This window comes from Peromyscus californicus, unplaced genomic scaffold, assembly GCF_007827085.1.
Source record: "Peromyscus californicus insignis strain IS unplaced genomic scaffold, ASM782708v3 Scaffold_5__1_contigs__length_169319896, whole genome shotgun sequence".
NCBI lineage: Eukaryota > Metazoa > Chordata > Mammalia > Rodentia > Cricetidae > Peromyscus > Peromyscus californicus.
The window spans coordinates 92,405,245-92,549,423 of NW_026294573.1; the positions used below are offsets into that span (position 1 = coordinate 92,405,245).

The window sequence follows — 144,179 nt, forward strand, 5'->3', positions numbered from 1 at the left end:
AAGAGGGCCTTAAGTCAAGTCAGACATTGGTTGGTGACTCCCACAAGCTTTGTGCCACTGTTGCCCTAGCATATTTTGCAGGCAGGACAGATTGTAGATCAAAGGTTTTGTGGCTGGGTTAGTGTTTATGTTTCTCTTTTGGTAGCCTGCAGAGCACCTTCCTGAGCCAAAGACACTAGAACATGGAAGTGAAGGTTCTATGTAGGCACCAGCTCAACCTCTCCATGTTCAGAGAGTTATGTGGGTGTTGTCTTCAGCAGTGGGGCCTTGCTGTCAGTTTGTGGTGAGCAACCTATTGTCTTGACAACAGGCTGGGTTGTTTGGGGATTTCCAAGGAACCTTCTTAGCCAACAACTCAGTTGGATGCAACCCAGTCCCAGTATTGGAAGCTTTGTTTGGTGACAAGAGATGGTCAATTGAGACTCCATCTTCCTCATTACCTGGAGACTTCATTGGGATTGCCTTCATATATTATAGGAAGTTTCCACTGTACTAGGTTTCCATACCACCCTCAAATGCTCTTCAATTCTCAATGTCTCTCCCTGTATTCCCTCCCTCAGTCCTCTTTTCCCTTCCCTCCTCTTCTCCACCTGACCCTCCCTTTCCTGCTCTTCTAATCCCCATTTCACCCACAACATCTATTCTATTTTCTCCTCCCCAGGAGATCCCTGTAACACCCTAGCCCACTCCTCTATACCTATTTCTCTATGGGTCTATGGATTCTAGCTTGGTTATCATCTATTTAATGGCTAATATACACCTATAAGCAAATTTATACCATATTTATATTTCTGGGTCTAGGTTACCTCATTCAGGATAGTTTTCTCTAGTTCCATACATTTTCCTGTAAATTTCATGATGTCATTTTTTAACAAGCTGAGTAATACTCCATTGTGTAATGTACCACATTTTCTTTATCCATTCTTCTGTTGAGGGACATCTAGGTTATTTCCAATTTCTGACTGTTATGAATAGAGCAGCAATGAACATGGTTGAGCAAGTGTCCTTGTGGTAGGATGAAGCATCCTTTGGGTATATGTCCAAGAGTGAGATCTTGAGGTAGATTGGTTCCTATTTTTTTTTTTTTTTTTTTTTGGTTTTTTCAAGACAGGGTTTCTCTGTGTAGCTTTGCGCCTTTTCCTGGAACTCACTTGGTAGTCCAGGCTGGCCTCGAACTCACAGAGATCCGCCTGGCTCTGCCTCCCGAGTGCTGGGATTAAAGGCGTGCGCCACCACCGCCCGGCTGACTGATTCCTATTTTTCAGAGGAACTGCCATACTGATTTCCAAAGTGGGTGTACAAGCCATCAGTGTTCCCCTTGTTCCACATCCTGGACAATGTGAGCTGTCACGTGTGCTGTTGGTCTTAGTCATTCTGGCAGGTGTAAGATAGAATCTCAAAGCAGTTGTGATTTGCATTTTCCCGATGGCTGAGCATGCTGAACATTTCTTTAAGTGTTCCTCAGCCATTTGAGTTTCCTCTATTGAGAATTCTTTGTTTAGATATGTACCCCTCTTTTTCACTGAGTTATTTTCTTGATATCTAGTCTCTTGAATTCTTTATATGTTTTGGATATTAGTCTTCTATAGAATGTGGAGCTGATAAAAAAAAAAAAAAAAAACCTTTTCCTATTCTGTAGGCTGCCACTTTGTCCAATGATGGTGTCCTTTGCCTTACAGAAGCTTTTCAGTTTCACGGGTCCCATTTATTTGTGGCTGATCCTGGTGCCTGCACTATCAGTGTTCTGTTCAGAAAGTCTTTTCCTGTGCCAATGAGTTCAAGGCTATCCCTCACTTTCTCTTCTACCAGGTGCAGTGTATCTGGTTTTATGTTGAGATCTTTGACCCAATTGCAGTCGAGTTTTTTACAGAGCAAAGAGTATGGATCTATTTGCGTTCTTCTACATGCAGACATCCTTTTTGGCCAGCACCATTTGTTGACGATGCTGGCTTTTTTCCCAGTGTGTATTTCTGACTTTTTTATCAAAGATCGGGTCTCCATGGGCATGTAGTTTTATGTCTAGATCTTCAGTTCTATTCCATTGATCAATGTGTCTGTTTTTATGCCCATACCATGCTGTTTTTATTACTGTGGTTCTGTAGTACAACTTGAAATCAGGAATGGTGAAACCTCTAGCAATTTTTTTATTGTTCAGGATTGTTTTAGCTATCCTGGGTTTTTGTTTTTCCATATGAAGCTGAGAGTTGTCCTTCCAAGGTTTGTAAAGAATTGTCATACTAAGCTTTTCCATGGGTTCCAAGGTCCAAACTCAGGTCCTCATGCTTGCCTATCAAGTGCCCCTTGTCCCTGCTTAACACTTTAAACCAGTAAATTTTCTCCCTTGCTCTCTACAAGCAAAGCATAGACTTGCTCATCTTTTGGTGTGAGCCAGTGCTGTGCTCAAAACAGTTAGCATCAGAGCTGAAATTTGCAGGATGAGCATTCAGAGGAAGAAGGGGGAGGCAGACTGGAGGGAGCCAAGGACAGCCTGTGGGAGTGTACCTGGTATTTCCCCCAACTGTGATTTCCCTCCAGTGACTGGATGTAGCAGGTGTCCATGCACAGGTGTGGGAAGAGATAAGCTGACAGAGATATGGACCTAGACCCTGACAAAGGGTTAACTGAGGACAAGATTGTCTTGGGGCTTACAGGGCAGGAGTTTTCCGTAAAGGGAATCAAAACCTTAGGCAGAAAGGAAAGAAAGAGAATCCTCTTGGTGCCTCACAATTGACTGATAAGAGCAGTGTTGTTGTTGAACGTCTCTCCTACTCAGTTCCTGGGTGCAAGGTTTCCTTACAGAGAGCTCTGGGTTGGCTGGATTTACCAGCTTACCCTAACTGTGGCTATGATAATTTCAGATAAATGTGAGCTCATGGAATTGAAAGTGGAAACACTAAGGGATGTTGAACCAGAAAACCAAGAAAGTTTGGACTATGGGGACAAAATATTGAGAGAGAGAGAGAGAGAGAGAGAGAGAGAGAGAGAGAGAGAGAGAGAGAGAAATTGTTTGTAGCTTGTCTGCAACATGGCAAATGTATTTGTGAGCTTCTTGCTAAAACTAGAAAGAGGAGTTCCCTAAACTACCAGAGGACATGTGGAGAACAGCAGTGTGCTTGCTGCCCATGGTTTCTAGTTCACAGGGCTGGCCTGTCGCCAAGTTCACTGCATTTAGTAGGCTGTGTTCCTTGTTCATTTTCATGAGGGTAAAAATATTCCTAAGTGTAACTTGGTTTCCCCAGGCCTAGAGAGCCCATAAGGAGACGTGAGGTTATACATTACAACAGCTTTCATTCAATTGTCTAGTCCATGTCGGGGATAGGCAAAGTAACAAATCCTAAAAGTATCAGTGTCCTGGGGCTGGGGAGATAGCTCAGTTGGTAAAGCGCTTGCCTTGCAAACATCACCACCCAAGTTCAACCTCCCCAAACCACATTTAAAAAGAAAAAAGCTGGGTATGCTGGTGCACGGTGTAATCCCAACCCTGTGGGGAGACAAGTGGATCCCTGGGGTTTGTCAGACAGCCGAGCCTGGCCTACCAGGTGAGTTCCAGGCCAATTCCAAACTAGTAAGAGACTCTGGGGTGGGGGGGGGAAGCGAGAGGGGGGCTGGAGAGATGGCTCCGTGGCTAAGAGTACTTGCTGCTATTGCAGAGGACCTGAGTTCAGTTCCTAGCACCCATGGACAGCATCTCACAACAGCCTGTAATTCCAGCTCCAGGGGATCTGACACCCTCTTCTGACCTCTGAAGCCATGTGTATATGCTCACACATGAACACACACATACACATACATAAACAAAAATACATTTTTATAAAGGTAGATGGTACCTGAGATACAAAACGCAAGGGTGTCTTCTGGCCTGCATGTGCCTGTGCGCACAAGCATGCACATAAATGCACACATACATGAAAGAGAGAGAGAGAGAGAGAGAGAGAGAGAGAGAGAGAGAGAGAGAGAGAGAGAGAGATGTTTTCTTCCTAATTCCTTGGACCTGTGAGTATATTAGGTTATGTAGGTTACAGGGCTGAAGGAATTGGGGTTGCTTATTTGCAGACCTTGAAATAGGAATGTTAGGACTATGGAGATGGTTCAACAGGTAAAGATGCTTGGCTCTGCCAGGCAGTGGTGGCATATGCCTTTAACCCAGCACTCAGGAGGCAGAGGCAGGCAGATCTCTGTGAGATCAAGGCCAGCCTGGTCTACAGAGTGAGTTCCAGGACAGCTAGGACTGCTTCACAGAGAAACCCTGTTTCAAAAAAAAGAATGAAAGAAAGAAGGAAGAGGAGGAGGAAGAGGAAGAGGAGGAGGAGGAGGAGAAGAAGAAAAGAAGCAGCTTGGCTCTAAGCCTGTTTAGCTGAGTTCAATTCCTGAACCTACATAGTAACAGGAGAAAACACTCCCACAAGTTGACCTCTGACCTCCACATGTATGTTCTCCACCACACAAAATAAATAAGTAAATATAAAAAAGCCAACTTAGATATGAATATTATCCTGGATTCTCTGGGTGGGCCCAAATAAAACCAATTACAGAGGTCCCAAAGAGGGGGATGAGAGAACCAGAGTTTAAGAACTCAATGACAAGAGGTCTGAGTGATGTAGCCACAAGCCAAGAAATGTGGGAAGCCTCTGGGAACTGGAAAAGGCAAGGAAATGGATTCTTTCCTAGAGCCAAATAGGAAGATAGCCCGAAAGATCTAGTTTTATCCCAGAGACACACATGTGGGACCTCTGACTTCTGGAGCTGTAACATAATGCTTTTGCATTGGCTCATTACTGTCTGTGGTCATTTGCTGCAGCAGAAGTGTGGGAACTGCACAGTAGCTCCCTCCTGCTGGCAAGTGTGGCTCCTTCTACCCTCTCCTGTCTCCCTGGACAAATATCAAAAGAACTTACAAGGACTCTGAGTTTATAGCCAATCTGGCATACAAAGCAAGTTCTAGGATAGTCAGGGCTGTTACCCACAGAAACCCTGTCTCCAAACAAACAAACAAAAAAACAACAACAACAAAAGAACTCACAAGTGGTTCTCCCTCATTTCCCACTCCAGAAGCTTTGGTAATGTTTGATGACAATGTGGCCATGGCCACTGATGGCTGAGAGCTCTCGGGCCCATCCCAATACACTACCCTGCAGGACACACTGAGCATCAAGCCCTGCATCACCAAAGCAGCTCTTTGCCCTGCTGTCCTCATCACATCAAGCCCTATAGTGTTCCATGGAAGAGCAGAGAGAACGTTCATTCCCATGTTGTTTCTCTGGCCATCTGGGTTCAGGGGAGGGCTGCTTCCATCCCTGCTCAGAATCTTCAGTGTGTATCCACAGCCCCATCCCTTCAAACGGAGGAATTGGGAAGGACTGGGAGCTGCACAGGGGACCAAACTGTCCACCCACCCATGATTGAACTTGAACTGTCCCTCACAGGCTTGTGTTTGAACACTTGTTTTCCAGCTGGTAGTAGCACTTTGAAGGGTTGTTGAAGCTTTTGGAGATGAGGCCTTGCTTGAAGTAGGTCACAAAGGGCCAATCTTTAAAAGTTGTAGCCTAGCCCCTGGTGCCCACTCGGCCTCTATGGTAATATACACAGTTACCCCTTCACTTGGCCTTCCCCACCATCATGGTTTAACATTCCCTCCACTCTGATGGTTGCCTTAGTTAGGGTTTCTATCATTGTGAAGAGACACCATGACCACAGCAACCCTTATAAGGAAAACATTTAACGGGCTGGCTTACAGTTCAGAGGGCCAGTCCATGGTTGGACATGGCAGCCTGCAGATAGACATGGTGCCTGAGATGTAGCTGAGAGCCCTACAAACTGCAGGCAACAGAAAGTGGTATCAGTGTCACACTGAGGGAAAGCTTCAACAAAAAAAGACCTCAAAGCCCACCCCCACAGTGACATGCTTCCTCCAAGACTACATCTACTCCAACAAAGACACACCTCCTAGAAGTGCCACTCCTTTTGGGAGCAATTTTCTTTCAAACCACCACAGTGGTTTCTCCACTCTGCCTTTCCTGCCATGATGGTCTAACATAGACTATCATCAATATGAAACTTGACCTTTTTCTGGTGGGAAATGTTGTCAATGACACAAAAGCTAATAAATGCACCAACCCCACTTCACCCACACCCCTGGCTCTAACTACAAACTGCCTGCCCTTAGGCAAATACCTTTGTGCACATGGAACTCCATGGAAGTGCCCACTAGATGGCCAGAGACCTCCAGTTAGCTCATGCATGCCTTCCACTAGCACAAAAGACCTTCAATGTGGCAGTTGCCCACCCTCTGCCAGACCCCAGTTTCTCTATTCCAAGTTTCTCTGCAGTGGACTCCATGACAAACATTATCTCCCAAGGGGAAAATGGCCCATTGCCCCATCATCCCTGTAGGGTGCCACCTGGGCAGTAATGGGTGAGAAATCCATCACCTTGCCAGATTGTGGCCTTAAGGGTTCAGTTATCAAGGCAGTCTCTTTGAAGAGGGAGGGGAAAGGAAGAACTAAGTATCATTGCCTTCATCCCTCACTCCTCCTATCCCCAAAGCAATTCCAGCTCTCCTCCTTCATGGGCCTCAGAGCAGGCAGGGTACCCCTAGAGCAGGCCCACCTCTCTAGCAGCACCCAGGTGTTTGTCTTTGACTAACAGCACTGGCAAGGAGATGGGGAGGGGTCTCCTACAAACCCAGCCCGGCCCCACCAATCAGACCCTATCTTTGCAGCTGAGTTGTTTGTGTGACCTCATTTGCATAATTTGGTTCAATATTTACTGAGCCAGCCTCATTTTCTGGGTTGTCTCCATGGCCAACAGCTGGGAAGGCTGCAATTTCAGCATGATGAGCACACTGAGATGCCACCAGCGGCTCACACAGCAGCTTCCAAACAAAGGCAGCCCGGGGGAGCTCCCGCTTGGTCTACCCCAGATCCCTGCAGCTGGAAGTCAGCTAGAGCTACAACTGCAAGCCAGGCTGCACCAGCCACAGCCAACACCAACAGTGGCAACAGAGGTGGTAATGGTTTAGTTCTCCCCCATTACATTAATGTCATAATAGCTGACTGAGGCTGAGAGCTCTAAGTGGAATTCCTCACTTAATCTTCAAAGCAGCCCTGGGAGGAGCAGATCAGTTAGGGCTGTTTTGTGAAAAAAAAAAAAAAAAAAATCAGACTTTGTCCACCAGGAAAAGCCCACGAAGGGCATTAGATTAACATAAAGCACTGATTCGGGATGGTAATGACATCATTATGCTTCAGATTTGCCCCAGTCAACTGCTGACTTCATCTGAGCACAAGTTCAGAGTGGGCAATCCTGGCTGCTGTTACTCAGGCTCCATCCACATCCACCTAGTTTAAGTGGGTGGGAAGTGTGAGACTTCTAGTCTTGAAATGCACTGGATTGAGTAGGTTTGAGTTACATGATCACTGCTATCTGAACACAGTAATTGGTTTAACCAATGATCATGTATGGGATTCTTCACTCCCAGCTCCAAAGGAGGAAGTGGACCCAAAATAAAAATCAGAAATTTGGGATGAAATGGAGGGAATGGAATGTATCTCACAGAGGCTTGCATTGTCTGTATTACTCTGGTGAGAAAATGGCTGAGCAAGATAGTGATCCCATTTTAGGAAGCTGAGGTGGGACAATTGCCCAAAGTTCAAGGCTATCCTGGGCTACACAGTAAGTTCCAGAACAGTCTGAGCTACAAATTGAGACCATGGGCTAGGGATGTAGCTCAGTTGGTAGAGTGCTTACTTAGCATGCAGAGAGTCCCGGGTTTGATCCTCAGCACCACTCAAACCAAGCAGAGTGACTCACACCTATAATCCTATCACCTGGACTCAGGAAGTAGAGACAAGAGGATCAAAAATGAAAAGTCACCCTCTGCTATGTGATGAATTTACTGACAGTCTAGGCTACAGGAGATTCTGAAGGATGGATGGATGGATGGATGGATGGATGGATGGATGGATGGATGGATGGATAGATGGATGGATAGATTAATGGATGGATGAATATCCTGTTAAAAATAAGATAATGGACATAAAGAAACAGCTAAAGTATGTGTGACTAAGAAGTGTTTGCTCTGTCCTCTGAGGTTTCCACCTTGATGATCTTCAGTCAATCTGTCCCTCCAGTTGGTGTGGCAGGACACTTGCACTGGATTTCAATGTTCTGATGTCTTGAAATTTGTCATCTTTTTTTGTTGTTGTTTTTAAGATTTATTTATTTATTATGTATACAGTGTTTTGCCTACATTTATGCTTACAGATCAGAAAAGGGCACCAGATCTTATTATGGATGGCTGTGAGCCACCATGTGGTTGCTGGGAATTGAACTCAGGACCTCTGGAAGAGCAGCCAGTGCTCTTAACCACTGAGCCATTTCTCCAGCCTCTGTCATCATTTTTTAACTAAGAGACTTGTACCTTACTTTGTATTGACACCTACAAATTACCTGCCTACCCCTGGGGAGGTGGGCATAGACAACTTTCTGTAACTCTTAAATAGACCCAGTCCCTGGAGTGCTGGAGTGCTGGGAGTCCTATGGATTCCAGATCCTTCCCCTCCCCACAGCCCTACAATGGACATGGACCATGTTCTACTTTCTGCCCTGGACTGTAGGTCATTACACAAGTTCCTGATTCTGAATGAGGACCTTTTACTACACTCCTAACACTCCAACTCTTTCCTCCAAGGACTGGGAGCCCTGTCAGGAACCTGAGGCTGTTAGAAACCTTTGAACGATTTCCACCGTCCCAGCCCCTCTCCTGACAATGGCTGCTGGCCACAGGACCACTCAGAGCTCACTGCCCGGCCCTACCTGCCTCCACTTCTGTCCAGACCAAGGATTGTTGGAAATCCACAAAAGTCTCCCCCAGTTCAATGTTGGAGCCCATTTAGGCTTTATCCAGCAGGTCTGCATAAAGAGGATGATTGGGCCACGGGCCTGAGTGCAGGTGTCTGAGATGGTCTGCACTTGGCTGTGCTGGGGGGAGGTCTTTTGCTCCACCCCTTGGCGTTCCTTTAAAAACCCTAGGGCAGAGCTGGTTTAGGATCCAGGACCTCTTGAGGCTTTCTCATATTTTCTATCTGTTTCTCTCCCCTTTATCCTTCTAACTAATATTTCCTGCTGCTCCTACTCAAGAGTACTCTGGGGAAATGGAGGGGGGGCTGTGATGGCCCCCCACTGTTCAACACAGCTACTGCATGACACCCACCACATGCCACCCACACACACACACATGCACGTATACCTATCCTCTGCCATCAGGTGACACCCTCACAAGACTCCTGGGGCCTTCACTGAGAATGCAGCATGTACAGCTTTCCAGATACCAGTAAAGAGACATGTTCTATTCAGAAGCAGATGGAGGAGCCTCCCTCCAGAGGTTTCCAGGTGTCCCCAGACGACTGAGCCAGGGCTGAGTCCTGGAGCATCCTCTGAGACCGCACTCCTACCTTCTTTGAGCCACTGTTGACACCAGCTACATCCAGGAACTTGTCACCGTTGAAGATCAGCACTCTGGCCAGATCTTTGTCTCAGAAAATGATATTCTTCTCATGCTGTTACTTACTTGTGCAGCCAATATGTGTTGATGGCGTCTGAGTTCCAGGCATTGACCTCAGTATCAGAATGCAAAGTCAGCAGCCTCAGAGAGCAGCTAATAAGTGTCTTGTCAGCTCAGGGTGTCCTAGCAAAATACTACGGTCTGGACTGTTTGAACCCCACATTAGTGTTTCTCACAAGTCTGTAGGCTGGAAGGCTAAGTTCGAGACAGCAGCTCGTTGGGTTCTTGTTGATGGCTCCCTTCTGGGTTGCAGATGGCTAGCTACTGTCTTGCTGTGAACTCACAGAGGGAGGGAGAAAGAAGAGCATCCAACCTAACTTTGAAGATGAATTTCATCCACAAAACACTTTCACGGAAACATCCAGAATAATGTTTAACCAAATATCTGGGTAGTGTGGCCTGGAAAGTTAACATAAAATTATATATCTTAAGGGGAAAGTATATATCTTAAGGGCTGTTTGGGGAGTCTAGTTAGTTAATCTAACTAGGTTCTCAGACATCACCTGGTGTATGATGGATAGAAGGTAAGGACTGGCAATTATTATCACACTGGGATTCAATTATACTTAAAACATCCTGCTCCTTACATGATCACACAAAGAAGTTTGTCCCTTAGTGCCCCCAGGACCTCGGTAATTGTGGCAAAGAGCTGCTACTGTCAAGTCTCTCCCCCAACCAATGACAGCCTGCTCTTGCCATCTGCTAAAGAATGATACCTTTACCTGTTTTAGCCACATGGCTCCTGTGGAGTTATCACACCTGGAGCAACTAAGCCAGCCTAGAGTTTTTAAATCAGATTTCTAGCAAGAGCTCTATTGCCAGCTGGAAGCTAGGACCATGGAAGCTGGGTAGTTACCAGGAACTAGGACCCAGCCTCAGGGAAAAGTCTAGACAAGCCACTGGGACCAGCAGCAAGAGGGGGAAGCAGCTGTGCTGGCATCACCCCACATCTGTTGGTCCTCAGTCACCTGTGCTCCCTGTTAGCCCCATGAGCTACAGACCCCAAGCAGGATCCTGTGGGCCTCCCATCTCTGTAGGCAGCATGGCACTCACCCAGGCTCCCTCCCTGCAGTTAGGCTCTGCTTTAGGGCACCTAATCAGCCCATCCTGCAGACTTTTCTAGAAAGGAAGAGAAAGGACCAGTTTCTTCATTCAACACATTTATGAGAACTCACTCTGTTCATGGAGACAGTCTGACCAAGGGCTCGCTGGATGAATGCACTGAGTCCTCACTTTGTGTCCCATGAGGTACATTCCCATCCATCACCCACCGAAAGCACCAGAGTTTCCCCTATACATTTATTTCAACCCAAGAGCCTCATGGTAAGGAGGTTAAATTTTTCCCAATGCCAGCCATCCCAGGGAGAAGATCCCCCTGTTCCTCCTTGTATTTTTGAGACAAGGTTTCATGCAGTTCAGATTGACATCAAATGTGCTATGTAATCAAAGCTAGCCTTGGCCTTTTGATCCTCCTGCCTCAACACCCTAAGTACTGGGGTTATAGACACGCACCACCATGCCTGACCCTTCACTTTCCCGTTGGGGCCTCAGTTTTCACATCTCTGAAAGAAGGGGTTGGGCTGGATGATATCTGATGACCTCATAGCCCTAAGATTTCCGTGTTCCAACTTTGTGTGGCAAACAGCCTCCCTACTGCCCTCAGGCAAGGGATAAGGGTGCCACTGTGGGGCCAGGCAAGGCTCTCCTGGGGAATGGGTGGGGTGGCAATCTGGGTTGACAGATGTTCAAGCTAGGATCTAGAATGAGAAGAGAAGCCAGTCACGGTGGGGCACACCTGCAATGCCAGCACTTGAGAGGAAGAGGCAGGACGACCAGGAATTCAACACCATCTTCACCTACACAGAGCATGGAAATCAGCTTGGGCTACTTCTGTAGACATATCCTTTGAGACTCTGTCTAGACTTGGAGGAGAAAGGGGGATTCCTGAATGGCGACCCTCCTGGGACATATCACCTGGTTTTATGTGACACCATTTCTTGGGAGATGTGACAAAACATCTTGTCACCCCAGACAGGGAACCGACAACAGATCAAAGTAAAAAGAGCAGCGAAGCCCGGCTTGCTGAACCAATGGGTTTACGGGGGGGTTACTCCAGGAGCAGGAGTGACTCAGGGCCAGCTGTCACCGAAAGCCCACCCCAGCATGGGGGACAGCCCACAGAAGTTTAAAACCTAGAGCTCCCTTCATTACACCACTACAGGCAGCTCAACAGTTGAGAAAGTGTCCCATCTGGGCAGCCTGGCCAATCTGGGCCTCTACCCAGGCAGCTTTGGTGAAAGGTCTCAGATACCATAGATGACACTGGAGACAGATTGACTGCAAGATCTATTTAACACCATGGACAGATAGACAGACAGTAGCATGCTGGGGACCCTCAGGAAAGTTCAGATCCCAGCACGAGAAACAAACTGTATGATGGGCTCTCTAGAGGGAGTAATTCCGGACCTTATGTGTCAGAAATGGGAGTTCCTTCTTGTACCTTGCTAAGGATGGGGAGGTTTCGCAAGCTGGCAGCAAGACTCTAGGAGGTGGGGAGCAGGATGTGGTTTGATGTAAACTCACCCCCAACCCCCAGGAGAGATCCTGGCACCAGGAAGTCTGTCCCTTAGGGACTCACAGATACTGTCCCGCTAGGCTGTGGCAGCATCTATGAAAGGGGAATGGCTGCTGCGGGTATTGTGGCCTGAGCAGTGGCCGCATTAGGGCATTCCTCTCATACGCTTGGCTTGTTTCATCTCCTCAGCAGTCCTGTTTATAGAAACTTGGTAAGGGAGAGGCATAGTACACCTGGTCGGTTTCAGGGACTTCCTGAGTCTTATCTAGCTTGTCTGCAGGATGAAATGTTTTAACTTGGAGCAGATTGCCATAGAACACCTGAGGAGGGATGGAATTCTTCCTGAAAGGATAGAGAACAGGAAAAGGCCTGTGATCCACAGATTGCATGTGAGCACGTCACTGGCCTAGGTCACTCACTGTTCCTCCTACTCCCCAGTTACTATCATACTTAGTGCTCTGACTCTGATTGGTGTGTCCCCCAAAGATGCTGAAGCTCCCTCCCCGGTACCTTCAAAGTGAACCGGTTCAATGGACAATCTTTACAGATGATGGAGACAAAGTCATGAGCCAGGAGAGGTGGCACATACATATGCCATGGGCTCTGCACACTGTCTCCTTTTGTTGATGATCCCAGGGCTGATGGCCAGGCTCCAGGAAGAGGTCCCATTTTAGAAAACAAAAACTCAGTGGAGAGGACCTGACTCCATGTGATTGTAAGTTTCTAAAACGAGGAAATTTGGAACCTGACACACAGGCAGAGTTCAGGATGATGCTTCTGCAAACCAAGGATCGTCAGCAAACCCCAGGAGCTAGCAGAAAGGCCTGGAAGACTCTCCCCACAGTCTAAAGAAAAAAACAATTCTATCCACACCTAGACTTCTTGATTCCAGGACTGTAAGACAACAAAGTGCCATTTGTAAAAGCCACCCGGATGTACACACAAGCCTTGGGACAGGCACACACAGGAAAAGTTGAAGCCTGAGAAGGCCAGTGTCCTGTGATTTCTGTGAGCCCATTGTCCCTAGCATTGATTGTTAATTAAGAATGCCCTCTACATAGATACTGCCTTAGTGAAAGCAGGGTTATGCTAGCAAGAGACCTCAGCGGGCGCACACACCTCCAGACATTAGCAGCTGGCTGAGGCTTGCTGTGCCATCAACCAAAGCAGACAGCGTGCTGGAGGGCAGAAGGTAGGTGTTGTGCTTCCTGATGGTCAAAACAGGAAGTCTAAGTGCCTACAATTGGAGTCGCTTGCTCACAAAGGCAACCTGTCCACCTGGCTCTTCTGATAAGGGCAAACCTGCCTCTCCTGCCTTGTTTTTTTTCTCTGACTCATACCTTCCTTCCAGACATGCTAGTCTCGTCCTCGTGCCTCCTCAAGACCACCTCTGCCCCTCTGCAGCTTCAGCCTTGGCTGTCGAGCACACTTACTGCATCTGAACTCTTTCTTCAGGGCCCAAGGACACTTCCCGAGCGTTCCTGACTGTTCCTTCCTGCTCTACATGCGCCCCAGCTTGTCTCCTGACCCCATTAACAGCCACCACCCCGTCCTCTGCTTCCGCCATCCTTCTTTGGTAATGTACACTGCAGCTTTCCCCCAGTCAGACCCTTCCACTGTATTGAATATCTCTGCTGTTGCTTAGGTACCCATTTGTTGTTTTTGTTTGTTTGTTTGTCATGGTGGGGACGGAACCCAGTGATTTATGCATACTGAGCAAATGTTCCATCACTGAACTCCACACGCCCTACCCTGGCTTTTCTTCCTGCCTCTTGAATGCAGCCAGTTCCTCCCTGACTGGATACTTGTATTCTGTCCCTGTAGGACACTCCCGAGAGGCCTCCACATAGCTGCCCTGCCAGATTCTAAGTACCTTTCTCAGAGAAGAACACTTTCCTGATCCTTCTCCAGAAGATGTCCTTCAAAGCACTTTTCATTTTCTGAAATCATCTGCTTCTGTTAATCTCACTAGACCCCAGCAGGACAATGAAGCCCACTCCAGGTAACTCATTCAACAGAAAGAATTCTAATTGGACATCAATAGGCATGAGGGACTCCCTGGGAAGATATGGTCCAAGTACAGGAAGCCAACCCATACAGGAGGAACAACGGGGGAGAAGGAAATGGGCAATGGGAACTGGAATAAGGGACCTGATGGAGAAAATAGACAGACTGGGGGATGAAACAATCAGGAGCAACCAGAACCAGGAAGGAGACATGATCCCAGCCTGAGATATCAGATATGGGAGGTGAGGAGTAAGGAAGAGGAGGAAGAGAAGGGGGAGGATAAATTTGGGCAGAGCCAGCTGGCAGTGGAGCCTGGGAAATGTAGTTTTCAAGGCTGTGTCCTCTGTAACAGTGGAGCAAGGAAAAGTAGGGAAGGTCTGTGAGCTGACTGGTAATGAGCTACACACTTTGTTTATCTGGTCTCCTGCAAGCACTTGAGATCCTTGAGGATGGAGCCTATTGGTTTTTCCTCCCCAACACCTGGAGAAGTGTGTGGGTACAGGAAGCTCTAGACACATTATGACAGTGAGGGATGGAACATTAATAGTTGTTACTTATGGGTAAATACAGCCACACTAAATTCAGTTGTGGTCAAGTAAATGAGGAACTTTAGCAAGTGCCCTGGGCTAAACTTACTTATAGTAAGAGTACCGCAAGACTGCAGATATCATGAACTCATCTGTTTTCCGGTCAAACCTGACCATGGTATTCAGATCTAGACAAGTCACGATCTCCTGTAGACTGTTTGTGCCTCTTAACACAATAAAGTGTCTCTTCAAAAAAAAACAACACACTTTTCCCGACTAGATGGCTCAGCGAGTAGAGGTACTTGCCACCAAATCTGACCACCAGAGTGTTACCAGTGGGTCTCGCCTGCAAGGTGTCCTCTGACTTCTGCATGCTCATCATGCCACACACACACACACACATATATTAATGAATTAATTAATGTAATTTCCTTTTTAAAAATAGCACTTAGGTTCTTTATCATGCCTTGCTGTTTACAAAGTCCCTTTGTAATGCTGATCTCAGTTGACTCTCTAAACACTCCTGTGATTTCAAGAATAACCATTAATTACTGAGAACACACACATGCCTGGTCCTGTTCTAAAGCTTTGCCTCTATTCCCTTCACCCTTAGAGACCTATAAAGTTAATGTTAAAGATGAGGACACGGAGGCACAGACAGATTAAGTCACAGGTCACACGGGTGGTGTGTGGTGGAGCTGGGTCTAACCCAAGCCACCTGGCTGCAGTTAACCACAATCGAGTGAGAGGAGGTGCTTTGCTTCCTGGCTCTGTGAGATAACTAGATTGGAAGGGTGCAAAGGAATGCAAGAAGTTAAGTGGCAAAGGGGAGTGGGGGTGGGAATGGAGTTTTCCTGTGTCGAGTAAACATAGCTTGGGCTCTCTCTTCACTGTTTTCTTTTTGTTTGTTTGTTTGTTTGTTTGTTTTTCAAGACAGGGTTTCTCTGTGTAGCCCTGGCCATCTTGGAACTCAGTCTGTAGACCAGGCTAGCCTCAAACTCAAGAAATCTGCCTGCCTCTGTCTCCTGAGTGCTGGGATTAAAGGCGTGCGCCACCACTGCCTGGCCATTGTATAGCTTTTTGTAGGGAACTCCATGGGTGTCAGTGAGTCGCTGTTGCAGGGATCAGGACACAAAGCAGGCTTACACAGTCGATGTGAAGCTGGCTGGTGTGGGAATGAGAACAGCAAACCTACTTCTTTTTGCTTCAGGTAGGATCCACGAGGCTTGGAGTGAGAGTAATGGGCAAGCTGGAGAAGGGCTTTCTCACTCAGTCAAGGATCTAGTCTAAATTTCACTGGAAGCTTCCATGTATCACCCACCTGAATGTGCACAACAGAGGACCCAAGGATGCTTGATGGATGGGCCAACGAAACACAAGCACCCCACTGAGTCTGGGCTAGTAGAAGTATTTCCCTGTACCAGCATAGAGAAAACATTCTGGATTCAACAGTGACCCAGTCAGTAAGCCACATTCTGGGGCTCCCAACGCACACCTGGGGCGAGAGCCAGTCACACCGGAATAACTTATGACCAGAATACTTCTGTGGGAAAACATAGGATAGAAGGTCAAAAGTTTGCACCAGAGTCAAAAGCTTTAGTTGCCAAACAGAGGTGGTAGCTTGGATTTGGTGTGTGTGTGTGTGTGTGTGTGTGTGTGTGTGTGTGTGTGTGTGTGTGTGTGTGTGATGTATGTAAGGGGGGTGTATATGTATGACAGGGCTCCAGGGCCAGAGGAGAGATATCCAGGTGTCTTGCTTTGTCATTCTCGACCTCATGCCTTTCAGACAGGGTCTCTTACTGAACCCCAAGTCCCCAGTTTTTCCTCTAGAGTGTCTGTCCAGCAAATTCCTAGGACCCACTTGTCAGCATTGGGGTTGCCAGTGTCCATATTTACACTCATCTGTTCTTTTGTTTTGTTGAGACAGGGTCTCCCTGTGCAACCCTGGTTTGTTGTTGGATTTTTTTTTTTACTCTAGCCTCATATTGGGTGCCAAAACGTTGCTGGTTGTTTTTTACTCTTTACTCTTTGAGGGCCTGCTACCCAGCACCCAAATAAACCACACATGGAGGCTTATTATTAATTATAAATATCTGGCCTTAGCTTGGCTTGTTTCTTGCCAGCTTTTCTTAAATTATCCCATCTACCTTTTGCCTCTGGGCTTTTTCCTTTTCTTACCTCTGTATATTTTTACTTTCACTCTTGCTCCATGGCTGGCTGTGTGGCTGCCCCTAGTGTCTTCCTCTCCTTGTTCTCTCATTCCTTCTTCCTTCTCCTTTCTTCCCAGATTTCTCCTATTCATTCTCTCTACCTGGCAGCCCCACCTATCCTTTCTTCTGCCTCTCTATTGGCCACTCAGCTCTTTATTAGACCATTAGGTGTTTTAGACAGGCAAAATAACACAGCTTCACAAAGTTAAACAAATGCAAAATAAAATAATGCAGCATATCTTTGCATCATTAAACAAACATTCCACAGCATAAATGAATGTAACACATTTTAAAATAATATTCTACAACAATGGTTGTCCTGGAACTCACTGTAAAGATCAGGCTGGCCTTGAATGCATAGAGATCCACCTGCCTCTGCTTCCTGAGTGCTGGTATTAAAAGCATGCGCCTTGCCTAGCCTTTTTTTTTTTTTTTAATGCATGTTCTGGGCATCCAAATTAGGTTCACATGCTTGGGCCATAAGGCTTGTACCCACTGAGCCATCTCTCCAGTCCTAGAATCATAAAAGACATCAGTGAAAAACCCAAAGACTGTCCAGTTTGGTCAATAGTAATGCACCAATGCTAACTTTACTGTATCAAATAGACCACAGTTACATGACTTGTTAATTAAGTATAACTTTGAGACAGTGCCCAAGATCTCTCTCTATTCTCTTTGCAACATTTTCTGAAATTCTAATATTATTCTTTGAGATCCTAGATAGGCTAGATCCCTACTCCTTCAGTCAGTCTATTATTCTAGTCCCCTTTAGGACTTAGTTGGGTTTTCTACTGTTGTGATAAAACACCACGACCAAAGCAACTTGGGGAGGAAAGGGTTTATTTCATCTTAGAGCTTGTAGTCCATCACCCAGTGAAGTCAGGGTAGGAACTCAAGGCAAGAACCTGGAGGCAAGAACTGAAGCAGAGGCCACAAAGGAATGCTGCTTACGTCTTGCTCTGCATGATTTGCTTGTAGCTTGCTTTCTTCTAGAACCCCAGACCACCTGCCCACGGTGAGCTAGGTCCTCCTACACTAATCATCAATTGAGACCGACAGGACTGCCCACAGTCCAATCCGGTAGGGACATTTTCTAAATTGAAGTTCCCTCCCAAATAACTCTGGCTTGTGCTGAGTTGATATGAAACCAGGCAGTGCAGAGACTAAGCACTCTCTTTCTCTAAGCACTTTGCCCATTTATACATCTCTGTACTGACTGCTGCCCGCTGCAAAAAGATGCTTCTCTGCCCAAGGACACCTCATGCATTGACTGCAGGTCACAAACATCCTGCCTGCTTGTAGCTGGAGAGTTTCTCCATAAGCCCCAGCATATGGGTTAATTTGAGATATAAGAACTAGATAACAAGAAGCCTGAGCCATTAGGCCAAACAGCTTAAATAATATAAGCATCTGTGTGTTTATTTTATAAGTGGGCTGCGGAACTGCTGGGGCTTGGCAGGAACTGGAGAGAAACTCTCCAGCTACACCTGCCAGCTAGCTCTCATAGAGTCAGAATGTGCCATGCAAGCTGCTGGGGGAGAAAAGACATCAGTGGTCACATCCAGCGCTGGCCCCTGCATGCTGTAACACTAACCTGCCGGGTAAAATGTGCCTACTGGTACAACAGTGGGCAGGACTATTATGGGATAACAAAACACTTTGTGATTGGATTTGAAGCCTGCTCTGTGGGAGGGATTTCATGCCTGGTACTGTAATCTTGATCAAAGGCTCATGGCTGGGGAGGTCATAGGCCCTAGGGTAGACCCTGCTATTGAGGTCTTGCTAAATGGCCCTGCTGTCAAAGTGCCTCCAGGAATTTTCTGTTGTGTTCCATTTGTGTGTTTTGTACTGTATAACTTCTTTGACAGTGATTTGATCATTTGTTAGTAACCACTAAGTGAGCTAAGTATCAGAACTGAGAATTGTCCAGGCTGGAGAGATGGCTCAGCAGTTAAAAGCACTGACTGCTCTCCCAGAGGACCCAGGTTCAATTCCCAGCACCCCCACGGCAGCTTACACCTGTCTGTCACTCTAAGATCTGACACTCTCACACAGACACACATGCAGGCAAAACACTAACGCACATAAACTAAGAACTGAGAATTATCGTGATACACGAAGGCATTCAGACTTAGAAAACTCTGGGTTGTCTAAGATCACACAGTTGATAGATGTGCGAGGCAGGATTTGAACGCAGGTCTGAGTTACTTTGAGGCCATCCTGACTCAGCCCTCTTTTCCAGGAAAGAAAGAGGAGTAGGGTAATGCTGGATTGCTCTGGCTGAATGCTCTCAGCCTCAAAAGAGGTAGAGTCCCTTCCCACGAGGATCTGCTGTTCCACATTAGCTCGGGAGCCCAGACTGAGAAGCCACCCTAGAAAAGCCAAGAGAAGAAACCAGTCTTGAGTGAGGACCTCAAAGTGCAGCTTAGCTTCAGAGGGCCCCCTGCTTCACTCGCTTTGTCTGTAGGGAGGCCGGGGAGCCAAATAGTTATCTCCATCATTTGAAAGCACGTGTTAAAAACAAGATAAAACACATCTTCCCTCTCAGAGAGGAAAATACCCAAGCTCAATCTTTTCTCCCCAGTGAAATAGCCCCATATATCTGTTTTTTACAATCGATTGATTTATACGCAACTGTCCCAGGTGTGAAAGTGCATGTTATAGAATATTATTTCAAGGTGTGTTAACTTTTGTTTATGCTCTGGAACATTTGTTTAATGATGGAAAGATACGTTTGATTAAATAAAATTCACCTGTGGTCAGAAGATTGCCAGCAACTAGCTGACAGGAAGTGGTAGGGAGGAGCCAGGTGGAGAAGGGTTTTTAAGGAGGGGAGAGAAGAAGCACAAGGGCCTTTTGAAGGAGGTGAGCAAGGAGAGGAGGTGAGCTACTTGCTAGTCAGCCTCCCTGAAGAGCAGAATTCCACCTTAACCTTTGGATCTTGAGTTCTTTAGAGGGAGAGAGGTTGAGTTAAGTTCCCTTCATAGCTTTGCAAGAGTCAGAGCCTGAGGGAACAGATTTCCCTCCGGGCCCTGGCGGCCTAACCATCTAACCGCTGCTGGTAGTGGTGGAGTTGTAGTTGCTGATTCGGACAGCCGTGGCTTAAAAAGCAGCAACAATTAATAAAATGACAACAAATGCAGGGGGACCTGGGTCCTCCCTTGCTCTATCTTGTCTCTGAGCCTAGAATACAGTAGATGCTTGGTAAAATACAAAATCACTAAGGGAGGACTTGGGGCCCGGCCATGGAACCAGGACCATCCATTGACCAGTGCAGATCAACACTTAGAAATTTCATCCTGTCCTGCTTTCACCTCCCATCTCCTAACTTCCCACCCCGCCATGAAAGACCCACGTCACACCAACACACACCAATCCTCAGCTTGCCTGATGATTTCTTTTATCTTTCTACAAAAACTAACTTTTTGACTTAAAATGCTGGTACTTTCACCGTGTCAACTCTTACATGGACCTCCAGGCCTAGGTCATAATCACCTCTGCCATGAAGGCTTCCTTAATTTTTGGCCAGTTCCTCTGCAGACCCTAGCTTGATGCTGATGATACATCATCTACCGTGGTGTGTGTGTAATGACTCTGGGAAGGTTGTCTGTCACTCTCTTCATGGCAGGTCGGGGGTGCTTAGTTCCTGTACTCAGTCTAGCACTTGGCCTGGTACTTGGCCAGCACCTATTACATGAAAACAAGAATAAATGAGCCCACAGCTTGGCCTGGACACATAATTGTGCTGACAATGATCTCCCCTGTAGAGGTCTATCATTGGAGGAGTCAGCCCAGGATGGACTTCCTGGGTGGAGCAGCAATGATGAACACTTGGCAATAGGTGTCACCTTAGAGATGACAGCACTATCTGCCTTGATCAAAGTCTGAGAGGGTCAGGGGTATGGAGGGCTAGGTTTCTACCATCTACTGCTGAGAAGCAACAGGCAATCAAGAGTTGTTCCTGGAGGAGCTCTCTCCTGACCAGAGACTTCTTTTCTTATATACTTGCCTCCCTCTCTGCCAGCTCTGCCCCAGGGCCTGGAAAAGCCCCACTCCCTTCTTGCCCAGCCCCAGGCTGAGGAAGAGTTTCTCCAACATCCTAACTCCTGCATTTCTTTCGGATTCTTGCTATTTCCTCAACAGATGCTAACAGCAGCATTGTCCCAAAGACCACCCTGAATCCCTTTCCCAAAGGGTGGTCCTTTTGGAGGTCCAGGGTGCTGCTTTATTCATCATTATCTGCTGCCCACAGGACTGCCTAGGGGTGGGCTTCTTCTTCAAATCAGGGAGCATCAAACACCCAGCAAATCTCTGGAGACATAAAAGTTGACCACATCATTCCAGCAGCCCTGGGATGGCCCAGGATGGCCCAGGGCCCAGGATGGCCAAGAGGCCAGATGGAGTACCACTTTAATGGAAGACATCATAAACAGGCTATGTTCATGGACATATTTTCATTAAGTGCCCATTGCATTCCAGATGCTAGTTGCTATAACATGTGGGTAAGTTTTGCTCATCAGATTTTTGGAGGATGAGTACAAGCATTTCTCTGTTTTTTAGAGGAGTAACAGAGGTGTCTCTGTTTCTTCCCCTGTTGCTAGGGGAAAATATCCTGACAAAAGCAACTGAAGGGAAGAAAAACTCATTTCTCTCTCAATTGAAGATACAATCTGTCATGGCAAGGGAGTCCAGGAGACAGGTGCTCGAAGCTGCTCATCACATCACACCCATGGTCAAGAAGCAGAGAGCGATGAGTGCATGCAAGTAATCCCCTGCCCCAGAGATGAAGCCATGCAAGTACTCAGCTCCCTGCAACACACCCATAAGGAGTTTCTTCAATGCCCATCATCTTCTCTGAAATAAATTGGTGCTACCAGGAGCAGATGTGTCTCATTTTCATGAAAAACTTTATGTTAACAAAACATTTTAAATGCCATATTCTGTAGGTCTTTGAAAGATTTGAAGATATATCTAAAATATATCTCTATATGATCTGGAAAGCATACCTAACATCTACAAATTTGATTGTTATAAATGACTTACTATTGACCTATGTTTCTTGATTATCCTAATAATTCATAATGACAGCTTTCAAAAACTAGAATTTTACCTTACTTTTTTTTTTTTTTTTTTTTTTTTTTTTTTTTTTGGTTTTTTGAGACAGGGTTTCTCTGTGTAGCTTTGCGCCTTTTCCTGGATCTTGCTCTGTAGATCAGGCTGGCCTCGAACTCACAAAGATCCACCTGCCTCTGCCTCCCGAGTGCTGGGATTAAAGGCGTGCGCCATCACCGCCCGGCAACCTTACATTTTTAAATGAACTGCATAGGTACAATACCTTAAACAAGAATAGAAACATACATACAATATGTTGTAACAAAAATAACCTTAAATTTTTATCAATATACAAAAATCCTTTAAACAAGAGTGGGAATATATATACAATGTAACAAAAATAACTTTCAAATATTCTATATTCCCCTAAATGATAACAAACATCCATAACCCACCAAATAACCAAAAACCACCCACATACCCCCAACTCTTGGGAATGTAGGCATAGTTTTCTCCATACATCTTCTTGCTGTCTGTGGACAAAGTATCTTCAGAGTCTCAGAGAGAAAATTTGAGATAATGACTAAGTCCTAGGAAGACTTAGTAATCTTTGCAGTAATCTTTGCTGATAGATATCACCTGTCAAGTTTCAGGAGATCTCACCTGATCAAACCTGATCCATATTAACCCTGAAGGAATCCACAGCCTCTCATCTCCTATGGGAACAAAATGCCAAAGCATTTTTGATTTCCATTTGACAAATATATTTTTTGACTTTTTAAAAGTTAAGGCATTTCTAAAATATCTAGATTGGTTCAATTTAGCAGTCCAGATTACAATCCCCTGTGTCCTAGCAGCTGTCTTTTGCTTCTCAACAGTCAAAAAATTCAAAATCAACACAATACTATACTAGACCTCTTTTACTACATATCTTCAGCCCTTTTTGACCATATGAGCGAAACTTAGACTGCTAACTTACACCTGGATTATCCATGTGCGGCTCTCAGCTGGCTCTGCCCCATTTCTTGGGTCATGAAAACCAAGCATGAAACTCGAAACCAGTTTGAGGTTTGTCTGACCAGGAACTGCATTCAACCTTCCTAAATCTCTAGAATGCCGATGCTTGAGCTGAGGCAGGCATTTTTAACTTAGTTTTGTTTGTTTGTTTGTTTCTACTTAACATACTAGCTGCCCAAGAGCTCACTGCCTGGCAGAAACTATCCGGCAAAAACTCTTAAAGGAGCTGTATACTTTTTTTTTTTTAAACTCAGCTTTCTTAAGCCCTGCATGGCAGTAAGGTCCCACATTGGGCGCCATTATGTTGTTTGTTTTTGTTCTTCTGTTGAGGGGCCCACCTAAATAAATAAATACCACATGGAGGCTTATTCTTAACTATGAATGCCTCACCTTAGCTTGGCTTAGTTTCTTTCCAGCTTTCCTTAACTTATTCCGTCTACCTTTTGTCTCTGGATTTTTCCCATTCTCTTACTTCTGCAAATCTTACTCTTTTTCCGTGGCTTGCCATGTAGCTGGGTGGCTGGTCCCTGAAGTCCTTCTCCTTCTCTGGCTATTTGCCTTCCTTTCTTTCTTCCCAGATTTCTCTATATATACATTCTCTCTGCCTGCCAGCCCTGCCTATCTCTCTCTCTTGCCTTGCTATTGGCCATTCAGTTCTTTATTAGACTATCAGGCATTTTACATAGTCACAGTAACACAACTTCACAGAGTTAAACAAATGTAAAATAAACAACAGTAACACACTTTAAAATAATACTCTACTACAGGTCCTCCCATATCAATCATTAGTCAAGGAAATGCCCTTACAGACTTGCCTACAATCAGGTCAATTTGATATAGGTTCCCTCTTTCCAGATGACCCTGGTTTGTGTCAAATTGACCATAAAACCAACTAGCACAATGATGGACTGTACCTTGAACTATAAGCCAGAATGAACTTAACACTCTCGCCCATAAGTTGCTTTTGTCTGGTGTGGTGATGTATTGTGTCCCCCAATATACTGTGTCTTCCAATAAAATTTACTTGAGGGTTAGAGGAAAAAGCCAGCCACCATATAGAAGTTAGGCAATGGTAGCACAAGCCTTTAATCCTATCACTTGGTAGGCAGGGATCTGTCTGGATCTCTGTGAGTTCAAGGCCACACTGTGAACAGAGCCAGGTGTGGTGGCACACGCCTTAAATTCCAAGACTAGTGAACCATGGAGGTCTGGTGGTCTGTACAGACAGACAGAAGTGACAGAGCTAGGCAGGAAGAGGAAGTGATGTAGCTGGACAGAGAGAGCAAATCAGATGGCAGAACAGCAAGGCATATAGGCGTGGGTAGACAGGAAGTCTCACTTTTGGGAGCTGTGGAGTTGGTGAGGTAAGGTTAGCATGTGACTGTTCCTATTCCTCTGATCTCTCAAGTTTTCACCCCTATATCTGGCTCTGAGATTTTTATCTAATAAGACCATTTAGAAATTCGTCTACAGTCTGGGTATTTGATCACTGCAACAATAATAAAACCGAGGCATGAGGCTTATAGAGATGGAGTAGTTTACCCAAGTATTTACAGCTAAATGAATAGCTGCTTGGTCAGAACACTCATCCTTTCATTTCAGGGGCTTTGAAAATAAGCCGTTCACCTATTTTATTCTTTTATTTACTATGAAAGGGGAGGGTCATAGAAGTCTTCATAGATGTAATTAATCTGTCACTTAAAATCCTTTATCATTGATTGGGAGGGGGAAGCCTCAAAAAATTCACATTTGTTCATCCAGGCACTAGAGGCATAAGAGGGGCTGAGATGATTCAGCAAGTAGAGTTAGCTGTGCATGCCTGAGAAACCAAGTTCAGGTCCCCAGCACTCAGGTAAAAGCTAAGCACAGTTGTATACATCTGGTGTGGTGGTTCTTCCTGCATGGGGCTCTCTCTGGTCATGGGAAGTGCCAGTGCATCGAGGGATATCCTTTAAAGCTGGAGGGAGGAAAGGAATAGCTGGGTGAAGTTGGGAAACAATGGGAAGGCATGTCCAGAGGAACAAAGATCTGAAAGTCTAGTCCTGTTTTTGTGATCCTTGAAACATGGAGAGAGACTGCCATTTGCATTGTATGAGAGCGTGTGTGTGTGTGTGTGTGTGTGTGTGTGTGTGTGTGTGTGTGTACTCGAGTGCGCACGTGTAAGTTCCAAGCCCACAACAAGGTCTCAGTTCGGATTTCCTGGCTTGCTGCAAGCCCAGTAGTGTTTCTGGATACATGAAGTTGCTTAAGTATTCTGGGCAACAGGAACGAGCAGCTGTTTGGAAGCGGTTTTGGTTCCCTTTTTTCAGCCTCCTCCTACCCTCGCCCAACAGCCGCCTCTCCCTAAAGAATCAAGATAGTCAAGAGAGAGCTATTGCTCCAGCTGGAAGGTAGCACCTGGGCTGAGCCAGGTTTGGATAAAGGGAATAAGGGGCTTTCAGTGAGATCACAGGCCAGAGGATCTGACAGTGGCTCATGCCCACTCCAAAGCTGGGAGGCCCCGCCCCCTGGCTGCATGAGCTTTGAGCCACTGTGGATGAGTTCTAAAAGTGAGCAATGAACAGGTTAGCTCTTCTAAATTGACAGCCAGCTTACAGCAATATAAACAAGAGAGCCATGAAAGAGCCAGAGGGCATCCATTAGATTCCAAATCTCATTAGCCCTCTGTGTGCTCTTTCCTCTGGGCATGTGTTAGGGCAAAGGTCTAAGACCATCTCAGAAACTGAAAGAAAATTCCACTGCCTCCTTGACCCTTACCTCCTCTAGACAGATCAGCAGAAAGTGGAGGCCAGGAGCCAGAAGTGAGTTCCCACTCTCCATCTGCATGTTCTAATTATGATAGCCAGTGCATACAGCTCACTTGCTCTCTCCACTTCAATTTCCCCACCTCCGTGGCAGCCTCCTGAGGATTAAGCAAGCCAATGCAGTCTTCAGATTGCAGCCCTGTGGGTCCAGTTCCCCTGCCCTTCCACAAGAAAGCCTGGGCAATCCATGCTGCTGTGTGCTGAGTCTTCAGGCCAGCATTCTTCCTCTCACTGGTAACCCCAAATTTTCCAAGGCTCCAGAGCAGCCAGCTCTCCCTCACCTGTCAGATCCTTCCCTGTGCGGCTAACCTGTGAGTCTGCGCAACTCCCTCTCACCACAAGGGGGCGAGACAGGGCAGAATGAATATTTTTTTCCTCCCTCCCTTTTTCCAAATTGTTCTGACCAACACTGAAGGTTGTTTACTCCTCTTCAGGGTCAGATGAACCAGCCCAACCCAATAGCATTCAAAGGCTTCAAGCCACAATTCCTGGGGTTTTTACTCATCCCCCATGTGACTGAAAAGGCAAGTTTTAATTTTTTACTTTCATACAATGTCCATAAAAACAACCATGCAAATAAAGAACTGTGGTCAGAGGTGTGGCTTTCCTTGTGTGGCTTTCCTTCAGAGTGTACCAAGGGAGCAATCCTCTGCTAGTTCTCGACACAAAAGTCTCCACAGAGCCTTCGGTATTCAAGTGGGACCTTAAGGGCGCATAGGAGATCCTTGAAAGGACTACAGGAGAATTTCTAGGCAGGAATGGTTAATATGTATAAATATGCTGGAGTGTACAAAGACCTGGAGTAACAACCCTGGGCCAGTGTGAAAGTGTACACTGGATCAGGTTTGTAAAGAAGGCTGAAGCCAAGAGGTGGTTGGGTATGTGGCTCCGTTGACAGAGCGCTTGCCTTGCATGCACAAAGCCCTGGGTTGATCCCAAGTACTACATATACTGAGCATGGTGGTGTATACCCGTAGCCCCAGCAATGAGGAGGAGGAGTCAGGAAAACTGGAGTTCTAGGTCATCATTGGGCACACAGTGAGTTTAAGAGCAAAGGCCTAACCTGGAGAGAGGACACACGGCTGGAGCTTTGCAGAATCCAACAGTGAATCCCTGGACCAGAAATGCCTGGACCAGGGGTAGGAAGAGGCAGACTTAGTGACGCATCTTAAAAAGGCCACCAATGAGACACAGCCACTGCCTTATCGATTGCACCACAATGTCTCCTTGCTTTTAACTAACCGTGATCTAGCTCACAGACCAGAATCCAGATCGTGAATGGCAAACAAGATTCTTTCGATCCTGGTTTAAGTAAAATTGGCTTGTAGCAAAGGTAATATGATCTTTAAAAAAATTAATAATAATAAAGACTCCAGGTCTGTAAATACTGTCGATGCTTTCCCTTTCTAAAGATGTTTGGACTTAATTAACAATGTCCAATTTTCACAAAGATGGGGGATGCCTCCTCAAAATCTGTTGAAGCTTGGTTTCAGTTACACAGCTACTTAGATGACTATGGAAGAGTCCAGTGTCTCAGAAGTGAGACTTACTTGTTTCAATTTGTGTTTATTAGCCAGGAACAGATAATGGTTAAAGATTTAAAAAAAAAAGTGTCTGCATTTTCCTTGCTTATACCAATTTAATTAGAATCACAGGTACACCCCACCTCCATCCCCACCCCGGAAACACACACATGTACTGAAAGGTGCTGCCCTTTACTGAAACACAGTTTAGTGTAATGTGTGTCAAGAATTAAAGAATATTTAACGCTTCTCAAGAAGGAAAATGACAAGGGTGGGTGAGCCTGGGAGGACACTTTTGAGAGGGTTTTCCTGCAGCTGGGAAAGGAGAGTAGTGTAGCAATGAGCATCCCAGGGGCTCCCAGAACCCCATCTTCCAGCAGGCTCCTGAAGAGAGGAGGCAACATTTCATTTTTCTGGGTCATTTAAGTCTGAAATGGAAAACCCATCATTTGCCATGGCAACGTTCAAACTTAACGGCTCCTAGAAGCTCCTTCCCCTTTAAAATTCACTGAGATTTCAGTTTGTGTCAGTTTTCACTTACCTACATTAAATGTCAAGGTATGTGGTTTGTTTCTTTGTTTTGAAACAGAGTCTAGGCTGGCTTGGTTTTTAAATTTAATCTTTACAATTTAAAAATATCTTTTAATAAAAAATTCTGAAAGCATCTTTTAATAAAAAGTAATGATTTTTGCAGGGGCTAGAGAGATGTCTCAGTGGTTAAGAGTGCATACTACTCGTACAGAGGACCCAAGATTGGTTCCCAGGACCCGTTTGGCGGCTCACAACTGCTGTGACTCTAGTTCCAAGATCCCACACTTGTGGCTGTCTCAAGCACCTTGGGCTCAGCAGCAAGCTATCCTGCCACCCGACATCGCTCTTCTGGTTCTGTGCACAGCGGTCTGCAAAGCCACCAGAGGAAATGCAGTGAAGAGGAAGTCAGGGTCAGCCAGTCTGCTGGATTCTCCAAGTTCACCTGGTGGCCGCTGAGCAGCACTGGGACAGGACACTGGTGCCACTGCTCAGCAAGAGCTCCTACTGTGAGACCGGCTAACTCCTCTTGGAACCAGCAAGTGTTGAGCCTTAGTGCCAGCTGAGCAGGCTGATTCCTCAGACCCTGCTCTTCCAACTCATCAGTTCCTTTTAGAGCTTAGGTAGAAAAGGCAAGGAGCCCAAGGCCACAGCAAAGGCAAAAGCTGCCCTACCTGACATTGTCATTCAGGATTGTATGCAGTCTCCTTCTATCTAGTCCTTGGCTGACTTTGGTCACCACTCAGATGAAAGGCATAGCATGAACTCCACGGCACTACCCAGGCCTCCCTCTCCCATTACTGCATATTAATGCGCTGAGCAATAAAGCTTTGGAGTCAGGGTTTCACTTCTATGGCAGGCACTGAGTGGTCATAGGGGAGGTAAGGGCCCTGGTGGAAATTTTAAGAGGGTCAAGGAAGAGCTCCCTAAAGGGGCCATTTTACATATTTAGTTATGAGGAGGTGGGAACCATTCTGAATCAAAGTGACTGACTACAAACCAAGGCAGAGGTGAGACAGAGAGTAAGATTCTGGGGACCACCATGAAGTTTATTGGGGGGGGGCGCCTGCACATTCTCTCCATCTCCCTCACTACCCACAACACCCATGGGTTCCAACACCGTGGAGGAGGTAACCTAGATGGTACACAACTGCAACAGGTCAAGCAAGGTCTTCCCTGTCTCATGCAGGGAGCCTCACTGTTGGAAAGCAAGATTAGATGACCTAAATGCATCCACCTTCATCTTTTATTGAAATAGGAACGTGGCAGGTGTTTCTGCTCACACCTGTCATCACAGCACTCAGGAGGCCAGGACAGGATTGCTGTGAATGTGAAGTTAGCCTGGGCTACAGAGTAACGTTGTCTCAAAAAGAGAGATAATAAATATGAATGTACTGGCCAATCAAAGGGGCAGAATGACAGCTGAATGCTGAAGAATGGCACCCAGGGGAGCTGAAAATTCTATTAAAAACAGTGGTGGACCATTACCTCACTATCCAAGGAATTCAAAACACACAAAGGAAGAAGCTGGATTCAACCTTGTGGTATTAGATTAGAATGGCACCAAACTCTACTATTGATGTATATAGACATACTTCACACACATGCAGTTATTGTGTGAACACAAGGATGTCTCAGAAGCAGAAGGCTGCAACAACCACACATAAAGCAAATTTTTGTTTCTAAGGAGACTCTCCAGTAAAGGGAATAAGCTCCTGGGGAAAGGGCTGAGTTCAGGGCTCTGATGCACAAAGTGCAAATGCCTGGGATTTACAGCTGTGGCAGAAAGTGAGGAACTAGTCAGAGTGGCTAGGACAGGGCCTGATACAGAAGCCAGCTTTAAGACACACCATGCCTGAGCCAGACAAGGAGTAACAATTATGTACTACGAGTAAAACAGGCCAAGCCCTGAGAAATAGAGATCAACGGGAGTAGGGGATATGCAAGAAAGCAGGACATTAACTACTAACAAACGTACTAGGTTTGAAAGTCACCAATGGCAACCATTACAGTAATTAATGATCCCGAAGGATCAGTAGATACTAAAACTAGTGGATGACAAACAAGGTATCTATAAAAGGTTGGCACGCCCCCTCCAACTTCTGTTAACTCTGACACGGGGTAGCTTTCCAGGGGAGAAGCCTGGCGGGGCCACCTCCTTCAAGCAAAGAAGCATCAAGAGAAACAAACTGGTTACTTCACTGTGGCACTCCTGGCTTTCCTCCTACAGGTGTACCCGAGTCTAGTGATGAGTGACGTTTTATGGCAGCTGCCTTGGAATATGAAGCACTGAAGTTGAAGATCAAGGAAGAAAGACTGCATTGAATGAGACAAACTAAAAGCAGCTTGTTAACTACCTGGGACTCTGGCTATAGTGGACATTACTGGGATAGTAAAACTGAAAAGGGTTCTCTGAGGTAGACATGTGGCTATGAGAGTTCTTTGTTCAATTCCAATTCTTCTGGAAATTAAATGTTAATTAATTGATATATTATGTATCACTGTTTAATCATATATATAGACATATATATTGTGTACCCCAATAAAGCTTACCTGGGGATCAAAGAACAGAACAAGCCACTAAATTAAACACAGAGGTCAGGCAGTAGTGGCACACACTTTAATCCTATTACTTGGGAGGCAGAGATCCGTCTGGATCTCTGTGAGTTCAAACCCACACTGGGCTACAAGAGAAGAACCAGAACCAGGCAATGGTGACACATGCCTTTAATTCCAGGAAGTAATATGGCAGGACACAGAAAAGTATATAAGGCATGAAGAAACAGAAATTCACTCTTGAGGCTGAGGATTTCATAGAGGTAAGCTAATGGCTGGTTGTTCTGCTTCTCTGATCTTGCAGCTTTCATCCCAATATCTGGCTCTGGGTCTTTAATCATAAAACCTTTTAAGATTCATGTTACATACATACACACACACGTATATATATATATACACATATATATGTATATATATATATGTATGTATACATATATATATACACACACACACACACACACACACACAAAATGATCAAACAAATCTAATTGACCAAAAGGAAATCTAGAAAGAAAACCCCTGAAACTGTTCACATGACCTCTCCCAAGGATGATGCTCAGAAGCACTCAGTATGGTCCATCACAGGCTTTCCTACAACACAGCCTCCAACAAAACTAGGCTGTCTGGAACCTCTGGCAACAGGACTGAAGGTTGGGAAAGTACCTAAATCTGTATGTGGTGTATGCCCAGGCAGACTTCGAGAGGTTCCTACTGTGAGACTGAATACCCTAATGAGATTGTCTGGGATGAAGAAGCATGTCAGCAGGGCCTACAGTGGTTCCATGTGTGCCAAGTTTGTCTGTGACAGGATCAAGTGAGCTTTCCTTATTGAGGAGAGAATTGCTGTCAGTGTTGAAGGCACAACAAACAGAGACAGAAAGTGAAATAAATATGCATCTTTTTAAAGTAATGAGTCAAGGTTTAGTATGTGGAAAAAAAAAAAAAAAAAAACAACCTACAAATGAAATGCTGAAAAGCTACCCCAGGTTCACAAAATAACTGAATTCAGCACGCCACATCTATGTTAGTCTAAGGCACTATTTTACCAGTAAACATTTTCCCCCAGTTTTGAGGTGATGCATCAAGCGCTGCTACGTGTACACAGCTTCTGTAACTGTACAGCTGAACACCTCAAAAGCAGTTTTCAGAGCAAGGTGGTCGGGGCAAACACCTTTAGGAGGCAGAGGCCGGGGGAGCTCTGTGAGTTCAAGGCCAGTCCTGGTCTAGAGTGAATTCCAGGACATCCAAGGCTACACAAACCCTGTCTCCAAACAACAAAAAGAAAAAAAAAAGGAAAAAAGGAAAAGCAGTCTTTAAATAATTTTGGAGTTTGAAATTGGAGTGAAAGCTGTTAATAACGAAATCGAGGATCTGTCTCAGACATTGTTTTACAGTAGCGATTCAGTTCTAAGGACCCATGTAAGTATGGAGGGCTAGCAACAGTAAGCAGTCTGCGGTGGCTAGTTACAATATCAACATAGGTATGACCCAGCTAGGGATACTCGGAGTTATTAAAGTGCCGTCTGGATGTGTCTAAGGGCCTAAGACAGTGAGTGCTTCTCAACCTTCCTAATGCTGCAACACTTAAATACAGTTCCTCACGTGGTGGTGACCTCCCGCCATAAAATTATTTTTGTTGCTACTTTATGACTGGAATTCTGGTACTGTTAAAATCATAATGTAAATATCCGAGATGCAGGACATTGGATATGTGACCCCCATGAAAGGGTTGATTAACTCCCACAGGTTGAGAGCCATGGTGTAGGCAATCAGAATTTGAAATCTGTGGATTTAGGAATAAAGCTCTCACCATATCGTCCAATGTTTTTGTTTTTTCTTTAATTTCAGGAGGTGCTTAGATAGCCCAGGCTGGCCTTGGATTTACTGTGCACCCAAGGCTGGTCTTGAACCCTTGATCCTTCTGCCAACACATCCTAAATGCTAGGATTACAAGGTGTGCAACATGACCTCTCCCTGAGGCTGACTGGAAGACAGGCAGGTATCGATACAATCTGCTTTCTGGAGCTGAATCAACTGTCCCCAGCTCTTCACTATCAGCACTGTCCATTGTGGTGCCTTGTGTACCAGCAAAATCCCACTCCAACACACCAGCCTTCTCAGGTCTCTAGCCTTGGACTGAATCATCACTAGCTTTCCCAGTTCTCCAGCCTACAGAATTCCTCATACCCATCTCTCCCAACCTATCTTATTGGTCCCATGTTTCTGGAGAGCACTGACTCACACAAATCCTCTTAAGAGCTAAGGAGAAATAAGGGTGGAGTTTCCTGCTGGGTGGTGGTGGTGCCTTTAATCCCAGCACTTGGGAGGCAGAGCCAGGTGGATCGAGTTCGAGGCCAGCCTGGTCTACAGAGCAAGATCCAGGACAGGCACCAAAACAACACAGAGAAGCCCTGTCTAGAAGAAAAAAAAAAAAAAAAAAAGAGTGGAGTTTCCCAATTTTTACACCATGGCAAACATGGCAGTTGGTCCTCCCGTGTCCACGAGTAGTCACATCCACACACTCAACTTACCGAGCTGTGTCACACACCTGGAATTCCAGGACTTCTGAGTGGCTGAGGCCAGAATAGAGATAAAGCCACGCCAGACTACATGTCAAGTAATAGTCTGGCCAGAGCCCATAATGAAGTGCAGACTCATTCCTCATGCCCAGCTGAAGCTGCACCTGTGCTGACCATGTACATTTTGTCTCACCTAAATCAGCTTAAGTACTTAAAGATCATTGCACTGGGTACTGCCAGCCATCTGCAGATCAAGCATGGGAATTGAACAGTTTATACACAAAGACATTTTATGAGGAGCTTGGGCATCTGGAGACTTTGGGATCCTTGGAGTAGAGAGTTCCTAGAAGCAACTTCCCATGAGTATCAGGAAAGAATTGTGCAACATACAGGGAAATGCTATCCACCAAATACCCAAGGAAGGCAGCTCTGAAAACAAAGCCATTTAAAAGCAGTAAGAACAGGAAACAGCTTGACTGAGGCAGGAGGCACAAGTCTGGATGACAGCTTTTTAGTCTGTTCCTGGAGGATGAGTTAGGATGGCAAAGACCACATTATACACTGGTTTCTTTGGTCTTGGCCCCATCTGTGCAGTGAGAACATAATCTGAGTCCACAACTATGCAAACGAACCATGCTGATAGGGAAGGCTCTCTGCAATAGACTTGTGAGCCTCCTTGCAGGTCCACTACTGCCAGTGCTTGTCCCTTACAAGTCCAAGCCTCTGTCTGCCCTTTGCCTCATCATTGCCCTTACCATTTCCTCTGCAAACTAGTCCTGGAAAAGACCCTGAAGTATGGATCAGTAAGACTGCACTCCTCTTTCCTCTCATCCTGTACCAAGATCCCAGGCCTCTGACTCCCAGATGCACCTACAAACTTCATTCATTATGCCAGTGTGCTCTGGACTAATTCTCATTATCCTACTCCAAGAACAAGAACTATGTAGCAATTCAAAGCAGCCTGAGGCCAGAAGGCTAGCCACAATGGGCACAAGCTGATCCCAGTGGAGAGGTCAAGGATTTAGAAGGAGCTTGTGATGTCCACATGAGAACCAAACTAAGTGAAGACCTGAAGTCATGCATCCCAACATGGCAAGGTGGAAACCACCACAATTTAACAAACGAGGTCAGCCAGAGAACAGGGGAAACTGAAGGGAAGCTGAACGTTTTCTATAGCAAGCCAGGAGCTATTTCTAGGCTTTGTAAGCTTTCAGTTTGTTCCAACCCACAGCAAACCTCACCAGCACAAATATAACTACTAAATGTGCACAGGTGAGCATAAGCAAAACTAGAGCAACGATGAAATGGGAACACTTTCACCCCATAGAACTAGATTTTTAAATTGTTTAAAAGGTTACACAGAGAAACCCTGTCTCAAAAAACAACAACAAAATGTGAAGACCATTTGTAGCCTCTGATTTAGAACACACCAAAAGGATGAAGCCAGGAAGTGTTCACCCCTTTCTTCAGAAAGCAACCACTGCTTGCCCTCTGCTCTCTCTGTTATACCACCCTTACACTGTGTACTGGAACAGAGAGGAAATGGTAATTCTATGCCATCTGTTAGTTTAGTGCCTTCATGAACCTTCAGTTACAGCCCGTTAGGTATCCCAATGCTGGGTACACGTGTTGGCTGAGAACCAGGACCCTGCCACTAGCCTCCTAAATTACAATTCCTGATGAGAACATACCGGTGATGGAAGCAACGTCACTTCTCATCAATGCTTATATATAAGAATCTTAAAAAATGAGAAATGCCATGTCAGATGTGTTGAAAATACTTTATAATCAATTCCCTATAATCCTAGCTATCTAGTACAGGGAACACGTAGTACAGGGTGGAACATTTCAGTACTTTTAAACTATGAAACAAAATATTTGACTAGAAGATTGTAAAATAACTTTACAAATATAAATAGAAGTTTCCTCCTATTTTCTACTGAGCAGCTAAACAATACAATATACTAAAGATGCTAAGTATATCTCAAACGCAAGATTCAAGTACAACAGTCATTGCCATTAAGAGATTTACCCAAAACTACCCGTAATTTAACAGAAACAGTAACAGGCTCAAAAGCCCACTTCACTCATGTATGGTGTTTTGGCTGAGGAAGAAATGGTCACACTGGCCCAAGTTGTCCTCTGGAAATCATTACTCCTACTACTTGCAGTTTTGTGTCCAAAGATAGAAGTTCCACACCAGCAAATTTTGCTGTCACTTTCCAGAGAGAAGCAGCAGCTGCTATTTTTGTAAGCTCCAGGTGTCCAGTCTTATGCTAACATCCTGAGCAGTAAAGGAACAGGCAGAATGTCATTGAAACAAATGGAAGCTCTTCTTCCCCAACCCACTCTGCTCTGCCTTGACACAAGAATGCATTTACTAACTGTTTCATTCTGAGACATCATGAATGGTCCACCAGAAAACACACGGGCAGTATACCATCCAACTGTCTACCACATTTATGGAATAAATACATGAAAATTAAACATGGTATATGGTGAAGGCAAATCATGGTTTCATTTATTTTCACGAAACAAGTTGTGAGCGCATGACGAGCAAGCTTAAGAGTCACCACCAAGTGGTATTGAGCACAGTGCAGGAGACTGGGCAAGGGGTCTTCAAAGCCATCTTCTCACATGGAATGAGATGGTGGGAGACATTACTTCTTTCAATACTTTGTTTATATTCAGGAAAAGAAGATTTGACAAATGCAACAAGATGGCACATGGCCCCTCTTACCATCAAACAGCAATACTAATGAGGGAGTTTCCAAAGAAAAACTGAGATGAGCAAATTCCAAATAAAAGTCAACACTGTGATTGAGATTTTTCTTTTAATATGCCACGAGATATCTTGATTGTATATTTTCCAAAGTACTTTCCAGCCACATCTCCCAACCATACAAAAGTTTTCTCCCATCTTTAAATGCAGTAAAAGATGCTGGATTATAGCCCCACCCACCTCCTCTTGGAAAGCAATGTAATACTAATGGATTCAATGGTAATACATTCTTATCTAATGAAGACATCCACAAGTATCAGAAACCCAATTTTGAAAGATTTGCATTAATTTTGAACTGAATCAGCATTTTGTGGCTTTTTTAAAGGCAGCAGTTTGACTCATGACCTGCTGACAAACGCATTTCTACTGAGGAAAGGGAAGGGTAAGGAGACTGAATGCTGCATTTCTTCATTGGCCCCAAAAGTGCTAATTTCACAAAGGGATACATCAAAAGCAAACATGCAATGGTTGTTTTAAACTTTTTACTGCAATACAACAATGAAGTAAACAGTAATTAGACACCTACCAATTTCCCCCAACAAACAAAGAATGTAAACAGGAAAATAACTCTGCCTATATGTGTACAGCTTCTCAAATCATGTTAGAGGGTCTCACATTCAATAATCAGGTAATTTTAAAATAGCAGTAATTATTTTCATTTTAAGAAAAGTCCCCTTTCTACCCTCCCCACCCCAAGGACTGAACATGAAGAACAGGCTTCCTTTCTCATCAATTTCATATCAACGTGAAGCAGCAACAATGACCATCAATAATTTGGCATTTCTGTTTACAGGTGCTCCAATTTCTTTTTCCAATTTCAAAAAGCCATTATCCAGTGTTGCCATAAAACAGACTGTAGATTCTAGGTAGCAAAGATTCTTTCAGAAACCAATGTTAAGTCAAAGAAAAGAGAAAGCAGGGCATCACACTAAATTTCTGGATCTAATACACTAGAGGAATGAAACCCAGGAAATGTTATCTACTGCTTAGAAGAATAAAGACCTGCAAAGGCGGATGTTTGGTTGTATAGTATTTTACACTGTGGATCTGCAGCATCTGCTAATTGAAGCAGACATGCACGGTATGTATCCCTGCCCTATGTCCTAGCTCCCTCCCTCCCACCCCCACCAACCTACTACCATATACCAAATATTGTGGATATGAGCCCAAGTCACCCCAGACAATCCAGTGAACAAAGTTAGTGTAATGCACTGGTGTGAGTGTGAGATACAAAAGAGTCCCTTCAGTCTTCATCAAAGTTCTGCTGTAGAAGAAAGTTGGCAGCCAAATTCTCATTCTTCTCACAAGCAAAATATGCTTGAATCACAAGTCCTTCAGGAAATCCTAGTGCCTTTAACTGGAAGAAAAGGAAGCAATTAAACTCAACTCATCAATTATGGTCCATCTAGTTTGCTTTCTATTCTAGGGATTGCAGCATCGCCACTGAACACCTTAACCAGTACCACAGAAAATGCTCCTGAAATTACACAAGGTCAGCTCCACTTGAATCTGGATTCACTGTTCAACACTCAGAGGGCAGAGAGAACATTTAACACCTAGATTTAATTTTTTAATTTTGTTCCAGTAAGAAGATTAAACTAACAGGTACTATGTTAAACACCTTCTGGTACCTTCACTAAAAAACAGTAGGTAACTGTTCTGATTTAAAAGTAAATGACCACATAGAAACCTGGGCATCGAATGGTTTCAGTAAGGGAAGGGTTGAGAAAGGGGGAAAGAACACAAAAGACCTTAACTTGCAAAAAGACCAACTTTTCATAAAAGAGAATGTTTTTATTTCTTAACACAGTTTATACTAAAAAAAGTGGGTGACCAATTACAGTACCACTGCATGATGTTATTTTGCAATAAAGACACACAGTACTTTCCATTCATGGGTACTTAAATTTGTAGCATATTTGAAACACTGATTTCATCTACTTAATCTCATTTATAAACGCTTACTAAAATTACCTGAGATCCAATATTCGTTGCTTTTAAAGAATTTAAAGACTCAAGTCAAATAACAGCTTCTATTTTTTATGATTATTACTTCCTTGTCAGATGAATACCTTCCTTAACTGTCTCAATAACTTTCTATTACACACTACTTAAAAGATGACCATTAAGAACTGACAAAAAACCAACCAACCAAAAAAGAAAAACATAAACAAAAAACCCAATCCAACACAATAATTGATTTATAAATCAGAGTAGGAAAAAAAACTAAAAATATGAACTTGTTATCTATGTTGTATCCAAACTAAAACTAGGTTAGTTGAAGTAACAGATCAAGAGACAGGGGACAATCCAACTATACACTCCAATGTGACATACTTAGACTCAAAGACAGAAAGATATTAAAAATGTAAGGATAGAGACATCATGCAAACAATAACCAAAACACAGCTAGAGTAGCTGTAGTTACTAGACAAAAATGTTACCAGAGATGAGGAAAGACATGATAAACATATGTACACAAAACAAAAAGACTGGAAAGAAAAATCATCATTTCAGCTGTACCTGAAGACTTCAATGCTATCACTACCAGTATCAGGATACGATCAGAAAGAGGACCAACAAGGAAAACAAAGGAATTAACCAGCACTATAAGGCACCTAGCCTGACAGCAGAATGTTTCATAAGAGCATATTACAGTCTCAAATATGCACAGAATGTGCTTCAGAAAGAACGGCCCTAAAACAGGACTCAATCAGTTTAAAAAACTGAGGTTATGCAAACTAATTTCTGTGACTGTGATTGGTGGTGCTTACAGCAGTGCTTAGGCCTAGAGTTCAGTATAATTTGTATTAAGACAGACAGACAGACATTGCCAGGGGTATGATTCAGTGCTCTAGAATGTATGAGGCCTTGGGTTCAATCCCTAGTGCCACCCACTAAGAGAGAGAGAGACAGAGAGCGAGAGAGAGAGAGACAGAGAGCGAGAGACAGTGAGAGCAAGAGAGAGACAGAGACAGAAGAGAGAGCTTTTACTTAAATAATTTTAGTTAAGAGAGCTTGGGACTATCATGGAACCCCACTCAGCGTCAGCTTTAGATGGTAGCCTCACTAGGAACTGTTCCTCGGCTCTTTCTGCTTTCCTTTGATGGTGCAAGCCATTTATAATATTCTCTGCAGGAATACAGAAAAAAGGCAGGGGCCCTGTCCTTGTGGGCACCTTTGACTGTGGTTTAATGGTTGTGTACTCTACTCAAAGACTTTACAAGATAACCTGTGATATACTTTTAGTAGGCATTTTATGGAAAAGAGAAATTGCTCTTTTTGATTGACTGAAATTAAGTTCTATATAACCTAGATATATAGATGAACAAAAATCTAACGTTCTGCTACCTTACTTGTAGAAAAATATGAATAAAGAAAATATGTGCCTCATACCAAAAGCAAAACAAAAAACTAACCCAAAGGCAACAAGGAGGGAAATGATAAAGACTAGAGAGAAATACGAGACTTAATATTAAAAACAAAACAACAGCCGGGCGGTGGTGGCACACGCCTTTAATCCCAGCACTCGGGAGGCAGAGCCAGGCAGATCTCTGTGAGTTCGAGGCCAGCCTGGGCTACCAAGTGAGTTCCAGGAAAGGCGCAAAGCTACACAGAGAAACCCTGTCTCGAAAAACCAAAAAAAAAAAAAAAAAAAAAAAAAAAAACAACAACAACAACAAAAACAAAACAACAACAACAACAACAAAAAAAAAAACAGTAACTTTAAAAAAAACTGAAAAAGGGGGACTGGGAGGAGTAGAGGAGGGGAGACTGTGGTCTGGGTGTATTATAAGAGAGAAGAATCTATTTTCAATAAAGAAAAATGAAAGATCAGTAACTGACAAATTAAAAAAAAAAAAAAAAAAAAACCTAAAGATTCAAATTGCTAAAGTAAGGAATAAAATTCAACAAACAGAAACTCCCCCAAGGAAATTGAAGGCTGAAATGGTGACTGATAAAGTCTATCAGATCTTTAAATAATCAAGACCAATTCTTAAATTCTTCCAAAAACCACCCTCCACTCATTCTGTGGGGCCACAATTCCCCACACAATTCCCCACAACACTAAAACAAGACACCTATCACTAAGAAACTACAATGTAGCAACTGTCATGAATATAGGTATAAAAACCCTCAACCCCAGGAGAGTGAATCAAATATCATCTAATGGTTAGTGGGACTTATCCCAGGAATGCAACGTTGACTCAATAGACACAATAAAGTATCTTTTTTTTTTTAAATCATTTGTTCTAATTATTTTATTTGCATTGATGTTTTGCTTGCATGTATGCCTGTGTGAGGGTGTCAGATCTTGGAGTTACAGACAGTTGTGAGCTGCCATGTGGGTGCTGGGAATTGAACCCAGGTCCTCTAAAGAGCTGTCAGTGCTCTTAACTGCTAAGCCATCCCTCCAGCGCCAATAAAGTATTTCTAAGAATAAAGGATGATGATTTGATAAACTTAGGAAAAAAAATTAACAAATGCACAACTTAGGACAAAAGCTCAACAACCTGCCATTAAAGGAAAGAACTTTCTTAACCTGAAAACTCCATGGACATGAACTAACAAATCAATTCAGCAAGACTATGGGAATACAAGATCAATACACAAAACCAAACTATTCTTCCATGTAACTGGTAATGAACACTTTGAAAATAAAAAGAATAATTCCCAACAGCATCAAAAAGAATAGTTCTTAGGAATATAAACTCAAAAGTAGTACAATATTTTTACTTATTCCAGCTATAGAAGACCACTGAACTACCTTAGGAAGAATTAAGTTGTTTTCTTTGAGATGACTACTACATAGTTTACGCTGATCTCAAGACCTGGGATCCTCCAGCTATATCTCCCAGGTGCTGGATCACAATGCTGCTCCATCACATCCATCAGATTTAAGACTGTTAACAAGGGACTCAGTGGGCTCGGCGATGCCTGCTGCAATCCCAGCACTTGCAAAATGGAGGCAGAAGAATCATGACTTCAAGGTCATCCTCATCTACATATCAAGTTGAAAGCCAGCACAGGATATTATATATCAAGACTGCCTCAAATGACAAACCCAAAAATCAAAAAGAAAAAAACAAAAAAAGATGTAGGACATTTCTCAAATGCATCTCCCAGTTGAACATATAAGGGCTCTAAACTCAGCCATCTTTATAAGTTTTACCCCCAGAAACTGGACAAGCTGATCCTGAGATTTACACAGAAGGGTGAGGGATCTGGAACAGCCACAACAATTTTACAAACAAAATTGGAGCATTCAGCACCTTCTGATTTTATACTTCCTAGAAACGTGCAGTAACAGCAGTGAAGAGTGAGGTACTGGCCTCAATGGCATATGGATAAACTGGATCAAAGGATTAAAACTAAGCCAAATTTAACCCTGACACCCATGGACCACTGACTTTTTTGTTTGTTTGTTTGTTTGTTTTGTTTTTCAAGACAGGGTTTCTCTGTGTAGCTTTGAAGTCTGTCCTGGATCTTGCTATGCAGATCAGGCTGGCCTCGAACTCAGAGATCCACCTGCCTCTGCCTCCCAAGTGCTGGGATGAAAGGCATGTGCCACCACTGCCCAGCTACCACTGACTTTTTATAAGAACCCCTAACTTCAAAGTCTTTTCAACAAATGGTGTTGGGATACATGAATATCCACATGCAGTCTCACTCATATTCATAATAAAAGAACAAAGACTAGATCACAGACCTACACATTAAGAGCGATCTGTGAGTTCTTAAGAATTAGTAAATCTTATTTTCACTTGGATTAAACAATGTTCTATATAACACCAAGAAGACAGACAAAATCACAAAGAAAAAAAAAAAGAAAAGAAAGTCTACAATGCAGAAATAAGAAACCAATTTAAACCTAAGCTCAAAAGAAAATGAAAGCTAGGCATGGTGGAACACCACACCTCAGGGTCTCTGTGACCATGTAAGTGTAGGATTCCATGTGATTACCATCTCAAAATACTTTGTTGCAAGTATGGTACTTTCCTGCCTACAAAAGTAAAAATGAGGGAGAGCTAGAGTTACTGACCACAGTATCACAAAATCTAGGTTACTGTATTGCCCAAACCTGCACTGATTCATTCACTTGTTGAGGATAGAAAGGTAATCAAGATAGCCAGTGTCTGATGCTTATTGTACACCACCCTCATATAATTCATCTAGATATTCAACATTTTAGGGACAGGAGAACTAAAATTTGAAATATAAAGACTTTGAATTAGGTATAATGCTTTACTATTTTTCTTGTGTTTTACACCAATGAAAACATTAGTCTACTAATATGTATACCTACCTGATTTATGCAAGAAGGCCCTTTGCTGTTGGGAGGGGGGCAACAAAGGACAAAAAACAAGGGGTGGGGCTAAGCATCCTTACTGCAGTCCCTGGGACAAGGGAACCAAACTGTTTCTGGAGTACAGAAATGCTACAGCTGTATCGCAGCAGGAGCCACCAGCTGGCTAGGGTGACTAAGAAACACAAATCTCCTTTGATTTAAACTCACCCGTTCTATAGCTTCTTTTTCCTGAGGTGTTACTTGAATGTAGTTCATGTGCCCACTTCCAGCTTCTGCAATTCCTCCACTTCCACCTCCGCCTCCTCCGCCTCCACCGCCTCCACCACCTCCTCCTCCACCTTGACCACCTGCTTCCTGAACTGGTTCATTTAGCATCTGAATAAAATGTTCCTGGTGTTGGCTAATTTGCTGTAGTGATTTAAAAAACACAAGAAAATAACACACCATAACATATCGATCATAATTGTCTTCAGGGAAAAGACAATTCTAAATAAAACTAAAAAGCTAAGTCGACATGGTGATTCACACTTTAATTCCAGCACTTGGGAGGCCAAAGCAGAAGCCTCACTATGAGCCTTAGGCTTGCCTGAATCCCATAACAAATTTGAATTTTGGGACAGTTCTATCTAAAAAAGCCAGAAAGAAAAAAAGAAAGAAAAGGAATGATTTCTTTCATTACTATTAAAGAAACACAATAGTTCTGAGAGGTTAACGAAGAGAATGCAAAGTCTTACAAAATACTCCACTCACAAAAAAAGCTACCACGGACCTAGAAACAGAACTTCCTCTTTATGTGTATTTCATTTTCCACACTAGTAGGCCATTCTGTGTACAAAACTCAAATATTTCCTGGTCTGAGCATAAAATGTGCCCACAGGTAGATTTTTCTAAGAGTTAATGTCTCACTAGTAGTAAGATTATGAAAAGTGGTTTAAAAAATTAAACACCCTCTAGCTTCTCTAATACATTAATGTGCTTCAGGAACATGAAAGAGGAAATAAAAACGTTTCCCAAACTTAATTAGTTGACCAAAATAAACTGATTCAATCTTTATATCCCAACTTGTTCTTCAGTATGCCTAGCTAGAACACAGGCTCTGGGTTTAAATATAGTCAAAAACAAACAACATTCCAACTCCATTTTCCAAATTAACATGGATCATCACCTGCAGCAACTGAGGATTCTCTCGACCTATCTGCTGTAGCAAAGCTGGAAGCAGGGAAGGATTCTGCTGGATAATTTGTCGCATCTGTTGAAACTGAGGCTGATTTCGTAAAAATTCAAGGGGGTGGCCTGAAATAGATGCAAACATTTTAAAACAAAAATGGTAAATACATATAACGAAAAGGTAAATAAACTATACATTCAGACAGAACATAAGTCAAATAAAAATGACTTGAGTTCTCAGGTGCAGCAGAGAAAATAAGTCACCAACTCTCTAACCTCAGTGTGCTACCTTTGCTCTAGAGGAATTATACTATCAGCAAAAAGAACGCTGAGAAGCAAGTTCACCCACAATGCCCTGTGAACTGTTATAGAAAACACAAGAAACTGGTGTCCTACATCAAAACAAAAGGTTATCATGTTATTGTGGTTGCTCACAAGTAAGAAACATATTATGTATATACATCACATATATGGATATTTATTTCTATTTTATGTGTAATATTAAAGTGAGACTCAAAGACTAAGTTACCTAATAGGTGATAGATGGAAATACTAAAATCTGAGCCAGAGCTGTGCCTCCTCGTTCCACTATATAACAGAGCCCCAACTGACTGCCAAAATGAGAGCAAGAAATTATCAAAACACAGCCTTTTCAAAACTAGCAGTCTAAGCACTAAGATTCTGGTGGCTTTGAAATTCTAGTCTTTCCCCCACTTTTGCTTTTCGAGACAGGGATTCTCTATGGACCCTGGCTCTCTGGGAATTCTGCTGTGTAGACCAGGTTCCCTCAAACTCAGAGATCTGCCTGCCTCTGTCTCCCGGTGCTAGGATTAAAGGCATGAATGACCACACCCTGCCTGAACTTATGCTTCTTAATAAAGTGAGCCGTCCATTCAGAATGAAGATTGAATTCAAACTGTGAAGCATCTTTTCTTAGAACCAACGAGTGGAATGGGCCCTGCCAACACAGCGACACCGGCGTGCACTACTATACACGTGGTCAAGTCTACTGTTAGCGAAGACACTGAGACTTATCCAAAGGCTCTGGGAATGAACCTCTCCCCGGAAGTACTTCAGATCACACCATCTTACACTCCAAACTCAAGATCCTCGGCCATCAGAGAGAGTCACTTTACCTCCAGCACTAGTTGTTGTCGTTGCTGTGGTGGTTGCTGCAGCTGCCGCCACTGCTGGAGACTGAGGAGTTCCAGTACTCACTGCCTGGGGAGGAGGATCAACCACAGCCTGACTTTCTCTATCTCCAGGGATTCCCTGCAACCCAATTTCCAAGCTTTAAGACATCTCACAAACATACAGGCTAAATAGTATATACAGTAAAACATCTATGCTTATTGAACATCATTGTCTATGTGTAAGATACATGTCTGCTTCACCAAACACAGAAGGTTATTCATCTTAGAAAGGGTTGATAGTGTGTAGAACTCAGTGCTGTAGTGTAAGGCAGCACTCTTCAACAGACTTCCAGTGATAGGTAGCCTGTCCAATAACAACCACAACCCATGTACAATTAAACTCTAAGAATAGCAATAACTAAAGCGTTCCATCTTCGTGGGGTTCCAGATGACTTTTTGCTGCAGAGGCTTTTGTAAGTCGTCACTCAGTAACACAAAGGATTGTATTTATAACATCAGGAACATTTAGGATAACGGTGACAGTTCTGAAATGACTCTGGCGGGGGAGGGGGTTTGGTTGAAGAAATGAAAACCAGGCAACTCCTCTACTGACACATTTTTCTGAGCAATATCATCTAGAAAGTGCCACATATAAAAACTTTCAAAATTGACAAAATAGGCATGAAATAAATTTCAAGAGTTTAAAATTTCAAATGATGCTTTTTGTATGCTTCAAGCATTTATCTTTTTGAAATTATTGCAGTTTAAAAGTGCACCCAGAGTTTCTATTTTGATGCACAAGATTTAAAGAAATAGCAGTTACACCTATTTAAAAATCCATCCAAATCTTAAGACTTTAACAGATGGTGATTAAGTCCATTTGCTATTAGACACAAGGCAAACTCGTTGAGGAAAGACAGGTAGTGAGCAGTGGCTAACAGTGCACCTGCACTGGAGGCCCTGAAAGCAGCTGCTTTTGATGTGGAGTCACTGAAGGCTAAGACTATTGGTCCAGGATCCAGAGCTTCCATCAAATTTTCAAACAAAAATGCTAATGCTGCTTCCTCACAGAGGACAACTCAAATTTTGCTCTAAATAATTCACATTAGGTTATACGAGCAGCTAAAATCTACTAAGATGTTAGTCTACTCAATTAGAAAGATGCCCTCTCCAGAGCTTCAGTGGTGTGTAAGGTACCACCCAGAGCCACTTCATAACTCACCATCATGGCATTTTCTAATTAAAATCATTTCAGAATCATTTTCAAAAGGTTACATCTCATCAACACAAAATGTAGACACTAGGGTGGGGAGAGCAAACTATCTAGCATATAGTATTTGCCACTGAACTGTTCACTCATCTTATTTTCTTTAAAGAGTTTGATACTAAAGAGAATGAAAATACACTTCTCACCATTAGAAGATATTCCACAGCTCTGTCAGGATTGTTGAAACTGGCTCTCAGGGCTGCAATTACTTGCTCTCGTTCGTAGCCCATTGACATGATCTCAGTTACCATATTCTCGTAAGACTGACCTGTCACTAAACAGGTATGTGGGGGATAAGGAAAAAGTATATGAACATTCAAGAACATTCTCTCCACACTTCTTGACTGTATGATGTCTATAGTGTTTTCTATACTACTATGCTGAACAAAGACAACAGTATAAAAGTCAACATTTATGCAAGCAGGCAGAATGCCCTCCCATAAAAAAATGTCCATGTTCTAATTCCCAGAACCTATAAATACATAGGTTATGTGGCAAAGGGAAGTGGGCCTGCTTATCAGCTGACTCTCCAGATGGGCCTGATGTCACTGACAATGGTCCTTAAAAACAGTGACAGGGGCTGGAGAGATGGCTCAGAGGGTAAGAGCACTGACTGCTCTTCCAGAGGTCCTGAGCTCAATTCCCAGCAACCATATGGTGGCTCACAACCATCTGTAATGAGATCTGGTGCCCTCTTCTGGCCTGCGGTAATACGTGCTGTAAACATAATAAATAAATAAATTAAAAAACAACAAACAAAAAAAACAGAGACAGAAAGAGGGTTAGAGATGACGAAAATACAAGCAGAATCAGAGCTCTGCTGCTGTCTTTGCAGGTGGAGAAAGGGTCTGCAAGCCTCTAGAATCTGACTAGGTTCTCCCAGTCTCAAACAGTCTTACTGACTCCTTGGTATCAGTCAGCAAGAACAGTGTCAAAAGTTCTGACCTACAAAAATGGCCAGATAACAAACTGTTTTATGGCACTAAGTTTGTGGTAACTTAGAAAAGCAACAGAAAATTAAGTGTTTTTATAAGCATAGTAGAAATATCAGGTATAAATACAACAAAGAATTCACAGGTCAGGGAAGGAAACCTGTTAATAAGAGACAAAAAAAAAAAAAAGACACAAACAAATGGGTTGTTCACTTGTAATCTCACTATTTGGAAGGCTGCTCTGAGTTTAAGGTCAGCCTTGGCTACAGAAGTTCAATGGCAGTATGGGATATAAAGACAAATTCTGTCTCACAAAAACCAAGAGACAGTCCTTTTTTTTTTTTTTTTTTTTTCGAAACAGGGTTTCTCTGTGTAGCTTTGCGCCTTTCCTGGAACTCACTTGGTAGCCCAGGCTGGCCTCGAACTCACAGAGATCCGCCTGGCTCTGCCTCCCGAGTGCTGGGATTAAAGGTGTGCGCCACCACCGCCCGGCCATTTTTTTTTTAAAATGTATTTCAAACTATCAATTCTGATTGTGTAATAAGATTTGTGTTTTACTTTCTTCTTTTGACACTTTGCATTTTCAAACTGATGGGAAACAAAGGCTAGTAAGACACAATTTCACACCCAAAGATGGAGTTACTTGTATTGTAAGTCAGTCACTGGGCACGGACTAGCTCCAATCTTCCCAGATGGATGTTATCTTGTCTTAATGAAAGAAAGCTACACCCACTCTCAACTCATGTCTATTAAAACTATCTTCTTTTCCACTTGTGTTCTGGGTACCACTGCCTTTCTTAGCATCTCAGAAAGTGGATTTGGTTAGAGTCTCCCTTCTCCACTCCCAGCTCTGCCCTCTAATTTAACTGACCAGCAGCCATGTGTCACCTATAAACAACAGCAAGCACACTGGTGCAAGCAAGTGAGGGCACAAAGACATCTGTGGAGTCTGTAGATTTCCTATTTGGAAGTTTGAATAAACAAGTCTACAAGTTCAGAGGGAAATGAATAGCACAGGGGGAATCCCTACAGCATATACATGGTATTTAGCCACTCCCATAGTCTAAATGTTTAACTATGGCCTAAAGCAGAACCACAGAAAACACATAATTATAGTCAGAATAATAAGATTTTAATAGAGTACTTGAGAAGAATGGTCTGAGTTATAGAATGGGAAGAGAGGTATTACAAAAGCCGAATGGGAAGTTAAAGAAGCAGGGACTCAACAGAGCAAAGACTGCAGAGCAGAGACCATGGGATTACAAAGCAGAGAAAGAATGGATCCAGGTGACATACAGACATAAATGCAAGGGTGCTAGCATTCCTATTTGTTGGCTTCTTGACCAATTCAGAAATTGTTCTGCTTCCTACAGACTGAAACACGAGCGAAATTATGTTATGCCTCTCCTTAAAAATTGTGTAAGCATGGCTAGGCAGCGGTGGTGCATGCCTTTAATCCCAGCCCTCAGGAGGCAGAGCCAGGCTGATCTCTGTGAGTTCGAGGCCAGCCTGGTCTACAGAGCAAGATCCAGGACAGGAACAAAAACTACACAGAGAAACTCTATCTTGAAAAACAAAACAAAACACAAAAAAAGTGTAAGTAAAATCATCAACACTATGACCAGAAACTTAGATGTAGCAGCAGCAGCAACAACAAAAGGCATAATTTACTTGGCTCCTGCTCAAGAGCACCAAAGCACTCTACTGTCGCAAGACTGTTAACATCCAGAACCTTTACTAGTCTTAGAGACAAGTGCCAACTGGCTTTGGCTCTGAAGCTACAGAACAGTTACCATTCTCTATGTAACCCTCTTCTCTACAACTGATGGCTGTCCGTGTATGAAGTCGCATGCCTTCAGTCTCATGAATGAATACTTATTGATAGTATTTGGTGGCAGCTTTGTCCCAGGACAGTCAAAAGACGAAATTCTGAATTTGGTATACACCCAGGAAACCTACATTTTGTCACTAAATACAATAAGGACAGCAAGGAGTTAAAGCTCAACTAGCTCAGGACTAACCTGTAACCAGCATCGTCAGTGCTATTGGAATGCTGCTGCTGGGGAGACCAGAAGCCAGTCACACAAGTGAGCGGACCTATCCCAGCCCTCTACCCACCATACCAAAACAGGAACAAGGATAGCGGCCAATAAACATCAAAACACGAACTGTACCAGAAGGCAAAATAGCACTGTCTGACCAGTTGTTTTGTAAGTTAGACACTCACCAAGGGCACTTGTTGCATCTTCAAAAAGATTTGACCGGGAAGAATCTCCTGGTGTACTGTAAAGGGATTTTTGAAAAGTCACATTTCAAAAAGTATGCAAAATTCATGTAAATTATTATAGTAACTAATTTCTAAAGAATTCTTTAAGTATTAAAATCACCAGGTAAGTTAATCTCTTAGAGATTATGCCCATAGATTTACCTGTAGGATTTATAGTTAAGGAAAAATTTTCAATATTAAGGCTACTTCTGAGACTCTGTCATTCTAAATAACATCAAAAAGACAAACAATGACCCCCCCACCCTTTTTTTGTTTTTAGAGACAGGGTTTCTCTGTGTAGTTTGGTGCCTTTCCTGGAACTTGCTTTGTAGACCAGGCTGGCTTCGAACTCACAGAGATCCGCCTGCCTCTACCTCCCAAGTGCTGGGATTAAAGGTGTGCGCCACCACCACCCGGCCATAAACAATGCCTTTAAAGAAAACTTGCTCTAAGAAGTATGAGAATGATACTGCAGTTAAAATTACCCATAAATCAAGTCATAGCAGGAGAAATATCAAAAGTAGCTCATGATAAAGTATCACATGTAGAAACAAATGATGCTGGCAAGTCTTTCACAGTGAGGTTTCCTAAGGAAATTTCAACAATGATAGGGAAAGAAGGCATACAAGTTAGGGAAGATAGCATACACAAAAGAAGGAAACTGCAGGTGGGGGTGCAGATCCTGTCCTAACCTAAAGGAAACCAATTTTAAAGGCATAAATAAGGTCTCTGGTTAATGCTGAGCAACACACATGCGCACCCCTATGTCTCTGTTTTGTTGGGGAATCAGATTAAGTTCAAAATAAAAGGTCGGACAAACAAGGCACCATAAAAGGCCATGGAGATGTTGACAGTGGATACACGTGTGTATACATGACAAAGTAGACGTGAAGCCATCTAGAGGAGTCTAGAGGAATCAAGGTGGCAAATGGGAGGAGCAATGAAAGGAAGGGTGAAGTGATGGGAGGAACTATGCTCAGTGTACAATATATATATAATATATATATATTGTATATATATATTATATATATATATGACTATTAAGTAGCAAAGCAATTACAAGTTTTATTTTTAGTGTATGTATGCATGTCTATGGTGCCTTGGAGGTAAGAAGGGGCATTAGATCTTCTGGACCTGGAGTTACAGACAGGTATAAGCCACCCCATGGGTGCTGGAAACTGAACTCCAGGTCCTCTGCAAGAGCAACTAGTGCTCTTAACAACTAAATCATCTCTCCAGCACTAGTATTACAAATTTTAAAGTGACAGCAGTAGTAAATAATCATATGCATTCCATACATTTACACTTCATTCCAATTTAGTTTTTAAATTACATTTTTAAAATGCATTTGTGTGCATATGTAATCTGTGTGGGCATAGTGCACATCACAGATAAAGGACAACTGGCAGGGGCTGGTTCTCTTCTTCTATCATGTGGGCAAGTGACTCAAACTTAGGTGGTCTGGCTTTGCATCAAGTGCTTCTACCCACCGAGCCTTCTCACTAGCCCTCATACCAATTTTAAGAACAAAAACACAGCCAGGCATAGTGGATCAGCAAGTTAGAGGCCACCCTGGGATACACAGTTAAGATAAAACACACGTGCACGTATGCAAGCACCCATTCATACACATCATAAGTCAGCTCTTACAGGTGAAATTAAGGACTCACATCCCAAGTTAAGACATTTCAAGCTTTGGTTTCATCAATACCGTACTGTCAAAAATAGTATCTCACATACACTCCAAGTATTGTAGGCACAGTTACTGCTAGTAACATATGCAGAAAAATACCCAGCACCATAGCATCCATTCCCATTATCACAACTAATACTGTAGCATAATTTTTATAGTTTCTTCAAATAATAAGCATATAAAAGAGGTAAAGTTTCAAAAGAATATATAAAAATCAAATAATTTCTCTGCCCGAGGTCATTACCCACAGAGACAACCACCAAGATACCAGTTTTTTTTTTTTCCCCCCATGTGGGTGCTAGGAACTCCAGTCATCTCCAGGATTAGTCAGTGCTTTTTTTTTTGTTAAGATTTATTTATTATTAGCTGGGCGGGTGGTGGCGCATGCCTTTAATCCCAGCACTCGGGAGGCAGAGCCAGGCGGATCTTTGTGAGTTCAAGGCCAGCCTGGTCTACAGAGTGAGATCCAGGAAAGGTACAAAGCTACACAGAGAAACCCTGTCTCAAAAAACCTTTAAAAAAAAAAAAAAAGATTTATTATTATACAGTGTTCTGCCTGCTTGTATGCCTTTATGTCAGAAGAGGGTACAAGATCTCATTACAGGTGGTTGTAAGCCACTATATGGATGCTGGGAATTGAACTCAAGACCTCTGGAAGAGCAGCCAGGGATCTTAACCACTGAGCTACCTCTCCAGCCCCACCAGTTTCTATTTTAAGGAATAATTATGTCTTAGTTTTGTTTGCACGGGGTTTCATGTTTATTTTACTTTTTATATTACCCAGGCTGGACTTGAACTCATGATCTTCCTGGTTCAGCCTCCCAAGTGCTGGGATTGTAACCATGTACCTTCACACATAACACCCTCCTTACTAGTTTCTGTAGTTTAATTTAAAATGTAATCTAGGTCAACATGCCCAGGTCTATGTCAGTATTTTCCTACAAATTCATAGTCCATCTAGTGGGCCCAAACAAGCTCCATTAAGCTCTGCTGTAGCATGAATCTTAAAAGGTCTTATTAATAAAAATCAAACCCAGAGCCAGGTACTGGGGTGAATGCTAGAAGATCAGAGAAGCAGAACAAGCCACAGCTTCCTCACCTCGCCAATTCCTCAGCTGATCCTGCTTCCTCAGACTGGAAGCCTCTGAGTCCTTATACAGAATAGATCTCAGCTGAACTGTGCTGCTCAAAAGCCTAAAAGCTTAATCAGACTCACTTACTGGGATTAAAGGCATGAGTCACCATGCCTGGGTGTTTCCAGTGTGGCTTTAAACTCAGAGATCCTCATGGATCTCTGCCGCCCAAGTGATAGGATTAAAGGAGTGTGTGCCACCATTTCCTGGCCTCTGTCTATCTAGTGGCTGCTCTGTCTTCTGACCCCAGATAAGTTTATTAGGATGCACAATATTTTGAGGGACACAATGTATCACCACACTCTCCGGTCATTAAGCTCTACGTAGGTTCGTTTCTAACATGTATTCTTTTCCTCTAGTTTCTAACTTCATCTTACATGGAATCTTTGTCCTTTAATAACTGATTCTTGATAGCATACAATGAGAAATCCATGTTTTTCCCCTCAGATGATGAAGCATTTACAGAGTGTGACATTACTAATGGATCTGTACATTAAGTTATATTTAGGTGTTGGTCTACAGTGCTGTCTATCCCCCCGAGCACTCCAGCTAATGAGAGCTAATCAAATGTTTAGTCACTACTGTGTGAATACAGTTTGGAATCTTGCAGGATTACTCTCCTCTGCAATAATTTGTACAATTTTTTAATGTTATTTTAAAAATAAATTCCTTTAAGCACTTAAAACTGTGGTGTACTTTAAATGCCATTCCTCAGTCTTGACTGTCTCCCCACTTTTCCTTCCTACTAAACCACAGAGACAACCACTCCGTATACATTGAAAGGCATGTCCAGACACCAGAGAGATGTAATAAAAATCACAAGACATATTTACAGAAATGTACAATTCTGCTTTGTAGCGCTTAGCTTCTGCTTCTGGCTTCTGTTGTTCTATAGCCTCTGCCACGTAGAGGAAAGTCCCAGCTGGGTGTTGCAACAGTGCTGCAGTCCCAGCACTCAGTAGGCCCACTCCAAAGTTCCACGATAGCATTGGTAAGACAGAATTCGGGCTGACTCAAATGCGCCCTTGACAAACAATACTGACCTCACAAAGCACACATGCAGTTTCATTCTTTTTTTTTTTTTGAGATTTAATGTATTTTGTCTACATGTATGTCTATGTAGCACACACATGCCTGCTGCCTGCAGAAGCCAGAAGAGGGCGTCAGATCCCCTGAGACTAAGTAACAGATGGTTGTGAGCCACCATGTGCTTGTTGGGAAGTAAACCCAGGTCCTCCCCTGCAACATTTCTCCAGTCCACAAGTGCACTTTCTTTATGGCAGTCATCAACAGCATGATCTGTACTGTTCACGAGTAGCTTATCAAGAACATAAACAAAATGTCTGGCCAGCAGTGATGGAGAAGCCTCCAGTATACCTCCCAACACCTAGTCATTGAGTTTTGTGCTTTAAAAGGACACATTTATCTTGTTTTCTTGACGTTCTGTCATCCTCCTTAAAGTTACATTACTTTGAGAAAAAAGAGTAGCTAACTGTGAACTTTAGCAATATATAGAGATTAACATGGCCCCTGCACAATAATGACATGCAAAATCGTTTAGTGTTCCATAATTCAAAAAGAGACTAAGTAACTAATGTATAAATCCAACTAAGAAGTCTACAGTCAGCCAGACAGTGGCACACACCTTTAGTCCAAGCACTCACGAGGCAGAAGTAGGTGCATATTTGAGTTCAAGGCCAGCCTAGTCTACATAGTGAGTTCCAAGACAGCTAGAACTACACAGAGAAACTCTGCCTCAAAAAACCCAAACAGGCCGGGCGGTGGTGGCGCACGCCTTTAATCCCAGCACTCGGGAGGCAGAGGCAGGCAGATCTTTGTGAGTTCGAGGCCAGCCTGGTCTACAGAGCGAGATCCAGGAAAGGCGCAAAGCTACACAGAGAAACCCTGTCTCGAAAAACAAAAAAACCCAAACAGAAAAAGTCTACAGTCTGCTTTCCTAGATCACTAGCCATCCTTTCCTAACTTACATAACTCTCAGAAGACCTTAAAAAGTTAATTTAAAATTTTTGTTCTTTAACAATTTCGTGTGTGTACTTACTGTATTATGACCATATCCACCCATTTGCTCCTATTCACCACAAGCTCATACATACATAACATATATTTAATGTCTCTTGATCATATCCACCCAACTCTCTGCTATTACCTATCCCCCAACTCTCCCCCTCCCACCCACCTTCATGTCTCCTTCTTTTTACTAAATTCCTTTCTACATAAGGATGCAAAGGTTTAACCTGATTCTGGTGATCTTCCAGTGTGCAAGAGAGCAGAATGCATTCTAGATGTATATGGGGAGAAAGGGTTTAGATTAGGCAATGGTGTCACAGATGTTGGAAAAAAAAAAGTGTTCCAGGTTAACACAAGAAATATATTCCCTAAGCTTTATACTATTTCTCAACTATAGGCAGGAGATTCTAGACTCTTTCAAAGCACAGCTGACTGGGTCAGACATGGTGTTGGAAGATATTTGATTACACTGTGTTAAAGATATGTTACTGTGATTGGTTTAATTAAAAAAAAAAAAAAAAGCTTAACCGTCAATAGCAAGGCAGGAGGTATAGGTAGGACTTCTGGGAGAAAGACGAAGGAGGAGAGAAATCAGAGGTGCCAGGAGACACGGAGAGGAAATAGGAGGTAATGGCACGTGGCAGTTCGTGGATTAAGGAAATAGGTTAATTTAAGTTACAAGAGCTGGTTAGGAACAAGCCTAAGCTATACGCCAAGCTTTCATAATTAATACAAAATCTCCCTGTCATTATTTGGGAGCTGGCTGGCAGGACAAAAACAAACAAACAAAAAAAAAAAACTTGTTACAACATGGAAGTCACATTTAGGTGCAAAACGCTAAAGCAAAGGGGTTCCATAACCCATGTCAAACCATCTTCTAAAAACACATAAACCTCCTGAAAGAAGCAATTCATAAACTGTTTCAAGCTGTATGCCATACTGTGTGCCATTCTGAGCAGCATGATGAAATACTGTGCTGCCAGTTTCTACCTGAGTCATGAACCCATCATTTCCATGCTATATATTCACTTGTCTACTGGTCCCTTAAGCAGTCTCAATTACCAGAGCCACTGTTAAGGTGTCACAGTATAGTGTTTATGAAACTTTTATTTTAATAATGCCGCGCCCCCACCCCCAAAATCAAGAGCAGTGATGCTGAGAAATGAAATATGCTGGAGAAGCTTCCCTTAAGTGACTGAATGAAAGTTCTCAATTTACCTGGGGGTGGAGGGGTACAGACTAGCAAATCTACAGGACCATCAGACATTTTAAGAGAGTACATTTCAAAGACTTATTTTTGGAGACAGGATTCCTCTGTATAACAGCCCTAGCTGCCCTGCAACTCATTATTTGACTAGGCTGGCCTCAAACTCACAGAGATCTACCTGCCTCTGCCTCCCAAGCCCTGGGATTAAAGGTGTGCCTAGTATGCCTGGCTCAAGGAACTTTTTTGTTCAAAACATAATCTTGCTTTGTAGGCCCATTTTGCCTTTGAACTTGCAATTCTTCTGCTTCGGCCTCTGGAGTGCTCAGGTTAGCCATGAATACAACAGCTGGTTCACATTTTAATTTCATTAGTCATTAATCTCTTACTATGCCTAATTTAAGTTTATAGATTAAACCTTACCAGGGGCATGTGTATTTAGGGGGAAAAAAAACAGCACAGTTCCCTTTGTATGGTTTCAGGTACCTACTGGACATCTGGAACACATCCCTTGTATAAGGGGCAAATATGTATTATATATTGCCATGAATACCATAAATGTTTCCCATGTTTTCAAATCATTTCCAATCACTGCCTGTTTTCCACAGTGACTGGCTCTGACTCTAAGATCATGTAACTTCTTCTACTGGTGTTCCAAGTTATACTAAGACACAAAACAGAAATAGCCTAGTGCCAGTTTCAGGTTGGCTATAATAGAACTCATATTTTAGATAGCACAGGGAATCCCTTCTATGGTTTCCAGCCAAAATTACTAAGAATAAAGCATTTGCTTTGCCCTATCATTATCACTTAAGGAACACGCCCATCCCCCTCCAAAAACCCACCCCACAATCCTGTCAAAAAACTGCTTAGTAATCCTCACTGCAATTTCTCCCCATCCCTCTCATTTGACCAGGTTTCAGTCAGGAGCAGTGACTTTGGTAATAATGAGGAAGAAACTCTGGCTAGGAGGCTATAGCTAAGAGTCTTCTAGGAAAGCTGCAGGTGCCAGGCATCTCCTATAACAGTACTTCTGAATAAATGGGTCCATGTTGTTTCTAGCTGTTGGGTCAACAAAAGGAGTCAGGTCAAAGAGCAACTACTGCTGACTCTTACCTAGCAGTCAGTCACTACACATGCACCACTTTCCACTTAACTTTAGATTATCTTAGTATGACCCACATTTTGTAGATGAGGAAAATACCCAAAGATCGTAATTGCTTTTCTTAAATTATCAAAGCTAACAAATGTCAGAAGGAAATACAATGCAATACAGCAACTGAATTATTTACTGATATGAAAGGATGCTTATGTTTCATATATAACAATGGCCACAATCACAACAAATAAAAATGATATGCCAATATTATTTTACAATTATGATTCTTTTTGTAACTTACATATCTTAAACATCTCTATTCAAAATGAGAAGCTTTTCAATACAGATTTTTAAAAAATGAAGAATATAGAAATCTGTGTGACAGAATGTATGCCTATATTATTAATAGTAAAGTATCAATATAGACACAAACCAGCTGGAAGAACTCAGCTGATAAAGGTCCTGCCATGCAAGCTAAAGAACCTAATGTGGAATCTCCAGAAACCATGTTAAAGTAGGGTGCAGTGGCATGCCCCTTTAACTCCAGCACTGTGACGATGATAAGTGGTAGATCCCAAAGGTTCATGGGACAAGCCTAGCCAAACTGGCAAGCTCTGAATTCAGCCAAAGATCCTGTCTCATATAAATAGGGTGGAGAGCTATAGAGAAGACACATTACATCAACCTGTGTTCTGCACACACAAGCGTGTACATATATACATGCACATACAAACATGAAAAATAGACATAAGCATGATTCAGTCAGAGTTCACTTAGAAATTGAAAATGTAACCTAGTTTGATTTTTAGGCATTCAAAAATATGACTACTTTGTGATGTAATTTCTTAAAATGTAGTCCTTACCTGTCAGCTGGTGCTGGGCTAGTAACCACTGGTGACTGCGCTGGCTTTTCTGCAGGTTTCTCAGGCTGAGTTGCACTAGCAGGTGTGGGTTCAGAAGATGCTGGAGTTGAGGCTGGAGTAGTAGACACAGGTGTGGAAGTGGGAGCTGAAGCAGGGGTGGGGGTTGGAGCCTGAGCCACAACCGTTGCTGTGGAGGAGCTAACTGCAGTAGTGGTGGGAGCATTCGATTGCTGAGTTGTCGCTGGCACTGGTGCTGTCACTGCTTTGGGCTGGATGTGTTAAAAAGCAAAGTAAATAGAAGGCATTATGTGATCACTTACTGTACTATGACAGTAATAAGAACAGCCTAATAACCAGTAATCTAAACATAATTTTGTAGCTGGATAATAAACGATCAACATTAGCAAATAAAAGCACTTCAATACTACTCCAAGTTCCTAAGATAATTTACATTATCTTAACTATCAAATACAATTAACATTAGACTCATTTCAATCCTTACATTTCAATATGAAAAAAGAGCACAAGGAAATCACTGTCTTAAATATAGAATACACATACCCCAAAGGACCATATAGTTTTCTACAAAGCTTTACTTATGCACTTTGCTTATAACTTCGAAGACTGTATTGCCACTTAAAAGCATTATCAAAATAAACTTTTGGCACTGAAGTGTCAGTAGATTGTCTATGAACATGCCAAATAACCTGCTGTATTTTAGGAGGAAAAGAACTGCTGACTATAAACCAACAGGCATTAAGTACAAAAAGGACTAGACACACACACACACACACACACACACACACACACACACACACACACACACACACACACACAGAGAGAGAGCAAAACAATGTCTATGCTCGGTACTTCCTGAACTATAAAAGCACAGTCATAAAACCTACCATGCAGCAAATTCAATTACATATGCATAAAAGTCATACTGAATTTTACTCTACCTAAACCATATATTCAGTCTATTCAGTCCGTAACTTTTCTGTAGACTTAAGTTAACTATTTTAACGAAAGATGGGTTCAAAATCTCCCACAGTTCCAACTCAATAAGCTACAAAAGCAATGATCTGAACTGTCTTGCTTAAGCTGAGCTAACCAACTGTTGGGTGAAGCTAACAAAGTAGCATGCACTTAAAGTACTTTAAAACACTGCTAGCATATACTCCCTTTTCTTTTTCTAATTCTTAACTGCTAACAGAACACTGCAAAGATTATTCTGCTTGTATTTTCAGAGAGGGTCTCGCTGTCTCAGATTCCAGAGTGCTAAAGTTATAGGAATGCATTGCCACAGCCACTCCCTGCCACCTCTTAAGATTATTTAGTTTCTAAATCTGCAGTAAGCTAAAACTCCACAGTAAATTATTCTGGATAAAATGGAACATCACAAAGATGCAGATTTTAAATTTTTTGTTTTTGTTTTTGTTTTTTGAGACAGGGTTCTCTGTGTAGTTTTGGTGCCTGTCCTGGATCTCACTCTGTAGACCAGGCTGGCCTCGAACTCATACAGATCCGCCTGGCTCTGCTTCCCAAGTGCTGGGATTAAAGGCATGCACCACCACCACCCAGCCAGATTTTAATTTTAACCATCAAAATATTACAATAACTAATCTTAATAAAATGTGTATTGGTACATTAAATGTATATTAATGCACTTAGTATTTTCTTTAAGTACTGGTGAGCTATTTCTGCAAAGAGCTATTTAAGTCTAATTACAGAAAGCACCACAACCTCTGCTTTTTGAAGGTTTTCTGCTTACTTTGGCTCTTGTAAGACTGACAAGCATCAGGCATCTATTCCTCATAAATATATAACCATTCCAAGACCTTTTCTGTTTAACTCTTCACTATACTGAAGAGAATACTAAAGGAAACACAGCACAACTACCCTGACGTGTGCCTCTCCCAAAGTACTTCATACTTAAAAGTAGTTTCTGGGTGATGGTGGTGGCACACGCCCTTAACCCCAGCACTCAGGAGACAGAGGCAGGTGGATCTCTGAGTTCAGAGGCCAGCATGGTCTACGGAGTAAGTTCCAGAACAGCCAGAATACAGAGAAACCCTATACCTGGAGTGAAAAAAAAAAAATTAAGTTGGTAAATTTGGTGGTTTTTCTAAATAATTTGGGGAATAAAACAGAAGGAGAAATGCTGTTTTCTTGCATGGCTGTTCTCAACCAAGTGTGACATTTTGAGCAAGGAATTAAATATTGCAAAACCATTGATTCTCTACTAGTTTAAAAGTTTTCGGGCTGGAGAGATGGGTCAGTGGTTGGGAGCAGTGGCTGCTCTTCTGGTACACCCGAGTTCAATTCCCAGCACCCACATGGCAGCTCACAACTGTCCCATTTCCAAGGGAACAAAGACTGCTCACCCATCTCTCTCCAGTTCACTAAAAAAAAATAAAATAAAAAATAAAAATAAAAAAATAAAAAAAAGCCGGGCAGTGGTGGCGCACGCCTTTAATCCCAGCACTTGGGAGGCAGAGGCAGGCGGATCTCTGTGAGTTCGAGGCCAGCCTGGGCTACCAAGTGAGTTCCAGGAAAGGCACAAAGCTACACAGAGAAACCCTGTCTTGAAAAACCAAAAAAAAAAAAAAATTTCAACCCTAACCAGCCAGGCGTGATAGAAGAGGCAGGTAGATCTTCAGCACTTTCAGATACATAGCAAGTTCTAGAAAAGCCAGAACAGCCAGAGCTACATAATAGAGACCTTTCTCAAAGACAAAAAACAAAAACACCTAACATGTATGTCTGCTTTGGCTGCCTTTGGTTTCAGAGTACAAAAATATCCAGTAATTGGAACCATTTTCTTTAAAAAAAAAAAAAAAAAATTAAGCATATTTATTCAGCAACAATGACACATTTTGCCAGGCGGTGGTGGTGCACGCCTTTAATCCCAGCACTTGGGAGGCAGAGCCAGGCAGATCTCTGTGAGTTTGAGGCCAGCCTGGTCTACAGAGTGAGTTCCAGGACCTGCACCAAAGCTACACAGAGAAACCCTGTCTTGGGGGAAACAAATAAACAAAAAACCACCACCAACAACAACAAAAACAAATAATGATACATTTTAGAGGAATAACAGTGAGAAAAATAAAAGTTTCTCAGTGTTTTCAAATTCCCGGAATGTTACTCTTTGAGTTTCAGGGATAATGAATCAATATTCCCAGGAATTCTAAGAAATTTCAAACATATGATTATCTTAAACATACTTTTAAGACTCTGCACTCTCTATTATTCAGTAGCCAAAACTCATGTTTAAAGAATAAAACACAGCAAGTTTAGCGGTGCTTGCAAAGAACTATAGCCTAAGGAATTTTCAAACAATGAAAAATAAAAGGAAAAATTCTCATCTCCCAGTAAGGTAACAGCCCCTCAACAGAATCACATGGGGTCACTGCTCATTTAGGAACCTATTTTGTATTGAAAATGTTATACTTTGAGAGAGCAGAGGATTCACTATTTATATAAGCTAATTCATATGAATCTTTATCTTTTTTATTACCCTTTCTTGTTCTTTCTACATGCAAACTATACTACATGTATATTTACATATACGCATGTGTACATAATAGACTGTCATCAATGAGGGAGAACACGCATTTTTTTCCTTTTTGAGACTGAGTGACCTCACTTAATGTATTCTAAGTCTATTTTTCTGAAAATTTTGTGATTTCATTATTATTTAGAATAAGTGATATTCCATTTTATAAGTACCAGATTTTCATAATCCATTTCACTATTTCCTACTACTATTATTATTCTGTAACTTCGGGGAAAACCCATTTATTCAACTACTAGTCTTTGATTAGTCAACTCCACTTAAACTTACTTTCAATATTACAAAAAGAATGCTTGCTATGTTTGCTCCCCCCTGAACTCAAGCAATTTAACTTACCTTTGTCACCATGACCACCACAAAGTTTTTCTCATCAATTTTGTATTCTTTGAGAGCAGTATCATCACTGAGGATTTTGCCTAATAATTCAGGAGAGAAAATGTTATTTAAAAACACATTTAAAAACCTTTTAATTTATCAGCAACATTAATTCTATTAGTAAAACTTCTAAGAAAAACTTTGGCAACCAGCTAATATAAATATAAATGGACATGTACTACTTTAAAAACATAAACACCTGATTGATTTGGTTTTTTATTTATTAACTGTGTCTATTGAATTCAGCCCTGAAAACGGGGAAATCATAAAGACAAAGAAAATTAAACATTTTCATTTGCGTGGTCATCCTTTTGAAAATAAAGTGTATTTTTTTTTCCTGATGGAAAGAAGGGATAAGCAACTTCCTATTCAAAATACCAAACACCTGATGAATCAGAAATGTTCCAAGTAAAACAATTATAAACAAACAAGCCAAGTGAACAAAACCTTTCAGAAACACAGCATAATACACAAGAAAGGGGAAGAATTGTGGAACTCAGTAAGCATACTGCAGAAGACCAAGGCCACGCTCAGGTCAGGACTCCTGGATGGTTCCTTTCCCTTGAATTTAGTCCTTCATTCTAAAAAAGCCATTGCCTAAAAATCAATACAAATTGCACAAAAAAGAATGGGAATGAGCTGGGCAGTAGCGGCGCACGCCTTTAATCCCAGCACTCGGGAGGCAGAGGCAGGCGGATCTCTGTGAGTTTGAGGCCAGCCTGGGCTACCAAGTGAGTTCCAGAAAAGGCGCAAAGCTACACAGAGAAACCCTGTCTCAAAAAACCAAAAAAGTTAAGAACAAGAATGAGACAAGAGGCTATACACCAAAAATTACAGTTTATCCCTTTTTTTCTGGCTTCTGAATTCTGACCAACAACAACAATGGGGTTAGATCAGTGAGCTATTGCTCACTCTGAACTGTCTCTCTCCTAAAAGGAAACAGTATGCCCATCATACTGTTGATGTACACCTTTAATCCCAGCACTTGGGAGACAAAGGCAGGCAGAACTCCATTAGTTCTAGGCCAGCCTGGTCTCCATAGTGAGTTTCAGGGCAGCAAGGGCTACAGAGTAACTGAGACTCTGTTTCAAAAATACAAAAAAGGAAAAAACCAAAGGCAATACTACAAAGCTCCACGGAAGGAAAAGAACAGGCTAACACCCCATTTCACTGAGACCTACAAGGACAGTGTTGAGTAGTTCCTTCAATGGAACAGATGAGTTTTCTCTACTAAACTTTGCCATCGAGTCTATTTTTAACATATTTTCCTGGGCATCAGTGAGGCTAATTAAATTTGCAAGTTCCTAGTCATACTCTTGGGTACTTTCTTATTGAAGCCTCTTTTCCTCATCAATTTCAAAATACTCCACATAATTTATATTTTAATTCTTTTTTGGGGAAGGGATCCTATCATGAAGGTCTTTTGATATATATATATATATATATATATAAAAAACAAAACAAGCCTTCGTTCTTCAACTTTGGTAGTTAGTTTAGAAAGACACCAAAATTTTCTTTGACAGAAATAATTTCATACACATTAGTCAACTAGTACACAAGTTCTTAATAGACTGAAAGCAATGATGTTCAGTTAATGAATGACACAGAAGTCAATCATAGTACTCACAGACTAAGTAACATCACTCCATGGACACAGGAGGCAAATGTGCAGAGAGAAGACATCAAACCATAATTAAAAAACTGCTTCTATAAAATCATGTTTCTGACAAAGACGATTTGAAAATACTGTAATTTCTAAGATAACATTTCTAAAACTAGAACGTCAAATATGCAAGACATGGCAGTTAATTTCTGAACTGAATTCATACCTGCATAGATTAACTTCTGACCTGCTACTGGAAAGGCATCTTTCCCCTTTTCAGATTCAATCTTCTCTTTCAGTGCCTTTACCTATAGGAAAAGTTAAAAGAAAAAGAAAATTAAGCCTAAACAGAAAAATTACAATATACACTGAAAACAGAACAAAAGATAAAAATTGTAATACATTTTGATTAGTGTAGGGGCTGGAGAGATGGCTCAGTGGTTAAGAGCCACTGCCTGCTCTTCTAGAGGACTGAGAGGTTCAATTCCCAGCACCAACATGGCAGCTCACATTTTAATTAGTGCTTCAAGCACTTCAAAGATCTTGTCTTCCCAATATTTTTTTTGTCTTCCCAACATTTTACTCAAAGACCCGCCCTGCATTATTAGGTGCCTCTGGCATGAACTTTCTATCATGTTACACATACACAGACCTAAAGCATGCATGATGCCTGAATTCAATCCCCAGCACCACAGACAAACATCGAACAAAAATAGTCATTTTTTATTTAACCAATTTAAAATAAAAATTTCAAAATTCTAAAGTTTTGTTTCATAAAATTTAGAGCATATTACTTAGATTAAGAAAGGTCTTCTTGGACCAGGCATGGTGGCACATGCCTTTAATCCCAGTACTCCCAGGCAGAGGCAGGTGGATCTCTGAGTTCAAGGCCAGCCTGGCCTACAAAGCAAATTCCCAGGACAGCCCCAGGCTATTACAGAGAACCCTCTAAACAAAACAGAAATATCTTCTTGCAGGACATAATGGCACAGCACTTTGGAGGCAGGTGGTTCTCTAGGGAGCTTGACCTGGCTAGCTTCATGTCAATTTATCACAAGCTAGAATTATCTGAAAGGAGGGAATTTCAATTGAGAAAATGTCTCCACAGGCATTCCTGCTGGGGGAGGAACCAGGCCCTTCTGGGTGGGGTGTTCCCTGGGCTAATGGTCCTAGGTTCTATAAGAAAGCAGTCTGAGCAAGCCAAGGAGAGCAAGCCAGCAAGTAGCACCCTCCATGACCTCTGCATCAGCTCCTACCTCCAGGTTCCTTCCTGTTTTGAGTTCCTGTCCTCTCTTCCTTAGATAATGGACTACAATGTGGAAGTACAAGTCAAATTTATAAACTCTTTCCTCCCCAGCTTGCTTTTGGTCATATTCATTACAACAACAAAAACCCTAAGACAGAGCTCAAGCTTGCTCTACATAGTGAGTTCCAGACCAGCTACAATTGCATAGTAAAGCCCGTCCATTAAAAAAAAAAAAAATGAAAAAAAAATTGAAAAAGCCGTTTGGGGCCAGCAAAATGACTCAGTAGGTAAAGGCACTTGCAGCTAAACTAAGTTTAATCCCCAGGACCCATGAGGTGGAAGGAGAGATATGACTCCCATAAGCTGTTCTCTGAACTCCCCATGACAAATATGCAAACAAAACAAAAGGTGCAATTAAAAACAAAAGCCTTTTAAGCTAAGAGTTCTAAGAAATAAAATGTTTCAGTTAAAATAAGAAACATCAATGCTGAAGGCAAATGTATTCTTATGGCTCATTATAACCAATCAGAAGACCAATGAAAACATAATACCATTTCCTCAGCACAGTGTTTTTCAGTCCATCATGAGGTGTTTCCAAGTTCAGCAAAGGCTGAGAGCCACTGGGCTATTTAAATGATTCTCAACAAGTAACTCTTTCAGCATCAGTCTCATCTGCAATGGAGGGCTGGAATGGATGAACTTTACAGCATTTCAATGCCTAAAATGATGTGGTAACAGGCTCATTATAAAGAATTAGAAAATGAGTCTAACCAACTCCTTGACCTGACCAGAAAAATAGACAGGCTTAGGACCTAAAAAGACAGACATGGCTCTCCCTCATACTTTAATGGAACTATTTACTTTAAAGGCACAAACATCAAGAACAAGATCAGATTTCATTCGATTCAATTTCCTAGAATCCTTTTGAAAACTGTCTAGACTGATGATCCTGTGCTTTCTATGAAAACTCATTTGAGAAAAACAGAGAGTTTCTTTGTACAATTTATTTTTATGTGTATGAGTATTTCACCTGCATAGGCATGTTTGTATAACCATGTGCATTAAGAACTTGAAGAGGCCAGAACTTGAAGAGGCCAGAAGAGGGCACCAGAGTCCTTGAGAACTGTAGTTAAAAGGGTGTTGTGAGCCACTGTGTGGGTGCTGGGAATTGAATCCTAGTCCTCAGGAAGGGCAGCCAGTGCTCCTAACTGCTTAGCCAGCTCTCCAGTCCTCTGTGCAACTGAAGTGAAGGTGTGGATGGAGCCAGGCAGGTGCACACCTGTAATCTCAGCACTCAGGGAATCCTGTCTGCTATCAATCACAGTGAGCTACAGGCTAGCATGGGCTACACAGCAAGATTGTTTTCCAAAATGTGTGAACAAATAGTGATAATCTTTCCAAAATAAAAAAGATAGGAGTTTCTATTTAACATTAATGATACTAACATGGAACACAATACTTAAAACACTAAGTATCAAAGAAATTATCATCCACTCAACTTTAGAGATGAGGAAGTGAGAATGCCAAGGTTAAATCCCCGGCCCTGTGACATAAGGCTGTTTAGGGTTAGCTGGAACCCAAAATGGTTCCCCATGACTCCAAGCTTTAGGGCATTTTAGAAATAGTCTAAGTTGCCTGTACCACATTCCCTTCCTAAAATGCCATTCTGATATAACCCAACATCACAAAACTCTTGGTACACTATTTCCCACAATTCACAAGTAAATTTTAAACTGTTTGGGGTGGGAAAAAAACCCTCAGGAAATCATTTCAATATCAATAAACTCAGAATATAAATTACATGCCATTATCCAAATAATATACTTCCCCCTGTGATATAAAACTATGCTAAGTATAAGTAATATTTTTTTGTTATTTTTTTAAAGACTTACTTATTCATACATTTTATATATACACCAGAATAAGGAATCTGATCCCATTCCAGATGGTTGTAAGCCACTATATGGTTGCTGGGAATTGAACTCAAGACCTCTGGAAGAGCAATCAATGCTCTTAACCGCTAAGCCATCTTTTCAGCCCTGTAAGTAATATTTTTAAAAAGTTCCAACCTCTTTATTAACTCCAACCCACCTCTGCCCTAAGTCATTACTTACCTTCTATGAGAAAATTTGACTTTTCACTTTCTCCCCATTGGCAAATGTTCATTGCACATGGTGCTGGGTTATTTAAGGACATTTCCATACAGGCATACAATGCTCTTTGGGCATATTCCCTCATCTCCTCCCCTTGGGACACCTCTTCTCTCCTGTAAGTTTGCTTTTTTCCCCTAGTTTCACCTCTACTTTCATGTCATATATACATATATGATTTTATTTATCTATATCGAATGTAGAAACCACAAATGAGAAAAAAAATCTGTGCTATTGATATGTCTGAAACTGACTTAATCTAAATACGGTCATCTTGAGTTGTATCAATTTTCATGCAAACAGTATAGCTGTTCTTTATGGATGCAAAAAAAAAATTTATTGGGTTTGTATACCAAATTTTCTTTACCCATTTCTCTGTTGACAAGCACCAATGGTTGGCTCCGTACTTCAGCTATTGTGAATTGTACCACAGTAAACACTGAGTCAAGTATCTCTGTGGTGTGCTGACTCTGAATGCTTTGGTAAAATAGCCAGGCATAGTGCAGTTATGTCATATGGTAGTTGTCAAAAAGCTGAGAACTGAATTACTTGCCAAAGGTCAACTAAATGAGAAGGCAGAGCACTACTAGCATGCTGTTGGATGGTATGATTCTCTGAATGAGACATGTCCCACATAAGTTCACTTGTATAGTTGAATACTTGGTCCCCTAATGGTGGTGCTGTTTGGAGAGACATGAAACCTACAGAAAATATCTATCATGGGGGTGGGGTGAGCTATGAAGCACTATAGTCTTCCCCCACTTTCCCTCCCTGCTTCCTGTGTGTGGATGAAATGCAACCTACCAGCTTCCTGCTCCAACAGCCTTGCATGCAATTCCTTCCCAGCCTGGAACTCTGTCCCTCTAGAACTATAAGCTAAAATAAATCCCTTCTAAAGTTGCTTTTGTTAATGGGTTTATCACAGCAACAGCAAAGTAACTAATACAGATGTTAGGTTTCCTCCAAACTCATTTACAGAGAAAGAGATTCTATTTACAAGTGTGATTATTTGGTAGGAGCCACGACTGAATTAGACTACATGTGTCACTTTGAGTGAACCCAGTACATAGCGGTTTTGAGCTAGTGAGTTGTGCTGAATGAATACACAGATATACAGCAATATATAAAGAAATAAAAAGAAACATGAAAATGGTAAAACAAAGTGGGAATCTTATTCCTGACAGGTTATACTGGGGAGAAAATTTAAGACAAAATTATCATGCATAGGCACATAAAAAATTTTTTTAATTTTTGGTTTTTATGTGTATGCATGTTTGTATGTGTGTGAGAAATCCACAAGTCATCTTATTCAACTGTGGTTACCTTACATACTGAGATCTGGCTAGTCTAGACAGCTAGCTCCTGGGATTCCACCATCTCCACCTCCTGAGTACTGGGATTATGGTAGATTGCCATACCTGCTTGGTGTTTTACACAGGCGGTGGGGACACCGAAGACGGTACCATGCTTCTGCTATTAGCACTGTGCTGGCTAGTCTAATGTTAGAATTGAGGAGGGAGCCTAAATTGAGAAAATTCCTCCCTAAAACTGGGCTGTAGGCAAGCTTGTAGGACATTTTCTAATCAGTTATTGATGGGGGAGGGACCAGTCCATGGTGGGTGATGCCACCCCTAGGCTGGTGGCCCTGGGTTCTGTAAGAAAGCAGGGTGTGCAAGCATGAGGAGCCAGTAAGCAGCACCCTTCCACAGCCTCTACATCAGATCCTGTCTCTAGGTTCCTGCCCTGTTTACGTTGTCCTGACCTCCTTGAATAATCAACAGTGGTGTGGAAGAGTAAGCCAAATAAATCTTTCCCTCCCCAAGTTGCTTTTGGTCATGGCGTTCACATCACAGCAAATGCTAACTAACTATGACAAACTCTTAACCCACTGAATCATCTCATTAGCCCAAGACACTATATTTTTATTTCCTGTGTCAACACAAACAAAAATACTATACCATTTAGCTATAGAAAGAATCAGAGTAATCTTGTGGGCTGCAAGAATATATTTAGGAGGGTTAAAAAATAACTTATGATATATGAACTGGCAATTATTGGGATAGATAAATGTAACATATAAACATCTAGATGTTATAAATGATACATAAATCTCAATATATAACCTAGAGACACTGAGGATGTATGCCTAAGTTATATCTATGCATTAAGTTTTTATTGAGGTCTAAGATATATAAACTTTAGGAATGGACTTATATGCCTTTATACAAGAGTCTACAGACCTCCCGAGAAGGGACACTGGGCTAATACTAGGCCATAGTGCCCTACTGTACAAGATATAAAAATTGTCCCAAGAATGGTTAACTCCTGAATTCACTGAGAAGATTAAAATTATTGTACAACCCCCTACAAAAACAATTCAGATCCATACAGAGCAATGCCTAGGAAGCTGCCAGTTTGGAATCTAATGATATGGCTTTCTGGGTTCAGAAATTATATATTCCAGCCCAACTAAATGCTTCAAATACAAGGAAAGACAATAATTAAAATGCTAAACATAAGCATGAACATCTTTTACATTTCAGGAAAAAGTTTGCAAAATACCTAAGACGATTATTACTCCTTTACCTCTTAGAGACTAATATTGTAACCAAAAGCTCAAGAACATTAAAATGGTCAGATGGAAAAAATTATGACATATTCTGCCTGTACATCATGCTCTAAACCTAACACACTATGGGAAAGAGACATGCTATAACAAATGAATGTATCATTAATCTCTGCTATGGACTAAAAAAGTTTCCTCTTTAAAACTCCTCACCTGCATGTTTTACCATTAACTCATGTGTTTATTCCTAGCAGAAATTCTAGTCATCTAAAGAGTTACAGGTTGTCACCCTCTGGACCATGGACATGCTGTCTAGGTGCAGGTCTGCATCTCATCCTCCAGCCCACCATGGATGTGCTGTCCAGCTCAACCCTGCACCCCGCCTTCCAGCCCATGGGCCAAGAAATCCTGCTACACACATCTCACAGAGCCTGAAATAGCCTGCACTTCCTGGGTTTCCATTGCGTCCCAGCCTTCAAGACTCTCAGCTTCTCCCCCATATTAGCAGGAAATAACAGTAAGAGATTTCTACAGTCCTTTGTCACCCATTTTTCTGAAGTGAACTCTCCAGCCCAGGGGCTGGACTGCCCTTAAAAAATGTTCTATTATTAATTATATACATTCTGCCCATGATCCTGAAATGTATGCATGTCAGATATTTCCCCATGTACTTTTTCACAATTGTTTTATATGTAAGTCTTGCTGTATATATCCTGACACAGGTTATTACTGTCCTCTCATAGCTTATGGTATAATATTGCATTGATTATAAATTTATATTCAGTAAGCTTTAGCTGCAGCCTTGGTCCCACTGATAATTCAGGTAACTTTATCTAATTATACCTCCTTAAAATACAATTTAGCCAAATTCATACCACTACCAGAGATTAATAGTCAATGTTCCAAACTAATCATTTCTTTTTGATAAGTCAGAATCATAGTATTTAGACACATTTAATCATATTATGATACACTAGCTAATGATAGATTTTTATGTTATTCCTCTGCCCCCCTTCTTGGGACAGAGATATTTTAATTATATACAAATATAACTATCAGATGGTTAAACTAATTCTCAGCTTGCCATATATATAGATTATTGATTATAAATATATTTTATAGATTACAAGTATATATTACTGATACAAGTATTGATCATATATCAATATTTACTGACCATTACTTATCATTTATTCCAGTCATCTCCAAACTCAATATTTATCCACATCATTCATTGCCCTAAAGAGAATTAAACTTTTTTACTATACAAGAAAACGATAAAGAGATTCAGCTGTGTATTAAAGCTATACTTGGACCAGTCAAGGGTCTGTCAAAAGGAAAGCCATTTATTATGAATATTTGGTGCTAACCAGGCTTTAATATTTCAGTTGTCTTCTGCTATGAAACCCTTGCGTGCCAAAGTATTTCCAGACCATTTGGCTAACAGTTCAGCTCCCCAGATCTGCTGAACTTCCCACTTCCCTGCTGGAGCCAGTACTTGGATAAGGTCATGTAGGCAGGTCACCTAGGCAAAGACAAGCTGGCAGGAGATGCATAGCTCTGTTTCTTGTGCAAATAAAGCTCAGACCATCTCCTGGCCTTGAGGCCTAGTGGCTCACCAGAGCAACTGACTGAGAACAAAAGAGGTTCACATATCGAGGTGGAAGGTAGGGTGGAGGAACATTCCTGAGGAGGCAGAGAACCATGTGGCTGTAGAAAGAAGACAGGCATTTTTCTGTAGAGAAGAGACAGAACGGCATGGCAAGAGAAAAAAGAGGAAGACAAAGGTTCCGTAGAGGGTAAGCAGATCTCGGGTAGAGTTTTCTGAGTGCCAGGAGTAGAGTAGTAGAAATGGAGAATGAGGAAACGGAGGACAAAAAGATGAGGCTGGAAGCATAGGAGTTTAGTCATTAGCAGGACTATGAGCTAGGGAACTGGACGGAACTGAAGCTATGTAGACCAGATTTCATCCCAGAGAAATAAAGTAGACAGATAAAGAGCTTGGTATGTCTATAGTTATTCCTGCCTTGAATGCCTGATAGAGCTATAGCTGTATTGATAGAATTTTGTCTTAGAGGAATAAAGTTAACAGACATAAAAGCATAGTGTACGTAGATTTTTTTTTCCCCTATGATATCCCACGCTGGACGTAGCTCAATCCCAGGGAATCCTGGGTATTCAATAGAGTAACACTAGACATCCATTATTAAACTAAGAAAAACTGATCATCTGAGTATGCAACTCAAACAGGAAAAAAATACAAATGAAATTAAGAAGCAGTACAAAATAGTCTTGCACCTGTAGGAAAACAGTAAAATGACAGGGGCAGACAATTTGGTTAGGCTAGTGGTGAACCTGCCATGTGCCAGGAAAGAGCTTCACAATATGGCAGCCATTTACATCTGCAAGTTCTATATTCAAAGACTCAACAGTGACTGAAATAGCTGTTTCTATTCTCAGAGAACACAGTATAACCACTATTTACATAACATTTACATTACACTAGGTATTCAAGTAATCTAGATAAGATTTATAGCAGGGCGGTGGTGGCGCACGCCTCTAATCCCAGCACTCGGGAGGCAGAGCCAGGAGGATCTCTGTGAGTTCGAGGCCAGCATGGGCTACCAAGTGAGTTCCAGGAAAGGCACAAAGCTACACAGAGAAACCCTGTCCCGAAAAACCAAAAAAAAAAAAAAAAAAAGATTTATAATACAGGGAGAATGTTCATCAGTGAAACTCATCTGAGGGATTTATGTACCGGAGGATTTCTGTTTGGGGCTGGGGAGTGGTCTGGAACTGTCTGTCTGCATATAGCTGAGATGTGACTGCAATTAGCTCTTCTCACCTACAGTACATCTCCATGATTTGTACTAGATGAACGCCAGCCAGCCACCAGGTCATGAAGACGCTCAAACAGCCAAAAGAGATTTGTGTGGGATATGGGAAGGAACTGCAGTTTTAAGTCAATAGCAAGCATCAAGGAGTTAGCCATTTGAGGGAGCCATTTTGGAAGGAATCCTCCTACAACAGGCAAGTACTTACATGGAAGTTACTGGTGAACATGCTGCTAATACTTATGACCACTGACACAGGCATTTTAAAGGCAATGAACCTGCCATTGAGCCAGTAATTCAATGCAAATGAGATTTTCCCATTGTCATTCCAAGGCAGACATACACAGCTTTAACACTAAAACCTGAAAACAAGTTTAAACACTCATCAAGATGGAATAGTAATTATTGCACAAACATTAATTTGAATACTGTGCAGTATTAGTGAATGAGAAATGCTTACAAAAATCGTTAAAGGAAAAAGACCTAGTAGCGGCACAATTTATTTTTGAAACAAACGTACTATAGCTGTCATTACTTGAAAGATTCTAAAGAGGTTAATCAACTAAGGACAAAATCTTGCACTTTTTTTTACCATAACAAACCTAGATTATTCAATTAAAGCGAAAACTAGAGCTTGAAAAAAATGTTGTATTGCTCATCAATACTTACTAACAGTATTCAAAAAATATTGCATTTTTTAGATTAAAAAAGAGGGAGTAGGCAAAGGGGGCAACTATACCACTATATTATCTAAATTAAAATAGCATTAAATGGCTCCAAGAGTAAAAGGACTTGCTTCCTACAAGCATAATTTGAATTAAAAAATGACAACATGAATTTGGATTCCTGGAATCCATATAGAAGTTCTACTTGGTGGCACATCTGTTATCCCAGCACTCCTACTGTAAGAAGGGGGGAGTAAGGAAAATCTCTCTCTCTCTCAATCTCTCTCTCTCTCTCTCTCTCTCTCTCTCTCTCTCTCTCTCACACACACACACACACACACACACACACACACACACACACACACACACAGCACTTACAGGCCAGCTACCCTGAGTGTGCAACACACCTGCAAACACTAGGAAACTCTGCCTGGGCCAGAGAGATGGCTCAGCAAGTAATGGTGTGGTGGTCAGCCCTGAGGTCCTGGGTTAGATCACAGAGATTCACAAGGTAAGAGGAGAGAACCGGGTTGTCCTTTGATATCAATATGCATACCATGGCATGCTGGTGCTGTCCAAGAACACGTAGAAAAAAATTTTCAAAGCCAAATATGTATACAAAGGATTTCAGATTTACCCAAATTTCTTTGTTATCTGAAAAATCTGAGACAGACACCAAAGAGTTTGCTCAATTTCTCCTCCAAAGCAGATTCTGGATAATTACAGAAACAAAACTGATTATAAGGTATCTACTACCAGGGACAGGTGGTGCGTGCCTTTAATCCCAGTCCTTGGGAGGCAAAGGCAGGTGGATCTCTGAGTTTGAGGTCAGCCTGGTCTACAGAGTGAGTTCCAAAACAGCCAGGTCTACACAGAGAAACCGTGGGGGGTGGGGGGGGGGGTGGGAGTAGAGGGGAGGATTGAAAAAGAAAAAAGGAAAGTTTCTACCAACTGCAATGGAAACAGGTAATTGCACCACTGAACTCAACTGAGAGACTTTCTCCTAAAACAGCAACTGATGCTATTAGAGCATTATGTGAGAAGAGACAGTAAACAAAGGCTGTAGAAGGTTCTGCTACCAAGCAGGGCAAACTAAGTTTGATTCCCAGGACCTACATGGTGGAAGTAAGAGAGAATCAATTCCCATAGCTTGTCCTCTGACCGCCACATGAGGGCTGTGGTGTTTGTGGACAAATAAATGTAATTATTTTAAAAGGCAATCTTCATTAGAATTATTACCCAGAGGCTATTTTTTTCCAACAGAAACTATGCAAAATGTTCCTAAGTCAACCTATACACATCAATTTAATTGCTTTTAAAATACATTCCAGATGTTATTATTTTAACAAGATCAAAGCAGATAGAAATGGGAGAGTGTATAAAGTTAATTGCACACTAGCTACAGCTTTTAAAGTTTCTAAAAGGACAAAAATAAGCCATTTTATTGTGTGGGTCAGGGTAACCTGCCTGCTTAATCAATCAACCAAAGCAGGGGATGAGAAATAGTCTTGCTCACTGTTGGAGCATCTAGTGTTTGATCACATGCATCAGTCATTAGCAGCAGATCCACCTCCACTGCCTGAATGAGCTTACAGAATTTATTAAAGAGTTTACAGAATTCATTCACAAGTGAGACTGACTTCACTGCCCAAATGTTCATAAAAAAACAGATGGCATAGCATCATTTCTCAGGATTCAGTCTGCTATAGGTGGTTTAGGTTTAACACATTTCTTTAAAAAGCAAATTTCGCCAGGCGGTGGTGGCGTATGCCTTTAATCCCAGCACTCGGGAGGCAGAGGCAGGTGGATCTCTGTGAGTTCGAGGCCAGCCTGGGCTACAGAGTGAGTTCCAGGACAGGCTCCAAAGCTACACAGAGAAACCCTGTCTCAAAAAACCAAAAACCAAAAAAAAAAAAAAAGCAAATTTCATACATTACCTATCCCCCACAAAAAGTCTGATTTTCAAGTCGAAATGGCAGGACCTTGATTCCAGCTTATACCCTTCAAAGCCACTGACAATGTAAAGCTGAAAGAATATCATTTTTACAGAAAGGATAATGAAAAGACTGATCAAAATACAACTGCTGAAAGTGGATTTTTATTTCAAAAACATAGCACAACTTCTTCCACAATATATTTTTAGGCAGATTACCTGATTTTCACACCAACTTTAAAAGCAAGCAGGTAATTTATGATTCCCTTTCTAAAGTAGAGAGATTTTCAAAAGTTGTGTCAAAGACAAAGACAAGTGGGCAAGTGGGAGAGTAGAGTAAGACGCACTTCTCTAAGCACACTGTCTAGGGCACTACGAAGAAAGTGAGACATGGAAACCAGTGAAACAGCATAGCTCAACGGGGAGGAGAAGGGGAAGAAGAGTTGTATTAAGGTGGAGACAGCCGGGCGGTGGTGGCGCACGCCTTTAATCCCGGCACTTGGGAAGCGGATCTCTGTGAGTTCGAGGTCAGCCTGGGCTACAAAGTGAGTTCCAGGACAGGCTCCAAAGCTACACAGAGAAACCCTGTCTCGAAAAACAAAACAAAACAAAATACATATTTAAAAAAAAGCTCCCAGAAGGTTGTGATTAAAAACAGCCTGCTACCAGTAGCACTATCTTGGAGATTTGGAAACTTTCAGGGAGGAAGTAAGTCACTGGGGGAATTCCTTTTAAAGTCTAACCTGTAATTTCTATTCTCTGTTTCCTGATTCCATGAAGTGAACAGCTTCCTCCTCCACAAGCTCCAGCCGCCATGATGTTCTACCAAAGTAAGTGAGGCCAAGCAACCATAGGGTGAATCCTCTGAAACTATGAAGGAAATATATCACCTCTCCCTTATGTTGCTTTCTTGGATATATTTGGTCACAGCCACTCAAGGTGATTAATACAGGTGTCCTTTTCAGAAGATAGGAGATAGGGTACAGTGAAAAAATGCAGAGACTAGCCTTAAGTGGACATCCATAATAGTCAGGCATCTACAATTTAAAAAAAAAGTAAGTAGGTAGGTATAGTAGGGCCTTATAGATGTTCTGTCAAAATCCTCAGTAAGAAAAAACCTAGGAGCCGGGCGGTGGTGGCGCACGCCTTTAATCCCAGCACTCGGGAGGCAGAGCCAGGTGGATCTCTGTGAGTTCAAGGCCAGCCTGGTCCACTGAGCGAGATCCAGGAAAGGCGCAAAGCTACGCAGAGAAACCCTGTCTTGGAAAAACTAAAAAAAAAAAAAGAAAAAAACTAGGATTTTTCAGCTGAAAATAAGGAAGAGAAAGTTAAATCTTCCTACAGCAGTGGAAGAAGGAATGGATTAGAATGATTGTCAGGTAAGCAACTGCTGTTTATGTTCAAGAGTCTGAGACAAGTCCATGCAACTAAGTATTGCCTGACTCCACAAGTATAAATGGAACATCAAGGTGAATTTTACAGCTTCTGTAAAGCCCAATTGCGAACAATGGTGTAGGAGGGGGACCATACTGCCAAGCACTTGTTAACATCAAATTCTACATACATGTTACTTCAAATCCACAGAATCTTCAAAAGACTATCATGTAACACTTCCCATACTGTTGTCCTCATTTTACACATGAGGACACAGCTGGGGAACCTGCCCAAGGTCACCAATCAGCTATTTGGGCAGTACTCCGACTAGGCAATCTGGCTTCAGTCATGCTATGCTTAGTCTTCAAAGCATGTGAGTTTAATCACTGATGCTACTCTTGATAAGCAATCGTACTATTGACAAGATAAAGGACTGAGAGAGAGTGAAAAGAAATTACTATCAAATGCTTTAAAAATCTCATCAGCGTTGGAATCAGGAAATGAAAATAGAGTGGAAAGCTAAAATATTCTGGGTGTGGTGTTTTGAATGAGAAATGCCCCATAGGCTCAGGTATTTGAACACTTGGTCCCCAGTTGGTGGCAGTGTTTGTGGAGGTTGTGGAACCTTCAGGAAGTGGAGCTTTGTAGAGGAAGTACACCTCTGGGGGTTGCTTTAAGAGTTTATAATTATAGACTCACTCCATTTCCAGTTCAATCTCTCTCTGCTTCCTGCAAGTGGACGAAGTATGGTCTTTCTTTCAGTTTCCTGCTCTGGCTTTCTGCTGCCATGACTCCCTGGCCATTCTGAACTCTCCCTCTAGAACCATAAGGCAAAATACACTTTTTTCCATAAGCTGCTCTTGGTTATGAGTGTCCTGTCACAGCAACAGAAAGTAGTCAATGCACTGGGGTTGGGGGAAGCAGCAGTTACCAGCAATGTTAAGAACTAACTGTTAATAACGGGACTGAAGCCGAGACAGAATAAAGATTATTGACCCTGCAAGCAGTATCCTAGTAGAAATGGAGCCAGAAGCTGTATTGAAGTGGATGTCATGTGCGGAATAGAGGAGTAGCTATGGGCTGATAGTGTTCATTGTCTTTTCTATTATCCTTTTTCCTCATTTGTGGTTTTAAAAATATGAAGTTGAACTAGTACTTCTCAGCATCATAACATGGAGGTAGGCATTGTTTTCAAAGCAACACCATATTGCTGAAAAAATGTGATTAACGTATGTCATGAAAAGTAAATGACTCCTCCACTGTTGGTGGGAATGCAAACTTGTACAACCACTGTGGAAATCAGTATGGCGGTTTCTCAGAAAATGGGGAATAAGTCTTCCTCAAGACCCAGCTATACCACTCTTGGACATATACCCAAGGAATGCTCAATCATACCACAAAGATACATGCTCAACTATGTTCATAGCAGCACTATTTGTAATAGCCAGAACCTGGAAACAACCTAGATACCCATCAACTGAAGAATGGATTAAGAAAATGTGGTACATATACACAATGGAGTACTACTCAGCAGAGAAAAACGACAGCATGAAATTTGCAGGCAAATGGATGGAACTAGAAAATATCATCCTGAGTGAAGTAATCCAAACCCAGAAGAACAAACATGGCATGTACTCACTCATAAGTGGATTCTAGATATAAAGCAAAGATCAATCAGACTGCAACCCACGGAACCAAGAAGGCTATATGGGGGGGGGGGGGGGGGGGGGACGGACCCTAGGATGACTGTGGCTTATAATAAGTTTTGGTTTTACTCAATTACTGGGCAAGCCTCAATCAAACATTTCACTATTGGGATAAGAATTATACTGTATCAAGCTGATAATAGAAAAATAAATAAATAAATAAATAAATGGGGAGGAAAAAAGAAAAGTAAATGACTGTCAGGGACCAAACATGAACCATGGAAAAAGTACTAGCTAGGCCAGAGAACAAGCCACAGGCCCTAAACCAGATGCCCCCAAAGATAAAGAACATTCCTTGGTCAGGTAGGTCAGGTAGCATAGCAACAGAACAATGGGCCCTGACCAGTGACCTTATCACCTAGCACAACATCCTGCAGCCTCAAGACCTGCACATCTCCCCTCAGCTGTGCGTCCTGCGCCCCTTCCCTCCTTCCTGTCCCCTCCCCCTCCCATGCTATATAAGCCTTGCTGAGGAGAATAAAATTTGCAGCTTGGGGCTGGAGAGATGGCTCAGAGGTTAAGAGCACTGGCTGTTCTTCCAGAGGTCCTGAGTTCAATTCCCAGCAACCACATGGTGGCTCACAACCATCTAGAATGAGATCTGGTGCCCTCTTCTGGCCTGCAGGCTGAACACTCACTGCATACATAATAAATAAATAAATCTTAAAAAAAAAAAAAAAAAAATTTGCAGCTTGATCAGAACCCTGTCTTGCTGTCTTCCTTTGTGTCTCCCCGTCCCTTTCATTCTCTCCCGCAGGTGGGTCGCCCCCGTTGACACCCCACTGGCCGGGGCAAATGACATTAGTTTGATTATCTATGAAAGATGGTCTTGTTTGTACCTTGGCCTTTTATTCTTTCTTTTCATATCTCCATGTAAGCTCTCATCTAAAATTCTCTGTAATCCAGATTCAACAAATAATATTTGTACCTCAATGTTCCTACTCCAACCCCCCAATTCTGTTTTTTTTTTTTTTCAGTCTTCCACATTTCTGGAAAGAAAGGAAGTATTCACACAATTTATATTACCAAATTAACAATGTCAACCCATCCAAAAAATTCTCACAATTCTACCTTGCAAAATCTCTCTCAATTCCATCTCCAATCCTGGTCAAAGGTTCAATTGCTTAAAATTATTGCACAAGCCCCTAACTGACCCCCCTCCTTGCTTTCTTTCCCTTCCATCCTACTACCCATTCCCCACACGAGATCAGATAACCTTTTATTTCTCATCATAAATGAGCTAGACAGGTGGCTCATGACCATAATCCCAGCATTCAGGTAGAATAGGATTGCCATAGGTTTGAGGCCAGACTAGTCTATGGAGTTAGACATGGTCTCAAAAAAACAAGAGGAAACCCCACAATTTTTCAAAAGGCTTCTCATCTATCTTTGAAAAACCCTATCCTACAACAGCCTACACACTCTGAGCCCTTATCTAACTCTCAGCTCCTCGACTTCCCCAGATACACTGGTCTTTTAGATTCCCAAAATTCATTCTTAAAATCTTAAGGTCTGTACTCTAAGGTTCTCCACAGAAAAAGCTCTTTATTCTACAATGTGCTTATGTTCAGATCTCAGCTTGTTACTCAGCTGTTACCTTCTCCAGAAAGGCCTTTAAAGTAGCCACCTAGTCAAGGACCATCATCACATCATCTCACCCTATTTCAGTTTCTGCAGAGCGGCTATCATACACATGCACACACGCACACAGAACGTTAGCAACTTTATAGTTTATAAGTAGTATGCATCCATTTCAGTGAAAATCTTTAATGAATGCCTAAGGAAAATAAAAAGCCTACTGTGAGCACAGAAAAAGCAAAAGTCTTGAGAAACTTAACCAGATTTTCCAGTCTTACTGTATCTGCCCTATCTATATACCAAGAACCCTTAAATTCACCTTGTAATGATAGTTTAACATATTTACTATTCATGTTTAATATCCTAGAAAGCACTGTATCTAGCACTGACTATACTGAAAAATATTAAACCAAAACAGAAACAAATCACTAAAAAGTAACAGCTAGCAAAAATAGTGTACAGAATAAAACTAAAGCAGTTATTTTATAACAATCTCCAAAATCCTAAGAGATATCCACAAAGGTAGCAAACTACCTATTTAGAGATAGAAATTATCTTTATAGTTATTTTATCAAAAACATTAAGGTTGGCAAAATGGCTCAGCAGGTAAAAGCACATGCACACAAGCCTAGTGACCTTGAGTTTTATCCCTAGAGTAGAATCCACAAAAGGAGAGAACCAACTGCCCAAAGTTGTCCTCTGATCTACACATACATACACGCATAGTGAAACGTGCACTTCCTCATGCACATACTACACACACAATGAAAATTTAAAAAACTAACCACAATGTGTATACCATACATAAAAAATGAAAAGCAAAACACATACAAATGTATAGTTTTAATATTATACTTATAATGTATTCATATTAAAGTTTTGATATTTGAAGAACATCACAGATTTAAGTCCTGTCTATGCCCTTTCTCAAAATATATAACTAGCATCAAGGATAAGCAGACTGCAGGATTAACGTGTATACTACATACTCTGTCAACATTCAGTGACACTGCATTAGGGGCTGGCAAGAGGGCTCAGCAGCCAAGGGTGCTTACTGAGAGATCTGATGATCAAGTTAGATCTTCAGAACCCATGCAGTGGAAAAAATGTTGATTCCTGAAAGTTGTCTTCAGACCTATACACACACACCCTGGCACACACACACCCAAAATCATGTGTTTTTTTTAATATTTCACTATCTCAAAATTTATTCTGTTTTAAATATTTTTTAAATAACTTATTTATTCTTATTTTATGTACACTGGTATTTTGCCTGCAAGTACATATGTTTGAGAATGTCAGATCTTGGAGTTACAGTTATGAGCTGCCATGTGGGTGCTGGGAATTGAACCCTGGTCTACTGGAAGAACAGCCAGTGTTATTAACTCCTGAGCCATCTCTCCAGTCCTCAAAATTTATTCTCAAAATCTCCCTGTTCTTAACAGTTTTAATCAGCAGCAAAACTGCTAAAACAGCTCAGGAACTTTGGATTAAAAACTTCTTAGTCTCGCCGGGCGGTGGTGGCGCACGCCTTTAATCCCAGCACTCGGGAGGCAGAGGCAGGTGGATCTCTGTGAGTTCAAGGCCAGCTTGGTCTCCAAAGCGAGTTCCAGGAAAGGCGCAAAGCTACACAGAGAAACCCTGTCTCGAAAAACCAAAAAAAAAAACAACTTCTTAGTCTCAAGCCGGGCGGTGGTGGCGCACACCTTTAATCCCAGCACTGGGGAGGCAGAGGCTTTGTTCTCTCCTGCTAAATGTTCACTGGCACCAAACTGCACAAACGTTAAGGATTTTTTTTTTTCATATAAAAGGCTTAAACATAAGTTTTTAGAAACTACAAGAAAAAGATTGACCACAAAGGAGGGAATTGACACCTTTTAAATTTTTCACTTTTCATTGTGGTTTGCAGACATTCAAGAAAGTATGCCAGTTCAAAAAAGGATCATGGGCCAGGCATTGGTGGTGCACGCCTTTAATCCCAGCAGTTGGGAGGCAGAGCCAGACAGATCTCTGTGAGTTCAAGGCCAGCCTGGTCTACAGAGCAAGATCCAGGACAGGCACCAAAACTACACAGAGAAACCCTGTCTTGAAAAACAACAACAAAAGAAAAACAAACAAACAAACAAACAAAAAAAGATTATGGTAAATCTCAATTTTGTCAATCAGAAAAGGAAGACTGTTATCCATAAAACCAGTTTCTGGCAGCCCTGACATGTTGGTCCTCCAGCAGCCAGCCAGTCAGCAGCCCAGGATTATACCCATCTCTGTGAGCTACTTTCCAAAGCACATGCTTCTTAAAAATGTCTATCTTCTCCTCCAATGTTACCCAGAAACGTTAAGGATTTTTAAACCAGTGGTTTCCACTATTATGATTTACACATGCTGGCGGGTAGTCCTTGCAGGTAGAGCCAAGGTGTCCAGTGGTGGGTGAGAGACAGATGTCATACAGATAGCACTCAGTGAAGAGCTTTATTTGGTGAGGGGAAGAGGGGGGGGGAGAAAAAGAGGGAGATAGAGAGAGGGTGGCAAGAGGTTCTGAGAGGTGCGCGCCTCGTGGGAGGAAAGGTGAAGGCAGAAGAGAGAAGAGAAAGAAATGGGGCAGTTTTCCCTTAAGAATGGGCTTTTACGATAGGACACAGGGTGTCGCCAAAAGGCAAGATCAGAATATTAACACTCACCCTTCCTAAATGCTGCAACCCTTTAATATAGCTCATGTTGTGATGACCTACAAACCATAAAATTATTTTCGTGGCTACTTCATAAACTATAATTTTGCTACTGTTATGGATCATAACGTAAAAATATAATATGCAGGATGATATGTGTCCCCCTGAGAAAGGGTCATTCAATGACCAAGGAGTCATGACCTCTGGGTTGAGAACCACTGTTTTATACCATCCAGCAATGGCACCTGTGATCTCAAGAGAATCACCAGAGTCAAGCCATCCTGGTCTATACAGTGACTACAGACACTCAAAAAACAAAACCAACAAAGCAACAACAAAAAGTTTACAGAAGTCGTGGTCTATTAGACATTTCAAAATTGCACTAGCATGTGATACAGGGGCTTAAAATGCTTTCAATTTTTCAGTAATCATCTACTTGCAACACTATAAAAAAATGAAGCAAATCTTTTCTTAAAAACCTCTCCTCCTACACCCAACACTTCTCAATTTGCTTCTTAATGCTCGCCTATTCCATAAAGAAGAATGTGTTACTATCATTAAAAAAGGGGTAATGGTGAAAACAGTATATGGTAACAGCCAGGTAAATGCACAAAGTAGTAAGTGCTCAAAAAAAAAAATGTCTTGTGGGATTCAGAGGTGGCTCAGGGGTTACCCAGGTTCAAATTCCAACGCCCATATGGTAACTACCAACAGTCCCTAATTCCAGTCCAGGGGAATCTGATGCCATCTTCTGGCCTCCACAGGCACTGCACACAGGTGGCACAAAGACTTTCGAGTCGCAAAACACCCGCACACAGAAATAAAATCTCAAATTGTTTTTTGATCTAGTCATTTTAAAAAAATCAGAGGGACTTTCAGCTTTCAAAAAGCAAGAGCAAACAAAACATGCCCCTTGCCCTTTAGCCACTGATCCTCAACTAGGTGAAAGAACTCCCAGAAAACCCAAACCATGGCTTCAGTGTCCCTGTGCTAAGCACCACCAGCAGAGTTCACTCAGCATTGAATAGTTCAGCAATGAATCAATCACTCCATGAGTGCCCTTAGCTCTTAATTCTTTCTCATTTTGCACATGTTCATGTCAAAGTCCCAAGAGTTTCTCTCTTTTTTTTTTTAAAGGGAGGGAGGTCTTTCGAGACAGGGCTTCTCTGTGTAGCTCTGGCTGTTCTAGAACTCTGTAGTTCAGGCTAGTGTTGTGGAATAATTTTTGTACATTGTGCATGTATCACTAGGATTGGTTTAATAAAAGCTGAACAGCCAATAGCTAGGCAGGATTTTTGGAGCAGATGGTGGAGGGGAAGGGGGGAGGATCCAGATAGAGCTGAAAAATCAGTCAGACAAAACAGGATAGAGGTAAAAGTCATGTGGTAGAATGTAGATCAATAAAATTATGGGTTAAGTTGTGAGAGCTAGTTAGGAACAAGACTAAGCTATTAGCTGAGCTTTAATAAGTCTCCGTGTTGTGATTTGGGAGCTGGCAGGAGAGACAGAAAAATCCACCTACAAGCTGGCCTCGAACTCAAATATCCACCTGCATCTGCCTCCTAAGTGCTAGGATTAAAGGCATGGGTCATCATGCCCAGCACTCCCAAGAGTTTCTAAATAAGGTGCCTTAAGTTACTTAATTTCCTCAGACCCTTCTAAGTAAAAACTAGTTAAGGACAAACCTGTAACCACAAAACATAAGTTTCCAAGGACAACATGTGTAAATTGCAAGCATTTCTAAGATCCTAGTTTAAAACATATTCATGCCGGGCAGTGGTGGCGCACGCCTTTAATCCCAGCACTCGGGAGGCAGAGCCAGGCGGATCTCTGTGAGTTCGAGGCCAGCCTGGTCTACAAAGTGAGTTCCAGGAAAGGCGCAAAGCTACACAGAGAAACCCTGTCTCGAAAAACCAAAAAAAAAAAAAAAAAAAATTAAAACATATTCATTCATTCACAGGGATAGGTGCCCAAGTGCCACACTGCCCAACAGAAGACAACCTTCAGAACCCAGTTCTCTCCTACCATGCAGGTCCAGGGGATTGAATTTAGGTCATCCAGCTTGGTGGCATGAACCTGCCCATCCACTTAAACTGAGCTTCTTCTAAAACCCCCGGTTACATTTTTGTAACAAATTAGAAACAAAGTATTTCTCATCATCCATTGTTAAAATAATCTTCACTAAATAATCTTTTAAAACATTGTATCAAAAAAAATTGAGTTGGGTGTGCTGGTGCAAGCCTTTAAACCTAGGGCTGAGTGAGGCAGAGCTAGGCAAATCTCTGAGTTCGGGGACAGCCAGGTCTATAGAGAGAGTTCAGGTCAGAAAGGGCTACACGGAGATAGCTCAGAAAAACAAAACAAAAAATATCAACTAATCCCTAAACCTTGCTGGGCAGTGGCACACAGCTTTAATCCCAGCACAGGGGAGGTGGAGGCAGGTTGTTTTCTGTGGGGTCGAGGCCAGGCAGGACTACATAATGAAACACTGTTCAAATACATGAGGACTAAACAAATAAACAAAATAAAAGAGAAAATGTGTGTGTGCTAATCAAAACTCACTATAGATGTAAATAAAGAGGCTATGGTGCAAATACTGGTACAAAGCTTGTCTAGTGTGCATAAAGCCCAAAAGTCCATGGACTGGATCCCCAGCACAAAGAAACGGGGAGGCATGCAATCTGGAATCAAAACATGCCTTATAAAACATTTTTTGCAATACTGGTTTTCATATTACATTAATAGCAACAAATTATATATTTGTTCTAAGTTAAAGAAGTCACTAACAACTTACCAAATATTTTTATTTCTAAAGTGTAAAATATTACATCCCCTGGAAATAAACCTGTAAACATTTAGTGCAGTTAGGAATTTAATACTGCATTGGCTTAAAGATAATAGCAGACATGTAGAGGGGCTAAAGTGTGGCCAAATTTTATACAGCATACACACACACACACACAACAGTATTTATTTATTTCAGTAGTGTGAAGTTACTACAAACTCCAACAAATTTATGTATTAAAGAAATAAAGTAATACCTATTTCTGTTTTAGTGATTCTGGGATAAATTAATATTATAAACTCAAAAAGTTGACTTACATCATATATCATCCCCAATGAACCAAAGCCAAGCAGGCATTTTACATATTTTGCTTAACATCATTAAACAGATAGCTGTTTTGTAATTTTTTTCAAGGTGCTGGTGATGGACCTTGGGGACTCACACAGATGCTTACATCTCCAGCCAGGCACTTTCATCTTTCAATTTATTATTCAGTACTCTTTCAGTAGTAGAGGAAACTTCTGTAAGAATTTTATTATATTGGGCCACAGTGCACTAGGTTATAACTACTGCTTCTGAGAAGACTGCAGAGTTCTCATACGTAATTGGTATTTTCCGTACCTTCAAGAATTATTGCATATGTCTGCAAATTAAATAACTGCATATAAAATCATTTTGTGCCACAATTGCAAAAAGGTAGGAATTCTCAGCTTCGTATTAAAGATGCAGAAGACTTTAGAATATTAGGTAGGATAGGTAAAACACCACCGTGTCTTCACAAAAACATCTATATTGATTACATAGTAGGCCTCATTTATGAACCAACTAAATGCCATTTAATCCTCACATTGCTGCTGGTACTATTCCTGTTTCAGAAAATGAAACAGGGTAATTTGTCCACGTCGTAGTAAACGAGTTACAGAGCCACAAATAGAACTCGGGCCTATTTAATTAACACCACGTCAGTAGATCTTCAACCAAACTACAATCAGTCATTTAAATAAAAAAAAAAAAAAAACCACAAATATGCAGTAATTTGCTGGCTTACTACCATTCCACAGCACGTGAGGAAACTTACACGCATGGCATTTTTTTTTTTTAGATTCCTGACATAAAGTTGTATTAACTTCAATATAGTACATCTTTTAATAGGCAGAACTGAAGACGACAGCATTGGAATTTATCACGTGAACTCATTAAATGTAATCTGCTTTAACTGCAGAACACAAAGTTGGTTTTTTTTTTTTTCCTCCCTTCAAATACTACTGGTTCTGGGAGTCCGAGGAGCGTGCAGGTTCCCAAGACGACGGAGAGAACTCGTTTAAATCCGGATCTGAAGGTTCCTAATGCAAAAATTCTTCAACACCAAGGAGACCTCAAAGCGTAATCTACCTGAGGGTGCGGGTTCGGTGGCTGGGGGGCTGGGGGGCTGGGGGGGGGGGAGGGTAAAGCACGTAAAAACTATCCAAGACAAAACATAAATAAAAGGGTTCCTTCTAAGAGGCGAAGAATTCATTTTTCCCCACCATCTCTCCCGGCTGCAGACAAAACCAGGCACATTTAAGGCCCATCATCTTGGGTAACCGACCCCTAGACCTCCGCACCCAACCAGGTCACGGGAGGGTGGTGGCGACGCCCGGGTCTCCCTCCCCCACCTGTGTGTGCACTTCAGGCCAGGCTCCAGCGCCCGGGGCCTCCCGGCCTCCCGGCCTCCCCTCCCCCTCCGGCCCCACCACCACGCGCTCCGGGCCGCGGCCTCCAGTGCCCGCGCGGGCCGGTGCTGCTCCACGCCATCTGCCTCCAGGCCTTCCCGGTTCCCGGCCCACAAAGCCCGCGGTGACCTCACGGCCCCCTGGGGCCCTCCCGCGCCACCCCGACCCGGGCCCCGCGCTGGCTGCCCTCGCCCGGCGGCGCGTACCGTCTCCTCCGGGTCGATGTCGATCTTGAAGGTCTGCTGCTGAAGGGTCTTCAGAGTGACCTGCATGGTGCCTGCGCCGGGGCCTGGGCGCCCCGGGGTGGCCGCGATCCTCGCGCTCTCAGGAGGAAGGCGGTGGGGGTGGGGGCTTGTCACATTCGCCCCGCCGAGTCTCCCTCGCCCCGGGCCCCTCGTTCCCTGGCCGCGCCGCCGGTCCTTGCCGCCTTCCCCGCAAGCTCAGCCCGCGGTGCTTCCTCACGCGCCAGCCACCGGGCCCGCAGGAGGCGCGAGGGACTCCCCGAGAGCCGCAGAGAATCCGCTACCTCACCACAGGATGGTGGCCGCCATCACCGTGACTCGCCGAGACGTGCCCCCTCCCCCACCAGAAAAAAACCCGGAGGCTGGGGCCAGACCCGGGCGATCTGAGCAGGCGCGGGGGTGCGGCGACGCAGTGCGCAGGCGTGAACAGGAACTCCGCCCGGGAATTGGAGGCGGGGCGATGGGCGGTGCTGGAATGTCCGCGGCGCGCTGCGGGCGTGCGCAGGCGCACATTGCGCGCAGCGGCGCTAGCGGCAGCCTAGTCCCGTCCGCCCGCCTTCCGTCGCCCCGCCTACGTCCAGGCTCCGCCTAGCGGCCCGAATTGCGCAATCCGTAGCCGGGAAACGGCTACGTGGAGACCGGCCTGAGTGGATGCGGAGCAGGGAGCCTGGAACCTAGAGGGCGGTGGAGCGGGCGGAGCCTCAGTGGAAGGATTGTCTGGGGCCGGCCCTGATGGAGCGCACGCCGCCGGCCGAGCCTGTGTAATGAGGGTTGCTTCTTTGATCCTGCGATACTGGCTCCAGCGCTGGATTGCTTGCTCGCGAACCTTGCGTTCTCTCACTAGCCTTGGGATCTCCGATCTATAAAAAAAGGCGGAAAGGCGGATTTAAGAAGGAGACCTATTTGTGTCACGCCTTTCAGTGCTTCGTTTTACTCTCCCTGTTGTGGGGTTGTTGGTGGATATTAAGCAGTCGACCTCTGTCTTACCCCAAGTGCTTTCCTTTACACTTGGACCTTTCTAATCTTTGCTCAGAGGTCGCCTTCTTGGTGAAGTCTATCCTGCCTACCCCCACTTAAACTAGCAGCTTCTCCGGATCCCATTATCCAGCTCTACTTTTCTCTGTAACGTTTATCACCTTCTGATTACTCTACAATGCGTGTATTTAGCATGCGTGTCATCTCTTCCCTTACCCTAACGCCCAGGCTGAAGCTGCACAATGGCATGGATTTTGTCCTGTCCACAGTATACCCCAGAGCCTACAAAATGCGCCTGGAATGGTGTAGGTACAAGGTAAACATTAGAGGAATGGGTGGACGTGCTTCTGGTTCCCTAGCAGTAAAAGTAAGATGTCACTCAACTCATGGATGGTTAGAGAGAGTGGGATGATGCATTTAAATCTTAGTGTCAAGGAACATAAAATTAAGTGCTTAGCTTTAGCAGTATGTCCATTTACACTGAGATAAGCAGACTGGAATGCAGAGGTGTCGAGTATTATACACCCAGTCACCAGAATAGTAAGTAACACCATAGATGATTGTCTGTATGCTGCTTCTTACTAGTGCAGTGACCCCTGTTAGACTTAAAAAGTGGGAATGAATAAAAAGAAGTTATAATCAGACCACAGTGAGGACAATTACAAACTACCTTTCTGAGTCAGCATCCTCAATATCACTTTTTGGATTTCATTGATTCTAGGATATAATTATTTCATGGAACTTGCCCTGGCCAAGCTCCCTCTCTACTGACATATGTCCCTGCACTGTGATAAATATCTAATTCTCTGCCTTCTGTCTTCCTGTGGATCTAGTCTTAGTCACCAGGTGATCTCAACTCTTGCTCTGAAAAACTGGTAGCTGGAATCTCTCCCTTTAGCCCTAGGGTTAGCCAAAGGCAAAAGCAGTATTGTTTTCTGTGTAACAGGACTCTGGAAAAAAAAATATATGGGCAAAGGTAGCAATTGACTTCCTGTGGACTTTCCCCTGCAAATCATTTTTCTGCTAGTGTCCCCTAGTTCATGACATCTCCATTTCTCCAGGTACTCAGATCAAAACCTAGTCTTCATCCTTCAGTCCCTTTCTCCTCTGACTCCTGATGACTAGCCACCACATCCAAACCATTGTCAAATCTTAACAATTTTATTCTCCAATCTAAACTTTCAAGTTCAGCCATTTTTTCCTGATTTCTGCTTTTACAGCCATCATCAGTCAGTCACCTGTCTCCTAACAAGTCTGATTCCAATTCCTACCCCCAACACAATCCAGCAGTCAAAGCATCCAATATCCAATACGTTAAACTTTGGGTTTTCTTGCTTCTTCTTTTGTTTTTGTTTATTTGTTTTTCAAGACAGGGTTTCTCTGTATGTGTAGTCTTGGTTGTCCTGGGACTCTCTCTGTAGTCAAGGATGGCCTTGAACTCAGAGATCAGCTTGTTGCCTCTGCCTCCCAAGTATTGGTACTAAAGGGGTGCATCACTACCACCTTGCAACTTGGCTCTGGTTCTTTTTTTTTTTTTTTTTTTTTTTTTTGGTTTTTTCGAGACAGGGTAGCTTTGTGCCTTTCCTGGATCTCGCTCTGTAGACCAGGCTGGCCTCGAACTCACAGAGATCCACCTGGCTCTGCCTCCCAAGTGCTGGGATTAAAGGCGTGCACCACCACCGCCCAGCTTGGCTTTGGTTCTTAAGACAGAATCTCAACTATATAGCCCAAGCTTAACTGAAAGTTGCAATTCTCCTCCCTTAGCCTCCTGAGGTCTCAAATTAGAGGGTGTACCACCATTCCTGGATCAAAGTTGTCTTTTGAAACCATAAATCAAAACATTTATTCTTAATCTCTGTTTGACAAAATGCCACAGTGATCAATTTAAGAAAAAAAGATCTCTCTTGTCTCATGGTTTAAGACCTGTCAGTCCATGGATGCTTGAGCATGTTTTGGACCTATGGCCCACACAGTATGTTGTATTGGGAGGGCATGGCTTGCTTTTCAGTATACAGAAACCAAGAGAAGAAAGAAACAGGGTCTCCACTCCCTTCAAGAGCACACCCCCAGTAACCTAACTTCCTTCCACCTCACACATCTCTTCTGGCTGGCAGCTCCACCTTTACCACACAAGCCTTAGGGAGACATTTAAGTTTCAAACCATAACAATCCCAAGTTGTACATTAGAATAAAATGAAAACTATCCCGGGCCTCTGAGAACCCTCATGATCTGACTCTTGCCAAAGTCTCTGAGCTTGTCTCTTTCCCTGTCTCCCTCCTATTTACTGCCATCCTCGGGACCACTTGCCTTCATGTCGAAAACAGCTGTTTCTGCCCTCTGGGCCTCAGTACCTGGGTTTCTTTGGCTGGAAACTCTGTCTTCCCCAATAGTTAAATGGCTAATTTTCATTTTCAGATTCTTCTCTAGCTTGGGTCACTAGTTCTTTTCTTAAGATTTTTTATTTTTAGGCTGGGCGGTGGTGGCACAGGCTTTTAATTCCAGCACTTGAGAGGCAAAGGATCTCTTGAGTTCTGAAAGGCCAACCTAATCTACAAAGTTAATTCTAGAACAGCCAGGGCTACAGAGAGAAACTTGTCTCAAAATAAAATAAGATTTTTTGTTGCTGTTTTTATTTGAGTGTGTGTGTGTGTGAGTATATGCCACATGTGTGGGTGACTTCAGAGTCCAGAAGGTGTGTGGTCTCATGGAGCTGGAGTTACTGGCTTTTGTGAACTGCCCAACATGGATACTGGGAAGCAAACTCAATTCCTCTGGAAGAATAAAGAACACTCTTTTTCTTTTTTCTTTAATTTTCATTTATTTTCTTTATATACAAAAACAAAGGCCCAAAATATGGTTTGTTGAAGTAGCTATCAACAGGATGTCAGCTGATTTCACATTTGCTTTGGTCAACACAGCCTGAGAACAGCAGTCGGCCCCCTCCTAACAGCACAGAAAAACACTGACAGGGCTGCCTTCAGTACAGAACAAAGAGCTTTCAGGAAAAATAATTTTAATTTTATTAAAATTAATAAAATTAATTTTAAACCAAAACATTTTACCAATAAATAAGAAAATTTCAAAGGTAGCATCTCCATCTGACAATCTTGGGCATAACACATACACCAATTTTGAAAATAACATTTTTAAAGAACACTCTTAACTGCTGAGGCATCTCTGTCTCTCTTTGCTGATCTTGTTGTTTAGAGAGAAACTATATAACCAGGCTGTGCTCCGGCCTCAGCATCCTGAGTGGTACAGTGTTAAATATTTTGTGTGAGTAATTTTTTGATTTCTAGAAAGACTTCATGTTACTGTGGTCAAAACCTTCTGGGAAGAAGCTGTGTCTGGCTGGGAAGGAAATCTCCTGAGAGGACTCTGATTGACTGGTTAGAATTTCAGTACTGTGGAGAGACTGAAATGTTGCAGATTCAGAAGCTAATTACTTTATCTTGGGCCAAGTTCTGGCCCTCTGGGACAGCCATTCCTTGCCCCTCTGTGTTGGAACTAACATCTTGTGGCAACAGATAAAAGCCTTTTAGAATCTACTGACTTAGGCAGCTAGCTTCTACCTATCCAAAAGCTGAGAACGCCATCAGATAGAACCTTGAACCTATAGAAGAGCTTCCCCATCTCACTATACCTGCCTCTCCGATGTACCCATCAATGTAGCTTAAATTTGCCTTGATTTATTACTTTCTCAGTTCCGTAAAAACTATAAAAACTTCATGAAACTATTTCCGTGTTGGAACATGGAATTTGGGGTAACCTGAATCTGTGTTCCCTGGCCACTGTCACTCAGAATGGCTCCAGAATAAATGATCTCTTATTCCCTTTAAGATGAGAGCTGTGGTTTTTACTTCTACATTACACATACCTACTCTTGACCCAATAGCATAGGTTGAATACATTGTTTGAGTCCTTATAGGATGTCGTTGCCCAAATCCCAGAGTACCACAGTTCACATGCTAGATAATAAGATGTCATCTTTATGCCATAACACAAAGGCCACTAAGGTGAGATAATTGTCAGCAAAGCCTCAGAGCTCCCTTCTGCAGTTATCAGGCTAAAGAAAAGGGTATCAAGGTGAGGGATTTCACTAGCATTCTGGAAGGCAGCTGTGGTATACTATACCATCAGTGCCTCAGCACTATAGCAGTTTTGGAAACCACTCAATTAGTTTCAGGAAATAGAATCAGTAAGAAGATAGGCAGGTAGGTGTGTAATTCCATTTAGCCATTACTGTAACAAAATGCTTGAGACTGGGTAATTAGCTTTTTTTTTTTTAGATTTATTTGGCTCCTATTTAGAACTATAAGGTCTAGATCTAGATGCCTCACCTGGTGGAGATTTTCCTGCTGGTAAGTGTCAGGAGTAGCACAAGGCGTTACTAGAAACAATGAGTGGGTGGAAGGGTGGGTGTATCAGTGGCTGTCTTGTTTCTCCTTATATAAAGCCATTAGTATTCAATGGAAGCTCCACCCTAATGACCTGATGGAGTCCTGATCATATGTGTGATGGTACACACCTGCCATCCCAGCACTATTTGGGGAGCTGAGGCAGGTGGATCTTGAACTCCAAGCCAACCTGGGCTAACCAGCAAGACGCTGTCTCAAAAACAAAAGTAAAAATAAATAGCAAAGTTGGAATAGTTTTCTACCCTCTTAATAATGCCTCAAAATGAGAATTAAATGTGAACATAAGAACTTTTGTCAGACACATTCAAATGATATCTAAATCACAGCACTGTGAGTGAGGTCCGAAGAAGTGTGATTAATTTCTATATGAAGCTAAGTGGGAGTTTGCTAAGAAAATGTTTTAGCTGGGCACGGTAGCACACACCTTCACACCTTTAATCCCAGTATTCAGAAGGCAAAAGCAAGCTATCTCTGTTTGTTCAAGGCCAGCCTGATCTACAGCAAGTTCAAGGACAGCCAGAGCTACATAGTAAGACTCTGTCTCAAACAAACAAACAAACAAACATGTTTAATACAGTTTTTTTTGTTTGTTTGGTTTTGGTTTTCAAGACTGGGTGTCTCTGTGTAACAGCCCTGACTGTCCTGGGAATCCTTCTGTAGACCAGGCTGGCCTCGAACTAACGGAGATCAACCTGCCCCTGCTTCCAAAGTGCTAGTGTTAAAGGCAAGCACCAACACTGCTTGTCCGAAAAGACATATTAAAAAAAAATCTTTTGCACTATTAAGGATTGCTACTAGGGCCTATGTATGCTCGACAAGCACTCTATCACTGAACTACGTAACTGCACCTCAAGAATTACCTTCTGCGGGGCGGTGGTGGTGCACGCCTTTAATCCCAGCACTTGGGAGGCAGAGGCAGGAGGATCTCTGTGAGTTCGAGGCCAGCCTGGTCTACAAAGTGAGTTCCAGGAAAGGTGCAAAACTACACAGAGAAACTCTGTCTCAAAAAAAGAATTACCTTCTAAGTGTCTTAACTATATATATGTATATGAGATCCGAGGAACTTTGGAAGTGACATTGTTTGAAGGACTTAAAAGACTAAGTAAAATGTTTTGGTCCACTTCTTTTTATCTACACTACTTTGGTAAATGAGATTATAAGATGGTTTATGAAGTGAATTGTACAGGTTGACAGGCTGATAAGATAAAAATGTAGGTCAGAAGAGTTCGAAGAAACTCACTCCACATAAGCCACAGGAAGTGAAGGCATGTGTTTTTGCTATAAACAGTTCATAATCTTGTTTGCAGGGTTTTGAGTCTTAGCTAGCAGGGTGAGGTGCTCCTCTCTCTCCCATGTTCCTTTCATTTTCTGTCTTTTAATATCAGGATGAAAGTGTGAGAGTTGAAAAAAATTCACTCATTCAACATAGTTTTTTAGTTTCTTTGTGCCAGGAATTGCTCTGGCTTCGAGGATACAGAAGGAGACTAAACAGCCTTTTCAGAGGTTTGTATTCTAGTGGGATAAAAAGAAAAATCAGATAAACCAGAGAGAAGCTGAAAATCAAAATGTATACAATGCATCAGATGATAGTGAGTACATGAAAAGGATCAATCTCGCTCAGGAAAGGGAATGTTACTACACAATGCTCTGCCTATGTTTCATTCCCTCCCCTGCCCCCAGGATTGTAGCCTCAAGAAGACAGGTCCATTTGAAATACCTCACCTTGCTTCCTGGGGCACATCCTGGGAGTTTTGCAGGATGTTAAATTTAATTCACACAGTGATCAGTTTGGCAGAGGAAATTTTAAGACAGCATAGCATTTAGGCTTTGGCATGGATATTGCTGGCTGTGTTTAGCCAGCTTTACAGTGAGGAATTAGGAGCAAAATGCAGAGTATAATGTTTTTTTAGGGGGATAGGGCGAGATATGCAGTTCAACTAGAAAAGACTGCTTTGAGAAGAGAGCTCACCTAGGAGCTCACAGGTAAGTGTTTGACAGTATTCAGCCATCCGGGCACTCAGAGGCCACTACAGTGTTGATTCCAGGAGGCCTGGCTACTGCTCAAACTGGCCACACAGTCAGTCTTGTCTTATCAAGTGGTGCTAGTTTGGCAGGCATGCAGAAGGCAAGAGCCACAGGGTCATGAGGCTGCCTTTCAAAGGGAGGTCTGCCAGACCAAGCACCGTATTGCGGGATCAAGATCTGTGAAGGAAGTCCTGACAGGCTGGCATGCAGATCTATGAGAGTAAAGAAAAGTTTTTGCACCCCGATAAGCCTCTCGGCCAACACAGCAATCCAAATCAGACTGAATTAGAAAAAGCCCCAGTTTAATGGGTAAAGCATTCCTGGGTGATTCTCTGGCCCCCTAGAAAAGAGACTGGAAAGAGAGACCAAAAACCCATGTGTCTGTTTTCTAGGGTACAGTTTAAATACCCTGTGGGAGTGATCTTGAGTATCTCTGGGGGAGGAGCCATGTTTGGCGTGACTTTCTGAGGGGCAGGGTCTGGGCAGAGAGGTGGGGCTTCCACCAGAAGAGGTAACATCTGAGCCACAGTGGAGCCCCCAAGAACATGGAATGTCTGACATGAAAACTGCAGACAGTGAACAGAGTCAACCTATGACAGAGGCCGGGTGGGCTGTAAATGACAAGACCATAAGGGTCAGGCTGCCCCAGCCTGTCGGAGCTCACTCAGTTCTTTCATACGCCATGGATGTTGAATATAGAGCTACAAAAGTTTTATTTATTTATTTATTTAAATTAATTAATTTATTTTTCTATTTCCAGCTTCATACAGTATAAATTCTTATCGTAATAGTGAAATGTTTCATTGAGGCTTGCTCAGTAATTGAGTAAAACCAAAACTTATTATAAGCCACAGTCATCCTAGGGTCCCCCATGCTGTATATATATAGCCTCCATGGTTCTGTGGGTTGCAGTCTGATTGTTCTTTTAGAGCTACAAAATTTAATGATTGCCTTATGTACTGGCTGGTTTTGTGTGTCAACTTGACACAAGCTAGAGTCATCAGAGAGGAAGGAGCCTCAGCTGAGGAAATGCCTTCATGAGATCCAGCTGTGGGGGCTGGAGAGACGGTTCAGTGGTAAGGGCACTGAGTGTTCTTCCAGAAGACCTGGGTTCAATTCCCGGCATCCACATGGCAGCTCACAACTGTCTGTAACTCCAAGATCTGATGCTCTCACACAGACATGAAAGCAAAACACCAATGCACATAAAATAAAAATAAATAAATTTAAAAAAAAAGAGATCCAGCTGTAAGGCATTTTCTCAATTAGTGATCAATGTGGGAAAGGTCCAGTCTATCGGGAGTAGTGCCACCCCTGGGCTGGTGGCCCTGGGTTCTATAAGAGAGCAGACTCTGCAAGCCAGTAAGCAGCACCCCTCCATGGCCCCTGCATCAGTTCTTGCCTCAAGGTTCCTACCTTGTTTGAGTTCCTGTCCTGACTTCCTTCAGTGGTTCACAGCTGAGAGATTGCCTTGAGTCTCTGCTGAGACTTCAACTCTTCAGGAATTGTTAAGACTTGTTAAGACTTTGGAGACTTCTAGACACAGACTAAATGCATTCACATTATGAGATGACCATCAGTCTTTGGAGGTCACAGCAGTGTCACAGCTTAAATCTGGAATGTCCTTCATGGACTCCTATTTTGAATGCTTGCACATGGGCTGGTAGTTCTATTTTGAAAGGTAATGGAAACTCTGGGAGATAGGGTCTGGAGAGAGGAAAAGTATCACTAGGAGTGTGCTACGCAGTGTCATTTCTTGCCCTGGCTCCTTCCTGTATTTCTGCTTCCTGTCTGTTAGGTGTCAAAACTGGAACAATTGGCTGAGGTGCCTTTTTAACCTATCAAAGTGGGCCTGGCTGCCAGGTTCCCCTTGCAATCCCCCAGTCCCCACCTGTTACAGGGCCCTTCTGTCTGGCATATCCCCTCCCCCTGCCCTGAATTCTTCCGCACAGGGGCTGGGCTGCCCTTCCCCCAGCTGCTCTTCCCTATATAATCCAATCATTTTGGTTACCTGGCCCTTTTGTCTACTCTTGGGCATCCTGGCTGCTGCACCTGGTTCCCCTCTGGGCCTTCTCCCTTTCCCTCTCCCATCTTCCCACATGGCTCAGGGTCAGGTCACTCTGGACTCTCCCAGGTGTCCCTACCTCTGTTCTCCCACTTATCTACAATAAACTCTCTCTTCCCCCATACCTAGGACCAGTCCTGTTCCCCTGTTCCTTTCCATTTTCTTTCTTTCTTTCTTTCTCTTTATTTCTTTCTTTCTTTCTTTCTCTCTCTCTCTCTCTCTCTCTCTCTCTCTCTCTCTCTCTCTCTCTCTCTCTTTCTTTCTTTCTTTTTTTTCCCTTCATTGTGTTAATCCTGAGATTTGCCAGAGGAAAACAAGTCCCACTATTTTGGGCCAAATTTAAAATGAGTTTTTTTTTTTTTTTTTGGTTTTTCGAGACAGGGTTTCTCTGTGTAGCTTTGCGCCTTTCCTGGTACTCGCTTTGGAGACCAGGCTGGCCTCGAACTCACAGAGATCCACCTGGCTCTGCCTCCCGAGTGCTGGGATTAAAGGCGTGCGCCACCACCGCCCGGCGAGTTTTTATTAAAATGTTAAATACTGACCAAGATGGAATTTGGTCTTTATTGTCCATCGTGATTTGACTAGCCAATGTCATTCTGTCATTCATTTGTGCCACCATACTATTCTGCCTCACCCTGGGCCCAGAACACAGAGTCACATGATCACAAACACTAGAATAAGGTTTAAAACCACAATAACATTCAGATGCCTAGCCATTGAGCAAAGGCTCCTCTCATCTTTCATAAGATGATTATTAATTAATGACATAAATTTTATAGATATAAAGCCTCTTCTCAAGTTCTAGACTGGGGAATGTGACTTTTTGTTGTTGTTGTTGTTTTTGTTTTTCAAGACAGGGTTTCTCTGTGTAGCTTTGAAGCCTGTCCTGGAACTCACTCTGTAGCCCAGGCTGGCCTCGAACTCACAGAGATCTACCTGGTTCTACCTCCCAAGTGCTGGGATTAAAGGCATGTGCCACCACCGCCTGGCTGTGACTTTTTTTTTTTTAACAAATTCTTATTGTAATAGTAGTTTTCAACTCATTGCCAAAGCATTCAGAAATGTAGCACAACTCAAAAATACATTTAAAAACCATTTCAATTGACCCTTAAATTCTTTTCTGGGCCAGGTGGTGGTGGCACACTCCTTTAATCCTAGCATTCAGGGAGGCAGAGGCAGATGGATCCCTGTGAGTTCCAGGACAGCCAAAGCTACACAAAGAAACCTGTCTCAAAAAAAAAAAAAAACAAAAAGAAAGAAAGAAAGAAAGAAAGAAAGAAAGAAAGAAAGAAAGAAAGAAAGAAAGAAAGAAAGAAAGAAAAGAAAAAAATCTTTTTGGGCTAGGTGTAGTGGTACATACTTGTAACTCCACAGAGACATCAGTTGCCCCTCCGAGAAGACTGCCATGACGGAAACCCCCCTGGTTCCTATATGTGCCAGGTTGGACACTCAGAGGCAACAGTAACTGTCAGCTTGCTGAGGTCCCTGCTGAAGGACCCCCTGTAGTCCCTATCATCATGGTCTCTCTATCCATGGACCTATCAGGCTTTACGTTTGTCTCCTAACAGTTCATTCCAAACACAATAGTTAGATTCTTTTACATTGTAAACCAGATTCGTCTATGGTGTAAATCAGACATATTCACTTTCATTCAACACCTCTAATGGATGCCCCGATAGCGTAAATCTGGTGTCCTTAAAACTGTCTAAAAGGCCCCATGATTTGTCTTTCTGTCTCAGCTGCTTTCTTTTCTGGCTTATGAGCGACACACTTCCGCAGTTACACTCCATGTTTTACTGTCCCTTGGGCTGTGTGGCCCCATTGCCACCGAAGATTTCATTCTTCCTTCCTTCACCTGCCTTTGCCTTTACCTTGCCAATCTGCCTAAATCTCACCTTTTCAATCAACTGTACTCTAAACCTTAACCATCCTGTTTAACATGACGAGGCCCAATCCTTCCTCTCCAGAAGTCCTGAATGTTCTTTATCCTGCGCTCCTCTTTCCCCTTTTATTTTAGTTCCTTTGCAATATTAAGAATCAAACCCAGGCCCCAGACCCCCTGTAATGGTTAGTGTTAATTGTAAACTTGACAGGGTCTGGAATCACCCAGGACACAAGACTCCAATGAAGGATTATTTAGGTTAGCTCTCAGAGAGTGTGTGAGTGTGAGTGTGTGTGAGTGTGTGTGTGTGTGTGTGTGTGTGTGTGTGTGTGTGTGTGTGTTTGTGTGTGGTCATCTTGATTACGTTAGATGCAGTGGGAAGCCCCGCCCACTGTGGGCAGCACCATTCCCTGGCTGGGATCCTGGACTGTGTAAGTGAAGAGAAGGAGCTGGGCAGCAGCATGCATTCATCAATTTCTGCTTCTTGATTTTGGATGCCGAGAGAGCAGCTTTTTCAAGCTCTTTCTGCCTGTCTTTACCACCGTGATGGACTGTATGAACTATGAGTCAGAGTTAATTCTTTCTTCCTTAAGTTGCTTGGTTTTCTGTCTTGTTTGTTTTGAGACAGAATCTCACTGGGGACACCGGGCTGGCCTCAAACTATGTGTCACCACATTGGGCCCTATTTTATTTTATTTTTTTGTCTCCATGTGTGCATGCCTGAGCAGGTGTCTGAGAAAGCTGTGAGATGTCTGGTTCACAGAAGCTGGAGTTACTGAACTCAGATCATCTGGAACAGCAGTAAATAGTCTTAACCGATAAGCCATCCCTCCAGCCCTTATTTTAGTTGTTGTTTTATTTATTTTTTTTTTTTTTCTGGAGCTGAGGACGGAACCCAGGGCCTTGTGCTTGCTAGGCATGCGCTCTACCACTGAGCTAAATCCCCAACCCCCTTATTTTAGTTGTTGAGACAAAGTCTTGTATTCCGGGCTAGCTTCAGACTCAATATGTAGCTAAGAACAACCCAGAAATCCTGATTCTCCTACTCTCATCCACCAAGTGCTATGAATACAGATGTGAACCACCATGGCTGTTTTTACACTGTACTGGCTTCATGCATCCTAGGCAAAGACTCTAGCAAGTAAGGCACAATTTCTAGCCCAAAGGTTCTACGTTGTTTAAGTGTTAGTTTTTTATTTTATTTTTTTGAGACAGAATCTCACCATGAAGCCTTGGCTGGCTTGCAGCTACCTACATAGACCAGATTGACCTTGAACTCACAGAGACCCACCTGCCTCTGCCTCCAGGGATTAAATAACTTCTTAAGGATATTTTGCACTTGTTACCCCCTCCCACTTTCTGAAATTTTCTTTCTTACTTTTCTTTAATAAAGCTATGTTCTCACTCCTAAAAAAAAAAAGTTGCTTGTTTTTTTGTTTTTGTTTTTGCTTTGTTTTTTGTTTTTTTGAGACAGGGTTTCTCTGTGTAGCTTTGGAGCCTTTCCTGGAACTCACTCTGTAGACCAGGCTGGCCTTGAACTCACAGAGATCCGCCTGGCTCTGCCTCCTGAGTGCTGGGATTAAAGGTGTGCGCCATCACCACCTGGCCCTTAAGTTGCTTTTATCAGCATATTTTATTACAGAAACTAAGATAGCCCCCTTACATTTTTGTTGTTTGTTTGTTTTTAGACAAGGTCTTGCTAAATTACTTAGGCTGGGCCTGAACTCACAGTACTCCTGCTTCAGACTCCAAAACAGCTGGCATTGCAGATTTGCAGAGTCAGCCCCTCCCCTTTAAATGTATATAGTTTTTAAACTTAAATTTATTGCACTCATTTTTTTCTTCTTCTCTCTCTCTCTCTCTCTCTCTCTCTCTCTCTCTCTCTCTCTCTTTCTCTCTCTCTTTTTCCTTAGTTTTTCAAGACAGTGTAACAGCCCTAGCTGTCCTGGAACTCTCTTTGTGGACCAGGCTGGCCTTGAACTCACAAAGATCTGCCTGCCTCTGCCTCCCTGAGTGCTGGGATTAAAGCAGTGTGCCACCACTGCCCAGCTGCCCCTACTGTTTAATGTCATCTGTCCTGCAAGAACCCAGGTATCTTAGTCGGTTTTGCTCACTCACATTCTTTAAACACCAAGAAGTGGGCCTGAACAGAAAAAGAACTCAACCAATAATGAAAAGAAAGCGTACCCACTGGTCAAAGAAAGCAAATCAAAATTTGCTGGTAGTGTATGCATTAGAATTAAACAGGCTGGGTAGTGGTGGCACACACCTTTAATCCCAGCACTCGGGCCACAGAGCCAGGTGGATCTCTCTGTGAGTTCAAAGCCAGCCTGGTTTACAGAGTGAGATCCAGGACAGGAACCAAAACTACATGGAGAAACCCTGTCTCGAAAAACAAAATAATAATAATAATAATAATAATAATAATAATAATAATAATAAAATTAAACAGTTCAGGATTAATCCCCACCAGTGATACCAAAGTGGACTGGAGTGTTTCAGAGTTTGGCAGCGAATTTACTTTTGTTGCAATGTTTTGGAAAGCCATTAGGATGTGTATGTGTACTAAGAAGGAAAAGTTCAACCACCACCACAGCCAGCAGAGTTATGGGGGAGGCAAGAAGGTAGTTCAGCTCAACACAACTAAGTAGCCAGTGTTGGTTCAAACTTTGGGAGTCTGACCTCAAGTAGTTTATTTTATTCATATTTCAGTACAGCACAATTTGGTGACAATTTTCCTGATGATAATTGACTCTGTCCCATGTGCACAATAAAGCACAAAGTAAGCTAAATAAAGATCAGATGTGATTGTACTGAAATTCTTTGCGACACTTCCATAAAGATGGGCTCTATAAATCTTTGACTGAGAAAAACAAACTCCTGATAAAGGTCTAGGGGAGGACTGGGTGTGGTCTTGGACACACAGATAGCCCAAAGGTTACCAGGCTATTAACCACATCTGCTCCCAGCCTTCTGCGTGGATAACAGGTTTTTCCTCCCTTCCTTTGAAGGAGCAACCCTGTGTGTCCAATATTCCTGATTCCCCTAGTGCTTATCTGTGAGTATATAGACCTCTGTGCTGTCTACATTTAGTCACACAGTTTGTTGATTTATTTATACAGGGGTTCCTGTGACTCAGGATGGCCTTGAACTTGTTATGTAGCTGAGGATGACCTTGAACTCTTAATCTTCCGTCTCCCAGGGCTGGGATTACAGGAGCACACCAACATGCCTGGCTCATATACATAATTCTTAACTTCGAGAATCTCAACTCATACTCACCAAAGCCTTGTCATGAACATCCTGGAAGCAATCTTCTTTGGTTTAGTCACCTAAATCTGATTTGGTAAATGGGTTTGTTTCATGGTGTCACCGGGCAGCTACTAGGGCGAAGGCCTGGCATTCCCCTCCCTCCCCATTTGATGTTTAAACAGTACTGTTTGTGCAATTCAACATTCCTTTTTCTTATTTGAACTGATTTTCTCATCAGTTTTGCAAGAGAGTTAAAAAATTATTAGCAATAAATTGCGAAATAGATCTTTTCTTAAAGTTCAATGTGCTTAAAATAGTCTCCCTGTGCCCCCAACCTTCAACATTTTTTTTCCCTCTTTCCAAAAGAGGTCTCAATTTTAGTTAAAGCTGACTTTATGCATAATTTATTTCAAATATACCTGGCTTATCTCTCTTTAGATAAAAAACATACCTGGCCTTTTGCTTAAATCATGTGTATTTGCTAATTAATCTGTTATCATTTAACTCTCTAGCATTTTTGGGGGGAGGGGATTTGTGTGAGTGTTAGGCTCCATATCAGATAAGACTCTGAATCTCTACCTGAGGGTGCTTAGCAGAGAAATAAACAAGTAAAAGACTTGTGTTTTGTGTTGAGATTAAGGAATGTTCCAGTACCCCGGTAAGCCTTGATTGACTCTGGGAAAGGGGAGGTGGGTGTCTGTCTGCTTCAGCATTTGTGTTTTCACAGCTGGTTATCTAATCTATGTGTTGACAGAATGTTCTGAATGTTCTATTAGAATTAGAATACCATCTTCTCATAAAGTAAATTCTGAGCAAATTTACATAATTCTGTAGCTTCTTGGAAGAAACTTCAGAGCGCGTGTGTACGCACACACACACAAATTAAATTTAAATGGAAAGTGCAGTTCCTTTTTTGTTGACCTAACATTGCTATTTTTTTTTTCAGTGTAAATTTGCTTGTGTTTTGCAGAGCTATTGCACTCTGTATGAATTAAGAACAGCTTCAGGGCCAAGTGTGGTTGTTAGTGTGTAAGAATTACAGCTCTGAAGGGAAAGGCTTCCCCAGTTGAGGTGTTGTAACTCTGAAGGGAAAGGCTTCCTTAGTGGAAGTGTTAACAGCTGTGAGGGGCAAGGTTTCTCCTATGGAAGTGTTATAGCTCTGAAGGGAAAGGTATCCTGGCAGTCTGGAGCCAAGGAATACCACAAAGTCACACTGAACAACAAACCTCACATAAGAGATTTATTGGGAGAGACACAAGATGGTGGCAGCTTCTGCTTAGATGAGAAGCAGCAGGGAGCTGAGCTGGAGAAAGGCTTATATAGGGTTTCTTGAGGGAGGAGTTTTCCAGGGTAGAGATTGACAGGGTGGGGACTGATGAGATTTCAAACTAAGCCCAGGGATTGGTAGGTTTTTGTGCCCAGGGATTGGTGGATTTTGGGTGGGCTATTTTTTGTTGTTGTTGTTGTTTGTTGGTTGTTTGGTTTTTTTTTGAGACAGGGTTTCTCTGTGTAGTTTCGGTGCCTGTCCTGAATCTTGCTCTGTAGACCAGGCTGGCCTCAAACTCACAGAGATCCTCCTGGCTCTGCCTCCTGAGTGCTGGGATTAAAGGTGTGCACCACCACCTCCTGGCAATAGATATTTTCTTAGTACTTATTATCCATGTGCTGTTCTAAGTTTTAACTCTTATAACAATAAGATGATTTTTGCTGAAGTCACTTAATCTTGTGTGCTTCCTTGGTCCCTTCCTTCATGAGACATACAAATAAAGGAGAGATCTGGTTTGTAAGAAATTTATTTATTTATTTACTTATTTATTTATTTTTTTCTGAGACAGGGTTTCTCTGTGTAGCTTTGCGCCTTTCCTGGAACTCACTTGGTAGCCCAGGCTGGCCTCGAACTCACAGAGATCCGCCTGGCTCTGCCTCCCAAGTGCTGGGACTAAAGGAGTGTACCACCAACGCCTGGCAGAAATTTATATTTTAGGTCTATCACCATATATAAGGTTCCAGACCTACAGATTCATCCAGCTGTGGATCAAAAATATTTGCAAGGGGCTGGAGAGATGGCTCAACAGTTAAGAGCACCAGCTATACTTCTAGAGGACCCAGATTTGATTCCTACCACTCATATAGCACCTCAAAACTGTCTATTAACTTCAGTTCTGAGGATCCACTACCCTCTTCTGGCCTCTGTGGGCATTGTATACACAGACATCACACTAGTAAAACACCTATACACATAAAATAAAAAAAGATTTTTGTTAAAAAATTTGTAGTGAGTTTGTGTAGACACCTTTTCTTATTATTTCCTAAGCAATGAATTTACATAGCATTAGGTATGAAGTAACCTAGAGATGATCTACAATCCATGAGAATGTGTTCATAGGTAACAGTATACCAGTTCATATAAAGGCCTGAACATTCATAGGTTTCAATATATGCAGGGTCCTGAAGACTGGTGATAGGCAATTGCTGAGAGAAAACTAATTGATATAGTTATACTGAAAAAGAAAGAGAAAGGAAGGAAGGGAGGGAGGGAGGGAGGGAGGGAGGGAGGGAGGAAGGAAGGAAGGAAGGAAGGAAGGAAGGAAGGAAGGAGGGAAGGAAGGAAGGAGGGAAGGAAGGAAGGAAGGAAGGAAGGAAGGAAGGAAGGAAGGAAGGAAAAAAGCATCAAAACCACAAAATTGAGAGCCGAGTCCATTAAATGCTTAATGCACAAACACGAGGAACTAAATGTAATCCCTAGGATCCGTGTAAAAAAGGCAAGCATGGCGGGATACACTTGTAATTCCAGTTCTGGGGAGTGAGAGGCTCGGGGCCAGCTAGCCCATCCTAATCGCCGAGCTCCAGCCTAATAGGAAATCCTGACTTAGAAAACAGGGTGGACAGCTTGTTTGTGATGTCTTTCCCAGTCATTTTGTATTGAATTACCCAGCACCTCTCTCACTGTTGAAGCTCTTCCCAGGCCCTCTTTAATATACATGGAAGGCCGTCTCAGTTCTGTCTAGGTGGCTCCCTGTCCTCCTCCCCATCTGTTTTCCATTTACAATCCTTTGGCTAGATGAGCTGGTCTCTGACTAAACACATTCTTTTCAGTCTTTGAAAATGATCTTTATTTTTAGCCAAATAGCCATCATTCCTGCTTTGGAAACGATGACCTTGAAATGAAAGCCCGCACCCAGCATGTTCCTAATCATTCCTTTCTTTTTCTTTTCTTTTTTTCTTCGAGACAGGGTTTCTCTGTGTCGTTTTGGTGCCTGTTCTGGATCTCAATCTGTAGACCAGGCTGGCCTCGAACTCACAGAGATTCGCCTGGCTCTGCCTCCTGGATTAAAGGTGTGTGCCACCACCGCCCAGCTCCTTTCTTTTTTTAGTTGTATTTTTGTTCTCAACATTTATTCGCTGTAGTCTTTTACTTTATCTACTAAATTTTCCAGCCTCTCAAGAGGCTCTTGTGCTGTTTGGGTGTGTTTTTATTTCCTCGACACTTAGTAGTTGACTAAGTAGTGATTCAGCAACCGCAGTGGGTTCTGCACGAAAGGCCCCATCCTGTCCTGACCCTTCCTTCCTCCCCCGCCCCCTTTTTCTTTCTAATGGCTTGTTCCTATGTATCCCATACTGACCTTAAATTTACTACGTATCCTGGGCTTCGTGAGCTCACTGTAATCCTGTCTCAACCTCCAAAGTGCTGTGAGTAGTATCAGTGTGTACAAGCACACCCAACTGTAACTTACCTTCTCATATGACTAGATTGTGGCCAGTCATGGACATTAGCACATCCTTCACAGGGACTCTCCAAGCTCCAATATGTGGCTTTCTTTTCATAGCTTTCCCATTTCACATCTTCTTTCTCTGTGAGAAGGGAGCAGTAAGCGGGGAATTTCAGGATAGCAGAAACGAAGCTTATTGTAATGCTTTTGGCTTGGTTGCTGACAAGGTTAGAGGACGAAGTGGACTCTATAAGCCTCATGAGTGTTATCCATCCTGAGGATGTTCTAGTGAGCCTGTCGAGCTATTAGGGTGATTTCCTAAGACAATGTGTGTAAACCACGCTGTACACTAACAGGAGCACACATGTAGCATCTAGATCTTATTTTCATTTATTTAGTTTTTCACAAACCTGCTGTATTTTCTATTGCTTTGGCAAAACACCATGTTACTTTTCTATTGCTGTGGCAAAACACCATGACCAAGGCAACTTATAGAAGGAAGTGCTTAATTGGAGTTCGCAGTTCCAGAGGAATGGGAATCCATCACCATCACAACAGGGAACAGGGCAGCAGACAGGCAGCCACAGCACAGAGCAGCGCCTCAGCGTTCCCAGCCCGATCCACAAACAGGGAAGCAGCACACTGGGAATGGTGAGGGTCTTTTGAAACTTCAAGTCCAGTCCCAGTAACCCATCTCTTCCAACAAAACCGCACTTCTTAGTGCTTCCCAGACATTCCACCAACTGGGGACCGAGTAGTCAAACATAGCAGTCTATAGAGGTCATTTTCATTCAAACTAACCACACCTGTAGGGCCTTTTTACAAGTGAGAAGTCACCAGTGTTTGTCCCAACACCATATTAACACAGTTATTGGGCATGTCCCTTCCTAGAGAATCATAGTGAACATTGTGACAGTCTGTGCACTGCTTCATTCTTTAGATTTTAATGTTTTGTGCTCACATATCTCCAAGCATTCCAAAGGTCATCATAACAATATGTAAGAATTTGCTTATTTTCTAGAACATCATGTTGTTCAGCCCTCGGGTTCAGGCAAGATCAAACCTAACTCTATCTGTAAACTCACCCAGTACCTGTTTCCTACCCTAACCATGATGAGAGAAGTGGTTTCTCTATCTGGCTCATGGGACAATCATATATACATACATATCTATATCTATCTATATTTTTTTTATTTATTTATTTTTTTTTTTGAGACAGGGTTTCTCTCTGTAACAGCCCTGGCTGTCCTGGAACTTGCTCTGTAGCCCAGGCTAGCCTCAAACTCACAGAGATTTGCCTGTCTCTGCCTCCTGAGTGCTGGGATGCACCACCATCATCCAGCTTAAAAGAAATATTTTTATGGTTTGGATATTATATTGGCCCCCATAGGGAGTGGCACTATTAGGAGGTGTGGCTTTGTTGGAGTAGGTATGGCCTTGTTGGAGGAAGTATGTCACTGTAGGGGTGGGCCTTGGGGTCTCCTATGCTCAATTTATATCCAGTGTGGAACACAGACCCCTTCTGCCGCCTGTGGATCAAGATGTAGAACTCTCAGCTCCTTCTCCATCACCATGTCTGCCTGCACGCCACCATGTCCCACCATGATGATAATGAACTTAACCTCTGAAACTGTAAGTCAGCCCTAATTATGTGTTTTCCTTTCTAAGAGTTTCTGTGGTCTTGATATCCTCCCTATGCTAATTCCCTCCTGGGTTTCACCCTCCTGAATGCTTAAGGGAAGTTCCTTATCTGTGTATCCTGCATAATGGGCGTTAACAGCTTAGATGCAAGATTGTAAAACATCTGTAGCGAACTTCTGCCTCCAGGGTTCTCCCATTGTGCTGTAAGCCTGTATTCAAGACCTCCTCTCTCCTTCAATAAATGGCATTCGGCATTTAAAAAAAAAAAAAAAGAGTTGCCGTGGTCATGGTGTCTCTCCACATCAATAGAAACCCTAACTAAGACAGGTATAAAGTATTCTTCATAAACGCTCATGGATTGAAGACTTGGTCTATAGCTGGTGGCACTAGATTGGGGTGTGCTAGTGATTTTAGGGGGTGAGGACTAGATGAAGGAGTGAGACCACTAGGGGCAGGTCCTTCAAGTTATCTTGGTCCTGGCTTGTTCCTTTCCCCCTTGGCTTCACATGCCACCATGAGGTAGCACTTCTGCCCTGGGATCTCACAGCTATGATGGTCTGCCTCACTCTGGGCCCAGAATCAACAGAACCAGAGGCTGTGGACAGAAAACTCTGCAATTGTGAGTCAAAATAAATCTCTCCTCCTGTAGGGCATGTTAGGTATTCTTCTTGCCAGTTTCAGAAGCCTTGGGAACTGGTTAGTGGGAGGAATTTGCGAAAGTTTGACATGGCCGACAAGCCCTGGGATGCTGTAAACAGAGCTTACTGTGTGACTCTGGTGGGAACTCAGAACACCAGATGCTGTCAGAAATCCTGATAGCGAAGACTGTGCTCAGGAGGTTTCGGGTGAGAACAGTGACTGTACTGAGAATGTAAGACCATCCAGGTCATATTCTGGCACGTTGTCCCTGTCCTGAGACTGGGAGGCTGAACTTAAAAGTGATGGACTAATTAATCTGGTGTAAGAAATGTCCAGGCATCCCAGCATTCGGGTGATGGCATAGCTATTGTTGCCCGTCTTTGACCAGATTTACAGTGAGAAACGGGAACAAAAAGCAGAGCAGAAAGACTCGACAGATTTATGGTTTGTCTGTAAAAGCCTGTGTAAAGTTGGGGCTAAGGAAGCCATGGCTATGAAAGAGACTGGGAACACTAAAAAGAAGCCAAGTACTTTGTATAAAGACAACAGGAAGGATGCCACGAAGACATCTCTCACACTGACTGGACTGTACCCAACACAGGCTCAAAGGTTTAAAGATTTTTTTTTTAAGTCATTAAAAAAAAACTCAGCTTGGAGAAGAGAGCTCTGGGTAGTGTCACTGGCCCCGAAATGTCTAAGACAGTGTTCACCATTTCCAGCCACCCAGGCATTCAGAAGTCACCATAATTCTGGTTCAAGTGACACTAGCTGCTGTTTGAGCTGGTTGAGGGCAGATCCAGACATCATTCACTGATTGCTGGTTTTATAGGTGGACAGAATGCAAATGAAGGGGTCAGGAAGGCCAAGACCCAGATCTTAAAGGAAGTGTTAAACACAATGTGCAGCCGAGTCAGGATTTCTAAAGGGGACCAGGGAGGTGTGAAGCTGTAATGGTGAATTCTAAACAGTTATGGAGACCCCAGGAAGTGAGAGATGCTAGAAATGTGGACTATCTGCCAAGAAAAGCCACAAGTAATGAATGGAGTCAGTCTCAGAGAGAGAGAGAGAGAGAGAGAGAGAGAGAGAGAGAGAGAGAGAGAGAGAGAGAGAGAGAGATCTGTGTGCTGCAATTGGCAAGGCCATCTGAGTGGCCAGGACCTCAGGGGCCCATATCTCAATGCTATGGGCTCTGATACCAGCCATGAAACTACAGGATTTAATGTTTGTCCTGCTAGATGTTGATTCTGTTGCAATTTAAGTTTTCTTTATTTATTTAATTGGGAATTGCTTACACTTTCAGAGGTTTAGTCCATTATCATCATGGTGGGAAGCATGGCAGCATGCAGGCAGGTGCTGGAGCAGTAGCTGAGAGCCACATCCTGATCTGTAGGCAGAGAGAAAGAGAAAGCTTAGGCCTAGCATGGGCTTTTGAATTCTCAAAGCCCACCCCCAGTGACACACTTCCTCCAACAAGGCCACACCTACTCCAACAAGGCCACACTTCCTCCTAATGTTTCTTAAATAGTGCTGCTCCCTAACAACTAAGCATTCAAATATGAGTCTATGGGCATCATTCCTTTTCAAACCAGCACTTTTTTAAAATTTTCTTCTCCTTTCCTGTGGGAGCCCGTTCTCGGGTTCCTCGTGGCTTTACCCAGCAGGTCCGCATAGAGGATGATTAGGACCACGGGCCTGAGTGCAGGTGTCTGAGATGGTCTGCACTTGGCTGTGCTGGGGGAGGAGGTCTTTTGCTCCACCCCTTGGCGTCTCTATAAAAACCCTGGGGCAGAGACAGTCGGGGCCGTTGGAATAGGTTCCAGGCCCTCTCAAGGCTATCCTTTATTTTCTATCTGTTTATCTCCGCGATATTCTCCGCAATAAATCCTTCTATCTAATATTTCCTGCTGCTCACACTCAAGAAAACTCTGGAGAACTGTCGGGGTGGTTGGGTAAACGCCCCACACTTTCCTTTCTTTCTTTCTTTCTTTCTTTCTTTCTTTCTTTCTTTCTTTCTTTCTTTCTTTCTTTCTTTCTTTCTTTTTCTCTCTTTTTCTTTCTTTCTTTTTCTTTCTTTTTCTTTCTTTCTTTCTTTTTCTTTCTTTCTTTCACTACATAGATTGGGCTGGTCTTGAACTCACTATGTTGTCCAGGCTGACTTTGAACTCTCACTATTCCTGCCTCAGCTTCTCCAGTATTGGGATTACTGACATGTGCCACTATACCTGGTTTCGTTTCCTGACTTGTTTTGTTTTCATTTTTTGAGACAGGGTTTCTCTGTGTTGCCCTAGCTATCCTGGAACTGGCTCTGTAGACCAGGCTGACCTTGAGCTCAGAGACCTGCCTGCCTCTGCCTCCTGAGTGCTGGGATTAAAGGCATGTGCCACTGCTGCTTAGCTTGGTTTCTGATTTTTATAGGGGCTCACAGTTAAGAGTTTGCCTTGAGTCAGTCTCAGAGGAGGTGAGAATCTCAGAGGATAGAACTGTTAAGTCCATCTTGGAGATAAACTGAATGGATTTGTGTTATTAATGGACATGAGCTTTTACAGGGGCAAAACATTATGGTTTCGATGTGAGGTGTCCCCCAAAGGCTCCCATATTGAAATTATGTTTTCTAGTTGTGTTTGGAGGTGCTAGAATTTATTTATTTATTTATTTTTTTAGAATTTTTTAAATTACTTTCATTTGATTTTTTGGGGTGGTGGTGGCAGGGGAAGATTCGAGACAGGGTTTCTCTCAGGCTTTAGAGCCTGCCCTGGAACTCACTCTGTAGACCAGGCTGGCCTCAAACTCACAGAGATCTGCCTGCCTCTGCCTCCTGAGTGCTGGGACTAAAGGCGTGCGCTACCACCGCCTGGCTAATTACTTTTATTTGTATGTGATGTGATGTGATATGTGTGTGTGTGTGTGTGTGTGAGAGAGAGAAAGATGTGTGTGGGTGTGCGCGTGCAAATCAAAAGATAACTCGGAGTCATTCCTCTCCTTTCACAATATGAGACCTAGAGATGAAATTCATGTTGTAGGCTTGATGGCACAAGCCTTTACCTCTGAGCCATATTACTAGGTTGGTTAGAAGCTTTAGAGATCGGTGGTGGCGCACGCCTGTAATCCCAGCACTTGGGAGGCAGAGGCAGGCAGATCTCTGTGAGTTTGAGGCCAGCCTGGTCTACAGAGCGAGATCCAGGACAGGCTCCAAAGCTACAGAGAAACCCTGTCTCGGAACACCCCCCCCCCCCAAAAAAAAAAGAAACTTTAGAGATAACGACAGACTGGAGGAAATAAGCCCCTGGAGGCAGGTCCTTGGGGCCATCTTGTCTTTGCCTGGTTCCCACCCATCATGGGTCTTTGCTACAACCTCCTCACTGCCATGGTGTTCTTCTTTCCTATGGGTCCAGAATCAAAGGATCCGAAGACTGAACTGAAATCCCTGAAACTGAGCACAAACAAACTTTTCTTCCTCTCAGCTGTGCATGTCAGGTGGTTTTTTTTTTTGTTGTTGTTGTTTTTTTTTTTTTTTTTTGGTCACAGTGACTAACACATTGTTGCTCCCCTAACAAGCTGTTCTGGCTAAGTTTTTATAGTCAACCTCTCCATAAGATCCTATTACCACAAATGTACACTGTTTATTTACTAAGCTTGTATCTGGGATTCACATACAAAACCAGTGAGACCATTTTGTGTGCGTGTGTGCGTGCGTGCGTGTGTGTGTGTGTGTGTGTGTGTGTGTGTGTGTGTGTGTGTGTGTTCCTGGAGATTAATCCCAGACTCTCCTGTATCCTAAGCATGTGCTGGGCCACTGAGCCCCTCCTCTAAACCCTGAAGTAAGATTGTTGTATTCCTGAAAGATCCAGCTTTTACCCTCTCTCACGATTAGCTTGAATTGTCAATTTGACACAATCTAAAAATCACCTGAGAAGAAAGTTTCAATGAGGGTGTAGAGATAACGCCTGCGCTACCACCCCCCATTCACCATGTCCGAGCAAGGGGCTGTGGATTAAAAAATAAGGGACAAGAGACAGCGGGTCATTCGCCTCAGCAGAATGCCGAATGCCGTTTATTGAAAGAGGGAGGAAACCTTGAATACAGGCTTACAGCACAATGGCGGATCCCCAGAGGAGGGCAGAAGTTTGCTACTGAATGTTCTACATTCTTGTATCTCAGCTGTTAACGCCCAATATGCAGGATACACAAACAAGGAACTCCCTAAAGCATTCAGGAGGGTGGATACCAGCAGGGAATTAGCATAGGGAGGACATCTGGTCAAGGTCGGCAACGGCTTTACTCAATATGGGAGGAGACCAGGGCCCTACAGAGGGAACAGTTTAGATCAGATTGTCCTGTGGACCTGTCTGTGGAGAATTGTCTTGTATGTTAGTTGGGGTAGAAAGACTCACCCACTGTGGGTGGCACCATTCCCTAGGCAGGAGACCTGTAGAAGACCTCACTAACAGTGGAGAAAATGAACAGAACATGTGATGTAACCAGGTCCCTCAAGCTCCTGCTGCTGTGACTTCCCAGCTATGGTGGGCTGTAACCTGGAACTCTAAGCTTAACAACCCCTATGTTACTTTTGTCTGTTTTTTTTAATTACAGAAACTAAGACACACCCCCACTAAAGGTTATATTACGTCATTGTGTGTGCAGTAGCTTTATATGTATATAATATATGTGTCTATATATGTTCTTCTTTCTCTTCTTCTTGTTTCCCAAATAGCAGATAAAATATCTGTTCACTCTTTGAACATATTACACAACTACTGCTGTTGTGGGAAGGGAGCCTGACTCACTTAAGGAAAGGCTACCCTTCCAAACAGAGCCCAGCTTCTAGGTCAAGCCTGGACAGATCCAGCTGTGGGCTCTATGTGTACTGGTTTCTCTGTGGCCTCCTTCCCTAGGCCTTTGAAGTGGATGCTGGACATTCCTTGTGAGAAATCTGAGAAGGAAACTAAAAGACAGACATGGCTTCCCCACAGCCTGCTGCCGAGTTTCTTGGGAGCCTAGCTCTTAGCATAAAGCTTTTAAAGATCATTTTTTTTTTTTAATGTAGACTGAAATTTCCAAGGTTTCAAAAGCTTCTTCAGGTTTCTGTAATGTCAAAGGGCTAGAAAATGTGGTGGTGAGGGAAAGTCTTGACAGAAGAATTGGTGAGACAGGAGATGGACTGAAAAGCGTGTTGAGAGGGTCAGGGGCAGAATGCTATGGTTAGCTACAAAGTTCCCTCTGCCTCAAGGCTCCTGTATTGAAGGCTTTCTCTCCAGCTGGCACTTCTATTTTGAGATGAGCTAGAAACTTCGGGAGGGGGGCCCAGCTGGGAGGAAGTGTGGGGGCGATGATCTGGTTGAAGCAGAGGTGTGAGGGACTGCTGGACAGAGAGAGGTGGAAGAAGAAACAGAAGCAGAAGAGGCGGAAAGCACATTGCAAAGAGGAGGAGGGCCTTGGCATCCAGCACCCGGCTTGGCCACCTTGTGACCCTGGGCAAGCTACTTAGACACTCTAGATCATAATTTCCACTTCAGTAAAGGGGATTGTATTTTCTGTTTTGGAGTCTACATGAAATTTGCACATACAATTTCTGACATGAGAAAGGTACTGAATTGCTGAAGAATTATAGTTTATCTATACAAATATAGATATATTAGAAATAAAAAAAGATTTGAATAAATTGTATTTGTCAAGTGAGGTTTTCTTATCTTAGAAAGGGTTTATCCAACATGTACCAGTACATATGGGCACAGTCACAGGGTGTTTTGGGGCTTGGGAAGCAAAGGCTGATGGGAGAGGAGCTATGGAGACTTGAAAGGGCTTAATAAAGAGGACATTAATTTTTTATTCACTTTTGGAACTGCGTGGGAAATGAAGGAGTCAGCAAATAGGGCCAATAGAGGGCACTCATTAGTGATCACTGCTGCTCTAGAGAGCGAAGCTTCCTTGTCTGAGGGGTGGGGCTCCTAGTGCTGGAATCCAGGGTTTGATCAGTTTAACCGCTCACTGGCCTTAGGCAACACCAAAGCAAAGCTGCTTCCCCTTTGCGAAAGATACCACTCCTGAGGGATGCTCCAAGCAAATGGAAAGGGTCAAACCATACCTCACCTCTTCCAAACTCACCTAGCAGGCAGGTTCGCTCACCTCTCGGTGGAGTGTGGGAAGGAGCAGAGGCCAGGTGTTTTGTCCACTGCGCATTTGCGTGGACCAGAGAAACCAAGAGTTGGTCCGGGCTGAGCAAACAGGCTCTGGGTGTGTGTGTGTGTGTGATGCCAGCGCAGCTGAGAGGGTTCGGGAAACTTTAGAATTGGCTCCAGATTGGGAGACACAGAGGAGTGCTTGATAATGTCTAATAACTGCCTTGCTGGGGATGGGGACCCGCTTTATGTAAGGCATCATTTATATAATTTGTAGATCACGGTACCAATTATAATGATAAAATGTGCTCTTTAAAAGCTACAAGATCAGTTGATTTTCACAGACTGTGCTTACTGATTTTTTACTGAATATTTGTCTCCAAAGTTAACCTATATTACCAGTTCAGCAACTTTTTGACAAGCGGTCATAAAGATAGTAGGTGGAAATAATTCAAGAACATAGCTAACAACAAGATGTAGAGAGATAAACTAAGAAGTAATAGGCTGGGCATGGTGGCACATACTTTTTTTTTTTTTCTTCGATGTTGCTAAAGTTTTCCTGCCTGGCCCACAGTCAGGGCAAATCTCTCTCACCCGCCAGTCCCAAGCCGCTCAAACCCGATCAAGTAAACACAGAGACTTTAATTGGTTACAAACTGTATGGCCGTGGCAGGCTTCTTGCTAACTGTTCTTACAGCTTAAATTAATCCATTTCTATTAATCTATACCTTGCCACGTGGCTTGTGGCTTACCGGTACTTTACATCTTCCTTGTCCTGATGGCGGCTGGCAGTGTCTCCCCCACCCAGCTTCTTGTCCTCTCTCTTCTCCTCTCTTAGTCCCGCCTATACTTCCTGCCTAGCCACTGCCAATCAGTGATTTATTCATTGACCAATCAGCAACACATTTGACATATAGACCATCCCACATCACTTCGAGACAGGGTTTCTCTGTATAACATTCTTGGCTGTCCTGGAACTCTCTATGTAGACCAGGCTGGCCTTGAACTCACTGAGATCAGCCTGCCTCTGCCTCCAAGTGCTGAGATCAAAGGTGTGCACCACCCCACATTTTATTCCAGTACTAAGGAGGAAGAGGCAGGTTGATCTCTGGGACTTTGAGGCAAATCTGGTCTACATAGAGATTCCCAGGACAGTCAGAGCTACCTAGAGAGAGGGCCTGTCTCAAAAAACTAAAACCAAAACAAAAGTGATAGGACCTTTGCTTTTAATATAAGTTCACTGTAAGTGTGTATAAGTCACATCTTAATAATAGCTGTATTTAACACTCCAGATTGTGAAAATCCTTAAAACTGATCACTGAGGAAGACTGCCTAGTCAAAAGTAGATTCCTGTAGAGGTGGTAGATTACTACTCCTATAAGGATTCTTTTTCTGTCCCACCAGCCAGCTCCCAAATAATGACATGAAGACTTATTAATTATGAAAGCTCAGCCTATAGCTTAGGCTTGTTCCTAACTAGCTTTTATAACTTTTTTTTTTTTTTTTTTTTTTTTTTTTTTTTTTAGTTTTTGAGACAGGGTTTCTCTGTGTAGCTTTGGAGCCTGTCCTGGAACTCACTCTGTAGCCCAGGCTGGCCTCAAACTCACAGAGATCCACCTGCCTCTGCCTCCCGAGTGCTGGGATTAAAGGCGTGTGCCACCACCGCCTGGCGAGCTCTTATAACAACCCATTTTTTTTTCAGAATTTATTTTTATTTTATGTTGTGTATGAAGTGTTTGCCTGAATGGTTGTCTGTGCACCATGTGTGTGCAGTACCCCATGGAGGCCAGAAGAGTGTATTGGATCCCCTGGGACTGTAGTTACAGACAGGTTTGATTCACCATGTGGGCACTGGGAATTGAACCTGGGTCCTCTGGAAAAGCAGCCAGTGCCCTTAACCACTGGTCCATCTCTCCAGCCCCAACTTAACCCATTTATATTAATCTACATTCTATCACATGGCATTACCTCTCTTCCATCTTGCACCTCCTGTTTCCTCTCCGTCCTCCCTCTCTTGCTTAGATTCATCCTCCTCTTCCTCTCTCTCCCCAGAAATCCCACCTATATCTCCTGCCTAGCTGTTGGCCATTCAGGTCTTTATTAAACCAATCAGAAGGTGCCTTGGCAAAGACACATCTTTACAGTGTATACAAATATTCCATAATGCACCTCCCCCCATCCCATCTATCCCAAGGAAGTCTCTGGGTACGCTCATGGAAGACACTCATAGCAAGGCTAGTGGGGACAATGGGGTTCACAGTGGTCTCTTATGTAGGCAGCCAGACCTCAGGCTGTGGTTTCTGGAGGAACTGAGAAAAGGTTAAGCCAGGGCCTCTTCCTGGTTGTGGGTCAGGGGTGGAATCGGGAAACTAGAAGTGAAGGCCTGAGTTGCTGTTGCAGAAGTAAAGAAGCTTCCTGCTCTTTGCACCCACCTGACTAGAAGCCAGGCTAGTAAGGACCACCGTCCTCTGCTGATGGCGCGGGCTCACTGTCCTCTGCTGATGGCACGGGCTCACTGTCCTCTGCTGATGGCGCGGGCTCACTGTCCTCTGCTGATGGCGCGGGCTCACTGTCCTCTGCTGATGGCGCGGGCTCACTGTCCTCTGCTGATGGCGCGGGCTCACTGTCCTCTGCTGATGGCGCGGGCTCACTGTCCTCTGCTGATGGCGCGGGCTCACTGTCCTCTGCTGATGGCGCAGACTCACTCTGTCCTCTACTGATGGCGCAGGCTCACTCTGGATGGATAACGAACTTCCCTGGTCTGTGTTTGAGAGAACCAGGAGGCATGACAAACAGTAGTGGCAAAGCAGAATTTTCTAGTTAAATAACTTTGAGTCTTAGGGGGAACACACAGACTCACCACCATTTAGTTTCTAAACTGCTGTTTTTCCTGCCCACAGGTTCTATGTTTGCATGTACCCCACCTCCACCATGTGAAAGTGTGTAGTTCTGCAAACCCATCAACAGAGGGTGATAAATACTATTTAGTTTATCCCAATTCCATTTTACACACTTACAGTAACTTCCAGGAAGGGTCACTTAAGGCTCAAATGCATGTTTTAGGAGTTGGAAAATAATTTAGCATCTTAGTGAGGGTTTCTATTGCTGTGAAGAGACACCATGACCATGGCAACTCTATATAAAGGAAAACATTTAATTGGGGTAGCTTACCGTTTCTGAGGTTTAGTCTGTTATCATTATGGTGGGACATGGTGGCATGCAGGCAGACATGGTGCTGGAGAAGGAGTTGAGAGTTCTACATCTCAATCTGCAGGCAACAGGAAATGAAGCCTGCCTCCACAGTGACCCACTTCTTCCAAAAACAGCACACCTGACTCCAACAAAGCCACACCTCCTAAGAGTGCCACTCCCTGAGGGGGCTGCTTTCTTCCAAACACCACATATATCCTGATGATTTCCCTTTTCCTACCTCAGTGTCATATTTGAATCTGAAACATTTTCATGTTTTGGACACTTGGTCTCCAGTGGCGGTGCCATTTTGGAAGGTTCTGGAGACTTTAATAAATGGGGTCTATCTGGAGGTAGTGGGTCACTGAAGGCAGGTTGTTATTTTTGACTGCTTCCTGTCAGTGCCTGCTTCCTGGTCTGCCGTGATGTGAAGAGCTGCCTCTACCACATGCTTCTGCCACCAGGATTCCTGCCCAAGTGAACAGGATGGGCCAAGCAACAGACAGAGTCCTCCAACGCCCTGAACCAAAATAAAGAATTACTTCATTTTGTTGTGTCGCTTTCTTAAGGACTTAGGCAAAATATTCCTTTAATGTTTTCTAAATTGGGGCTGGAGAGACGGCTGAGCAGTTCCCAGCACCCACATGGCATTCTCACTGCTGTCTGTAACTCCAGTCCCAGGTTATCCGATGCTCTCCTCCGGCCTCTGCAGGAATCAGGTGCACAGGCATACATGCAGGCAAAACACCCATCCACAAAATTAAAAAAATAAATAAATAAATTGTCTAAATTTTCAAGTCATTTATACATAAATACTTTTGCTTTTGATTTAGACTTACATGTTTAAGAGATGTGGATTTCTTTATTTGGTTTTTAGAGATCTAGCTTTATATTAAAATGTTAAAGGTCAAGGTTTCCAGTGAACTGTATTTATTTTCATGTAAAGTCAGGGGTGAATTATCATGCTCTGACCATAGAATAAAAATCACCTCAGAATGGATGTCTAAGACAACAGACCCACAACTTCAATTTGAGGCAGCACTTGACTTTGTCTCATGTTATGGTCTGTAACAGTTTTGAACTACTCCACTCAATAGGGTATTAGAAATAAAGGGGGAAACAGTAAGCTTTAAGAGATTGATGAGGCCAGGCGGTGGTGGCGCACGCCTTTAATCCCAGCACTCGGGAGGCAGAGGCAGGCAGATCTCTGTGAGTTCGAGGCCAGCCTGGTCTCCAAAGCGAGTTCCAGGAAAGGCGCAAAGCTACACAGAGAAACCCTGTCTCGAAAAAAAAAAAAACAACCCCCCCCCCCAAAAAAAAGAGATTGATGAGAATAAATTTGTTCATCTTGCCAGAATATCATTGAGAATCCATTTTGTGTATACTATATCAAGGCCATGTTGAATGTGAAAAAAAATAAAAAAGGTAAGTAAAGTAAGTTAATAGCTGGGTACGGTGGAACACAGAGACTTCCATCACTTGGGAGGTAGAAGCAAGAAGGTCAGGAGCTCAGTGATATTGTGGTGGTTTGAAAGAAATGGTCTTCAAAGGGAATGGCACTATTAGGAGGTGTGGCTTTGTTGAGGTAGGTGTGGCCTTGTTAGAGGAAGTGGGTCACTGTGGAGGCGGGCTTTGAGGTCTCATATATGCTTAAGCCACACCCACTGTCTCACACCACTTCCTGTTGCCTGTCAATTAAAATATAGGCCTCTCAGCTCCAGCACCATGTCACATGTCCCACCATGATGATAATAGACCAAACCTCTGAAACTGTGAGCCACTCCGTTAAATGTTTTCCTTTATAAGAATTGCCGTGGTCATGGTGTCTCTTCACAGCAATAGAAACCCTAGCTAAAACAGTCATCTTTAGCTATATAGTATGAAATCAGCCTGATCCTGTCTCAAAAAAAAAGAAAAGTGAAAAATAGTATAAATAGTGTAAATTATAATACTATCTTTTAACTTAAAAACTTTAATATTTTAGTTTATTAAATTAAATTAATTTTATTTTATATGTATGAGTGTTTTGCCTTCATGTATGTCTGTGTCCAATGTGCATGCCTAGTGCATGTGGAGGCCAGATGAGGGCTTCAGATCCCTTGGAATTAGAGTTATGAATGGGTGTGAACTGACATATGCATCTTGGGAATTGAAACTGGATTCTCTGGAAGAGTGTTCAGTGTTCCTAATGGCTAAGCCATCTCTCCAGCCCCTAAAAAATAAAAAAAGATTTATTTTTATTTATTACTATGTGTTTCTCTCTACATGTGTCTGTGTGTATGGATGCTCATGGAGGCCAGAAGAGGGCATCAGATTCCCCAGAGCTGGAGTTGAGGCAATTGTGAACCACCCAAAATAGGTGCTCTGGGTAGCCAACCTTGAGTCCGCTAGAAGAGCAGCAAGTACTCTTAACTCCTGAACCATTTGCTCAGTTCCTCCAACTTCTTCATAGTGGATAATTTTCAAAAGAGTAGATGTAGAGGCCAGCATTTAGTAACCCCTACAACCTGGGTTAGTCTTGTTTTATCTACAGTTTTACATCTCCTGTCAGCAAAACATTCCATATCTAAGTCTAGAACATGAAAAACTGCATGGCATCATAACATTGGAGAATAATTATGAATGTACCATTGTATCTTTAAGAAACTAGTCAGTGCCCAGATTGCCTCAGCGTTCTCCTATGAGCAGGCTTAGACTTATTTGAGCACACAATATATAATTTGTTAATATGTCTAAGTACATTTAAATTTTGGGTTCTTTTGCCATCTGTTTTAATTATTTAAAGATATGCTTTCTTTTACTTAATATATTGTCTTCATCCTCAAGGCTTCATAAAAGTCTCATTTATGGATATTTTATGAGTCATTTTCACAATCTCCTGTTGTTGGATAGTTATTTCCAACATTTTCTTTTCTTTCTTTTTTTTTAAATATTTATTTATTTATTACATATACAGTGTTCTGCCTGCATGCATTTCTGCAGGCCAGAAGAGGGTGCCAGATCTCATTACAGATGGTTGTGAGCCACCACATGGTTGCTGGGAATTGAACTCAGGACCTTTGGAAGAGCAGCCAGTGCTCTTAACCTCTGAGCCATCTCTCCAGCCCCAACATTTTCTTAATATTCAATCAGTACCCATGTCTGAATACTGCTTATTTACCTTTTTTCAAATATTTAAAATAATTTATTTGTGTATGTGCACACATGCATGTGTGTGCAGGACTATGCCTGAGGAGGTCACACAGTGTAGCTAGAGTTTTCCTGCCTGGCCCACAGTCAGGACAAATCTCTCTCACCTGCCAGTCCCATAGCCTCTCAGACCCGACCAAGTAAACACAGAGACTTATATTGGTTACAAACTGTATGGCCGTGGCAGGCTTCTTGCTAACTGTTCTTATATCTTAAATTAATCCATTTCTATAAATCTATACCTTGCCACATGGCTTGTGGCTTACTGGCATCTTCACATGCTGTTTCTCATCCTAGCGGCTGGCAGTGTCTCTCTGACTCAGCCTTCCACTTCCCAGCTTTATTCTCCTCCTTGTCCCGCCTACACTTCCTGCCTAGCCAATGGCCAATCAGTGTTTTATTTATTGACTAATCAGCAACACATTTGCCGTACAGACCATCCCACAGCAACACAGTCTCCCTCTTGACCATGTGGGTCATAAAATAGAGTCAGGCCATCAGGCTTGGCTACCTTACCTGCTCAGCCATCTCCTCCTTGGACTTATTTGTTTAATTAAGAAAATCTAGGGGCTGGAGAGATGGCTCAGTGGTTAAGAGCACCAACTGCTCTTCTAGAGGACCCAGGTCCAATAACCAGCACCCACAGGGCAACTCACGTCTGTCTGTAATTCCAGTTCCAGGGGACCTGACAGCCATGGCAAAACACCAATGTACATAAAGTAGAAATATCAATATATATGTATATATATACATATATATATATATATATACATATATATATGATAAAGAAAACCTAGTAGAGGAACTTGAGAGATGGCTTGGTTGTTAAGAGCTCTCCCAGATCTTCAGAGGAGTACATTTGGTTCTCAGAAGCATATATCATTACAGCCACCTGTAATTCCAGCTCTAGGGGATCTGATGTCCTAATTTGGCCTCTGTGAGCACCTGCACACACATGGTGTGCACATGTGCCCACACATGCACACACAGAAATAAATAAATATGGATCTATTTTAAAAGCAAAAACACCAACATACACAGTTTGCTTGATGAGATAAAATCTCCCGCTCTCCTCCCCAGTGTTTTTCAAATGATCTTCTTTGCTTCTAAAGATAGTTTACTTTTGGATCTGATTTAAATTTAAAGTCTCCCAAATGAGACCGCCAACAGTGAGTGTTGGAGCCGCTCCTTACCCCACAGCACTCTGTGAACAGTGCCTCGCAGAACCGAAAGATTAAGGGGAGATTTCCGGTGAGGTGAGGTGTTCAGGGCTATGCAGCAGGTTAAACTGGAAAGTCTCATGCGCCTTCAGTGACCTGCCTTTCGGGCTTGATGAGTCTTTTTAGCTTGAGCTGAAAATGAAAACCCCCTTACGCGATTGAAGACAACCTTCGGAAACGTGTTCGTTTGTTCTTTGAAGGCTGTGCTGAAGAGGAGGCCTACAAGAACCTCTACATCTTCAGAATGGATTGCGTGGCTTCCTGGGAACGCCACCCAGGAAGATAAAGTAGGGCGGAAGGACTGAAAAGGGGGAGGCTGGTGATGAAATGAGACTGACAATGAGTTGACAACGGAGGGAGTTAGGAGTTGAGTACATTGTGGCTCATCTCCCCATTTTCTCTGATTTTGGGTGCATTTGACAATTAGTGTCCAGAGTAAAAGGTTAGAAGATTTCTCAGATCAACATGGCCAGCCTGTTAGGATCTTGCTCTCACTCTTCTGGGTCTAACATCTTACATCATCAGCGGGCGCAGGCGACCAAGTACCAGCCTTAAAAAGCTGGACCTGGACCCCCACGCTCTCTCTCCGCCTCTCTTCCTGTGTTTCCTTTCTCTCTTCCTGCTCTGTTCCCTCCGCCAGGCCTGGCTCTCTCTCCCCTCCCCCTCTCTCTCCAATAAAGCTCTAAAAACTAATGTTGGGTTCTGCTGTGGCCCGTGACTTCCGCCGACCAACCAGCGCCGTTTTGCCATCACAGTCCATGTTTGTGTCCATGGGTAGTTCTTCAGTGTACCATGTACAGTTCTCAAAGCAAGCCTGGACAAAGGAGATATCACAATAGATCAGTGTAATGGAGAGTATTTAAAAAAGAATAAGTCCTTGGAGAGATTTCAAGTGATATTCCATGGGAGCTCGTACTCCATTCACTTTTTAAAATGTAATGAATGAACCATAGGGGAACAATTTAGAAGGATAGTTATCACAGCCCCATGATGCTGGAGGATCTTGCCTTGGACACTGCCAAGGGGACCACTTTTGTACTGCAGTCGTTAAAACCAAGATAAGGGCCTACAGTATGGCATTTGCCGCCAAGCCTGCCAAAGAGTTCAATTCCTGGGACCCACGTGGTGGAAGGAGAGAACTGACTCCTGTAACTTGTTCTCTGGCCTCCACATGTGTATTGTGGTGCACCCTATCTTATAGCAAAATTAAAAGGTAAATAAATATAAAAATTAATGTAACATAGTGTATAGTCCTTTAACTAAAAAAAAAAAAAAAATGAAAGAAATGGGAATGAAGATCTTTGCAATCAGGAAACCCCACTTTCTGTATAACCTGGATTATTACAACCTGGGACATACACGGGACCACCAACACTGATGCCTTCCTTTGTAAAGTTCTACAGGAACTCAGAGATCCCCGAGGACCCAGAGATTGTGTATGGTAAGCCATAATCCATAGTGCTGGAAAATCAGATGTCTAAAACTTTAGTTGTAGAATGAATCCCATAACCTGAGGGGACACATTTTTGCTATAATGAATATTTAAGTTATATATGCAATGTTTTTACTTAGGTCCCTCCTCAGTAGAGGCCTAGGACCAGGTGTTGAAAATGCAGTGAAGTCACCTAGTCAGTCTTGGTGTTGATCGAGAGGGAAAATGCTGAGAGAGAGAGAGAGAGAGAGAGAGAGAGAGAGAGAGAGAGAGAGAGAGAGAGAGAGAGAGAGAGAGAGAGATTGATTTTATTTTAAATTATATGTGGGGATGGGGGAGTATGCGCACAGGCCAGAAGAGGGTGTCAGATCCCCCCAAGCTGTATTTATAGGCTATTGGGAGCTACCTAGCATGGGTGTTGGGAACTAAACTTAGGTTCTGAGGTATGTACTCTTAACCACTGAATTATCTCTGTAGTCCCAAAATGCCGTTTTATGAATCAGTAACCACAAGCAAACAGGTGGGTGGGTTTTTCTGTGTGTTCCTATATGCTGAAAATAAAACTAGAAGACTAAAACATTTTATGGATATAAATCAAATCTTGATTACCAAAGGCCTCATTTCATTAAATAGTAAAGCTCCCTTTAAGGGACTTGTATGCATTCAGAAAGAGAGGGTGAATGAAGCGTGTAAACTCAAGGTTACACTGGAATCACAGCTTTCGACCACAGAAAGTAGGAAAGCATCATATTCCTCCTCACGACTTCTTCATAAAATAAGAGGACATTTTTCATTTTCTGGAAAGTGCGTGGCGGGCACCCCACCTCCCAGCAGCAGCTATCTACTGCTTCCCCTACCGAATTATTAAATATTACCGTATTTAGGATTCATCTAGAGTTGAATGTAATGGCAAGTGAGGGCTATGTGCATATCTCAACTCCCTGTCCCATGACTTCATGTCGCCAGCCTGAAATCAAATCGAATAGAAGTATTTACACCATAGAAATTGACAAACACGATATCCGGGACTTAGAAACGGCAACCTTGAGAACGGGTTTGGCTGTATATCGCCTATTACATAAGACTTGCTTACCAGTTGAGAGTTAACATTGGTAGCTTCATCCTGTTTTCACAAAGGCTTGTTCGATTCTGTTAAGGCACTAGTGTTTGCAAAATGAGGCTAGTCATGTGCTGTGCTATTGAGCTACATACCCAGGCCCCTTTGCTCAATTCATTTTTAAAGATTTATTTACGTGTGTGCGCGTGCACGTGCGTGTGTGTGTGTGTGTGTGTGTGTGTGTGTGTGTGTGTGTGTGTGTGCCTTTATAGAAGCCAGAAGAAGGCATTGGGTGTCTTCCTCTACCACTCTTCATCTATTCCTTTGAGGCAATGTCTCCCTCCGAACCCTAGGCTCACATTTCTGGGCTAGCTTGGAAGCCGGCCAGTTTCTGCTTGGTCCTCTTATCTGCCCTGCCTCGGAGCTGGAGTTACAGTCATGTGCAGGATGCTCCGCTTGCTATGTATACTATGGGATCTAAACTCTGGTCCTCATTATTGAGCAGCATGTGTTTTTAAGTGCTGGGTTATCTTTCCAGCTACCTCAGCTCCTTGTTAAGCTTCATTTTGCTTCCTTTTACTTGCTGCTATTCTGAAGACACACAGATGTTACTCAGCCTCTTAGCTTTTTTACAGTTGTTTCTGGGTCCCAAACTACCTGATCCTAGTTAACACCTAGTATCCTTCATCTCATAGCCGAATTTCTACTTTTTCAGGAAAATATCCCCTGAGTCACAGTTCTGGTCTTCTATGAGAGTTAAAAGCTTGCCTGCTCCATACTCTAAACACCTTGTCTTGTAAGACAGATTACAGTTTGTAACATCACCTACCTACCCTTGGTCTGTTAATTCCAAGCTGCCTCTTTTATTAGACGGTGGCTCCCATAGTGGGTAAGACTGTTGGTTTGGGCTCCTTGAGTTTCCCAGGTAAGTGGTAGGCATTGGGCTTTAAAAACATATATAAAATGCAGTTCAAAGATTCAGAAAAATATACATAATTGTGATGGTTAATGCTCATTGTCAACTTGAGTGGATTTAGACTTACCTAAGAGCCAGGTGCATCTCAGGATGTGTCTGTGAGTGTTTACAGAGAGGGTTGTGAGACAGGAAGACTCATCCTGGATGTGGGTGGCATCATCCCATGGGTAGGAGCTCAGGCGCAATACAAGGGGAGAAAGGCCAAAGCCAGAGAGGCACCAGCGACAGGGTCCTTTCTCCGCTTCCCGGACCACCATGATGTGATTGCTTAGCTGTATCACACTCTCTCCATCATGATGAACTGAATCCTCTAGAAAAAAAAATCCTGAAGTAACTCTCATTCCTGGGGCTGTTCAGTGCTGGGTACTCACCTGATGGCTTTCATAAATCAAAACTTACCCAGAATTGCTTCAGAACATTGTTTCTAATTTTTAAATTATATTTGTTTACTTGTGTGTGTGAGAGAGCACAGTTTGGGGAGTCAGTTTTCTTTTTTCACTATGTGAATTCCAAGAATCAGACTCAGACTGTCAGCTTTAGTGACGCATGACGTCACCCGGGTGGCCGTATCACCAGCCCTCAAAAAAATTTTTTTTAAGAACGAAAATATTGATGTTTACTAAAACTTGTATGAATTCCTGTCAATCCTACAACTCTTCTTTCCTCACTGGAGAGAGATCTCATCATGAAGGTATTGTGTTCTACCTCTGTAGGAATAAGTCATAATTTTCTGGGATAATACATCTAAATGTGTATCCAGAAATGATAATATTCAGCTTTGGAAACAGTGTATGTGGATGGCCGCATTCATCTCTATCTAAGTCGCTGGTCACAGCTCATGCTTAGCTTGCCTCTTTGCTTCTTTTCTTTCTCTTTCTCTAAGACTTATTCCCCTCCTCTCTTTCTGTGTGTGTGTGTGTGTGTGTGTGTGTGTGTGTGTGTGTGTGTGTGTGTGTGTGTTAGAGCCTCTAGAACTGGAGTTATAGATGGGTGAGGCCTTCATGTGGGTACTGGGACTTGAACCTGGATCCTCTGCAAAAGCAGCCAGTGTTCTTAATTGCTGAGCCATCTTGCCAGTCCCTCAGCTAGGTTTCTAATCCAGCCCAGGGCTGCCTGCCCAGGGAGCAGTGCTACTCACAGTAGGCTGGGCCCTTCTAGGTCAACTAACAATCAACACAATCCCACAATCCCCCACGGACAAGCCCACAGACCAATCTGAGCTGAGCAAGCTCTCACCTAGACTCCCTTTTTAGATGACCCTAAGCTGTGTCAAGCTGACAGTTAAAACTAAGCTCCTATCAGTTATGTACCCCTGGATCCACCCATAAGACTTGTCAGAACAATGTGCTGGGCATCACACTCAGAGCTGTGAAGCAGTAAGTTCCTGGTGGGGACTGAGGATTTCTATTTCTAGTACAGTCCTGAGCAATACTCACTAAGCTGCACCGAAGAGAAAAGGCTCTAGGCAATAAAGTTAGTAAAGGTCCCCACCCTTAACTGTCTGTTCTCTGTCCCATCACAACATGCCCTCTCTGCCAAGTTGTGGTCTTAGATCTTGAAGTGTCTAATATTCAATCTAATGTCAGAACTCTACTTTATGCAAACTATAAAAGACTTAAAAAGAGAGCACAAGACAACTGATTCACACTGCCCATTGGGACTTAGGAATCAACCAGCATCATTCCACTAAGCACGCCTCTCCCAGCAGCTCCACTTTAAAACTCCATTGTTAGCTGGTGTAGCAGAGCCCAGCCCACTGTGGCAGCACTGTTCCCCGGGCAGATGGTCTTGGGCTGTAGAAGAACGCAAAGCTAAGCATTCGCCTATGCGTAAGTCAGGAAGCTACCTTCTTCCACAGTTTCTGCTGCATGTCTTTGGTTGTGAGTTCTCTGGATGATGCTATGTAGAATAATAGCAAGCAGCCCTGGCTTTGCATTCTTGCTTTCCCCCAAGGATGGACTGTGACCATGATGTGTGTGCCTGGTGCCCACAGAGGCCAGAAGAAGGCATCGGATCTCTTGAAACTGAAGTTACAGTCGTGAGCCACCATGTGGGTGCTGGAAACTGAACTCAGGTCCTCTGTGAGAGCAACCAGTGCTCTTTACTGCTGAACTGAGTATCTTTCCAGCTCCTCGGCTGCAGTGTTTTATTGCAGTAACAGTAGGGAAACAGGAACTTAAACCCTGCTAGCCTCAGTTTACTTACATGTAAAACAAGAATGATAACATTATTTATGGTGCAAAGTGTTTGTGAGGATAAATATTAACTAATATTTTTGACCATTTAAAACATTTGACCATATGTTTTAGCTCAGTTAACACTAAATCCTTAAGTGAACACCAAAACAAACAAACAAATAAAAAATCAGAAAATCCTTAGCACATAGTAAATGCCTAATAATTACTATTATTACATTTATGAGCTGAAAAGGCTAAATGAGATGCTGTATGTTTACTACTGAGCATGCTTAATAAATATTCACAATTTGCATATAAAAGTGTTTGTCTAATGAATACCAAAGATTCATGTGAGTCTTTATGGGAAGTGGGGACTCAGTCAAAGAGGTAACTGGTAGGGGTATTCCCAATGGGGGAAAACACTACAGAAAAAAATTATACATAACATTCTAGTTTCTTTCTGTCTCTGTTTTTCATAAGCTAGGAAGCTAAGGGAGCTCTTTGAACTAATTGGGAGGGCCACGAGGGTAATTAACTACCCTCTAATTAAGCTGATAATAGCTGCCCTCTATTGGCAAGATCAAAAGCCAGAGGAGGCCTGCCAGTGAGGAGTTTTGAAGACAAGCTGCTCCCAGTGGTGAGAACCCAGGAGTGGTGGCGTGTCAGACGAGGGCTCACACGCACTCGGGCACCTGTCACTGTCTGGTAATCTTGCTATGACGGTGTCACTGAAAATACAGACTCACTTAGCAGTTGCCCTGCACTTTCATGTGAAGAGGCTGTCTCTTGGAAAGGATTTGCATGGGAGAATGAAGTTCCTCGTCAGCTAGGAACAGCGAACCAAGCCTCTGGGTCTCCGTCTAGATATATACTACCATGTCTGGCTTCAGTGGATTCTAAGGATTCAAACTCAGGTCCTCAAACTTGCGTGATATCTCTCCAGCCCCCATATTCTTTAAATTATATGCTGAAGGGGAGATTGTTTAGGGTGAACCCCCCTAATTGGGTGAAACAAAGTGGGTTCTGTGCCTGGTGCTGGAAGAAAACATTACCTCTGGCCCAGAAGAAAGCATGCTGATTGTAGTGGCTGCTGTTGGAATGTAGCAGGTCTGAGGAGCTGAACCAGGTCTCTAGATAAGAGCTAGCAGGGAAACAGGGACCTTAGTCCTACAACTATAAATTCCAATGATAGTCATCTTGTAACAGGATATTGATTCCCCCATAAAACACGGTACAACTGAAACTTCGATTTTAGCCTTGTGAGACCCTAGAGCTGAGAACCCAGCCAAGCGGCATCCAGATTCCAGTCCTGTGAGCTGAGACACAGGGTGCTGGTTTAAGCTGTCAAGTTTGTGGTAATTTGTTACACGGTAGTAAAAAAGCAGCATAGTAAATACATGCTGTCATTCAGCAACCACCCTCCAGCTCATGGCTGTGCCACTAAACCTCTAGTGTGGTCCACGAGGAGGAACCCTAAACCTGGCAGAAAAGATTTGAAAGCCAAACCAGTGGCAGAGTGGCAACACATTTATGTGAGACGTGCCAGGGTACCAGCAATCTAGTGTGGAGATCACTTTCTTTTTCCCAGTTCCATTTGCATCCCAAGGAAGGCTAAATGAGGCAAGAAAAGGGACCACACTGTAGAAGTAAGTTTGAGTTCCTCATCTCATGAAAGAATGACTATTGATTAAGCAGAAGCAACTGTTATAGATAATTATAGTGTGCTGGTTAGTTTTTTGTCAACCTGACATAAGCTGGAGTCAGATGGGAAAAGGCACCTCAATGGAGAAAATGCCTCCATTGGATTGTCTGTAGGCAAGTCTTTAGGACATTTTCTTTTTTTAAATTAACTTTAAAGAAAAAAAGATTCATTTATTACATATACAGTATTCTGCCTGCATCCCTGCAGACCAGAAGAGGGCACCGGTTCTTATTACAGATGGTTGTGAGCCACCATGTGGTTGCTGGAAATTGAACTCAGGACCTCTGGAAGAGCAGCCAGTGCTCTTAACCTCTGAGTTAGGGCATTTTCTTGATTGCTAACTGGTACATGAGTACCTACTCCACTGGGGGTGGTGCCACCCCAGGCTGGTGGTCCTGGGTAGTTGGTATAAGAAAGGAGGAGGAACAAGCCATGAGGAACAAGCCAGTAAGCATTGTCCTGTCATGGCCTCTGCTTCAGTTCCTGCCTCCAGGTCCCTGTCTTGAGTTTCTGGCCCAACTTCCCTTCAGGATGGACTACAGCTGTAAGCTGAAATACACCCTTTCTTCTCCAAGTTGCTTTTGGTCAGTGTTTCTTACAGCAATATAAAGCTAACTAAGAGAGAGTCACTGTGATTGGAGCTGGCCACATTTGCTGTGCCTGTGTTCTATGCTGGAGACACCCCGCCTCACCTCACTTCTGCCTCCTCACAACCCTGGGAGGGAGACAGTATTATTGTCTTCATTTTGCAGATATAAAACTTGAAGGTTTTTCTTTTTCTTTCTTGTTTTTCAGTCTTTAAAATCAAGCAGTGAAGGTGACTGGGAAGCAGAGGAGCAGTTTTGTCTGCAGCCTTTTTTAGAATGGACTGGCTAGACTCAGATGAAGCACTTCCTCTGGGCTGCCAGTGAGCTCCATTTCCTCTGTGAGAGTTCTCTCTATGCCCTTTCCTCTAAAAGATGGAGTTTTCCCAGGTCACACCTACTGTCTTTTCGTCTTTCTACTTGTAACTTTGGCAATCACTGAGTCACGTGACTCCTGGTGACATCTCTGACCCTGCTCTGAAAGATGCATCTCCAAAAGCGTTCTGAGTTCGTGCTTCCGGGGATGTTTCCTCTTGGATCCCTCACTAGTTACTGAGGAATTTTGTCCTCTGGGCATGACGTGGCTGCTGTGGTCTCAAAATCAGAGCAGCTGTGGTTACCTGCATGAGGCCATCTCATGACTGGGTGCACGAACATTCTCCTGTGGAATGAGGGTCTCTTTGGAAGGAGCTGCATAGGCTTCTCACAAAGTGATACACACCAGGGCTCAGGAGATGAAGTACGTGTGACCCAGCCCCTCCTGAGGATATTAAGCAGTTAACAATTGATGGACAGGAAGACTCTTCTTCGGTGTTGTAGCTACTTGTAAGTTGTCTGTGCTCCTTAGTAGCCCTGGCCCATGCTCCTGTAAATAACACCAGTTAAATTCATGGATGGACCAAGCTGGACTTGGGTGCAATCATTTCTTTTCGTCGCTTTTTGATTCCCTATCTGGGTGGACTAGGCCTTGGTTTATGTCTCTCTAGGAAAAGTTAATACCTTGTCCCTTAAGCTCAGCTTTTTCAAAAGTAGTTCATCATTGTGCTCTGAAGACAGAGTCTTCTGGTACGTGGAATCCACCATTGACCATCATCACTGGCTGCTAGTCCGTAAGCTGAAACACCAAGGTCGGTTTTGCCATTTCTCATCTCTTTTGACTTCAGCCAATCAATTGCCTTGCTAACGTAATCTTTCCAGAATGTCTATGCAACCATTTCTTCTATATTTTCTGACCTCCTGAATCCTTCAGTCCAGGAATCTTCCTGAATCCTTTCCTTCTCCAGCTCTAAGTCCATGGCACCTGAAATCCGTCACTGTTTCCCAGTGTCCCTGGTTGCTCCTCTTCCCATCATTTCTAGTTGCATAACTTGGCACTCAACCATCTTCTGTTGCATGCTGGGAGACTGAGTGCTATGGGAACAATTGCAGAGAAGGAAGGTAAAGTTAACAGGATTCTTTTTTTTTTTTTTTGAGACAGGGTTTCTCCATGTAGTTTTGGTGCCCGTCCTGGAACTCTCTCTGTAGCCCAGGCTGGCCTTGAACTCACAGAGATCCGCCTGGCTCTGCCTTCCGAGTGCTGGGATTAAAGGCGTGCACCACCACTGCCCGGCAAGTTAACAGAATTCTTTCCCAGCTGCCACAGAGATCTTAAGACCAATGCTGTCACAGCCCAGGGCAAAGCCCAGCCAGGTATCCATGACATTTAAAGAAGGGAATGAGAACAGTTCTGTTGTCCTCATCTGTGCTTCCTTTTAGCTGGGAACTCCTCCTGTCTACCTCTCACATGGGAGAGCATCATACAGAGATGGACAGATCTCTTGAAGTGTGGGGAACACAGGCTGCGTCTGACCCATGCCCAGAAAACAAGGTGCATGAGGTACTGCTGAAGTGACAGCTAGGTGGGGACATTTGGCCTTTCATCAGACCAGAACTGCATTTCCCCTGCAGGAGTAAGTATAAAACTCTGAGGAAGGGTGTGTGTCTGGATTGTTAGAAAAGACCCCTGACTTATTCTTGTGAACATAGGTGAAGGGTTAGTGGGAGAAGGAGCTGGAGGGACCACTGAATGGAGAAGCAGACATAGACGACAAATGGCTGCTGCTTCAGGGGAGGCCCTGCTTGAACAAAGAAATTCCGGTGGGAGGGGCCATGCAGGAGAGACTCTGAGGAGGCTCTAGGTCAGAAGTTCTCAACCCCTTAGGTCCCGACCCTTTTGGGGCTGAATGACCCTTTCACAGGGTTCAGCCTAAGACTATTGAAAAACATAGATACGTACATTTTGATTCATAATGGTAGCAAAATTATGTTATGAAGTAGTAATGAAAATAATTGTAGGGTTGGGGGTCACCACAACATGAGGGACACTGTATTGAAGGGCCACAGCATTAGGAAGGTTGAGAACCACTGCTGTAGGTGCTGGCTGAGAGAGTGACTTCAGCCTGACACCTCAGTGGGAGCCAGCGGGCAGTTCCACCAGCACCTCTCTGTGTCACTCATACATGACTTCTCCTCCTCTTACTACCCCTGTATCTGCTCCCATCATACACCGGCAGGGGAGTAGTAGAGGATGGAACTGGGGTGAGAGGGAGAGACTAGAACGGGAAGTTGAGGTGAGCATCTCATTCCCAACTGGAGCTCCTTTAGGCTAAATTTAGCACACCCAAGCTTGCAATGCAGTCTGAAGTTTATGGTAGTTCTAGGCATATTAATATATAAACACAGGCTGTAATTTGGGGATGAAGTAACCATCGAACATTTTATAGTCTGAGAGGATCAATTGTTTTGCCAGGAAGGAAGGAAAAAGAGAAATAAAAAAAAAAAAAAAGAATTCAGATGGGTAGACCTCACAGAGCACTTGCTGAACTGTGTGAGATCTGGGGTCCAATCCACAGCCTACAAAAAAAATAAACCAAAGCAAAAGCAAAACCAACACACAAAGCACCCAAAAACAAAACCTGTATGGCAAGTTGGAGGTGAAGAGTACATTGCATCCTCTTTGAGTCTAAGGAGTCTACATCCTGAGTGGGGATCATTAGTATCACTGAGAGCATAGATCATCTCAGTCCATAGCTAGGTCTCAACTTTTTTTTTTTTTTTTTTTTTTGGTTTTTCGAGACAGGGTTTCTCTGTGTAGCTTTGCGCCTGTCCTGGAACTCACTTGGTAGCCCAGGCTGGCCTCGAACTCACAGAGATCCGCCTGGCTCTGCCTCCCGAGTGCTGGGATTAAAGGCGTGCGCCACCACTGCCCGGCTGGGTAGGTCTCAACTTTTAAGCCATGACAACGATAACTCCTTTTGTTCAAGAGGACACACTCTCCTCTTTTCTGCGGAGGTTTCATAATCTTCACACTGCTCCTTATTATCTGATGAACTCGCCCTAGTCTTCACAGATCAAATCCAATCCACAAACTAAGAAGACACTCTCTGTGTCTTCTATATTACCAAACAGAGCTTAGAACTCTACTTAAAATATTCATTGTTAATGAACATATATGTAAAGAGGTATGTAATGGATGGCCTCACTATTTGAAAATACTATAATCTGGGACTGGGGAGAGGCCTTAGAGGTTAAGAGTGCTTGCTACTTTTCCAGAGGACCAGAGTTTGGATCTCAGCACCCACAGAGGGTAGTTTATAAGTGCCTGTATGGAGTGGTATTTGCTCCGCCCATGACCTTGGGCTTTATGGCCCAAAGGAGGTAGTGCTTCCTGCCATTGTACATAACCTCTTTTTTTGAGGGGGGGTTTCCAGACAAGGTTTCTCTGTAGCTTTGGAGCCTGTCCTGGACTAGCTCTGTAGACCAGGCTGGCCTCGAACTCACAGAGATCCACCTGCCTCTGCCTCCTGAGTGCTGGGATTACAGGCGTGTGCCACCACCGCCTGGCACATGACCTCTTATAAGGAGTTGGAGAAGGGTCATATGCCTCTTCTCTCTGCTCCTGCCTGTGAGGTGGATTCGATCCCAGACAGAAAAGGATGACCTCTGCTGTCTACTCCATTCTATAATCGTGAGTGTATTTCCTCAATTTATATCTTTTTTTTTTGTTTTTGTTTTTTTTTGTTTTTGTTTTTTGAGACAGGGTTTCTCTGTGTAGCTTTGAGCCTTTCCTGGATCTCGCTCTGTAGACCAGGCTGGCCTCAAACTCACAGAGATCTGCCTGTCTCTGCCTCCCAGGTGCTGGGATTAAAGGCGTGCGCCACCACCGCTGGCTATCAATTTATATCTTAATAAATTCTGTTACCCATTTAACAGACTCACGTGAATTGATTGTAATACCTGTAACTTCAGTTCCAGGGGATCTAACACTTTCTTCTGTCCTCTGGAAATACCGCAGTATATACACTAATATACCCTCCCCCCGGCCCCCACACATACATATAAAAAAATAAATTCTTAAAAAATTATTCAAGGGGCTGGAGAGTGGGTTCAGCAGTTAAGAGCACTGGCTGCCTACCAGGGTCCAATTTCCAGTGCCCACACTAACTGTAACTCCCGTTCCAGGGATCTGAGGTCAGCTTTGGGCCTCCCTCCCCTGACCCCCAGGCATGCGCGTGGTGCACAGAGTGCAAGAAAAGCACCCATACACATAAAATAAAAATAAATAAATCTTATAAAAAGTAAAAAGAAAAATTAGAACAGCGTATTCTTCTAGGCAGATGGACTCAGTTTTTTAGCTGCGTGCTAAGTAATAGGTTTTAGTGTAGCACCTTGCTTTTTAATATTGGTTTGATTATCATCTCATTTTCATATGATGTGAAAATAAACTTATAGCTTGATTTGAATTTGGGTTACTTATCTATTCATATTGGAATCTATGAGCAAATCTAAAGTAAAATTACAATTTATATATATTGCATTCTGTAAATTATGTCCACAAGACAACCATTTCTATGGTAAGTATTTCACAATATTTGAAGTGGGGCCTTCCATGTCTTTGCTGTTACCCTGAGAGAGCCTTTCTAGTCTCGTTTCTCTTATTCTATCTAATTACAGATTCATTTTAAAAGCAGTTGGGAGCAAGTATACCCTGAGCATCTAAAAATGTTACATTTAATGTATCTAATGAGTTTTTAATTCCATGATAACTAACAAAAATAATTGAAAAACAGAGTTGCTAATGGAGGCATGCTTCTCCATAAAAGTAATTTACATTATCATAAAAGGACCCTAAGTTCATTATAGAAAATTTGAAAATTGCAGGAAAGCATAAAGAATAAAATAAAAATCAGACATAATCACACTGCCATTTCCATCCCATTCTTGAGATTTTCCAGCCTTTTCTATTTTCAAAGTTAGTGAAATAATGTGTGTGTTTTATTATATCTCGCTGGTTTCTCACACAACATTGTGGCCGCCTTTCCCCCCCATTTTCTTTTTAAAAATCGTCACCCATCCAGCTTGTATGATTGAATTGTATTATAATATCTTATAACTTACTATATTATGTGTATTAATAAATATTGTATTACATAGTCTTGATCTCTTATAATTTAGCTATTCTCAATATGACACCATTAAAAAATACAAAAATTTAGCCGAATGTGGTCACACATGCCTGTAACCCTAGCACTTGGAAGGCTGAGGCAGGAGGATCATGAATTTAAGGTCAGTCTGGGCTCCATGGAAAAATTCTATCACAAAAAAACTAAACGACCAAGCAAATCTGCAATAATTTAGATGTGGTGTTTTTTATCCCATTATCAATACTATTAACTTAAATTTTTGCTACATTGCATTTTCTTCATAATCTACAAAGAATTACATTACCATTTTAAATTTGGCGAAAACAATAAAGGCCACCCAACTGTCTCCCTGCAGTCTCCTGCCATCCTCTCTTGTGGCTGCTCATTTGCTTTCTTCCCACTTGTTAGGCAGCTTTGCTTCTTCCCCTTTTCTTCGATGTGAATTTGCTTTTGCTGGCTTTTATTTTTTTCTTCTAAATGCTCGTTACAGAAAAATCACGCGTCCTCCAGAAGGCTTGCAGCACTAACATTTCCTTGCATATCACTGCGGATCCATCCAGGAGACATACACCATGCTCCTCACAGTGAAATACAAAGTCAGGATGCCAGGTTCCAAATCTCAGTTAGCTGTGGAGTTGTCGTGTGGTTTAAATTTGCAAAGTCTGTGTGATGAACACTCTCTTGCTGAAAATAGACCTGCAGGGAAAGCCAAACCCTGAGCAAAGATTTGCTTAGTAAGAATGAATTCAGGACAGGAGGTTTGGGACTCAGTTTCTAGGATGCTCAGCGGTACAAGCTACCACAGCCCAAGGTCTGTGTCATAACTGTTTGGTGTGGGGGCTAGTGCTGTGGGATATTCTGTATGTTAAATGTGTTGCTCTGATTGGTTAATAAATAGAACACTGATTGGCCATTAGCCAGGCAGGAAGTATAGGCAGGACAAGGAGAGAAGAGAATTCTGGGAAGTGGAAGACTGAGGCAGAGAGACTGCCAGCTGCCACCATGAAAAGCGAGATGTAAGGTACCGGTAAGCCACGAGCCATGTGGCAACTTATAGACTAATAGATATGGGTTGATTTAAGATATAAGAACTAGATAACAAGAAGCCTGCCATGGCCCTACAGTTTGTAAGCAATGTAAGTCTCTGTGTGTTTACTTGGTTGGGTCTAAGTGGCTGTGGGACTGGCAGGTGAGAGAGATTTGTCCTGACCGTTGGCCAGGCAGGACTGGAGAAAACTCCAGCTACAGGCTAGGTGTAATTTGAGGAGCAGAAACATGTGACCCCAGCAATCCAGCAAGGAAATGATGCCATGTTTACAGCTCTCTTACTGAGAAAGCTAACAGGCCTTCTTGATTAATCCCACAATGCACCTTGCTGTTCAAAAGTTGTGCAATGGATCCTTTCTTCACCAGCTTTCTTCCTGGTTATGCCTGACCACGGCTGTCCTGTTCTTCTCCATGTCCAAGCATTCTGTGTCTTTTTTCCACACCGTGCCTTCACTTCTTGTGGTAGCTTTCATCCTGGGCCTTGGACTGGTCCTCGATGTTGCTCTCCCTACCCCCACCTCTGGTGATTGGGTGGGGCTTTATATTTATTTATTTATTACTATTATTATTATTATTATTTGGTTTTTCGAGACAGAGTTTCTCTGTGTAGCTTTGTGCCTTTCCTGGATCTCGCTCTGTAGCCCAGGCTGGCCTCAAACTCACAGAGATCTGCCTGCCTCTGCCTCCCAGGTGCTGGGATTAAAGGCGTGCGCCACCACCGCCTGGCTGGGTGGGGCTTTTTAGCAACTCCTTTCCTTTGGGTTATGAATATAAATGTTTGTCTTTCTGAACTAAGTATTTGATTACGGCCATGACACCCTCCTCTGCTGCAGAGACAGTCAATACCCAGTTGAGTGACTGCTCATTAGCTCAATTCCCAGCGTGTGACAAGAATGCCTAGTCAACTCTCTTTAAAAATCAAAGTAAAGAAAGGGTTTGGGGATTTAGCTCAGTGGTAGAGCGCTTGCCTAGCAAGCTCAAGGCCCTGGGTTCAGTCCTCAGCTCTGGGGGAAAAAAATGTGGCACACGCCTTTAATTCCAGCACTCGGGAGACAGAGCCAGGCAGATCTCTGTGAGTTTGAGGCCAGCCTGGTCTACAGAGCGAGATCCAGGACAGGCACCAAAACTACACGGAGTTGGTCTCAAAAAACCAAAAATAAATGAATAAAATAAAATAAAAAATAAAAGTAAAAGTTTTGAGACACTGTCTCACCATGCAGCCCGGATTGGCCTTGAATTTGCAACCTTCCTCCCCAGTGTTGGGATTACAGGTGTGTGTGCTCCCATACCTGGCTTAGTCAGCTCGTTCCCCCTCCCTCCCCAGCTTTGTCAATATTTTTTAATCAAACATTTGTTGTAGTATTCTTTATTGCTTAACATACACTTAAAAGGTCCTCCAGGGGAAAAGAGAAAGGAAGTTTCTGGCAGAATCTCAAGAAAATGTCAGAAATCAAATTATAGACAGCATTATCCACATGTCCTTTTTTTCTTGTTTTTTTTTTCCCCCCCTTTTCTGGATGGTTTATTGGTGACTACCACTTTCCTATGTGGTTAGACTCAGGTTGTTTTTGCACCAAAATGTTGCAATTTCAGTCCTAGGAGCAGCATACCTCAGGCACCCCTTCATGGTTGGTTTGTCTGTGCAGCAGGATGATTCATCTCCCGGTGGAGAAGCGTGGACGTCCTAGAGACGCTACCTGTTTGTGAAGGCCTTGGGACTGCCTGTCTGATTTGCTGAGCACACTCGGAGGGCAAGTGGCCTTTAGAAACACTATACATAGAAAATCACAGCACTAGTGCACGTGGAGCCTGACGTAGGGAACGTACGGCTGCTGGAAGCAATGCACGGCACCAGATAAAGTTAGCATGTTCTGCTTCTTTCCTTACAAGAACGTAAAAATGAGGAAGGCAAACTTAATACGTTTTTAAAAGCTAATGCAATTACATTAGGCAGTGTTCTCCAGAGGAACCATTAGAATATACACATATGACTATATATTATTAATAAGGGGGGTTTATTAGATTGGCTTTCATGTAGGGCCCGGGCAGACTAATGATGGTCGTCTGCATGTTGGAGATCCTGGCTGTTGCTCTGTCTGTGATACCTGGCCACCTCAGTCATCCTCATCTAGAGCTGAAGGCTTGGGGGTTCCCTGGAGAGTCACTAGTATCCAGTGCATGTTGGAGCTGGTATGTGATGTCAGTAACCATGATAGACGGTCTGTCTCTAGATGAAGCAAAGGGAGGCAGGCGACACTGCTTTTTCCTCCAACCACTTTATATCTGGGTCACTCTGGAAGGTGCCACCCATATTCACCAAATTCACAGGCACATCCAGAGGTATGTTGTACCAGGTGATTCCAAATCCCCTCTGATATTCAAGATTAAGCATTAAGACATTTTTCTGTTTACTGGTCCTTGGATAGCTATGACAGAACAGTTCAATCTTTTTTTTTTGGAATGAGGATTTTGGTTCAAAGTTTTGCTTATTTCTAGTATCTGCTTTTGCCTCCCCTCCACCACATTGACTTCCTCCCTGGCCATCACCTCACAGTGCTCTGTCCCCTTCCCAGAAAAGGGAAGCTCCCATTCTCTGACAGCTCAGTCTTGACCATTTGAGACCACTTCCGTTTCCTGAGTAACGGTCTCAAGTTCGCCGTACCTACCAGCTGAGCTGCTGTAGTCCACGTGACTGTTTCTCCCATGAGATGACGCAGCCCTCCCATAGATGGCATGCTATTTGACTTACCAGAACCTTTATATGAATTTCTGGGGAAACTTCCATTTGGATGATGTCAATGATCATAATCCCGCCAATATAGGTCTCTATCCCTACGTACTCATTATATACATATATGTATGTCACATTTATATACATATAATTATATATAACGTGCCTGGGTGTTTTGCATTCATGTATGTCTGTGCACCACATGTGGGACTGGTGCTTGCAGAGGCCAGAAGAGGATGTCAGATCCCATGGAACTGTAGTCACAGATGGTTGTGAGTTGTCATGTGGGTGCTGGGAACCAAACCCTGGTCATCTGGGAGAGCAGTTGGTGCTCTTGAGTGCGAGCTATCTCTTCAGCACTCCTCTATAGATTCTTTCTTTCTTTCTTTCTTTCTTTCTTTCTTTCTTTCTTTCTTTCTTTCTTTCTTTCTTTCTTTCTTCCTTTCTCTATTTCTCTTTCTTTTGTTCTTTCACTCTGTCTTTTTTTCTTAAAAGGGGGAGGTAGGCACACTATGGCATGTGTGTGAAATTCAGAGGAGAACTTCAGGGAGTCAGTTTTCTCCTCCTATCTATCATAGGATCCAGGAAGGAATTGTATTCAGCTCCTCAAACTTGTATGACAACCATTTTTACCTGCTGAGGCATCTCACCAGCAGTATCCCTACAGACCAACAGTTCTCAACCTATGGATCTGGACCTCTTTGGGGGTTGCATATCAGATATTTATATTACAATTCATAACAGTAGCAAAATTAGAGTTATGAAGTACCAATGAAATAATGTTATGGTTGGGGGTGGCCACAGCATGAGGAACTGTGTTAAAGGGTCACAGCACTGGAAGGTTGAGAACCACTGCTCTAGACTATTGATGGACACTCACCAGGTGAGCTGTAATAATGACTAGATTCACAGTTAAAGTCCAACCTCTTAGTGGTGGAGTGTAATCTCTGCATTACAAGAACTTGGATACTCTACACTTGAATAGGTGTGTGTGTGTGTGTGTGTGTGTGTGTGTGTGTGTGTGTGTGTGTGTGTTTGAGACAGGGTTTCTCTGCATAGTCCTGACTGACCTGGAACGTGCTCTGTGGACCAGACTGGCCTTGAACTCAGAGACCTGCCTGCCTCTGCCTCCTCGGTGCTGGGATTAAAGGTGTGTGCCCCCACTGCCTGGCTTGAATAGTTTTAAGTGTGTATCCATCATCTCTCAGAGACAAATCATCTCTGTAAGAAGTCAGGGATTCCCATTGTGGCGGCCTCTATAACCATCTCTTCTATGTGTGTGTCCCTATGTACACACAAGTGCACATGCCATGGGTGTGCAGATACCCAGGGAGGCCAGAGAAGGTGTCAGATACCCTAGAGCTGAAGTTGTCTGATATGGGTTCCATGAACTCAGGTCCTCTGGAAGAGCAGCAAGTGCTCTTAACCTCTGAGTCATCTCTGTAGCCCATCTTGCTCCATCTTGATGGCATTTCCGTCTAAGACTTTCCTTTCATAATGTGTCTGGCTGCATTCTTAGCATCTGCTGGTCTTTGAAAGGGGACAGAAATTACTCTTCATTTGTTGGTTTCACAGTCTTGCCTCAAAAATACTTCTGTTCATCCGTATTTACCAATTACTGCTTCGAGGGTTTTTAAAATTTGGTTTGGAATTAAGTCCACTAAAAAAGAGCTTTCCTGGGTGATCTGCTTCATTCCACCCCTCCCCCACCCCCCCCCACCCCCCCACCCCGGAACTGGGCGTCTGAGGGCACCACACAGGTCTCCAGTTCCTATGAGCTCACTGATGGGGCCTTCTGAGTGGCTCAGCATGAGCACCAGCTGTTGGGTCTCAGGGCAGGACAGCAGCTAGGATGACTACTGTGCCACATCGGTGAGGAGACAGAACAGGAAACTTGATGCACCTATGAGCAAGGCTGAAGACACCTAGTTAACACCTGTCATGAAGAACGGAGGGAAAACAGCCCTGGCTTGCATGAAGTCACTGAAATGGTAGAGCTCTTTGTAACTGCAACATTTTCTAGCTGTACTTTGGTGAAAAGTCTTCTCTTTATTTTTAACTCTTTGGCTTTCCCTCTATGGCTTCGGCTTTATATTTATTCCCTAATCAAATGAATTTCAATCTACCAGACCAAACATGCTCTGAACTCAGCTTCCAGTTCCTAGCTATTTTAGGACATCTTTAGTGCACATAAGAACCTCCATTTGAATGTTTTGCAAAGTCTCGCAGTTGACTTCAAATAAACTCAGCATCTTCTTTCTGTCAGTCGCTGCTTTATGGCTTTCCCTTAAATAACACTGCATTCTCCCATTCGCTCAGCCTTTTAATTAGGAAGTATTCACATTTCTCCCTCTTGGGGCCAGTCTTTTGAATAGCAAGGTTCGAAATGCAGAATGCCCAAGTCCAAATTACAGGGGCAGGATGTGCCTGCATTTCTAGGACTGCCCCCGCCCCGGGATAGGGTCTCTCTATAGCTTTGCAGGCCTCGAACTCACTTTGTAGACCAGGCTGGCTGTGAACTCACAGAGATCTGCCTGCCTCTGTCTCCTGAGTGCTGGAATCAAGGTGTGTGCCACCACATCTAGCGTCCTAGGAATCTTCTCTCCTAAATCCTGCCTGGCTTTGAAGAAGTGGGTCCTCATTTTTCCTTTCAGACTGGATGGATTGACTTTTCCTTTCCCTAGGTTTGCGCAAAGTAAGAAATGATTGTCTTTCCCATCAGCCACCTCTAAAAGAATCTTTCTTTCCTTTTTTCTTTCTCCTTCCCCTCTTCTTCCTCCTCCTTATTCACTTAATGGATGTTTGTAAGAATTGGCTTGCTTCATACTCCATGGGCTGCAATGGATTTTCTGTATATCACCTTCTTGCCTTTCTTACACTGTAGTTGAAGTGATGGCTTCTAGTCCCTGAATTCAGCCAAGAAAGGGAAGGCAAGACTGATGTCTTAACAGATCTCTGATGTCTGAACCCAGTGACTACCCAGGCTTCGTTACTCGTGTCCGCAGTTTTTGTTTTGTTTTGTTTTTGTTTTTGTTTTTGTTTTTCGAGACAGGGTTTCTCTGTGTAGCTTTGCGCCTTTCCTGGAACTCACTTGGTAGCCCAGGCTGGCCTCGAACTCACAGAGATCCGCCTGGCTCTGCCTCCCGAGTGCTGGGATTAAAGGCGTGCGCCACCACCGCCCGGCGTGTCTGCAGTTTTATAGCAATTGGAGATCTGGAATACTGCCTCTCCAAATGCCATCAACCATTTACTTAATCGTCAAACCAAGCTCACGGTTCAATTGTTCCCCCAATCACCAGCCCAGAAAGGAGTGATAAAATCAGTTTTTAGCTACACGGTAAGAATGATGACTATATTTGGGGCTGGGTGCTATAGTTCCCATTTCAGTATCAATCAAAAGAGAAGAGAATTGAGAGTAAAGTACTATCCAAAGAACAAAGGGTCCTGGGTCACAGCCCATGGTGCTCCTTTCCTTTGCTAAGGCAAATTTTGATACCATTTTCGGCTGAGGACCAAGAACATTTCTTGCATTATTGTAGCCTGTGGATATGCTATACTTAAAGAAACAAAACACTGATATAAAAAGGAGCCCATATATACAATCAGAACTATAGAGCCACATATTTGGAGTTACATGTAGAGAAAGGATTGAGTGAAAATAAGTCAGGGCCAGCTGGTAGAGTTGCTATTAATGGTACCATTCTTATCCCCAAGTTTTTGAGACTGGCTTTCTCTTTGCTATTTGTAATTTTGTGTTTGAATGACAGCATTTCTAAAATCTTGGGGTGGGCACGCCTGTGGGAAATTATCTTGATTGTGTTAACTGAGGTAGGAAGACTTGCTCACTGTCAGTGGAACCATTCCTTAGGTAGAGGATCCTGGACCATGTGAGTGGAAAAGGGGGACAGAGTCATAAGCATGTATTCATTATGAAATGAATGATAAGCGGTGCTGGTTACCACGTGGAAAGGTCACGGTCAAGACAGAACCCAGTATTAGTTTTAGAGCTTTATTAGGAGGAAGAGGGGTGGGGAAGGACCAGGTCTGGGAAAGAGCATGTGCGGAGGGCAGCGAGAAAGATGGGGGTGGGCGGGCGGGGAGAGCAGAGCAGAGAGAGAGGGTGGGGTCTGCATCTGGCTTTTTAAGGGCTCCCAGTGAAGCAGGCTTACAGAGCTACACCACGCATGCTCTGATTGTGTGACCACACTGCATGCACGCACGCACGCACGCACGCACGCACGTAGTTGCCAGCACACACTGATGATGTGAGACGCAAGACTCCTTGCTTAACTCCTGAACTGGGCATGTGCAGTCATGTAGCTGGAGTGAGGGCAGAATTCTAACACATTACTCTCTGCTCCTTGACTGTGGTGGTTATGATGTGAGTAGCCGCTTCAAGCTCCTGCCACCTTGAACTTTTTGGCGTGATAGACCGTACCGTCATGTGCCAAACAAACCCCCCTTTTCCTTCAAGTTGCTTTTGCCAGAGGATTCTATCACAGCAACAGAAAACAAATAAATCCAAGCCTGCGTGAAGATGGAGGTAGAGCTGGGCTTATTAAGTAATGTGCCACTTTGTCTCTCAGTTTCTTTGAGCTTCACTTCCTCTTCAGTTTGAGCCTGATGTCCCTAATTCAGAAGATTTCTGTGCTAGCATCTTCAGGGAAGACGCCTTTGGCAGTCATCGGGGGTAGGAAGAGTTGGCTACCTTGCCACAAAGGGCTGGAGAGGGAACCTTAGAGGTTGTTCACTACTTGTGAAAACTTCAGTCAACAATCCTATGTTCAACTCCACCCAGCCTCCTACTTTTAGAGGCCCCATCACCCCCAGTTTCTGTGACTTCTGGTGTTGGTTTGAAGAGACATGCCCTGCACAGGATCATGTATTTGAATGTTGGTCCCTGGTTGGTGGCACTGTTTGGGGAGGTTGTGGGGTCGGTAGGAGGCAATGTTGTGGAATATTATTTTAAGGTGTGTTGCTTTTGTTTATGTTGCATTTGTTTAACTCTGTGAAGCTGTGTTACCGTGCCTGTGTAAAACACTTGATGGTCTAATAAAGAGCTGAACAGCCGCAGGAGATGCATTGAGAAAGGACAGGTGGGGCTGGCAGGCAGAGAGTATATATTGGAGGAGGGCTGGGAGCCAGAGAAGGAGGAGGACTCCAGGGGCCAGCCACCCAGCTACACAGCAAGTCACAGAGTAAGAGTAAGAGTTATAAAATTACGAGAATGAGAAAAGCCCAGAGGCAAAAGACAGATGGGATAATTTAAGATAAGAAAAGCTGGCTAGAAACTAAGCCAAGCTAAGGCTGGGCATTCATAATTAAGAATAAGTCTCGCCGGGCGGTGGTGGCGCACGCCTTTAATCCCAGCACTCAGGAGGCAGGCAGATCTTTGTGAGTTTGAGGCCAGCCTGGTCTACAGAGCGAGATCCAGGAAAGGCGCAAAGCTACACAGAGAAACCCTGTCTTGAAAAACCAAAAAAAAAAAAAAAAAAAAAAGAATACGTCTCGCTCTCTGTATTCTCTCTCTCCTCTGCTCCCCCCTCCCCCGCCTTTCCCTCCTAATAAACTCTGAAAGTTAAAAAAAAAAAAAGGATAAGTCTCTGTGTGTGATTTATTTGGGAGCTGGGTGGTGGGCCCCTCAAAAAGACAGAACAAAAACAAACAGCAGAGTCTTGCTGAGGAAGTACACCATTGGGGGCAGGCTCCGAGAGTTCATAGCTTTGCCCCACATTTCCAGTTCCCTCTTTCTACAGCGGTTTGTTGTTGAAGACATGATCTTCTAGATTCCTGCTCTGGCTACCCATGTTTCCCATGCCATTATGAACTCTCTGTCTGAAATTTTAAGCCACAATAAACCATTTTCTTCCATGAGATGATTTTGATTATGATATTTTATTATAGCAACCGAAAAGTAACTAATAAGCTTTTGATAGAGGATTGATATCTAGAATACTCAAAACAATATATATATAAACAAAAAATAAACAAGACATATGAACAACAAAAATTCAAATAACCTAATCAACAAATAGATTAAGGAACAGGCAGTTCACAAAAGAGGAAACACAAATGGCCAATAAAGATATTAAAACTGTTCATCCTCACCAGCCATCAAAGAAATGTGAATCAAAACTACATCAAAGGGCTGGAGAGATGGCTCAGAGGTTAAGAGCACTTACTGCTCTTGCAGAAGACTCAGCTAAGGTTCCCAGCATCTACATGGTGGCTTAAAAGTGTGTATAACTCCAATTCCAGAGGATCCAATGTCCTCTTCTTACCCACACAAGGAACAGGTACATACACCATGCACTTTCACACATAGAGGCAAAACACTCATAAACATAAAATAAAAACAAATATTTTAAAACTGAGATTTGATCTTATTCCAGCCAGAAAGTAGTCATTTAGGAAAGAATCAACTGGGGCTGGAGAGATGCACCAGTGGTTAAGAGTGTCTAGTATTCTTGCAGTGGACCCAGCTTCCATTCCAGCACCCACATCAGGCCACTCACAACTACCCATAACTCCAGCTCCACCTCCACTTCCTAACATACACATACTTAAAAATCAATAAACAAATACAATTCTTGCTGCTTTGGCAGTATATATATTAAGAAAGAAGCAGTATCAGATGCTGGTATAGACATGGACAGAAGGGAACTGTTACACATCACTGTTGGGAATGTAAATCCATCCAACTTCCATCAAACTTAGTATGAAAAGTTCTCAAAAAATTAAAATTGAAAGTATTATCTACCAGATGACCCAGCTACACAACTCCTGAGGGACTCCAATGAGGGACTGTATCACTGAGATATTTGCACGTTCATTTGCAAATATTTGCAGCAATTCAAATAGCTAAGTTATGGAACCAACTGGGTGTCTAACAACAAAAGAACATGTGTACATACACGATGGGATTT

The 144,179-nt window shown here is 43.0% G+C and overlaps 1 protein-coding gene across 1 annotated transcript; it reads right to left on the reverse strand.

The window, feature by feature from the left end:
- Positions 1-35,700: 35,700 nt before the first annotated feature.
- On the reverse strand, positions 35,701-86,128 carry Rad23b (RAD23 homolog B, nucleotide excision repair protein). The gene is made up of 10 exons (XM_052716527.1): positions 85,728-86,128; positions 62,533-62,614; positions 60,665-60,744; positions 56,758-57,026; positions 48,699-48,754; positions 45,686-45,813; positions 44,276-44,411; positions 43,138-43,265; positions 42,180-42,380; positions 35,701-37,019 (listed from the first exon to the last, which is right to left on the reverse strand). Exons 1-10 carry the CDS (start codon positions 85,791-85,793, stop codon positions 36,906-36,908), a joined length of 1,260 nt encoding a protein of 419 aa, XP_052572487.1. The 5' UTR covers positions 85,794-86,128; the 3' UTR covers positions 35,701-36,905.
- Positions 86,129-144,179: the final 58,051 nt, after the last annotated feature.

What these genes read in the sequence shown, in the direction of transcription:
- Rad23b (XM_052716527.1), bottom strand. Translation starts at nt 85,793, where the DNA reads ATGCAGGTCACTCTGAAGACCCTTCAGCAGCAGACCTTCAAGATCGAC. An exon ending in ACATCGACCCGGAGGAGACG is followed by an intron (nt 62,615 to 85,727) that starts GTACGCGCCGCC and finishes CTTTTCCTATAG; the next exon opens with GTAAAGGCACTGAAAGAGAA. An exon ending in AAAAAGAAGCTATAGAACGG is followed by an intron (nt 37,020 to 42,179) that starts GTGAGTTTAAAT and finishes CTTTTCTTCCAG; the next exon opens with TTAAAGGCACTAGGATTTCC.